This window comes from Tursiops truncatus, chromosome 2 (genome assembly GCF_011762595.2).
Source record: "Tursiops truncatus isolate mTurTru1 chromosome 2, mTurTru1.mat.Y, whole genome shotgun sequence".
Taxonomy (NCBI): domain Eukaryota; kingdom Metazoa; phylum Chordata; class Mammalia; order Artiodactyla; family Delphinidae; genus Tursiops; species Tursiops truncatus.
In genome coordinates this window covers 79723291-79867469 of record NC_047035.1, presented here as the reverse complement: position 1 = coordinate 79867469, position 144179 = coordinate 79723291, and the positions used below count along the sequence as shown (strand labels likewise).

Sequence of the window (144179 nt, the reverse complement as noted above, 5' to 3'; positions counted from 1 at the left end):
GCTAACAATCCAATAATCTTTCAGTTATGCAAGAAAAAAAATATTGGTCCTTTCTTTGAACTCTATGTGTAAATTAAATTAATACTTGCTTTCTTGTGTATTCGTCAAGGGTATTTCCTGAAATTAAAAAATGAAGTTTTTAGGTAGTGTCATTTATTTTCATGCTTCTGTGGGACATATTCTGAGTATATTCTTTAAATTCATATACCTCCCTTTATCTAATAGATATGATTCTGATAGATTGCATGTAGTACACAGTTCTTTATAGCAAATAATATTTTAAATGCACTGAGCAAGCTACCTCTTAAAGAAAACTTATGTTAAAAAGTCCTTCTGAATTGTGCATAATTATCCTCCAATTTATATCTTCTGTAAATTTAGGATTTTGTGTATAATGTCTTCTTGAATGAGAGCAAACATGCCCATGAGATACACAACAATCTTATAGATGCACTAGGAAGGCATGTGGTAAGAGAAATAGTGACTTCCCTTAGATATCCACGTGCAATTTTTTTTTTTTTTTTTTCGGTACGCGGGCCTCTCACCGCTGCGGCCTTTCCCGCTGCGGAGCACAGGCTCCGGACGCGCAGGCCCAGCGGCCACGGCTCACAGGCCCAGCCGCTCCGCAGCACTTGGGATCCTCCCGGACCGGGGCACGAACCCGTGTCCCCTGCGTCGGCAGGCGGATTCCCAACCACTGAGCCACCAGGGAAGCCCCTCCACGTGCAATTTTAATGACCAAATTTGTACATGTTCATTGTATGTCAGGTACAACTTCATGCCTATCTTTTCCCAGCTCATAAATCTACTTGATTTGCATCTTCTAGGCTGCTACAATAGCCCCATAAACCTCTCTTTGAAGAAACACAGCTTCCGTCAAAACAAGTCTTTAAAAATATACCAAGCTGTAATAAACAACACTCCTCCAATGTGCTGCATATTAAAAAATAACCTCTTGAGGGGCAACGCCAATTTTATTTTTACTTATTAGGCTCTGCACCTTTGTCAACACCAGTAAATGATGTGGTTAACCCAGTTCATGAAAGTAAAGCTTTTTTTTTTTAAATTTGAGGAGATGATCTGTATTCTCTTCCTTGGTTATTGATAGATAAAAATATGATCTCTTCAAAACTGTTCCCTTGGCACTGTGAATGAGGATCTATAGTTAAGTAAATGGAAATGTACCAGATCAAATTATGTTGCCTTTAGCAAATGATAGCAATGTTAGCCCTTTGGTACTGACCAGGTTGTTCAATACATTTATTAATTTGAGCTATTTAAAGTAAGAATTCACATAGCATAGTAAACATTTTGGCTGGAGTGGGAAATGGATTGCTGCTATACCAGGACTGAGGACAACTTGGAAACTTGAGCAATGCAGCCATGGGCTAGACATAGCCTTGAGCCTAAATGAGCCTACTAATAAGCAATAGTGCATTGACTGTATTTGGGAAATCTATCTGCTGACTGATCCATCTCAAAAAAGCAAAAGAAACTGAAACAGCAGGAATAATCTTAATACAAATTAAGCACAAATAATAGAAATAACCATAAATGAACAATTTATGATGATTTACCATGAATAAGTAGGTGCTATTTCAGTAATGACTATCTGAAAGATCCTTCATCTTTTCTCATTACCCATAAAAATATTTGTTCCCCTGTGTATTCTTCCCACCCATTTCTTTCTCTCCCTGTGCTATGCAGCTGCTTCCCACTAGCTATCTATTTTACATTTGGTAGTGTATATATGTCAGCGCCACTCTCTCACTTCATCCCAGCTTACCCTTCCCCCTCTCATTTTTCTCTTCTCTCTTTTTCTACCATATTTTCTCTTTCTTATCCTAACTTTTCTTCCTTCCTTTCCTTTCTGGATCCCTCCCTGCACATCCCTTTTCTCTTTTTTCCTCCCCTTTATGTCAAGCATTGCCCAAGTACTGAACAGAGGAAACAAATGATATGCTGGTTTCTGTCCTAGACTTCCTCAGTGAAGTATAACAAGAAAATATACAACAATGTTAAGGTAGAGGCACTATAAAAGAACTAGGGGGACTGACATTATAATTTGGCTTCAAGCAGGTGGCAGATTAACTGACTTAATTTCCTAGCTGGATTCACTCTTTTACAAAGCAGGCGTCACCATTAATTACCTGCAAAACAGTCTCCTAATGGTCTCTTCATAGTCCCTACCAGTCCGTGCTGCCCACAGCTGTTCACATTCTCATTGTATTTCTCACTAGTTTAAAATCCTTAATTTCAAGCAAATCACTCACACATTCATTCATTCATTCATTCATTCATATCCCCAATGATGAAAATACTGCTGTTTTCTGCCTGTAGGGAGAAATAAAAAACCCTTAATGTAGCAAATATGTCTGTCACACTCTGGTCCATCCTGGCTTTCTTTCTTTTTTTTTCCTTTTTAAAGATTTTTTTGGTGTGTACCATTGTTAAAGTCTTTATTGAATTTGTTACAATACTGCTTCTGTTTTATGTTTTGGTTTTCTGGCCACAAGGCATGTGGGATCTTAGCTCCCTGACCAGGGACTGAACCAGCACCCCCTGCATTGAAAGGTGAAGTATTAACCACTGGACTGCCGGGGAAGTCCCTGTGGCTTTCATTTTTAATCCCTTCTATGCTGTGTAGTGCCTTCCTCCTTCCACCTATCATTTCTTATTCATTCCTTGAATTAGCTTACAATACTTAGTACTTTCCTCTCTGAAGCTTTTTCTGACTCCTTGTTCATCTTGGAAATGTTTGGTGCTTCTTGCTCCTGAAGGTGTTTTAAAAATTTTTTATTTATTTTATTTTATTTTTTAATGCTTCTTTTAAAGTCACTCTTGTCCTAAGTGTCATGTAGTTATTTTATTTTGATTGACTTTTCAGAAAATATTTTTCATCATAAAGTTAATATATGCTTCTTATAGCATTTTTCTTCCAGAATTTTTTCTATGCGTAAATTTTATAATTTATTGTACCATTTTTAAAATAAAGAAGTTTCTGCCTCAGAGATTTGATACATTTTAGTTTGTATTTTCTTTTCTTAAGGTTCACTGCTTTTATTATTTTTTAATTTTAAAATTTTGTAATATATATATTTCATAATATTCAGTCTTTATATAGAGCTGAAATTTATTTTAGATCCATATCGATTATAGATTATAATATTCAAAGAGCCAAACAATTCTGCTAAAACATATATGACTTTTTCTTCATTGCCTGGACATTGTACTATATTTTTCAAGTGGGTTGCTTAGAATCCTCACAAACCCCTGCAAGACAGTTGTTTTCAAGCTTACTTTATAGATGAAGAACCCAAAACTCTGAGAAGTTAACAACTTGTCCAAGGTCAAACAAGTTGTGGTGATAAAAGAGGGTTCACATTTCATTCTAATGCCAGTAGTTATAGTTTCTGGTTCACTAGGAAGCCTAAATGTAAGATTAGCCTTCTTTCCTTTTTTTTTTTGCGGTACACGGGCCTTTCACTGTAGTGGCCTCTCCCGTTGTGGAGCACAGGCTCCAGACGCGCAGGCTCAGCGGCCATGGCTCACGGGCCCAGCCGCTCCACGGCATGTGGGATCCTTCCAGACCGGGGCATGAACCTGTGTCCCCTGCATCGGCAGGCGGACTCTCAACCACTGCGCCACCAGGGAAGCCCCTTATTTCTTTTCAAAACTATATTTTTGATTCTTGCTTGATCTGTCTTTCTTACCGACATTAGCAACATTTTAAGTTTTAAAAAAATATCACAATACGATTCTGATTGGATTTTGTGTAATATGTACTTATGAATTAATTTTAGGAAAAGGGTAATTCTATTGTATGTTATCTTCTGTCCAAGAATATAGTTTGTCTTTTATATAGCTCAGTAAATTTTAAAATAATTTTCCTCATTTAGGTCCAACATATTTCTCAATAAGGTCATTATATTTTTATTGCTATTGCAAGTAATATCTTTTTATTATATTTTCTAACTAGTTATTGCTTACATATGAGAAGATATTGACTTTTAAAAATATTTTTGTATACATGCTGTAGTTTTAGGGATCAAGTATTGCAATGTCTGTAACTTTCTTTTAAATGCCTTAGCAAAAAATAAAAAATATAAAGAGAGAGACAGAGAGTAAAATTATACAAACATATAGATGTATGGATAAAATGAGAGAGAAAGCAAATGTGGCAAAATTGTAACAATTGATGAATCTTGGTTTAAAAAATGCAGATGTTCATTGTATTATCCTGGCAACTTTTTTGTAGGTATAAAAGTTTCCAAAATACACAGCTGAAAAAAATCTTATATTTGGTCATTTCATTGAACTCTCTTATTAATTTTAACACTTTCATGTTGAGTCTCCTGTGTGGTGAGATTCTAGGTAAACAACCATATCAATTGTAAGTTATCAAAATTTTGTTTTCTATTTTCTAATAGTAAATCTCCTTTTACTGCCTTATATCTTCTTGAAATTAGCCAAATTTTTTAAGAATGATGTTAAATGAAAGCATCAGATGTCATTTTGTTACTGTTCTTCCTAAGTTTAATTGACATGCCTCTAAACTTAGTTTCCCTTTTAGGTATAAGATCTATTGATATCTATATTTATCATTGTTTTTTAAAATTTTGTTAAGAAACTTATTTTCCTAGTCTTCGTCCCCAATGAGGTTTCCTTCAGCATGACTAATGAATTTTATCAATCTATTGAATAATACATTCTTTTCTAATATTACTAAATAATATTTCATTTTCACTAGTTGCCCTTAACGGAAATTAGCAAATGGTCACAGCAAAATACCAGGGACAAAATAAATGCAAAACAAATATTTGTTAAATAAAAAGAAGAGGCAAAGAAAAGCAAGGAGTAGAGAAGGATTACAATGAAGAAAAGGCGGGTCAAAAATAATCTGCATTTTTCACTCTAGATGCTGTGATAGTTCTGATTTAAGAGGGATTTTTTTGACTAGAATTTTAAATATACCTTTCATTGAATCACACTGTGTAAATGCTGGCACATGATAGGTGCTTAATACAGTTTATTACCTTAACTTTTCATCTGTTTTTCATATACAATTTCTGCTCCATATGTAAATGCTCATTTAATCTGTTATGGATAACAAGGACATCGTTACTGTTGAAGAAAATGATAGCTAAAGGATCTGCCTTTTTATTCACTAGGAAATTAATTGAATTTCCAAGTAACTTTTATTTCAATTGTTACACAGATAAAAAAAAACTTTATTTCACTTTTCTGATCCTAGTTATTATAAGTTACTTAAATTGCATTAAACATAATAGTTAATATTTGTTCAAATCAGAAGTATTGACATTGAGATTATAAAGTAATTTTAATCCACATAAATAAAATGAATTTTTATGCAAAAAAAAAAGGAATCTGCCTTTGTTTTGTATAACTTTACAATCTCCTAGTCATCCAAATGGAGCCCGTAAATAAAGCCTCAAATGGTTGTCTAGTGGGTTTCAACTACTTTCTCCTTTCAATATACTTTAAAAAATTACGTGGGGCTTCCCTGGTGGCGCAGTGGTTGAGAGTCCGCCTGCCAATGCAGGGGACACGGGTTCGTGCCCTGGTTCGGGAGGATCCCACATGCCGCGGAGAGGCTGGGCCCGTGAGCTATGGCCACTGCGCCTGCGCATCCGGAGCCTGTGCTCCGCGGTGGGAGAGGCCACAGCAGTGAGAGGCCCGCGTACCGGAAAAAAAAAAAAAAATTACGTGGTACCTCTAACTATAATTACCCAAACCAAATTACAGTTTTTTCCCCTTTAATATACTTTTCATGATACACTGCATTGGAGGCAATTTATAAGAAACCTTAACTTTTAGATAACAAACCAAAGCAACATTAAAATGAAGTCAAATAAAAATTAGATACATGGATCATAAAAATTGCACAGTTCCTGTAAATGCTGGATAAGGAGGCTATGTTTCCGAACACTGGAAAAGTAAGGAAGATGCACTTTAAATAGAAACTTTTTATTTTTTTAAATAGAAACTGTTTATTTTTAAACAGAAACTTTAAAAAACTTTTTAAAATAGAAACTGTTTATTTTTCATTCACCTTGTTTCCATTTTCTGTTTAAGAAGGCCACACAGTGGTGGTTCCTACCCATTCAGTGAACTGAACGGTGGGGCTGCAGACCAGTCCCCAGTGGCAGGCTGAGGTCCAGTCTTCATCAGGGAACTGCTGGATGGGCACAGAGGGCACCTGTGCCTTCAGACCAGCCAGCGACCTTCGGTAAGTACAGTCCATTCACCCTGAAATCCCTCCCTGGTCACAGCCTTTTCAGCAGTGCCTGCTCTTCCTTTTGAACCTACAGGACCTCCGTAGCTGTAGAGATCAGGCGTGGCCGCCCAGAGACGGTGCCGCACCTGCGCAGAACTTCCTGGCCCAGCAACCAACGCGTCAGACCTGCCGGACGCTGGCGTGGACGGCAACATCCGCACAGTGCAGAGGAGAGTCTGTGTGTTACAGTTAAGCAGGTTAACATAAGACGCGTCTGTGAGAGGCTGGCGGTTGTCCTGGAGTCAGTACCCACTGGAAGTCGCGGCTCCCAGAAGGCTGCGTGGATCCGGTTAGGGAAGCTTCTAGGTGTGGAGCGCCTGCCACAGGAGGGGCTCCAGTGGCAGTGGCAAACTTCAGCACAGTTCGGGGGACCGGCATTCCTAGAGGATGTGACATTGACCTCAGCAGGATTTTCAGTGGCAACAATGGCACGAGCCACCAGCAGGAGCTTTTCGAGGTTCGCTTCAGATTAATGAGGTAATGCCATCATTTTTCCTTTTATAAATGACTGTTGCATTTGGAAATCAAGGTTGGTGCCACCTGAGTGGGCTTCTGCTGCAAGGAATTTGAGGACATCTTGTTTCTTCATTTTCAGGACATCAGGGAGCCTGGACATGGTAAATTTTCGCTTTAATCATGATGGGAACCCAGAACAACGCCTTTCTGGGTAGGGTGGAAAGGCCCCTTTAATTTTGTTAGGCTTATTTTATCTGTCAAAGGGAAAGATGAGTAAGTCTTTTGAAATTCATTTTTTGGGTAGTGCTTTGAAAAGGAATAAACAGTATTTTAGTGATAAGCTGATATCTAAAATCTAATTTCACTTGAAATTATTTTTATTATGTCAAGAGTCATATTTGCAGAGAGTACAGTCTATGCATTGAAACATTTATTAAGCATTGGACCAAGACAATGCTGCCATTAGATGTATTCAGAACTAACTGATGAGAGCCGATTCTTTTAGCAAATATGTACTTTGATAAGACTTGCCTGTCAAGCCACAAGTAAAACTCAATGAATGCAGGACAATGTACTGTTGATCAAAAAAGCTTAAAGATGCTGTAAACATTTCAGACATTATCTTTCATTCATCCACCTATCCATTCACCTATCCATCCATCCATGCAACCACTCATGCTTTTATATTTAAAAAAAAATTATCAGACAATAATTTTCTATGCTTTTATTTTTAAAACAATAAACCTGCCTTTTTAGGCAAAATTATTATTTCTTTCTATTGAGAAATGTACATGAGACACAGGGCAAGGTCCTTAACAAGTGTTCTCTAAATATTGCATAGATAATTGTCTAGGCAGTAGAAGTGAGACAGATTGATTAATTCATATTATCTACTAACAGCTATTTTAAGATGGTATGCATCCAGAATTTCCCTATGTAGTTTCAAATTTCATATAATTGTTTGAATCCATATAAAAATGAATTTGCCTTGGGATAGCATATTTTAGGAGGAATTTTACCATCTTGTTGTTGATATAGAGACATGTGGACTAAAAGATGGTATAGTTAGTAAATTTTTAGCTATTTAAACAGTGTTTCCAGAGTGTTGATTAATGGACCAGTACTAACCTGGAGGTGATATCTCCAGTGGCATATCAAGAGTGTCTATCCTATATACTTCTTCCTTAAAGTTCATATAAATAATTTGAATGAAGACTTAGATACATTGTGTTTGTAGAAGAAGCAGAATTGAGAGATATATATGAAAACACTGAACCCATCAAATCAATATGTGACAAAATCAACACAATGAAGTTTAATAGTCACACACTCACACACACAATGTAAGATATGTAAATATGCAGTCTTCCATTTTGGTTAACAGTATCAAGTGGAAGTATATATATCAGGATTATCTCTTTTTTAAAAAAAATCTGAGCTCTATCCTAATAAGAACTGAAAACAGAGCAATAGTTATCAATAAACATGCTTGTTATACAGTGTTATAATAGTGAACTATTTAAAATAAGTAAATGTCCAAATGAGGAAATTAGTTACTATAATCATGATATATTCACTTGATGGAATATCATGCATTCATCAAAATGAAACTTATGAAGAGACAAGAGTTTCCAACAACATGGTAAGATGCTTGTGTATTAATGCTAAAAACCTTAATACAAATCAGATGCCTTAATCTAAATAAATAATTAAAATGCTATGCAAATAAAAATTGAACAAGTATATTCCAAATACTATCTTTGTCTTTCTACTATGCACTATCTTAGTTCTGCTTTTTGTCTCAGTTTTTATACTGAATATATATTATTTTTTATAATTATATGAATATTTTAAAGTCAGTCACAGAAGTAGTAGATTGAGGATATCTGGCTTGAAAGCAGTTAATCCTGATGGCTAATGACAATCACAGTTTGTTGAAAATCCTGTGCTTTTCATGCTTTACCAAACTTAATCCTTACAACAAACTTTAATTCACTTAAGCCTCACAACAACTGTATGAGGTATGTATCATCATCCGCATTTTAAAATTCAAGCTTAAAGACCACATTATTAGTACATGGTAGAAATCATGCTCTGAAAAGTTAAACATGAGCCTGCAGTGAAATTAATAACAACTTCATAAATTATGATAAGGAAGTAATATATGTAAAGTACTTGCCTCAGTACTAATAAGTAGAAAGCTCTTATGATTAGTTTGGGCGGACACACACACACACACACACACACACACACACACACACACAGGTGATGATGGTAGTGGGGGCTGTCATGGTCACCTTACAGTATTTTAAAGAGCTGTATGGAAAAGAAAGAAGTCTTTTTTTGGTGGTTTCAAAGGATTGAACTAGGACAAATCGTGGAAATTACTAAATGTAAATTTCCATTCAATATAGAATTCCTAAGATATTGGCTTACTTAGCTCTTTATTCCTGGAAATATTAAAACACAGTCTAAATGATCATGTATCAGAAATACTATATAGAGGAGATTTCTTTTGTGTGAAGATTTTTATAAGAATTCCTATTTATTTAAACCTCTGGCGTTCTTTTTAACCCCAGGATCCTATAATTCAGTTATATTTTATCTTTCTTAATTCTTAATTATTTTTCCACATTCTTCATGTATTCTATCAAAAAGTGCATCTACTCCTCTACTCCTTTATTTCAGTGTAGGCAAATTGGAACCAAATGAATGTTCTCTTCATCTTCACAGCTGAATGTTGGAACCAAATGAATGTTCTCTTGGAACCAAATGAATGTTCTCTTCATCTTCACAGCTAGAAACTTTTAAACATAGCAGTTTGTGTTTCAAGTGTCCATTACAAACAAATCTGAGTTTTGGATGAATCTGATAAGATGGATGTTGTCCAAAGAAATCAAATATGATCTTCTTTCCATGTGATGGGGCAGGTGGTGTCTCAGGTGACTACTCTGGGCAATGATTTTGAATTTGGAGCCAAAGCAGGCGGAGACAATTAGCAGAGGCAAATTTTAAGGGTTTCCAAGGTCAGTACACAAGGTAAACAGTCTGGGAATAGTTGCCAAAGCCAAATGGAACAAAACAAGGAGGGTGAACCAGTTCTCAAAGCCAAAAGGGTAGAAAGCAAGAGCAGATTTCTGAAACTTAGAACAATGGAATAAAGACAAGAGTGGAGAAACTCTCCAATCTGGATTTCAGATTATGTCATATCCACAGCCTCAGTAACTGTGGTAGTGGCTGGGAGAGGCAGACACCAGTGCTCACACTAAATTGATACCCTCAGGCAACATTAAGTTATTAAAAAATATTTAATGACTGTATCTTATGAGCAGAGCATTTTACTAAGTACAGTGAAAAATACGAAAAAGAAATAGGCATAGATCATGTCTCAAAGAGCTTAGTTTCTAATGGAGTGGAAATCTATGAAAGAAATACAATAAAAAGTGCAAAAATGTATGTCATTCCTAAATTAAGTAGTAGGGGAAAAAGGACTTAATTTATTGCGTGGTTATGTAAATATGCAAGTGGGCAAATATGAGAGGAAGAATGCGAATAGTTCAGGAAAAAAATTTCCAAAACCTTCCAAAAGACATTGCATCATCTTTTAACTTCCTAGTTCAGTATAATTGTACTCTTAAAATGAATTTAACTTATGAAAGCAATCAACAAATCCATGCCCTCTGCATGAAGTTACTAAAGATCAGAGTGGTTGAAGGACTTGCCCAAATCACACAGCAGTTCTATTTGTGGGAGTTCTGTTTGTCTGATTAACAGGCATTAGCAGGAAATGATTGTTCATGTAAATCTCTATTAACTAGTGGTAAACCACTTTTTGTTAAGCATTTTTATATCCTCATTAAATTGCACATGAATCAGTTTGATAAATCTGTTGTTGTTCAACAGCTGAAAGCATCACAACTGATAAACTTACTCAAAGTGCTGCATGAAAATTTATACAACTCCCAAACCATGTGATGGTTGACTGATGTACGTGCTAACACTGTGTGAAAATGAATTTTGGATTCCATGTTATTTCCTCTGTTTCTTCCTCAGATGTTGTGTTAGGACATGCTTTATTACAAATATTATATCTATCTAATCAAACACTGATAGGGATCATGACAGCCATCTCCTCTCTACTGCTTTTACACTTGTTAAGGGTTCTACTGGGACTCAATACTAGTGCTACAAGATGATCCTGAAGCTTGCATTTATCTATGATACTGTTTAAGTTTCTTTTTAAGAATCATGGAGGAAACTAAAAATGAAAAATATCTAATTTTGGATGTGTGATAGTTTTTATTTTACAGTATCTAATCCTATTTAGAACTTTTTTTAAAAAAATTGAACTTAGAGGACAAATAGCACCGTTTTGCCTGGGTTTGTGTGAGAAATCTCAGACAGAGAAAGGTCAGAGTGAGTTAATGACAGAAATACCAAAAAATACAGCTTTTTATCCCTTAGAAGCTCCTTCTCTCCCAATAATATGGAATTTATAAAGTTCAATAAAGACATATATTCTTTGTAGCCTTCATTTTAGTTAGTATAAATAATTATTTGCAGAACCAGCAAAGTGTTAAAGGAAAAGGGTTATTAATATTATGACTATTTCTGCCAATTCAAAATAATCTTGGGATTAAAGTTTTTTTATTTTCAGTAATTTTCTTAGACAACACTTCAATACTCAAAAACATATGGTGTTTACAATTTTACCCACAGGCTATTTTTCCAGAATGACTTCACCAATTGGCAATCACAGGATTTTCAGGATAGATTTCATTTCTTAATTTTATTTCCTCTACCTCTTTTCTCACTCTTAACTCTTTACTGCTATCATCACATCATCCATTCACCAAGATGAGTTAATAAATTTATTATGTTGTAGGAGTAGTAAAATTGCATGTTTTCTTCAACAACCTATATAAAGCAGAAGTGAATTTATTTTATTTATACATATAAATACATAAACATATACATATCATTATATATGAACAACTGTTCTCTCTCCGTCTATATCTATATTCTACATAAATCTATAAATGGATACTTATTCAAGGATATAGGACCAATTTTACTGATTGTGAAAAATCTGGCACAACATTTTAGCCATGATAACTACTCACAACCATGGAGAAGTTTAATTAACGTAATAGTTCCATTTTCATATACTTTGAGCACTAGGACATCTACCCTACCAGCCTGGAATCCAAAGCATTATAATCAGTTAATGGACATGGAATGAATGCTTTGCTGATGATTGGGGAGTAGTAGTTTCCAGCAATGCTTTTGTGAGACGTACTGTATCTCAGACACTTGTAATACATATTCATTCATTTTTATATTCTGCCAGCTCTTCATGTTGGGCATTGTTGGGAACTTAGTCACGTGGAAGTAAAGCCATTTGTCCAACAGCATACAGATATGAAATGCTCGACCAGATTTTAAACCCAGATCTCTTTGGCTCCAAAGGTCCAATAAAGGAGACTGGAAATGACAAGTTTGAAATGGTGTGTAGTAGTGATCTGTTAAGGCAGGACGTTGATCATTTCTACTAAACCACTATTGACTATTAGAGTGCTGCCCTAGCTTATTGGTGATTCGAGGGTTGGCAGATCATGTTCACTTGTATGCATGTGGTCTGCCCAGTTGCCAGTAAAGTGGAAGGGAGTAGAGTGCAATTGTTGAGTGTTAGTTCTGGAGTCATTCAGATCTAGGCTGGGGCTCAGGTTATATTGTATTTTAGTTACCAATTATGAGCAATTTACTTACCTTCTCCAAGTTTCAATTTTTATCATCAGTAAAATAGGCTTAGTAATAGTACCTAACAAGTATAATTATTGAACTTTATTGAGGTGATGCATGTGAAGTCTGCTGTAAAGATTGTTTTGTATATATTATGCACTCAATAGTGTGCTGCTTATTATTATTATAAAATTAAAAGTTAGAATAGTTATTACTTTATTATAACACAGAAATTGTTGATCTAAAATATTTGCAAGGCAGAAACAGAGACACAGATGTAGAGAACAAATGTATGGACACCAAGTGAGGAAAGGGGGTGGTGGGATGAACTGGGAGATTGGGATTGACATATATACACTAATATGTATAAAATACATAACTAATGAGAACCTGCTGTATGTATAGCACAGGGAACTCCACTTCTCTGTACAATAGAAACTAATACAACATTGTAAAACAACGATACCCCAATAAAAAAATAAAATAGAAAAATATTCCTGAATGATACAGGAACCCACCAAATTATCATATAGAATAATTATCATAAAAGATAAATGAGTGCTCAGGGTGGGAATACCAAAATGGCAAGTGATAGAGCAGAGCTTAAAGTTCACATTTTGTGCTTTATTCAAATGATAAGTAGACTTTGCTTTTAGCAGCCCTGACTAGTGAACTGGCACAATGGAAGATTGCTTGATATTCTAAGGTGGAAGGGAATGAATACTTAATGAAAGTGTTCCTGCTAAACATTTACAGTTTAGTTACCTTCTTTGATGAAAAACTAGAGTGCCAGGTTGACTTAATAGGCTGCCCAAAGTTTTGTAGGTGGCAGAGCCATGATTCAACCTCAGGTCCAACCCGCCTCTAAGCCTATGTTCTCTCCATGACTTCAAGTGAACACTTATATGCTCATTGAAGGCTTCCTGCTTCTCTCCACCCAGGGCAGTTTGCAGAAGAGTGCTTAGTTGGTTAGGGAGTTGGTTAGGCATCAAGTGCCGGTAAGTTAACCTTCCAGGATGGACCCTCAGTCAGTGTGGGACAAGAGTTGGTGGATAAATAGTCCAGATTTCTCAGAGTCTCACTGCAGTGAAACATTATTAAGGCATGTTCCACAACCTCCCAGAGGGTCCCCAGCCAAAAGGATCCCCACTTGTCTACAGTGGTAACCCTCACACTAACACACCTTCGAGTGTGTTAGTGTTCCTTCTCCTCCCAATTTTTCTTCTCCATTTCCCTCACAGTACTTCCTGGGTTCATCTCTCAAATAAAATACTTGTACCCGAATCCTAGTTTTCTACTGGAGGGATCTAAACTGAGACCCACTATATAAAACAAATGAAAACGGCACTGCTTTAGTAGAAGCAGCCATACATGCTCTGTGTCCTTGTTCCCCTGAGGAGGCTTCTCTGAACCACTGCTGAACTGGTCATTCCATTGTACATGGCATGGAAATCTCTGGGGCCCACCCAACCCTAATTCTATCACTTTGTGGGTTTTTAGTATTTATTTCAATTCTTAGAACTTGTCCTTGGTAACCAGAAGAAACCTGAAAGCTGATGGTGGGCGAATAGAGGCCTTTGAAATAGCATGCTCAGGCTTTCTTATGATAAGTAAATTGTATTTTTTTTTTTTCAGTTAAAAGATAGATGGAATCTTCAAAGTATTTGCTTAGATAAATGAATTAAGATCTCTGGACTTTATCTGAAAAACACATTAACTTTTTAATAAAAAATTAGGCCAGATGGGATTTTTTTCGTTCCAAGATGTATGATTTTTAAATTCTTCAGGATATCCAATTTTGAAATTTTTAACATACTTTTTTACATTTATTTTTTCTAATTTTAACATCAATCTGTGTTCATTGTAGAAAATTTGAGAATAATAGGCAATGTTGAAGTAGAAAACAAAAATAATATTTTTTCCTTTCATTCTTAGATTCTACTTGTATATATAGATATAAATCAGCATGTACATATAAACACACACATATATAAATATATACTTAAAAGAGGAAGATCAAGTTAATCAGTAGTTTGTATCATTTGGAAAACTTAAAATTGTCTCACAATATTTTCCAATATTAATAAATATTCTTCAAACCATTCTATCCCGTAATTGATTTGATCCTTTGTCTACTTTTGAACACTGACCCTGTTTCTTATGTGTTACCATTATATTCAAAAGTTGCTTGAATCTCTGATTTAGAATAAATCCCTAGACATAGAATTGCTGTTTCCAAGGGTAGGAACAACTTTGTTCCTCAATACATTTTGTCTTCCAGAAAATCAGTATATTCCAACTAGAAGCATGTAAGAGTGGGTTTCCTTTTCTTCTTAAAAAAAAATCTAGCCTTGAAGACAAAGATTAAAAAATGAACCCCATAATTAATTTTTAGAAGCTATGCCCAGTATTTTCAAGAACTATTTATTCTAAAACAGTCACTGGGTGTGCTGCTCAGAGCTTACTTTTTGTTGCCTTTGCTGTTGATGGAGTCCACAATTTAAATTTAGTGTTCTTTCCTGGGGAGGACCCAGTTATGCTGCACATCATAAGAGCATCCTGGGCCAGTAGAATTCTGGTGAAGTGTTTCTTATTCATAGGATTTTGTTTATTTCAGGAAGAGGCTGAGTTGGCATGCATTCTCCTTGACATGGAGGAAAGAGAAAGAGGAATGGAAGGGTGACCCTTTGCTTTTGGGCAAAAGAATAAACAATAAAGAAACCTTAGTGTTTCAATAGCAGGTGGCTGAACATAAACCACAACTATGGAGTTAAAAATATTTCCTTCACTCTGTAGAAAAAAATACTGATATCTCATTTGGTTGCTTTCTTTTTTTTATTGCAGTATTATGCAAGGAAAGTGGTACTTAAAAAGCCATAATCCATTGCTAGAGGCATTAGTTTCCTTTTACAGTTCAGGTGCAAATGCAATATGCTGTGAAAGACATGCTACATTCTTTAATATTTCTTCTAATAAACAGGGTAGGATTTTGGTTCACATGAATTTTGAATCCTAGAAATTTTCAACTGGGACCTGCAGTGAAGATAGAGATTTAAAACCACAGCAGGAACTCAAAACCCAGAGAACACAGTCCATTATTAAAGGAGACATTTTCGTACATGAGAATAAACTTACTAAATTATTCTCTCCTTTCAGTTAGGTATTAAGAAACAGTTTAAGTGAATGAAAAAATATTTTGTGGTATCAAAAAGCACTTGAATGTTTCGCTGAGACATTTAATAGTCACCTTTTCAGAGACACTCAGGGATTTTCAGCAATTGGGTTAGAACCTGTAGGCACATATCATGTCGTTACGGGACTTTGCAGGCCTCAAGCACTACCCTCTAAATCTCAGTATTTTGTTTTTCTGCCCTTCTTTCCCTGGTCTGCTCTGTTTATGTATGTGGGAGAGGCCTGTTGAGTGTGGCTGATCTCTCCCAGCTGTGGCCTCTCCGCTCACCCTGATTTCTCCATAGCTCATTTGGACCCAAGCAGTGGTGAAATTGCTGACTGGTGAGTGTGTCCTGCCACAAAAGCCATAGGCAAGACACGGCCACAACCAAAGGAGCATGAAGGGTGGAAAACACCATCTGGACCGTGCAATTTAAATAGCATAAACCCTTCTTTTTTTTCATTTAAGAAAAATCAGCCATGCAGCCTTTTGTTGCTTTCTGCTGTGGCCAGAAACCACTTAGGTTACAATCCTCTGTTAGTAAAAGAAAAAATCCAAAGGGACTCCAGAATATGCATTGCCCTCTTTTCAAGTTTTATGCACAGTTTTTTTGGGTTCACATCTCTGTGGACCTTTCCTCTGCTCCGAGCATAGAAAGTGGCTCCTGACTGTACATCTGTCATCGATCACCCTGAGAGTGCTCACTATGCTCCTTGGGGATTTGTTTTCCAGTTGTTGGTAGACAAGGAGAGTTTCTGTTTATATACAGCCAATATCCCAGGAATGAACAGGGCGCTCCAGAGAGTCCATGTTCATGTACACTTAGGAAAAAAATACAAAAATGCCTCTTTTTGATTCTTAATCAAATTTAGTCATTCTTTGGCTTTTATTCAGTAATGAAGATCCATAGAGTTATGTTGTTATATTCGAGTAATAGTATTTTACAACAAACTGCCATCTGGTTGCTTTTATTTTAACTGACAATCAAGACTTACTCTCTAGCCGTGAGGGTAGTTAAATAGCTGTTTTCTGAGTGATCTGGGTTCATCACAAATAGTATACGTCTCTGTTAAGAAGGTCAGTATAGTAAGTACAATGCCATCTACCAAGGACAATGCTGGACTAAGGGTTAGAGACCCAGATCTGGCACTAATTAGCTGTGTGACTTGAAGCAAGTCACCTAGCCCCTTCGACCTCAGTGTCCTCATCTATAAGAGGAGAATTGAGATCCTCTTTATCTCTGCAAACCTAGACTTCTTCCTGAATATTCAGAATGCAAGCCGAGGAGGAAAGTAGAAATAAAAAGCTGACATTTAATGATACCTACTAAGTGCCAGCAACATGGAAGAATACATGAAATGCTCTACATGTATTGCTGATTACAATCATTAAAGGAAGTAGGTACTACTATTATGTCCATATTATAGGTGATGAAATTGACTTGGAACATTTATGGAATTTCCAAATGCCACAAGAGATAGAGCTGGAATGAAAGCTCAGGTCTCTCTGATACCAAAGCCTGAGTCTTCATAATTTTTGAGCTCTTTTTATGTACACAGCAGTTTCTGTACATTATCCCATTTAATCTTCAAAATAACACTGTAAAGCTGTTCTCATCATTCCCACTATGCAGATAGAAGAATTGTAGCTTAAAAAATTCAGAACCTGGGGCTTCCTTGGTGGCGCAGTGGTTGGGGGTCCGCCTGCCGATGCAGGGGACGCAGGTTCGTGCCCTGGTCCGGGAGGATCCCACGCGCTGCGGAGCGGCTGGGACCGTGAGCCGTGGCCTCTGAGCCTGCGCGTCTGGAGCCTGTGCTCCGCAATGGGAGGGGCCGCGGCAGTGAGAGACCCGCGTACCGTCAAAAAAAAAAAAAAAAAAAATTCAGAACCCTACTAAGAGTGACAGGGGAGATGCTGAGCAGGAAAGCCAAGATTCATTCCTTAATCAGTCTTATTCTAGCAACCAAGTCCTTTTTACCACACCAGTTGGATGCCTGGGCATACCCAACTATGTTGCATAAGTAGGTAGCATTTTGTTTAAAAAATTGGATTTGACTTTAGATTGGCACATTCAAATTCATTAGGGCAAATGTTAGGTAATGACATGGAAAATATTATTTATTTTCATAATCTTTGGACAAGGCAATAGAACAAGTAGGTTAAGCTCCAAACCCCAAACAAAACCTTGGAGGACCTGTAGGATTGATGGGGGAGAGTCACTAAGATCAGACCCATGCTGTTAATTTTTATAAAGTAGCCTTTTGAAAGTCAGATAGTTTAAGAGTTCAAAAGTTCACTTTGGAAAAGATAAGTAGACACTATCTTGAAATCTGGAGAATATCATAAAACATCTGATTTCTCTTCTTTTTTTAACAACACTTTCTATAAAGGCATGAATATAAGTGGGTAGTGCATATTAGGATCTTATCAATGATCATTATCAGAGAGGTTGAAGATAAGGATATAATCCATTAGTATCAACCTCAACAAGGCTAGTTTGTCAGTAAGTGCAGTAGCACTTAACTAGTATTGTTGATGGTTTCCAAACCTGGTTGATCAGAATCATTTGGGAAGTGTTAAAAAAAATTCAGATTTCTGAGCTTCCCTCCAGTTATATTGAATAAGAATCACTAGCAGGTATGCCCAGGGCACCTGTATTTTTCAAAATCTCCCCATATAGTACTGATGTGCAGCCAGGTTTGCAGAACCACTGAGCTAGGTTAGAATCTGGCCTCTCATCACTCTTTTGAAGGAAGTCTCTGAAAAGGAGTAGTGATGCTGTTTCCAGTTGTGTTTCTAGAACTTTGGTGTCCTACGAAGGCATAAGGAGAAAATTCACCAGGAAACTCTGAGATGCCACTTGGTAAGATTGAGGCCTGAGTCACAGAAAATCTCTGAAAGTTACTTGTGATTTTTTTTGCCTTGCTCAAAAGCATAATTCTCCCATTTTTTTTTTCTTTTGAGGGAATAGACACTATAACAATTTAGTCACCGCTTTATATTTTCTGTGGTTGGAGGAGAACTGAAACAAAGAAAATGTCTTGCATTTCATTCTGAAAGTTTGAAGGACTCCTTTTATGAAGAAACTTGGGTCAGGATGCACTGTAAGAAAAATTAAACATTAGTTTTCATGAACTCTCTTGAGAAATATGTTTTAGAAATGTGTGCACCGTATATCAGGATATTTTACTTCCTTTAAACTCACACCATATATTTTGACACGCTCTCAATTTAACAAAAATGCATTAGTTCTAAAAGATAAACATTTTGGTATTATTAATTTGTTTTAGATTTATAATGTCTTTTTCCATTATGTATATGAGTTGGGTTTTTCCCCCCATATTCTTCTCTTAGTTGCAATTAAATAGTTTGCATGTGAGGTTTTGTTTTTTGTTTTTGAAATGATGGGAAGGGCAAGAATTATACTTGGGTCAGTGTGTATAAAGAAGGAATAGGAATTTCCTGTGGATTACAAATGAATGACTAGATTTTAACAAAATGAAAGGAGAAACCAATAGTGCAGATGTTCATGGTAAAATCAGTTTCTGGGAAAAACCTTAAATCAAAGATTGTAAGTTCTGTATATTTTTAAAATAATAGTACACTTCATTTACAATAAAGCTTTTTTTTTCCTCTCTAGCTAGTTATGTTAGGGTTATTTCTTATCAATTAAATTAGTCAGTCAAGGAAGTACTAAAGGCAGCTCTAAGACAAATTTTCTTCCACCAGTTTTCTTGTTGTGAAGAATTTGATTTAGTTCATGTGTGTGTAGTTTTCTAATAGCTACATATTCCAAGATCAGTATCTAATTTATGTGTGAGAAACATAAATTAGTTTTTTTGTTTTTTAAGGCAAAGAGAAAATCAGGATGTTATGAGTCTATTCCATTGATTTCAGAAAAATAAACATACCTGCCGCACAAAATGCCTCCAGAAGGATGTAGGCTAATGACTGCGGGTCTGTTTGCTTTTAATCATTTAAATTCCATCAGGGAAAAGTCTACTGGAAGGAATATTAAAGTCCAAACTGAAAATGTCATTTAAAATCAAGTTCTTGGGTAAGGGGGAACAGTAGACATTGAGCTCAAAGTTGTGAATAATGTAACATTGATTTAAGATTCAACTGTATTTTATACTTTCCGTTGAGGCCATTTGAATCAGAGCATTTCTTTGAATGGATTGTACTTTGTTTCCAAGGCCTATATCTGCTCACACTTGGCTTGTGTGGCGATCACAGCACCACCTTGGGTGTTCTTCTATGTGTGCGTGAGAAATGTTGTCACAAGTCTGCTTCTGGTTTTCCAGTTCATTCACAAATGGCATCACTGCAGGGCTCTGAATCAGGAAAGGAGTTTTTACTCTGCTGGAGTGATTCTCTCCTCTATTCCTGAGCAAAGTGACCCAAAGATAATGTTCTCCTTTGGCTTGGCCGAACTATGTTCCTTTATGTTAAAAAATTTTCTTTCTCTAAACTTAATCAAAGTAATTTTTGATATGAGTTCCCATGCAGACCAATTGGCCTCATTTTGTTCTAGGGTCACATCTACATATACTATGATTAGCTTTTTTTTTTTTTTGTGGTATGCGGGCCTCTCACTGTTGTGGCCTCTCACGTTGTGGAGCACAGGCTCCGGACGCGCAGGCTCAGCGGCCATGGCTCACGGGCCTAGCCGCTCTGCGGCATGTGGGATCTTCCCAGACCGGGGCACGAACCCGTGTCCCCTGCATTGGCAGGCGGACTCTCAACCACTGCGCCACCAGGGAAGCCCATGAGTAGCATTTTTGAAAATATTTACCAAGGGTTTGTAAAGAGAATTATTCTAGACAGTGTGTTAGTCTAAGACAAAATTCATCTTAGCTACCAGTAAAATAACTTATTAATTTATGCTCTATTACTGCAAATAATATTTTCATACTTGGAGGACAACCTGGAAGAAGAAACAATGCTACCTAGTGAATTCTGATCAAACTTATCATGAATTATTTACTATAAGGAAGAACACTGAATGAGGTGAATTTAGGGTTACTTGAACTATTTAGGGACAATCTTTACTTTGTGTTGTCTGGATGACCAGGCACCTTCTAATCTATGTACAAATTTCAGCCACAAGTGAGCAATCAGCACTTTCTTAACTCATACCCTTTGGATATGTTCAAAGTCCCTATTGAGGAAGTTATTTCACTAATATCTCAGTGAAATAAAGAAGCCTGTAGATTTCTGGGAATGACAAAATCAACAAGGGCGCAATCCATTTGACCTTGAGTTGAGCTTTTTTTTATTGAGTTGTTATGCCCATGAAGAATATTCTGGGCTGCAGTTATAGTAGGGGTTTTTCAGGTTTTCTAAGAATTAATATTCCCAACAAAATAAATAAAATTTCACTTTTTCTGAAAATATCACACATGTATAAGTTCAAGCCATTATATCACCAGAAGTATATATTGATAGAAGTTTACGTAACTCTCTAGAGAGTTGAGTATTTATTGGAAAAAAGAAGAAAAAAGAACCTCAATGTTGTCTCTCACTTAGAACTCTAGGAAGGAGTTCAGGCAGTAACTCAGTAGAACATTTTGAATGTCAAAGATTCTCTGTTTCCTTACTTTATTTACTTTCCCGTCAGTTTCATTGAGATACAATTGACATACAGCACCGTATAAGTTTAAGGTGTACACCACAATGATTTTGACTTACATATACTATGAAATGATTATCACAAGTTTAGTGAACATCTGTCATCTCATAGATTCAAAAAAAAAAAAAAGAAAAACATTTTTTCCCTGTGATAAGAACTCTTAGGATTTATTCTCTTAACAACTTTCACATATAGCAGTCTTAATTATATTTATCATATTGTACATTACATCCCTAGTACTTATTTATCTTATAACTGGAAGTTTATACCTTTTGACTACCTGCATCCAATTCACCCTCCCCTTACCCCCAGCTCTGGTAACCTCAAATCCGATCTTTTTCTATGGGTTGGTTTATTTGTTTTTGAAGTATACTTGACCTACAACACTTAGTTCCTGGTGTACAGCATAGTGATTCGAGATTTCTATGCATTACAAAATGATCACCACCATAAATCTGTCTCTTTACTTTATAATTCCAGTCTTGGTTAATTCTAAGTCATGTGTTTTTCGGTTTTGTTTTTTTTTCTGCAAGGAAAGAGCTAAAGGGAATTACTGTGTGCATATATATATATGCGTGTATGTGTGTTTGTGTGTGTGTGTGTCTGTGTGTCCATGCATCCCTGAGTACGTGTGTTTAATTAGTTGTATTAAGAAGGGAGTCATCAAAGATGCTCAACATCACTAATTATTAGAGACATGTAAATCAAAACTACAGTGAGGTATCACCTCACGCCGGTCAAAATGGCCATTATCAAAAAAGCTAGAAACAATAAATGCTGGAAAAGGTGTGGTGAAAAGGGAACCCTCCTACACTGTTGGTGGGAATGTAAATTGACACAGCCACTATGGAGAACAGTATGGAGGTTCCTTAGAAAACTACAATATGACCCAGCAATCCCACTACTGGGCATATACCCTGAGAAAACCATAATTCAAAAAGACACATGCACCACATTGTTTACTGAAGCACTATTTAAAATAGCCAGGTCATGGAAGCAACCTAAATCTGCATCGACAGATGAATGGATAAAGAAGATGTGGCACATGTATAAATGGAATATTGCTCAGCCATAAAAAGAAATGAAATTGAGTTATTTGTAGTGAGATGGATGAACCTAGAGTCTGTCATGCAGAGTGAAGTAAGTCAGAAAGAGAAAAACAACTACCATATGCTGACACGTATATATGGAATCTAAAAAAAAAAAAAAAAATGGTTCTGATGAACCTAGTTGCAGGGCAGGAATAAAGAGGTAGACATAGAGAGTGGACCTGATGACATGGGGTGGGAGGGCGAATTATACTCCAATAACGATCTATTAAAAAAAAAAAGGGATTCATCCTGTACTAACTATAGAGTTATTAGGAGGTGAATGAGTCTGGGAAGAGGCTCTTAGACTTAATGATTAGAAAAAGTTTTTTCTTCTTTTTTTTTGAAAGCTGTTGTATAAAATTTTATTTATTTATTTCTAACATCTTTGAGTATAATTGCTTTACAATTATGTGTTAGTTTCTGCTTTAGAACAAAGTGAATCAGCTATACATATATATATATCCCTATATCTCCACCCTCTTGCGTCTCCCTCCTACCCTCCCTATCCCACCCCTCTAGGTGGACACAAAGCCCCAAGTTGATCTCCCTGTGCCATGTGGCTGCTTTCCACTAGCTATCTATTTTACATTTGGTAGTGTATATATGTCCATGCCACTCTCTCCCTTCATCCCAGCTTACCCTTCCCACTCCCTGTGTCCTCAAGTCCATTCTCTACACCTGCATCTTTATTCCTGTCCTGCCCCTAGGTTCTTCAGAACCATTTTTTTTTTTTAGATTCCATATATATATGTTATATATATTCCATATAAATGTGTTAGCATATGGTATTTGTTTTTCTCTTTCTGACTTACTTCACTCTGTAAGACAGACTCTAGGTCCATCCACTTCACTACAAATAACTCAATTTCATTTCTTTTTATGTCTGAGTAATATTCCATTGTATATATGTGCCACATCTTCTTTATCCATTCATCTGTTGATGGACATTTAGATTGGTTCCATGTCCTGGCTACTGTAAATAGTGCTGCAATGAACATTATGGTACATGTCTCTTTTTGAATTATGGTTTTCTCAGGGTATATGCCCAGTACTGGGATTGCTGGGTCATATGGTAATTTTATTTTTAGTTTAGTTTTGTTTTGCTTTTGTGGTATGCGGGCCTCTCACTGTTGTGGCCTCTCCCGTTGCGGAGCACAGGCTCCGGACGCGCAGGCTCAGCGGCCATGGCTCACGGGCCTAGCCACTCTGCGGCATGTGGGATCTTCCCGGACCGGGGCACGAACCCCTGTCCCCTGCATTGACAGGCGGACTCTCAACCACTGCGCCACCAGGGAAGCCCTATTTTTAGTTTTTGAAGGAACCTCCATACTGTTCTCCATAGTGGCTGTATCAATTTACATTCCCACCAACAGTGAAAGAGGGTTCCCTTTTCTCCACACCCTCTCCAGCATTTATTGATTGTAGATTTTTTGATGATGGCCATTCTGACCAGTGTGAGGTGATACCTCATTGTGGTTTTGATTTGCATTTCTCTAATGAGTGGTGATATTGAGCATCCTTTCATGTGTTTGTTGGCAATCTGTATATCTTCTTTGGAGAAATGGTCTATTTAGATCTTCTGCCCATTTTTGGATTGAGTTGTTTGTTTTTGTGATATTGAGCTGCATGAGCTGCTTGTATATTTTGGAGATTAATCCTTTGTCAGTTGCTTTGTTTGCAAATATTTTCTCCCATTCTTAGGGTTGTCTTTTCATCTTTTTTATGGTTTCCTTTGCTGTGCAAAAGCTTTTAACTTTCATTAGGTCCCATTAGTTTATTTTTGGTTTTATTTCCATTTCTCTAGGAGGTGAGTCAAAAAGGATCTTGCTATTATTTATGTCATAGAGTGTTCTGCCTATGTTTTCCTCTAAGAGTTTTATAGTGTCTGGCCTTACATTTAGTCTTCAATCCATTTTGAGTTTATTTTTGTGTATGGTGTTAGGAAGTATTCTAATTTCATTCTTTTACATGTAGCGGTCCAGTTTTCCCTGCATCACTTATTGAAGAGGCTGTCTTTTCTCCATTGTATATTCTTGCCTCCTTTGTCAAAGATAAGTTGACCAAATGTGCGTGGGTCTATCTCTGGGCTTTCTATCCTGTTCCATTGATCTATATTTCTGTTTTTTGTCAGTAGCATCCTGTCTTGATTACTGTAGCTTTGTAATATAGTCTGAAGTCAGGGAGCCTGATTCCTCCAGCTCCTTTTTTCTTTCTCAAGATTGTTTTGGCTATTCAGGATCTTTTGTGTTAACATACAAATTGTGAAACTTTTTGTTCTAGTTCTGTGAAAAATGCCATTGGTAATTTGATAGGGATTGTATTGAATCTGTAGTTTGCTTTGGGTATCATAGTCATTTTCACAATGTTGATTCTTCCAATCCAAGAATATGGTATATCTTTCCATCTGTTTGTATCATCTTTGATTTCTTTCATCAGTGTCTTTTGTCTCTTACGTAGGTTTATTCCTAGGTATTTTATTCTTTTTGTTGCAATGGTAAATGGGAGTGTTCCCTGGGACGAAGTGAGAGAGTAGCATTGACATATATACACTACCAAATGTAAAATAGATAGCTAGAGGGAAGCAGCTGCATAGTACAGGGAGGTCAGCTCTGTGCTTTGTGAACACCTAGAGGTGTGGGATAGGGAGGGTGGGAGGGAGGCTCAAGAGGGAGGGGACAGGGGATATATGTATACATATAGCTGTTTCACTTTGTTATACAGTAGAAACTAACACAACATTGTAAAGCAATTATACTCCGTAAAAAAAGAGCATCAAGGATTGCAATCATAAGAAGCTATGAAAAAGCAAGGAAGGATTCTTCCTTAGAGCCTTCAAAGAGCATGGCCCTACTGACACCTTGACTTTGGACTTCTAGCCTTCAGAGCTGTAAGAGAATAAATTTCTGCTGTTGTACGAAAAAAAAAAAAATATATATGTTTTCCTTTTTGTTAAGCGGAAGCATTAAAAAATGATATCTGTTAAATAACAATTGATTTTATTAAACATTAGTATAATTAAATAAATTATAAATAAGACATGGCCATTTTGGTAATACAGAAATAATTCAATTTTGAATCATTGAAAAAAATGAGTGAGATTTTCAGTTTTACCCAAGACATTATGCAGAAATAAATAGCATGTTTTCCTTAAAAGAACAAAAAAACAAAGACAAAAAAAACCCATTGTGGCTTTCTTGTCTGGACTACACTAATACAATCAACTTGAACTTCAGTTTCTCAAGATACTCCAGGAGTGGAGGGGGGGATGAAAAGGAAAAAAAAAAGTAACTATGTGAGGTAATGAATGCTAATTATTTTGAATATGTTGATCATTTCACAGTGTATATTTATATGAAACCATCATTTCCCCAACCAGATTTGTGAGTGAAATTTGAAGTAGGTAAGAAAGAGCAAGAGGAGCACCCAGTGATATTTATTGCTGTGTCATCAAGGCTGGTGGGGTTAACATGTACAGAGGATGTGACAGGAGGTTCCAGAGGTACAGGAGGAGGTCTTGGAACCTGGGCACTGAAGTACTGGGCAATGGATCTAGAGAATGATTGGTCAAGAAGAGGGGGTGGGGAATGACTAAGCAATAGGCACTGTGGCTGACTTGATCTTGAACCTCGATCTTTGGATGTAGGCAGTTTTCACTAGTATTGGGACAAAAGGCAGGCTGGATTGAGTTCACAAGTAGGAAAAAGCCTGCAGTCTGGTAAGGGTAGAAGAGCAGTGCTAATATGGACCCCAAAGCAGGGTGAATTCTTTTCGAAAAGCACATGGATTTCTCTATGTAGTTTCTATGTATCTAAATAAATTCTTCTATATTAGTAGGCAGATTCTAGCATGATCTAAAGTCACTTACTCTATGTAAGTCTTCTAGATCACTCCTCTCTTCCTAATCAAAATTTTTAGTAATACAATGGAGAAAGATTAGTTTGAACCCCCAGTAGAATTTTGATGAATCTTTGAAGAAGATTTTTTTTGTGAATTCCTCAGAGATTTCTTCAGGGATTTGTGTTCTCAACCCCAAGACTTTGTGGCTCTTCTTTGATCTTGTTCTGGCACCAACCCAAACATAGAACTTCACCTGTTTCTTTACTTCACACGGATGCACACACAATGCACACTCAGATAGTCACAAAAATTCATCTTTGAAACAAGGCTTTGTGCTCTAGAGCTAACTTTACTGATGGTTTTGGGATATGAAAGTTTAATATATTTTAGCAATTCAATTGAAAGTAAAATGTTCAAAGGTATGTGTGATGGAGACAAATAAGGGCTGAATCTAGCCTCTTTGCTCCGTAAACCAAGCCATACACTAGGGCATTGGCCTGTGCCTGCCCACAGGAAAGGTCACCTTTTAAAACTCACACAAAGACACCACACCATCTACTTACCAACACTTACACTGTGCTTACCCAGAAGTAACATACTTCCGGACTTTATACAAGGCTTCACATAGGCTAGCAGCAGCTCTGTTCGTCACTCTGCCAAATTGCTCAGCCATTCTTCGGAAGAGTTCTGAAGACAGACTGCCTGGGTTTGAATCTTGTCTCTGCCTCACACTAGCTGTGTGATGGTGGGCAAGTTATTTAATCTATCTGTATCTCATTTTCCTCATCTGTAAAATAGGAATAATAAAGGTTCTACTTACTTTATAGGGTCACCGGAAGGACTGAATGACACAGAATCATGTAAATTGCTTAGAAACATTGTCTAGCACATAGCGCTCAATAAATGCTTGTCACTAATATTCTCCTAAATATGTCATTTTATGCAATAAATGACAATATTTTATTCATATAATAAAATTTCTAGGAGTTTCATGTTACTGACAGAGTAAAGTTCCTACACCTCAACCTGACATTTAAAGTCTGCTCGCCACATCCATTCAATTATATACCCTCTTTGACATACGATAAAGCCTCCACTTTAGCCACAGTGGTTTGCTCACAGACAGCCCCATCTTCCTCTGTTCACTCACAGCTCTAAGCCTCCTCTCATGTTGCCGAACACACCTCATAGTAAAATGCACAAGATTCATTCTCAAACGACACTTGATATGTGCATGTGAAAGTCAAAGAAAAAAATTACCTTCCTCAGTGGTGAGTGAAAAAATGAAGGAAGAAAAGGGAAATCCAAGAGTTCTGTAGCTGGTGGTAAATGAGAATTTAAATAAAAGACTTTTGTTGGGACATTTATCACCTTTGAATACAATATGCTCACCATAGTATGTCTACTTGTAAGTGAAACTTAGATACCTCCTCCAGTTCCTTTCTCCAAACCCTTTTCACCTAAATGAAGGTACCAATGCCTTTCCCAGAGATACATGATTTTAAGTGAGGATTAAAGCCTAAAGTATAGTATGTTTCAAAGAGTGACATTTTAGGCTGTAACTGAGGTGTGGAGTGCATAATTTTTTTCCAAGTTGCCTTCAAATATCACCCTTTGGGCTGTTGCTTAATTTGCAGGAACATGAACATAGTTTGAATGTTAATTAACGAAGGAGGAAAATGAAAAAGATAAAAGGGGAAGGGCAGCCTGACCCCTAGTGTTTATTTTTCCGCTCATCTTCACTGGTGGTGGTCGCGCTGCTACTTCAGACTATTTAATTGGTCTCTTTTCCATCCTTATGACCTAGTTCTTTCTGCTTTGTGACTGTCACTTTGGTGTGAGAGAGTAGCTAAATGCCACTGGTTTCCTTCTTTAATTTTGGTGATTATTTCCACGCCCAGAGGAAAAAGATCATCTGAGAAGCAATCCTAAATGCTGCTAACAATCTGGCGAGGCACTCAAGAGAGCAGATGCAGCTATGGAGAAGGTTTTAGGTGCCCATGGGTAAATGAAATGGTTGGCTTAGCTGACCTTTTGCTTCTGAAGTTGGCATCGCAACAAAACGTCACAGAGCTAAGCATAAGGTCTTTATGTTCTGACCAGGGGAGATGCTAAGCTATGCCACTCCTTGAGAAACACTGAGCTGGAAGGAGGAGACCTGTTTTCCAACTCTGAGCTCTGTCATTAAGCCTTTATGCTGCCCTGCATCTTAGGTTTTCATCTGTAAAATGAAAGGTCATTCACTGAAATACTGAGTGCGAGACATGGTTTTAAGTGCCGGAGATATGGCAGAGAAACAAACTGACAAGCTTCCTTCTCTTGGGGTGCTGGAGTGGGAAGTATGCAGGGATTGGAGGCAGTCAAAAGACGCATAAATTGATGTGGAAGAAAATTCCAGCTACTGATAGTAGGTGTAGAGAGAATAAAACTGGGTGGAGTGATAGAAAGTGACTGGGGGTGGATTAAGGATCATCTCTCCATGGAGACTGGCATGTAAGGTGTACTTGAATGATGAGGAAGAGTCATGATATAGGGAAGCAGTTTTCAGAGAGAAGGCACAGTTGGTGCAAAGAAAGATTTGAAGGCAAAAGTTAGGTTAGTGAGGGACTGGCAAAATACCTTCATTCTCTCCCAGTGAAGGGAATGAAGGGAGAGTGACGAGATGGGATTAAAGAGATGGGCAGGGGCCACGGAAGGCCTTGTTGACACTGTAAAGTGTTTTAATTTATTCTTATTTTATAAGCCCACTGAAGCGGCGCTGTCCAATAAAAATATAATGCAAGACACACATGTAATTTAAAATTATCTAGTAGCCACATGAAAAAAGTAAAAAGAAATAGATAAATTAGATTCAGTAAGGTATTATGTAGCAGAATACATTAAAAAGACTATCATTTAAACGTGTATTCACTATTAAAAATTATTAATGAGATATTTTACACTCTTTTTTTGGATTAAGTCTTTGAAATCCAGTGTGTATTTTACATTTATAGCACATCTCAGTTTGGATGCCAAATTTTCATTGGAGATAATTGATCTGTATTGAGATTTTACAAAACTTACAGTTGAAATAGTGGATTCACATATCCACGTTGCTCCAGACATACTTAAATGCTTTCCAATAATTGAATCAAGTACCAATTTTTAAATTTAGAATAATTGAACTTACATAAAATTAAAAATTCAGTTCTTCAGTTGCACTAGACACGAGTGATTAATAGACGCATATGGCTAGTGGCTGCCATATTGTACAGCTCAGCATTTGAGGGTTTTAAGCAGGGAGTGACAGGATTTGATTTGCTTTAAAAAAGATCACCAGTTGCTGTGTGAAGAACTGACTGTGGCAGAGGAAGCACGGGTAAAGGGACTAATTACAGAGAGGTCAGCAAACTTCTTCTGTAAAGGGCTCGATAGTAAAATGTGGCCAGATAGTAAATATTTTAGGATTTGTGGGTCACATGGTCTCTGTGAGAGATTTTGTAACTCTGCCATTGTAAAGTCAAAGCAGCCATAGGCAGTACATGAAAGAATGAGCATGACGGTGTTCCAATAAAACTTTATTGATGAACACCGGAATATGAATTTCATATAATTTCATGTCCTGAAATATTATCACTCTTTTTATTTTTATAATCATTTAAAAATGTAAAAACTATTCTTAGCTTGTAGGACGTACAGAAGGAGGCAGCAAGTGGAATGGTGAGCTGGAGTTTGCTGACCCCCAGGTCAGGGCTTTTTGGCAGAACCCAGGTGAGAGGGCTTGGTGCTTGGAAGCTGAAAGGGCAGCTGTGGGAGGAATATAGTTCCCATGGTAGAGATGGCTGGACCTGTTGATAGTCTGGCTGTTCAGGGAGAGGGAAGGGAAAAGTCTTAAGAATGAAGGCACCAGGCTTCATTTTGAGCCTGACCAGATGATTTCTAAAGTACTTTTTAGCTCCAACAACTTGTGATCTATGATTTTTAAGGAATCCATTTTTGACCAGAGTTTGGAACGATACTCTTCCTTCTCCTTGAGTGGATGCATTCCAATGTCTGGGAATTGTAAACCTGGGGATTTTCTGTGCTAAAGGAGTGTTGTATATTTTAGCTCTTCACTGACAGCCCCATTAAGCCATTTTATAATTTTTAATTTTTGTGTTGTGGAATTTCATGTATCTTAAGATAAACTTTTGTATGCACCAGTGATATGCTTCATTTCTTTATAGCTACGATCTTGTTTAAATGCATTAAACTTACTTGTTTTAAAACAGGTTCTATGGGAATTCTAGATCATTGAGGTCTTCCCTCCCCTCTTTTTGTTTCATCCTATTATAGTTACCTCCTGGTGAGCAAAGGTTTCATGGATTAAGACAGCAATTGATTTTGTTTTTAGCTTTTATTTGAATGTATCCTTTCTCCTCAAACGCATTATGCATCTCCAAAGAAACTCATAAATTATAAACTAAGCAAAAGTTAAAATTAGATCTGAGTGTGGTATAATGCCCAAAGGAATCTATTTGAAAAGGTTACAAGCCGTCGAAAAACAATTTGTATGGTTAAAAGCCACACAGTTAGATGCCGTTAATGGAGTATCTGTAATGATTATTTAGGCATTGGTTGCTTATTACGTCTCTGTGGCAACTAATCAGTGTGTTTCTTTGGAAGCCAGAGAAGCTCAGAATTCGGCACCTATAATACTAGGGAACTGTGTGGAAGAATGTGTTTTTCCACATCAAACAAACTGTACCTCTTCTTTCTCCAGATTTTAATAATTCTCCACCCTTCCCAAATTGTCATTGGTGCTGATTGCAAGAATGGAGACTAGTTCCTTCAGTGAAAGGATCATAAAGTCAATCATGTGGATAAAATTACTGAGCCATCCAGCCAGCTGGTCTCTATTTGGCTCTACTTTGGTTCATTATTTTATGGGGTGAATTCACTCCATATTTAAGGAAAGCAAAAACGGCATCAAAACTAGTTTGTAATTAATTGCAGCTTTTTAGAAAGGAATGCATTTGCAAATGGAAAATATGCACTGTCAGATCCTGATTTCTGATTATGTTATGAATCTGTCTGAAACGTCACTTTCTTCTGTGTTTATGTTAATGCTGGGTACAGGTTAGACCCTTTTTCAGACCCTTACCACTATAATCTGTATTTTAAGAGCTTCTCTGCACAACTTCAAAAACTTTAAAATAACACATTATTGGTTGGATGGAACCTGTACATTTCCAAACAATGTTAAGAGTCATTTGGTTGCCAGGCCATATAATCTTGGCGCCTGTCTCATTGTATTGTCATTCAGGTGATTAGATGGGCTTGTGCAACTGTAAGCTGACATTGAAATGACTGTACATCACAAAAATGTTGTGGTTTCCATGCTTTGTTAGTGTCAAAATGGCTAATGTTAATTACTCGGGTATTTAATGGACCCAGAAATAACAAATACATGATCCTCTTGATTTGGAAACCTTTTATAAAAGGACATAAAAGCAGTCAAGCAACTCTGGAGCTGTGCCTCTACACTTCTAACTCCTCATAATAACGGCCAAAGTAAGTGCAAAGGACACAGATGCTTTTAAACAAAGGGAACCCAGTAGGATGGAGCACTAATATTGAATGCTACCTCTCATAAACACAGAAGGGAAAAATCTGTTGGAACGAAGAAGCCAAATGTCATAAATATGCCTCCCTGTGTCAAAGACTGGAATTAGTTCTCACAGAACACAACAGGCAAAGGCAAAACAGAACTTCACTTGGCTACTTATGGTGGAAACAATCCGCCCCAGAGTAAGTCAAGACACTGACAAAAGCATTGCTTTGGAAGTGATGGGTATTCAGGATGTAAGCCCTGTGGATCAAGAGCATGAGCTCAGAATGTGTTTGGGGAGATGTCCAAGCATGCAAATTTCTACCAGATGTCATGAGACCTAAGGACCACAGAATTCACCAGGATACTTGGACCACCTTTGCAGTATCTCATTCTTTTTATCTCTCCAAGTCCTACTCCATCTGAACTTGCAAAAAACCATCCATAAGTTGGAAGTTAAAGAAGAAGTCAGCAACATGGAAACAGACCAGTGGAAAAATGAACTTGTTTTATTTACTTATTGGCTGCACCGCACGCATGTGGGATCTTAGTTCCCAACCAGGAATCAAACCCATGCCCCTGCAGTGGAAGCGTGGAGTCTTAACCACTGGACTGCCAGAAAGTCCCTGAATTTGTTTTAAACAAGGAGTTTTCAATTCCCTCATTTGGCATCAGGAGACTGAGGCCTAGAAGAATGAAAATGGTGAAGTAACTTGCTCAAATTACCTATTTATTTGGTTGGTCAGGGTCAATTGCAGAGCATTTTAAAAAATGCCTTTAATATGTGTTTTAACTAATTCTCAAAGAAATCTTACCAGGTAAGTAGGAAAGGTATTATCTTCAAAATGTTACAGGTAAAGGAACTGAAATTCTGAGAGGTAAAATAATTTGCCCAAGACCGCATAGCTAGGAAGTCATCATTCCTTAGAGCTAGCTCTTTTTGACTCTGTGAACTTTTCCATCATTCTAAATTGCCTCCAGATTTAAGTTCCTTTTTCTTCCCATGTAGTAACCAAACATAATGGAAAGCTGAAATAAAGAAAAAAAGAAAGAGATGAAATAAAGAAAGAAAAGAATAGAATTAGCTTTGTGTCTGATTCCTCAGATGATAGTTTCTTAATTAGAATTGATACGCTGAATTCCACTTGAACAGATTGGTGGAGGAGAAAAGCCTAAAACTTTGGTAACAATACTTCATAGATGGGCTAGTGTTTATACTCTTAGAACCTATTTTTCTTCTCTTAAAGTCCCTCAAAATTGCTGCCTCAAAATCACCTCAGGGCTTCCCTGGTGGTGCAGCGGTTGAGAGTCCGCCTGCCAATGCAGGGGACATGGGTTCGTGCCCCAGTCCGGGAAGATCCCACATGCCGTGGAGCGGCTGGGCCCATGAGCCATGGCTGCTGAGCCTGCGTGTCCGGAACCTGTGCTCTGCAACGGGAGAGGCCACAAGAGTGAGAGGCCCGCGTACTGCAAAAAACAAAAAACAAAACCTCAAAATTAATGCAGGCTCAAATAAAGTAAAAATGAATTGTTGCTTTAAAAAAATGACATAGGGCCCTAAGAAATGTATCACATCAGAAATGCAATTTTAATGGCCTAAGTTATGTAAATGACACATAATAAAACATTATAATTACCTGTTATTTACATACGTGGTCTAAGAATTACTTAAAATTAATTGGGAGCAGGATTAACAATTTTAATCACTTTAAGAAATATTCATGAGCATTCATAAAACCCACAAGGCATTTCTTTAATGAATTAATGATATTTAATGTCTTTTCACAGAATTTAAGAGCAGAAAAACCTGATTAGATAATTCAATATAAGTTTTCTGAAGTTACTTTCAGTCTCCCTAAAGAAATGGCTACTATGCATTGCTTTTAGCTGTCAGATCTATCTGTAGTTACACATGTGATTCTTTTCTGCTTTTAATAATGAACCAGCTTCTCCCATCATAGTCTATTGGACATGACAACAACAATAACAAGAATATCTTTGCAGAGGGACAGCACTTACACTTTCAAAGCATCTATTCTGATATCAAGGGCAGGAAATCCACTGATTGTTTTTCACAGCCCCTGTGTAGGCCACTCTGAGCTCTAGGCTGAAGAAACATCTAGAAACCTAGGGCAAGATTTGAAATTACTTCTCTCTGTGATGGAAGTGAATAAGAAGATGAAATGGTTGGAGTTAGAAATTTGCGTGAAGAGCACACACCATGTGTCTGCTGTGGTGCTGAAGGATCTTCTTAAGTCTTAATTGTTTGTGTGTTTCACCCACCTGCCCCCAACCCCACACCTTCCCTGGAGCCCAGCAAGGAGACACTGATTGTAATGAGGACTAAAGTAAAATAAATGAGATGATTAAATTTTACATCAAGGAAGTATTACTGGGACTTCCCTGGTGGCGCAGTCACGAAGAATCCACCTGCCAATGCAGGGGACACAGGTTCGAGCCCTGGTCCTGGAAGATCCCACATGCTGTGGAGCAACTAAGCCCGTGCGGCACAACTACTAACCCTGCAAGCCACAACTACTGAAGCCCGCGTGCCACAGCTACTGAAGCCCGTGTGCCTAGAGCCTGCACTCCGCAACAAGAGAAACCACCGCAGCGAGAAGCCCGCGCACTGCAACGAAGAGTAGCCCCTGCTCGCCGCAGCTAGAGACAGCCCGCGTGCAGCAACGAAGACCCAACGCAGCCATAAAAAAATAAATTAAAAAAAAAAAGGAAGTATTACTGACAAGATGCGGGGAGGTAATAGGTGGAAAGGGGATATGAAGAATGGAGTTAAAAAAAAGGAGAAGAAAAGTCTAACGCATCCAATTTAGGCACATGGGGTGCTCAACAAATACTAACCTTTATTATCATCCTTCTCAGTGTATTTACAGACCAATTCCAGGGAAAGGGTATTTGGTTCTGCTGATGGAAACGTTGGCAGTTCTATTTTTGAAAGTGCTGTTGTTTTGGATAATCTAGCCCACTCTTGCTAGACTAATAGGAATTGGCTAACTCAGAATCCTGTCAATCTTGAGTGAGCCGGGAAATTGGATTCCTGAATATATAAAGTGGAGGACAAGAACTTGGGCTGGTGGGGACTACTAAGGGCAAACATTTAGTGAAACACCTGAGTGGACAGGGCTATTCTTGGCTATTAGTACTATTACCTTTATGGCGGACAGAGACACTTTCTCTTGCTGTAGAGTTTGGGAATGGGTAAACAGGTACGTTCCTAGAGAAACTTTGTACCATTTATCCTGATTGCATGCTGTCATGACCTTCAAAGTGCAGGTCAAAGAAATTTAAAATACTACTGATTTTGCATTTTCAAAATCATGTTAGATGACTTTATCAAGGACTTAAAAATTAAATTTAGCTTATGCTTTCTGAAGAAGAAAGTATTATGCATAGGACATTTGGAAACTAACAAAATATGAAAAAGTGATATGAAAAATCATCCAGAATTTCTCCCATCCAGAAAAAAAATGACTATTAATATTTTGGTGTATTTCTGTTATGCTTTTTATGTACTGAAATATGTTAAACTTTATAAAAACTTTAAAGTAATATCTAAACTGTTGAGTAAAAATCCAACCCATTAGAAAGGTTTAGAATGAATAGGACAGATCTCTCTTCATCCTCCAAGTTAAAAGAAACTTTGAACAGTTTCCATTTTTCAGTTATTTTGTTAGTTACCATTATAAATATTAAGTCATATATTTTGTCAAATTCTTTTTAGCTTTATCAACTTTAAAAAATGCCTGATGACTCATCAGTACATTTGACCTCTATGCTTGCTTTCTGCTAATTTGTATTGTAATATTATATTTATGACTTTATTTTGTGATTTACTAACTTTAGGCAGTGTCAAAGAAGATGTGATTTTGTGGATTTTTAGGCTATATTATTACTTTTACCTTTTCAAGGTTTATAACATTTACATTCTATTATATAATTATAATTAACTATTACTCAGACTTCATGCTTTATTTGTAAAAGTTGAGACCCAAACTTTAAAATTAATAAAACAGTCTTTATAATATTATATGAATATTACTCATTGTAAAATCAAATATTGTACATGGATGCACAGAAGAAGAAATACACTGAGTGTTAAGTCACTAAACACCTGTGAAGGAAAATATTCTTAGCATAATTCATGAATGGATAGCAAAATCTTTTTTAACGTTTTTGAGTTTTCTTCACTTCCTCTCATTCATACTCAGTTGCTCCTGTTTCTTGTTATCTTAGGTCATCCTCTAGTTTGTATTCTTTTTTATTTTCCTGGGGTATCCTTCTCAATAAATGGCTTTTGTGGGAGTGGCTTGGGCAGTAAGTTTTCCTAGTCCTTGCCAGACTGAAAAATTTTTTTTATTTTGCTTTTATACTTGAGAATAAAATTATGGGTTAAAGTGACTTCTTCTCAGACCGTTAGAGGAATTGCTCCACTGTTTTACAGCATTCAAAGACAATTCAAACTATCATTCTTTCGTGCTAATCTTTTTTTTTTAATCTGCTTCAGTTCATAGAATTTTCTCTTTCTAAAACGTTATTTCCTTTACCCCTTTGCTCTTCTCCACCTCTCAATTTCTTGCTAGATGGATGTTAGAAAGCCACATCTTTTAATATTTTCCTTACTCTTTTTTGTTTTTCTCTTAGTTCTAGAAAATTCTGTCAACTCCGTATTCCTGATCACCAGTTTGGTTATTGCAACATTTTTTTCTCTTATTTAGTTTATACACCAGATTTAATTTTGTCATTCATATTTCTAATATCTCTTTAATGTCTGTAACAATTTAATGTCTTATATTGCTCTTATTGCGGCCTATTCTAGTTTTATGGATATATTCACGTATTTAGTCTCTCTGAGGAAAGTAATCAGAATTTTTAAAAAGTATATCCCTGTTTCTGCAAAGGTCACATTTTTTTTGTTGTTGTTAGTTTTCATCCTTCTCTTTCATGCCATTGTCTTACCCCAAATGGCCAAGACTCCTGGATTGTCAGTTCATATTTGTGAATGATGGAACAATTTAATTGATGTAAATTAATTCCACTTACTCTGCAGCTGTAAACTGTAAACACACCTTAATATTATGATTTGGTTGTATTTTCTTTAATAAAGTCTAGGAGGATACAAAGAGAAGACAGGAACAAGGTTTGGAGTTGACACATTCCTAGAACTGGAGCAGACATGGAGCCATAGCCAGAACACTGCATTTTACAAATGAGGAATAGGCAGAAGGGTAAGTGATTTGTCAAAAACAGCAATTATGAATTTTCTTTTGAAACCATAATTTTTTGTTTGTTTGTTTTGCGGTACACGAGCCTCTCACTGTTGTGGCCTCTCCTGTTGCGGAGCATAGGCTCTGGATGCGCAGGCTCAGCGGCCATGGCTCATGGGCCTAGCCGCTCCGCGGCATGTGGGATCTTCCCGGTCCAGGGCTCGAACCTGTGTCCCCTGCATCGGCAGGCGGACTCTCAACCACTGTGCCCCCAAGGAAGCCCTGAAATCATAATTATATTTCTAAAGGAAGAACATTTTAAATTTCTTTGAAGCTACACTGACTTTGCCTTGCATACTGATTAGTCTTTTTTTTTGAGGATTTTATTTATTTATTTATTGTTTTTATTATTTTTTTAACCTCTTTATTAGTGTATAATTGCTTTACAATGCTGTGTTACTTTCTGCTGTATAACAAAGTGAATCAGCTGTATGTATACATATATCCCCATATCCCCTCCCTCTTGCACCTCCCTCCTACCATCCCAATCCCATCCCACTAGGTGGTCACAAAGCACCGAGCTGATCAACCTTTGCTATCCAGCTGCTTCCCACTAGGATCTGTTTTACATTTGGTAGTGTATATATGTCAGTGTTACTCTCTCACTTTGTCCCAGCTTACCCTTGCCTCTCCCACTGTCCTCAAGTTCATTCTCTACATCTGTATCTATATTCCTGTCCTGCCCCTAGGTTCACCAGAACCATTAATTTTTAGATTCCATATATGTGTGTTAGCATACAGTATTTGTTTTTCTCTTTCTGACTTACTTCATTCTGTATGACAGACTCTAGGTCCATCCACCTCACTACAAATAACTCAATTTCATTTCTTTCGATGGCTCAGTAATATTCCATTGTATATATGTGTCATATCTTCTTTATCCATTCATCTCTCGACGGACACTTAGGTGGCTCTCATGTCCTAGATATTGTAAACAGTGCTGCAATGAACATTGTGGTGCATGTCTCTTTTTGAATTATGGTTTTCTCAGGGTATATGCCCAGTAGTGGGTTTGCTGGGTCGTATGGTAGTTCTATTTTTAGTTTCTGAAGGAACCTCCATACCGTTCTCCATAGTGGCTGTATCAATTTACATTCCCACCAACAGTGAAAGAGGGTTCCCTTTCTCCACACCCTCTCCAGCATTTATCGTTTGTAGATTTTTTGATGATGGCCTTTCTGACCGGTGTGAGGTTATACCTCATTGTGGTGTTGATTTGCCTTTCTCTGATGTTGGTGATGTTGGCATCCTTTCATGCGTTTGTTGGCAATCTGTATATCTTCTTTGGAGAAATGTCTATTTATGTCTTCTGTCCATTTTTGGATTGGGTTGTTTGTTTTTTTGATATTGAGCTGCATGAGCTGCTTGTATATTTTGGAGACTAATCCTTTGTCAGTGCTTTGTTTGCAAATATTTTCTCCCATTCAGAGGGTTGTCTTTTCATCTTGTTTATGGTTTCCATTGCTGTGCAAAAGCTTTTAACTCTCATTAGGTCCCATTTGTTTATTTTTGTTTTTATTTCCATTTCTCTAGGAGGTGGGTCAAAAAGGATCTTGCTTTGATTTATGTCTTAGAGTGTTCTGCCTATGTTTTCCTCTAAGAGTTTTATAGTGTCTGGCCTTACATGTAGGTCTTCAATCCATTTGGAGTTTATTTTTGTGTATGGTGTTAGGAAGTATTCTAATTTCATTCTTTTACATGTAGCAGTCCAGATTTCCCAGCACCACTTATTGAAGAGGCTGTCTTTTCTCCGTTGTATATTCTTGCCTCCTTTATTGAAGATAAGGTGACCATAGGTGCGTGGATTTATCTCTGGGCTTTCTATCCTGTTCAATTGATGTATATTTCTGTTTTTGTGCCAGTACCATACTGTCTTGATTACTGTAGCTTTGTAGTATAGTCTGAAGTCCAGAGCCTTATTCCTCCTGCTCCATTCATTTCTCATTCTCAAGATTGCTTTGGCTATTCAGGGTCTTTTGTGTTTCCATACAAATTGTGAAATTTTTTGTTCTAGTTCTGTGAAAAATGCCACTGGTAGTTTGATAGGGATTGCACTGAATCTGTAGATTGCTTTGGGTAATATAGTCATTTTCACAATGTTGATTCTTCCAATCCAGGAACATGGTATATCTCTTCATCTGTTTATATCATCTTTAATTTCTTTCATCAGTGTCTTACAGTTTTCTGCATACAGGTCTTTTGTCTCCTTACGTAGGTTTATTCCTAGGTATTTTATTCTTTTTGCTGCCATGGTAAATGGGAGTGTTTCCTTAATTTCTCTTTCAGATTTTTTGTCATTAGTTTATAGGAATGCAAGAGATTTCTGTGCATTAATTTTGTATCCTGCTACTTTACCAAATCCATTGTTTAGCTCTAGTAGTTTTCTGGTAGCATCTTTAGGATTCTCTATGTATACTATCTTGTCATCTGCAAACAGTGACAGTTTTACTTCTTTTCCGATTTGGATTACTTTTACTTATTTTTCTTCTCTGATTGCTGTGGCTAAAACCTCCAAAACTATTTTGAATATGAGTGGTGAGAGTGGGCTACCTTCTCTTGTTCCTGATCTTAGGGGAAATGGTTTCAGTTTTTCCACCATTGAGGACGATGTTGGCTGTGGTTTTGTCCTATATGGCCTTTATTATGTTGAGGTATGTTCCCTCTATGCCTACCTTCTGGAGGGTTTTTATCATAAATGGGTGTTGAATATTGTCAAAAGCTTTCTCTGCATCTATTGAGATGATCATATGGTTTTTCTCCTTCAGTTTGTTAATATGGTGTATCACATTGATTGATTTGCGTATATTGAAGAATCCTAGCATTCCTGGGGTAATCCCCACTTTAACATGGTGTATGATCCTTCTAATGTGCTGTTGGATTCTGTTTGCTAGTATTTTGTTGAGAATTTTGCACTATGTTCATCAGTGATACTGGGCTGTAGTTTTCTTTTTTTGTGACACCTTTGTCTGATTTTGGTATCAGGGTGATGTTGGCCTCATAGAATGAGTTTGCTAGTGTCCTTCCTCTGCCATATTTTGGAAGAGTTTGAGAAGGATACGTGTTAGCTCTTCTGTAAATATTTCATAGAATTCACCTGTGAAGCCATCTGGTCCTGGGCTTTTGTTTGTTGGAAGAGTTTTTTTTTTTTTTGCGGTACGTGGGCCTCTCACTGCTGTGGCCCCTCCTGCCATGGAGCACAGGCTCCGGATGCACAGGCCCAACGGCCATGGCTCACGGGCCCAGCCGCTCCGCAGCATGTGGGATCCTCACAGACCGGGGCACGAACTCATGTCCCCCGCATCGGCAGGTGGACTCCCAACCACTGCGCCACCAGGGAAGCCCTGTTGGAAGAGTTTTGATCACAGTTTCAATTTCAGTGCTTGTGATTCATCTGTTCATATTTTCTATTTCTTTCTGGTTTAGTCATGGAATGTTGTACTTTTCTAAGAATTTGTCAATTTCTTCCAGGTTGTCCATTTTATTGGCATATAGTTGCTTGTAGTACTCTCTCATGATCTTTTGTATTTCGGCAGTGTCAGTTGTTACTTCTCCTTTTTTCATTACTAATTCTGTTGATTTGAGTCTTCTCCCTTTTTTTCTTGATTTGTCTGCCTAAGGGTTTATCAATTTTGTTCACCTTCTCAAAGAACCAGCTTTTAGTTTTATTGATCTTTGCTATTGTTTCCTTCATTTCTTTTCATTTATTTCTGATCTGATCTTTATGATTTCTTTCATTCTGCTAACTTGGAATTTTTTTTGTTCTTCTTTCTCTTGTTGCTTTAGGTGTAAGGTTAGGTTGTTTATTTGAGACTTTTTAGTTTCTTTAGGTAGGATTGTATTGCTATAAACTTCCCTCTTGGAACTGCTTTTGCTGCGGCCCATAGGTTTTGGGTCATTGTGGGTTTTTTTTGTGTGTGTGTGATATGCGGGCCTCTCACTGTTGTGGCCTCTCCCGTTGCGGAGCACAGGCTCCGGACGCGCAGGCTCAGAAGCCATGGCTCATGGGCCCAGCTGCTCCGCGGCATGTGGGATCTTCCCAGACCAGGGCACGAACCCGTGTCCCCTGCGTTGGCAGGCAGACTCTCAACCACTGCTCCACCAGGGAAGCCCAGGTCATCGTGTTTTCACTGTCATTTTTTCTAGGTATGTTTTCATTTCCACTTTGATTTCTTCAGTGATCTCTTGGTTATTTAGTAGTGTATCGTTTAGCCTCTGTGTGTGTAATTTTTACAGTATTTTTCCTGTAATTCATATCTAGTCTCATAGCATTGTGGTTGGAAAAGATACTTGATATGACTTCAGTTTTCTTATATTTACCAAGGCTTGATTTGTGACCCAAGATGTGGTCTAACCTGGAGAATATTCCATGAGCACTTGAGAAGAAAGTGTTTTCTGTTGTTTTTGGATGGAATGTCCTCTAAATATCAGTGAAGTCCATCTGGTTTAATGTGTCATTTAAAGCTTGTGTTTACTTATTTATTTTCATTTTGGATGATCTGTCCATTGGTGAAAGTGGGGTGTTAAAGTCCCCTACTATGATTGTGTTACTGTCGATTTCCCCTTTCATGGCTGTTAACATTTGCCTTATATATTGAGGTGCTCCTATGTTGGGTGCATATACATTTATAATTGTTATATCTTCTTCTTGGATTGATCTCTTGATCATTATGTAGTGTCCTCCTTTGTCTCTTGTAATCCGTCTTTCTTTTAAAGTCTGTTTTGTCTGATATGAGAATTGCCACTCCAGCTTTCTTTTGGTTTCCATTTGCATGGAATATCTTTTTCCATCCCTTCACTTTCATTCTGTATGTTTCCCTAGGTCTGAAGTGGGTCCCTTGTAGAAAGCATATATACAGGTCTTGTTTCTATATCCATTCAGCCAGTCTGTGTCTTTTGGCTGGAGCATTTCATCCATTTACACGTAAGGTTTATTGATATATATGTTCCTATTACCATATTCTTACTTGGTTTTGTTGATTGGGTTTGTTTTTTTGGGTCTTTTCCTTCTCTTGTGTTTCCTGCCTAGACAAGTTCCTTTAGCATTTGTTGTAAAGCTGTTTTGGTGGAGCTGTATTCTCTTAACTTTTGCTTGTCTGTAAAGGTTTTAATTTCTCTGTCAAATCTGAATGAGATCCTTGCTGGGTAGAGTAATCTTGGTTGTAGGTTCTTCCCTTTCATCACTTTATATATATCCTGCCACTCCCTTCAGACTTGCAGAGTTTCTGCTGAAAGATCAGCTGTTAACCTTATGGGGATTCCCTTGTATATTATTTGTTGCTTTTCCCTTGTTGCTTTTAATATTTTTTCTTTGTATTTAATTTTCCATAGTTTGATTAATATGTGTCTTGGCGTGTTTCTCCTTGTATTTGTCCTGTATGGGACACTGTGCTTCCTGGATTTGTTTGACTATTTTCTTTCCCATGTTAAGGAAGTTTTCGACTATAATCTCTTCAAATATTTTCTCAGACCCTTTCTTTTTCTCTTCTACTTCTGGGACCTTTGAAATCCAAATGTTGGTTCATTTAATGTTGTCCCAGAGGTCTCTGAGACTGTCCTCAATTCTTTTCATTTTTTTTTCTTTATTCTGCTCTGTGGCAGTTATTTCCACTATTTTATCTTCCAGGTCACTTATCCACTCTTCTGCCCCAGTTATTCTGCTATTGATTCCTTCCAGAGCATGTTTAATTTCATTTATTTTGTTGTTCATCATGTTTGTTTGCCCTTTAGTTCTAGGTCTTTGTTAAACATTTCTTGTATTTTCTCCATTCTATTTCTGAGATTTTTGGATCATCTTTCCTGTCATTACTCTGAATTCTTTTTCAGGTAGACTGCCTATTTCCTCTTCATTTGTTTGGTCTGGTGGGTTTTTTACCTTGCTCCTTCATCTGCTGCATACTTCTCTGTCTTCTCATTTTGTTTAACTTACTCTGTTTGGTGTCTCCTTTTTGCAGACTGCAGGTTCGTAGTTCCCACTGTCTTTGGTGTTTTCCCCCAGAGGTTGAGGTTGGTTCAGTGGCTTGTGTAGGCTTCCTGATGGAGGGGACTGGTGCCTGTGTTCTTGGTAGGTGGGGCTGGATCTTGTCCTTCTGGTGGGCTGGGCCATGTGCAGTGGTGTGTTTGAGGTGTCTGTGAACTTCTATGATTTTAGGCAGCCTCTCTGCTCATGGGTGCGGCTGTGTTCCTGTCTTGGTAGTTGTTTGACCTGGGGTGTCCAACACTGGAGCTTGATGGCCATTGGGTGGAGCTGGATCTTAGCGTTTAGACAGAGATCTCTGGGAGAGCTGTCACCAATTGATATTACGTGGGTCTGGGAGGTCTCTCGTGGTCCAATGTCCTGGACATGGCTCTCCCATCTCTGAGGCTTAGGCCCGAGACCTGGCCAAAGCACCAAGACCCTGCCAGCCACACGGCTTGTATGAAAAAGAAGAAAAAACAAAAACAGAAAAACAACAAATAACGCCGAACAGATAGAACCCCATACCAAATGGTAAAAGCAAAACTAAACAGACAACATCATACAAAGAAAGATACATACACACACTTGTAAAAAGGAAAACAAACAGCAACAATAACAAAAAACTAAAACAAACAAACAAAATAAATGAACAGACAGAACCCTAGGACAAATGGTAAAAGCAAACCTAGACAGACTGAATCACACAGACACATACACACTCACAAAAAGAGAAAAAAGGAAAAATAAAATAAAATAAAAAAACAAAGAGAGCAACCAAGCCAATAGACAAATCCACCAATGATAAGAAGCACTAAAAACTAAGATAAACCTAAAACCAAAAACAAAGCAGACACAGAAAGCAACCCCCAAGTCTCCCATTGCTTCCACAGTCCACTGCCTGAAGTTTGTGAACATTTGTTTTCTGTTCAGGTATTCCACAGATGCAGGGTTTATCAGGTTGGTTGTGGGGATTTAATCTGCTGCTCCTGAGCTGCCCAGAGAAGTTCCCTTTCTCTTCTTTGTTTGCACAGCTCCTGGGGTTCAGCTGTGGTTTTGGCCTGGCCTCTGCGAGTAGGTCGCCCTCAGGTATCTGTTCCCTGCCCAGACAGGAAGGGGTTAAAGCAGCAGCTGATTAGGGCTCTCTTGCTCACTCAGGCTGCAAAGAAGGAAGGGTACGGTAATCATAATTGGAATGCAGGGCGAGCCTGCAGTGGCAGAGTTCAGCGTGACATAGCAACAGCCTGAGGTACACTGTGTGTTCTCCCAGGGAAGTTGTCCATGGATCATGGGACCCTGGCAGTAGCATGCTGCACAGGCTCCTGGGTGGGTGTGGGTAGTGACCTGCACTTGCACACAGGATTCTTGTTGGCAGTGGTGGCAGCATTAGCAGTTCATGCCCGTCTCTGGGGTCTGAGCTGATAGCCATGGCTTGTGCCTGTCTCTGGAGCTCGCTTAGGCAGTGCTCTGCCTTCTGTGGGCACACGGAGCAGGAATCCCCTCTCTGCGCAGCCCAAAACAATGGTCTCTTGCCTCTCCGGCAGGTCCAGACTTTTTCCCAGACTCCCTCCCAGCTACCTGTGGTTCAGTAGCCCCCTTCAGGCTGTCTTTACGCAGCCAACCCCAGTCCTCTCCCTGGGATCTGATCTCTGAAGCCCGAGCCTCAGCTCACATCCCCCATCTGCCCCGGTGGGTGAGCAGACAAGCCTCTCAGGCTGGTGAGTGCTGGTCGGTACTGATCCTCTTTGCGGAAATCTCTCTGCTTTGCCCTCTGCACCCCTATTGCTATGCTCTCCTCTGTGGCTCTGAAGTTCCCCCCATCCCATCTCTGCCAGTGAAGGGGCTTCCTAGTGTGTGGAAACTTCTCCTCCTATACAGCTCCCTCCCAGAGGTGCAGGTCCTCTCCCTATTCTTTTGTCTCTGTTTTTTCTTTTGCCCTACCCAGGTATGTGGGGATTTTCTTTCCTTTTGGGAAGTCTGAGGTCTTCTGCCAGCATTCAGTAGGTGTTCCGTAGGAGTTGTTCCACATGTAGATGTATTTCTGATGTATTTGTGGGGAGGAAGGTGATCTCCGCATCTTGAAGGTCTCCTGGATTAGTCTTTATGGAAGGTAATACTGAGACGGCAAAGTACTCTGCCTGTTGAAGTGACTCTCTCAACTGGCCATTGAGATTCTCACATTGTTTCATTGCCTTTCTCAGAATCTACGGTCTCAGTTTTTATGCTCATGATCGTCTCTGCCACATTTTCCACTGTTTTTGTAAGAATGCATTTCCAAAATAAAATTTAAGCGACATCAGTGTTTAAGAGAGAACACACTCAGAGATGGACAGAGCCTGACTGATGACAATCTATGTCCCAATTTCTAAAACTTAAAAATAAGTTGCTTATGGCAAAAGGCCAAGTGTTTTCGAACTTACTTTGCATACTCTTGTATGTTTTCAGGTCTTACCCTTAGAAGCAGCAATTAGGCATTTTATTTACAAATTATGTGAATATTTCTCTTATCATTGGACAGCCAAAAAAAAAAGAATCTCAGAGGCTTTGAGTGAGGGACAGACACGCTGATTTGAGTCCTGGCTCTGTCACGCATTGACTGCTTTATTTTGCATATATTTTTAACCATTCTGAGCTTCAGTTTCCTTACCTGTGAAATGATTATTTACTAGCACTTACCTTATAGGGTTGTTTAAAGATTAGAATATTGGAATTCATTAAACAAAATACTATATTCATATTAGAATAGTTGGGCAGTCCTCAAATGTTTATTGAGTTTATTGTAAGACTAGCACTTAATCCTTTAATTGAAATACATAACCAGCAGAGTTATTGGAAACTGAATCAGTTAAGAGAGTAATGCGGCCTATGAAATATATGTACCATTCTGCAAAGTCTTGGTTGTGACGTGAAAGCTGAAGAAATCAATGATAAATACTGCACATTCTAAGGAAAGGTGTGAAGCTCGTCTGTACAGGACTAACCTTTCTCTTCTAGTGTGTAGAACAGAATTCTAGACTTTTGAAGAAAGAGAGTGAGGATATGTTTATTAACATAGCTCTATGATTGAGATATAATTCACATAATATACAATTCATCAGAGTAAAGTGTACAATCCAGTGTCTTTTAATATATTCACAGAGTTGAGAAACCATTACAAGAATCAATGTTAAAACATTTTCATTACCTACAAAAGAAACTCTTCACCCCTTAGCCATCACCTCCTTCTCACCTCCCAGTCCTAGGCAACCACTAATCTAGTTTTTGTCTCTATAGATTTGCCTGTTTTGGATGTTTCATACAAATGGAATCATACAATTTGTTTGTCGTTTGTGACTACCTTCTTTCACTTAGCATAATGTTTTCAAGTTTCATCCACATTGTAGCATGTATCAGTACCTCTTTTTATTGCCTAATAATACTCCAATATATAGATATACTGTATTTTATTTAGCCATTCATGAGTTGATGGATCTTTGGGTTAGTTTTACTTTTTGCTATTATGACTAGTGGTGCTATAAATATTTGCATACAAATTTTTGTGTGCACATATGTTTTTATTTCTCTGACGTGTATACCTAGGAGTGCAATTGCTGCTTAGTATAGTAACTCTGTATTTAATCTTTTGAGGAACTGCCAGACTGTTTTCAACAGTGTCTGAACCATTTTTCACTTTCACTAGCAATGTATGAGGGTTCCAATTCTTCCATACCCCAGCCAACACTTGTTATTAGCTACCCTATGATAGCCATCCTAGTAGGTGTGAAGTGGTATCTCATTTTAGTTTTGATATACATTTCCAAGATGGCTAACGATGTTGAGTATCTTTCCATGTGCTTAGGAGTCATTTATATATCTTCTTTGGAGAGCTGTCTATTCAGATTTCTTGCCTATTTTTAAATTCAGTTTTCATTTGTAGTAAAAGAAAGTTTGCATTGTTCTTAGTTTCCCCCAGCCATGTGAAAGTTTCAAAAGAATGATACACAGAGATTGAAGGTGTCTGCCAGGAGAAAAGACTGACATATCATTCCCCCACTTCTGAAACTTCCAGGTCCAGAACCAACATTGAGTTGGAAAAGAGCCTGGAGCGAGAGCTATGTTAAGAGTAACTTTTACTTTCAGAGTTTGAGGGGCATTGTGGCTGAGTTTTCCTACGGGCCACCTGGATACCTGAACTGTTGATGGCTAGAGCCACTTAGAAAGGACCCTGCACATGAGTGTTGCCTTCCAGGGTGTTATGGTCTGAAGATTTGTATCCACCCAAAATTCATATGTTGAAATCCTAATGCCCAGTGTAAGAGTATTAGGAGGGCCTTTGGGAGCTGATAAGGTCCTGAGGGTAGAGCCTTCATCAATGAGATTAGTGCCCTTATCAAAGAGGTCAGGAGAGTTCCCTTGCCCCTTCCATTGTGTAAGGATAAAATGAGAAGTCTGCAACCCAGAAGAGGGCTCTTGCCCAACCATGTTGTTACCCTGATCTTAGACTTCTTAGCTTCCAGAACTGTGAGAAATAAATTTCTGTTGTTTATAAGCCATGGATCCTAAGATACTTTGTTTCAGCAGCCTGAATGACTAAGATACAGGGGCAGGAGTCATAGGATGTAGAACCAAATTAAGAGCTGAGGCAGAATCAGAAGCAGTTAGCCCGAACATGAATTGCCTGTGCAGTGATGGGGTACTACTTACGTCCCTGTCTGGGGATCTCCAGAGTCCCCAAAGCAGTCCATGTATAGAGTCTGAAGAGAAAGGACCACATTACATACACACTGATCAAGAAAATCTTTGTCCCTCCCATCTGTCCCCCTCCTCAGACTGCTCCCTACCCTCGTTTTCCCATTTGTTGTACTCAAGTTGCAAGTCCTGCATGGGCTGGGGAGGGGAGAAAGCTTTGAAATGATTCAAGTTTTGATTTAGATTGGATTGGATATTTTCACACCTGAAAATAATACTGTTCTGATAACCCAAAGTGACCACAAAACCACAGGGGACTGCCCAAGATATTTTCCAAGAGAGCAGAAAGGAGATCTAACAGAGAATTTCTTAAAATAGTAGCAGAGAAGAAGAAAACTAATTTTTGATTGTACCCCATCAAGTCTAGCCTGTTTAATATATACACACATGCACACACATATATGTATCTACATATTTTCTCAGTGATGCATTCTTTCTAGGTTGATGAAATATGTCTAAGCCCTTTGGTCTATACATCCTGGTAAATAGGGAAATGGAGTTGTATGGAATTCCCAATCATAGAGCACAGGGCAGTGATGGAGTCAAAGAATAGCATCCAGGTCTATGACTGGCAACTTATAACTGGAGAATGCAACCCTATGGCTTGGAACTCTTTCTAGGGCTGTCAATATTGTCAATGACTCTAAAAATTGATTGTTTAGTTCATATTACGTGATTAAAGATCTGCATTTTCCTGAGAGATCTTTTAGTAACAGTTAATCTAGTAAGTGAAAACATTTAGCATACAAAACGCTTCCTTGAAATAATAGGATATTCAGAAACAATATTCCAAATCCATATTTTAAAATAAACAACATGTTAATTGCAGGAAGCCAACTGTTTGGGTAGCAGACTCCTGGATGCCGGATTGGAGTGACAAGGTGGGTCAGTCCTGGAGAGCCTGAGCCCTGGGTTTTGGTCATGTCAGGCCCAAGATCAAGAGAGAGTGCATGTGCTAAAAAGCTTGGTATAACATTTTAGAGACCCAGAGCACGGAGGCCCTTCACACAAACAGAACAAATCCTTTTCAGTACTTTTAGACCTTAACGAACACGGGGTGATGTATAAAACTCCACCCCCACCATACAGCAAGCCCCCACCCTGCAAACCCCTGAACTCTTTTTCAGCATTTCTTAAATCTGCCCCATTGAACAATCTGCATTCATTGTAACAAATACAATCTCATTGAATTAGATTCTGAAGAGACTTTACAGTAAGAAAAAAAGAGGACTGATCCTGTATTTTCTTTAGTTTAAACAAGGGACAGAGCATAGAAAATGAGAAATCTTGCGCTAGTTAAGTTCACTGAAATGGGTGGGGAGGGATGGAGAAGGGGTGGAAATTGGATAGACTTGTACTGGGTAAGGAATCAATTTCTAGGTGTTCTAGGGATAGAAAACCAGTGTTCATGTCGGTCCTTTAATTGTGTGACTGTTCGGTGTTACTGGGTACATTTTTATTTCCCTGTCACAGTGTGATACATTTTCTTTTAATTTAAATTTCCTTGAATGTAAGATAGGGCTTGGAGTCAGAATCATCAAAATTATAAAGTGGGAGAGGAAAAACACGCCAGTGGCTGTTTACAGATGTAATAAAGATTTGACTAATCTGCGTATTTATAGTTTGTATTAGCTTACTGGCCATCACAGTCTGAGAAAACCTGCCCTATCACCCGGGCGCACACAGTTCATTGCCTAGTATCGTTATGATTATCTATGGTCCCCTCATTACTCACCCATTGTTTCAGTTGTATCAGGAGTAAAAATAATAAGCCATAAGCTTCCCTGCTGCTTAACATAACAACAAATCATTCCCACTTCCAAGCCTGATGTCAGTTATATAAAGCAAATTAGGATCTCACAGACAGATTTTTTCTTCTTTCACCGGGCAGCTGACCTCTCTCCCATGAAGCTGTCGACCCATCAGGTGTTAAATTTAGGAACTTGTTCTTGATTTTCAGGAGATACAAATCCCTAATAACTTAACAAGCAAAACATAGAGTCAGCCTTGAAATACGTCAGCACACAAATTAGCTAGACAAATAAAAATGATTAAAAAAATCTTCAAAATAGCACTTATCATCAGTCTCCCATTCAGAAATAATGAAGGAAGATGGTTTATACAGATTTAATAATAAGACATGACATAAATGTAAATATAACATGTTATGACCTTTCTTGTAAACAATAAGCATTTTGTTCATTATTCAGAGCCTCTTTGTTTACAATGAATGTGGTGATGAATCGAAGTTATGACATAAATTAAATCACAAGTTTATATTATTTTCAAACATAAAATGCAGATATTCTAAGGCAGGTAGCAAAAATGATGAGTTATCCTTGGTCTTTAAATGAGTTATACATATTCAAAAAAAGAACAGTAAAGATTCTGTGCAAAGCCAGGATCATATATTACTTTTTCTCTGAACAAAGATAACATTTGTAGAATCCCATTAGCAATAAATCTTTTAGTTTTTTTTCACTTAAAGTCTTATGATCCCAAAGGGAAGAAGAATAATCAGTAAATAGAACTCTGATATCTGTCCAGAATTTAACTGAATTAGAGCTGAATTGACTTGACAGAGAGATCGAGGAAAAAAAATTATCTTTCGAATTCTGATGAATATGTTTCAGTTTTTCTTTAAAGATATCACTCAAATGGAAACAAAAATACCTTGTCATATTTGAAAAACACAGGATGTATAATACATAATCACCAATAATATAAAGTAAATATCCTTGGGCAAATGGTATTCACAGACCATAGAATAGTTTTAAAGAATGTTGAACTATAATATGTTTTTAGAAGTATTATATAAAAAGTACAAATAGTTTAGTATTATGTATTTTTCCTTTCAGTAATTTCAACATCAGAAATTAGATAAAATATTATTTTATAGATTCTCTCTTTTTCTTACTCAACCAATGGTTATACCAGGAAAGAAAAAGCAAAGCAAAACAAGGTGGGAGAGGATTAAAAACATTCTGGAATATTGTACATAATGTATTCAGCAACACATGGTCATTATTGACTGTTTGGAGCACTGCAGTGTCTGGCAGTGAATGTGATTTGGTTATGAGGCCCCTGTGGATTAAGTACCCATTTCCTAGTGCAGTAGAGCTAGGATCTTTCCATCACCTTATTTCTCTGGAACAAAGAGTTTCTGCAAAATGGGCACTACTCCGTGAAAAGGGACTTTTCTTGAGGTGAGAGTTGCCTCATACGATCTCTGCAGAACACCATTTGTTTTCCCTTTAAAAAGTGCATTGTCTGTGAACTTGAATTGAAGAATGCCCCACATTAGCATCCTAGGCTCCCCTGGAAGTTATTAGAAGATGGTGGGATGCGGAAACAAGAGTACTGCTGGTTGCAACATCAAAGAACAATTCTCTCTCTCAAACCAGTGTCTAGATGGTACCAGAAAAGACAACTTGTGAATTTACTTAAAATTGAAACCAATATTTTATAGACAGTGGTGGGAAATGTTTGGTTAGGACTTTATCTAGATATATAAAATTAAAAATAATGAAAACATTTTAAAAACAAAATTTAGGTTATATAAAAACTATTCTGTAATCTTTAGAACAAATGAAGAATTAACCAAGCCTTAGATCTTTGAATAATCTTTTCCCACAAAAAAGGATCAATTTTGCAAAAATATGCTATGGCTTTATTAAGTTTCAAATGGGTTTTCCGAAATCATTTGGTTTTCAAATTGGTCTTTTTTGAATCTCATCTGCTTTATTTTCCTTTTTTCAGTTTGACCTTGATATGTCCACAGTCTTTGCCTGTGACTTGAGCACATCTCCAATATCACTTTAATAAACTTTATGAAATCCTGCATTTTGAAAAGATATTCAGTTTAACTTTAAAATTTTTATTCTATTTGCATAGGAAATTGTAGACATCATATTTTCAGCAGGATCAAGATGTTGATTCTATGGATTAGAATAGGTGGGATGTTAAATGTAGAGGGAGTTTGACTTAATCTTAAAAGTTGTCAGTTCACTGCTGATAATTTTCATGTAATGACAACTTTTGATTTCCAGTGGATAATATTTTAACTGTTGAGACTCACAAAATGAATAGTCAGATTAGGAATTAGATACCTGTGTCTATTTCACAAGTTATTGGAGATCCAGAGAAAACAATGTAGGTGTTAATAACAGCTAGGTAACTAATATTTTTTAAAAATGTGAACTATGATATAAGCACTTAGCATGTATGGATTTGTGCCTCAGAATTCTTACTGCCCTCTGTAAGAAGGAGGGGTAATTTGACTTCTGTTTGCTTATTTTACTCTTAAATCCCTTAGATTCTTTTACTGAAGATTTGTTGCTCTGTCCATCTATTACACAAGCATATATAATGCTTACTGTCTGTCAGACACTGTGCCGGGCTTTGGAGCTACAAAGATGGATCATGTGTCTCTTTATACAAGGAGCTCAGGATCTAGTAGGAGAAACTTCTGAAGAGACAAGTATAGTACAGTATGATTTAAAAAAATATCTAATGGTTATGATACATTTACGATGTGTCAGGCATTGCACCAGATGCTTTACTTAGACGATTTCATTTGATCCTAACAACCTAGTTGGTGGCTGAATCTAGACCTTCTCAGGCCAAAGCCATGTTCTGTACCATGCTGCTTCCTCACAGTAAGTGAGAAGACAAAGGTTTATGCCCAAGTGCTGTGAGAGCATCCAGGGAGGCCTCTAACCTAGACTGGGGTGCCAGAGGAAAGCTGTCTCAGGGTGTTGTGTGAGCTAGAATGCTGGCGGACAAGCTCACAGACCTTGGCAAGGCAGAGTCAAATGGAGATGTGGTGAAGGGATGAGTTGCATTCTGGAAATTACTCTTCGTTTTCTTCAGTAGTACAAGCATAGTTATAGACCATTTTACAGTATATTCCCTGGAATATAACAACATAATTTCATTTACAATCATGCTTAGTGTTCCTAACACCAGAAAATTCCAAATAAAATCCTATGTCTAATCACTGTCCCCATTTTTGTATAAAAGATTTCAAAAGCCCGCTACCTCAGGCAGTGTACTTAGGAGGGATTGTTACTCAGCTGATGACTGCAGCTTCTGATTCCTTCTATAATGTATATTTACCCAGAAATGTCACATGGGATTTTGCATCTCTATAATGCTTTTTAGGGCAATGAAAACCCAATAAAATCGGTCAGCTTATTTAATGTTCAAAGTATTTAATAAGGTTTTTTTTTGAATGACCATTTAAATGAGTTTTTTTTCTTTTTTCATTAATTAAGTCACCAGTGCACCAAATAGGTATCAGATAAATGAGTTGATAGGGTCCCCAGTTTAGTTGAAGATGCAATACGGAAAGCACTAATTAGGCAAGCAAGAACTCCAGATAATTAAATAGTGATTAATAGATTTTTGTGCTACCAAAATTAAAAGTAACTAATTGGTTGAAAAAAATATTTAAAATAGTGTGCTTGGAACTTACATGTTGAATGTGATTCTGAGGGATACTAAGGTTATGTTGGTTTTGTTAAGAGTGAAAGTTTTATTTTTTTTCTTTACTCGTTTTTCTCTCCCTTCTGACATCTTGTGTCAAAGTGTTCCCCTGTTAATAGTAGAATATAATGGAAGTTTATGCAATTAAATACAGCAAGAGAGTTTATAGACCATTTATCACTGGATATGGGTCATATACTGTGAATTTCAGAAAATAAAAGGGAATTCCATTTGTAGCTCACTCTTGCCTGAAGCTCACCTAATGAAATCTTTCTCACTCATAGAATTAACAGTGTATCCAGCTCCAGCTGAAAAGTGTTTAACATTCTCTGTGCATACTAAGCATGCAAAAGTAGAATAAAACCTTGCATACTTACAGGGGATTTTTGTTGCTTTTTCTTCAGCCCAAATTAGGCAGCTCTTATTCATTTAGTGCATTTGAAAGGAGCTGAACTTTTAAAATTCTGAACTGTCAGTCCCCATCATTTCGTTTGACAGCTGACACTTTGAGAGTGAAGAACACACAAATCATGGGAGTGGAGTGAAATACTGCTAATAAATGCTATTGTTTTTCCTGATGGAAAAGGTGCACCTTAAACAACTGTTTGCAGATCCAACAGGTTTGTTATGATGCAAAATGCATGTTTGGCTGTCACCATTTTTGTTTACTACCTGCAGAGCATAAAATTGCTGATAAAAAAATTGAAGAAACATAAGGCGAGATTCATTAAGAAAAGAACCATGCTTTTCTCCTCCCCAGCCACATTTATCACCCCACCCTCTCATTTTAATGTGATAAACCCTGAGTCTTCCTTCATTAAGGCATGAAACTAGATAAATAATGTATGGTTCTTGAGATAATTACAAGATTTCTGTATTTATGGAAAACAGGAACTCTGAAACATTTGCTTGTCTGCTTGCTAAGCTAGGGAACTTGTGAATATTGGCTCTGCCATTTTGGAATTTCATTTAAGAAGGTCCACGGTAGTTTTAGAAACTTTCTAGCTTTGTTTTCCACCACCAAGCTTCTGAGGCTGAAGTGTTTGTGGGTAAGTTGGAAGCAGCCACCTTCCTGATACAGAAAATCTCAGACCTATTGACCTGACCACACTATACAGAATAACACATCATATTTTATTGAAACCTTCCTTTGTTAACATTAAGATCCATTCAGCAAGAGGATCATTCCTATTTTGTTTTATATGCATTACTATAGAGAAATAAATAAATGGCTTGGGAAATAAAGTGTTTTGCCTACTTCATAGTATATTAACTCTCAAAGCACTTTTACCTCTTAAATATTTAAAAAATATTGCTATTAAACTTAGTGAATATCTTTGACTAACTTACTAAGCCTCAGTAAGATGTCAAGTAGAGTAAAATTAGGTCTGATCCAAGTAGTGAACTAGAAAGGTTATAGTATGGGGTGTGACAGTTAATTTTAGATGTCAACTTGATGGGGCCACAGGGTGCCCAGATTTTTCAAACATTATTCTGGGTGTGTTTGTAAGGTTGTTTTTGGATGAGATTAACATTTGAATCAGTAGACTGAGTAAAGCAGATTTCTCTTCCTAATATGGGTGGGCCTCATCTAATCCGTCGAAGGCCTGAATGGAACAAGAAGTCTGACCCTCCCTTAAGTAAGAGAGAACTCCTCCTGCCTGACTGCTTGATATGGGATTTTGGTCTTTTTCTGACTTCAGACTCAAACTGAAACGTCGACTCTTATACTATCACCTCTCCTGGTTCTCAGGCCTTTGAACTCAGACTGGAACTTTACCATTGGCCACCCTGGCTCTTCAGCTTTCAAATGCAGATCCTGGAACTTCTCAGCTTCCATAATCACATGAGCCAATTCCTTATAATAAATCTCTTTCTATATATGTACATCCTGTTGGTTCTGTTTCTCTGAAGAATGCTGATTAATTCATGGGGTTTAAATTGAGAAAAAAAAAGTACATTAGTATGAAAAAATCAGGAGTGACTGGTATTTCTTTTATCTTTCTACCCAATGACTTTTAGTTTTCAATGCAAATAATAGGAAAAGGAAATTATTTTCAATATTGTTTCTTACTGATGAACTGACAGAGATAACTCACTTAACTGTCTCGACAAGAAACATACGTACATACATATGAAAACATTAAAAAGCTCATTACCACGTGGCCTTGAACAATGTTAACATCTTATACACACATTTATGCATGTATATACAAAATACAGTTGATTGAGAAAGGGGAGAATCCAATAAATTAATTCTAGAGGTATCCTACACATAATTTTTTAGTGCCTCAGTATATCTTGAAACAAGAAAATGCTTTGGACTTTTATGGAAAAGTACCCTTTAAATTCAAGGAAATGTTCACACAAATATTAAGTATGTAATTTACATGGTTTCATAGGAGATATGGAAAGTCTGTGTGCCCCACTGGGAAACTGAAAGTTCCTTCTGGAGAAGCCATTGCTCTGCTTTCTAGTTTCACTGCTGTGACCTCTCCTTCAGGTTTCCCTTGAAATATGTTTAACTTTGAGTCACAGTCTCTACTGTTTGCTTACTCACCTTCTCAAAATCAACAGGTCAGAAGTCAATGGGTACTTTTTAAAATTCATGACTGTCATAGGATGTATGATTCCCAAGACAGCTGTGGCAAATAACCAGTCTTACAGATGGGTAATATCCAGAATGCTATTTGTGGCTAAGGTTTTACTGGAGTTGCCCCTCATGCCCACAAATAGGCAGTTTGCTTGGTTTGTCATTCCCTTCCAGAGGTACTTAGGAGGAGCAGAAGCCCAGAGTGAGCGGTTATGTTCTTCCATGTGAGAGCACAAGTGAATTAAAGTTCCAGTGACTCAAGTCTCAGAGGCAATTACAGAGGTTTTCAGTAGTTAAACCAAGGTAACTTGCAAAGAGCCCAGTTCCACTGCTGACTTGATCTTTAAATCAATATGTTTCCACAGACATTATATATGATGGCATATGTAGGCTGGGAAACAAGGAATTGAGGCCCTGGAACAGATTTAAAGAAGAGAAAGCAACTCTTTATATGTGGCTGGATTTTCAAGTATTATCTAGGGTAAAAGTTTTTTAAAATCTTAAATAACCTGTCACTCTGTAGCAGAGAATGGTTCCAGAGACTTGATTTTGCTCTTACATAGTCACTCCACATAATGTCAGAGACCCCTGAAAGGGTACTTGGGAAGATACATTGCAAATTGTTATGCAATTCCCTATTCCTCTGGCCGGGGAAATTAGGAATTTGGGAGGTTTTTTATGTTGGGTAGAGGAAAGAGGGGGTAAAAATTGACATGGAAATTTATTTTTTTTTTAATTTATTTACTTTATTTTTTATTTTTGGCTTCGTTGGGTCTCCGTTGCAGTGCACGGGCTCTAGGTCCACGGGCTTCAGTAGTTGTGACACGTGGGCTCAGTAGTTGTGGCACGTGGGTTCTAGGGCGCAGGCTCAGTAGTTGTGGTGCACAGACTTAGTGTCTCTGTGGCAAGTGGGACCTTCCCGGATCAGGGATTGAACCCGTATCCCCTGCATTGGCAGGGGGATTCTTAACCACTGCACCACCAGGGAAGTCCAGGACATTTATTTTTAAGCATACTAAAACCTGGGCAGTTTTTACTGCATAACCCACATACTGGCTAAAATAATTTGAAGAAAGGCAGTAGAGAGACTGAACTGATGGCAACAGAGAATAGGTTCTGGAAAATCCCTTTCAATACAATTTGGAGGAGAACATCACTGATCTCCGTTTCTTTCCAATTACAATGGAAGGCCTGAGGAGCAAGAAGGTCAGACACAGCTGTTGCTAAATGGCCAGTGTAGTTGGTGTGACTATTACATGGATTGTGCACAAGGAAAAACCAGTCAGTAGTGCCCACTGAACCCTGACTGGGACAGAATGCTCATCTTATATATTGAGTCAGCATCTTTGCAATTAGTTCATGTGGTTAAAAGCTTGGGCTTTGGAGGCAGACACACCTAGGTTCAAATCCTAGCTCCACAGTTACTAGCTGGGTGCCTGAAAAATTTACTAAATCTCTTTATGTTCAATTTCTTCTGCTGTAAAATGAATTCAATAATGGTAAACCTCTCCTACAAATGAGATTCTGTGGTGGAATCTGCTTAGCAGAGAGGTCCTGGCACTTAGCACGTGCACGATACAGTTTCGATAATTAGTCACAAGAGAAGCTAATACATGGAAGCTGATATGATCATGGTAAACATGCAGTCCAGAAAATCAGAGTTGGCTTCATATAACTGAAACACCCTAGTGGTAGCACATTGGGTTAAAAAAAATAGCTTGGATTCATTCTTATTTTCATCACCTGTGAAAACATACAGCGGGGAGACATTTTAAATGCTTTCTAAGAGTGGAAGCTGAAACGTTATTATTAAAAGTGGACAAATATAAAATACTGACTATTCTGGGACAAGAGTGATTCACTGAGTGTTCCTCTTACGTGAGCATGGATTGCAATCTTTATAAATTTGACAGAATTGATAACAATACTTGAAAATAAGGCGTCATGAAGACTCATTCTCAAACGCCTTTAGGTTGTGTGAATGAACCCTTTGTCAGTGAAAGAACAAGAAGGATGTCATATCTCTCTTCCACTCACAAAGCCTAAGGGGGGAAAACCTCAAATATCAGAAACATATGGTTTTAAAGTTCTGTGTCTGAGCCTGCAACATTGCTGGAGTTTTATGTAAAGAGATAAAAATCTGCACGTGGAACTGTCACAAGCTGTTCGGGAGAACAGCGTCCCTGTTGCTAAACCACTGTTGATGCACTTAAACGGGTTGCAATGAGAACCACCTGTAAGCCAGACAGGTTTGGGAGTGGTGAAAATCATCAGGGATCCAGGTCAAAATAATGTAAATAAGATGGGTAAAATAACAATGAGTCACATGGTGATGAAAACATAAGAACAAAGAATGCAGAAACAGGTGTGACTTCGTCAGAAGCATGGCAGGAGTGTGTTTCCAAGGGATGAGATTATGACTCACTGCATGGCAGTCTGGAAGATTGGGATTCCTGGATTCATTCACTGTTCATATTACACCAAGCTGGGCATTAAGTGGTCAGGAGACTCCACAGCTTCAGAAAATCTATACGGTATTGAGAAAGAGAGTACCCAACTTTTGAGGTGAAGAGCATCTTGGAACAGATACTTGACTCTTGTTGGAGCATGACATGTTGCAGGGGTTCGGGGTGCACAGATTTGTCAGCTGTTTCATACTTGCCTAGGAATTCCCAAACCTTACCTCATTTTACCCTCATTTGGCAGACATGGTGAAAGAAGGTTTACCAGCAAAATGTTTTCATGAAGTGTTTCGTCCAAGGTGAATTGTTGAGCCACCATGAAAATAAAGGTAACTAGAGATCGAATGAAATTAAATTGAATCTCTTCTGAGTATTTGGTTCTCAAAAATTCTCGTCTCATCTTTGGCAGACTCACATTAACAAGTTTTCTAGATAGTTATTAAATGTTTGAAGCACCATGGTGGTGGGATGTGATGAGAGAAGTTTCCTAAACCCAAAGAGTTTGAGAGTGGAGAGAAGAAAGGTATGTTAATAATTAACCTTAAAGCAAGCAAAACAAAGTAATAGCCAGGTAGAGAGGGAGGATTGCATAAGGGTTGAGCACATGAGCTCTGTAATCAATGGCCTGGCTCTTCCACTTATTAGCTGCAAGTTTTTTCAGCTCTCTACACCTATCTCCACCTTGGTAAAGCAGCCCCTAAGCTGCTCTGCTGTAATATATCTGCAGCCCTTATCATAATGCGGGGCATATATAGAGTATTCAAAATGGTGGCTATCATGATTAATCATTATAAGTACTGTGATTAGGGATATTATGTAAGATTTAATGGCATGTCATTGGATCTGATTTTTGAAAAATTAAGATTTCAACCTTGGGAAGTAGTGCGGTATAGTTAATTAAAATAAAGTGAAAAATATAAAAAAATTGGACTTTGTTAAGATGCTTGGTTCAGTCTCCTATTTCTGGTCAGTTTTTATTGACTTTCTCCTATATGTGAAACACTGGGTATGTCATTTACCCTGTGTGAGCCTCAGTCTCTGGATCAGAAAGTTGAGATGAAAAGCCTATTTTTCATGGTTGCTGCTGTGAGGAAGAAATGTAACAGTGTTTGAGGAAAGCATAATGTGATCTGAAAATTGTTATTTCTCTTACAATTACTACTTTGAGGTGGACAGAAAGGATGGGAGGGCCATTTAGGCTGAGAGACAAGCATGAATTAAAGGCATGGAAGTATAAAGACACAGAGTGTTCGGGAAATGACCAGAACACTGGTGTGACTGGAATAAAAGGTGTGGAAAGAAGTACTTGGAATCCTTCAAGGAGGGCCTGAATGCTGGGCTACAGATTTGGGCTTTATTTTACACCCAGTAGGGAGTCAGGGAAGGTTTTGAAAGAGTTTTACGTATTCTGGAAAGATTATCCTACACCCTATTACAGTGGGTTGGAAAAGTGTCCATTGGTACATGATCAGTGATGAGATCATGATCTTAATTTTGTTTTCTCCCTTTTCCTGGTCCTGGCCTGTGTCATTCTTTATGTAGTTCTCAGTCTGAGGTGTACACTGATAATCTTCTATGAAACTTTAGAAATATATTAATGTCTAAGTTTTTCTCCAGACTATAAAGTTAGCATCTGGTTGGTAAGGCTCAGGCCATGCATTCAAAAAATTATTCCTGGTGATTCTGATGTCCAGACAGGATTGAAAACTTCCTTTTGAACTTGCTCTTTACCCAATAGCTCCTTATGATTTAGTGAGGAGGCTATTTAAGTTGCAAGAAATTTCCATACATTATGGTGGTTTACTGTTAAGATATAAGTGGAAATAAGAAAGAGAGGAATCATGACACTGGTTGTGGCTCAGGGAAACCAACGACAGCTGGGCAGTAGGCAGTATGGGACAGAGAGCATGCTTGGTTGCTCGGGTGACTGGATTGAAGTTCACAGATAGGAAGGTGATTCAGGGTTAAGCTGTGTAGCCGAGCGATCAGCAGGGGTCCAGGGATCCCTTCTCATTTTGTGCTGTGAATACGACTCAGCTACTTTCCCAATCCCTGCTATTTCTCTGTGTGAATTTTCACTCTAGCTCTTACTACCAACTCACTGACTCTCTCCTATATCCTCAATGGAAATTCCAGAGAGGGTCAATCAGATTGGTCCAGTTACTCATAGTGGATCATCAGCCTTTGGCCAGGTGCTTTCTCTGTAGTCAAGCCAGTCATGACTGGCTGGCAGGTATCATGGTGAAATGTATGTAGGAATTCCCGCAGAAGGGCCCTGGGCTTCCCAGAAGGGGATTGTTGTATTTATAGCTAACGTTTAGTTAGAACATGTGGCACAGATCTGAGCATTTTACATATGTACTAACTTGTTTAATGTTCATAACTTACATAATTTGTTTTTATTTATATAAATAAAAACAAATATAAGAAACTTTATATAAATATAAATTTATGTAAACATTTATAAGTATTATATGTAGCAGTTACTCTGTACCAGGCACTGTTCTAAGTACTTTACAACAATTGATTCATTTAATGAGAACTTATGAGGTAGTTACTATTATTATCTCATTTTATGGGCAAAGAGTCATGGAGTGTTTTTGAGGTCATATGGCTAAAAGCTGCAAAATTGAGACTTGAACCCAGGTACTCTGGGCACATGCTTACCTGTTGTGCCATTTATGGAATCTGTTTCTTTACATGGTCAGATAGCCCGAGGTAATGAACGTATATTTGTTCTTATTATGCATGCCAGGATGATCTGCAGAGTGGTGTGAGGATGGTCAGGTAACCTGGTACCTGCTTCTCAGTGAACTCTGATCTTCTAAGTCTAGATCCAGTGTTCTTTTCTCCCCAGTCCCCACTCTTTTTCCTTTGAAGTTCTGAGTCTGGCCCCAGGGTCCCACTAAATATCTATTAAATAACTGTGGAATGAATAAATGAATTGATGAATACATAAGGGAGTGAGATTTCAGGAATAAAATCAAGAACAATCGAATTGGAGTTTGAAGGAAGATGGGAAGAATCATTGTTGGAGTGGAAAAATCACAGATGATCATTTGAGAATTCCAGAATTAAGAAAGAATGGTACCACTTGATTTGCCTGCTATCCCAAGAGACTCTGCTGAGACCTGATGAAGTGTTTTAAAGATTTTGTTCCTAATCTTCTTAGTTTGTACAGTTTGAGCAATCTGACACCCCAGAATTTAGAAGCTCATTGCTGTTTTTCCAGAGAGACCATTATGAGAATTAGTCAACATTTAGTATTTTGTTGGGAGTCTTGGGCCATAGCAAAAAAAAGAACTAAAGGAGAAAAAGTTAAGTAAAAAAACTCATTAAATTTGCAACACGAGACATACTGGCATTTGATTTGGTTTTTCTTTCATTCATTAAAAAGAAATCTTAGATACTCTCTTCGAACATGTTATTCAAAAATATATTATGAAGAAAATATTTTTCAGTTACTCTGCAGAGCAAGGATAAGGTCATCAGTGAAAATGGGGCACACACACTGAAGGGGAAAACCAAGAGGAGTAACAGCCCACAGGTTGTGGAGGAAAGCAGCAGACAGGGGAGGAAAAAGAGTAACAGCTGCAGATGTGCAATAAACAAGCACAAGGGACTAAGTGGGAGCTCTATGCCAAATGAAACCTGTGCATGAACCTTATTTGTTTCCTTGCAGTTAAGGGAAGACACCACCATTCAAACAGACAAGCTACATAAGGCAGGCTATGTACAAACTGGAACCAGGGTTTCCCATCAGAAAGGGTTTTTGTGTCGTTTCCAATTAAGAACTTGGTAGATAGCTTTACTGCATTAAAGACATGGGCTCTAATCAGTTAGAGAGGGAGAGCATAGGAAATGGTCAGACAGAATATTCTGATAATGTTGCAGGATGCCTGAAGATTATACCCTCATTTTAAATGAGAGAAAGAGGACACTTCCTCATTCAAGAGCTGCTTCTGATTATCCTATGAAATGTGCAATCTTATGAATACAATATATGGGTAATAAGTTACTCATGTAACAGGCTTATGTTATATAATACCCCATATTGTTTATATTCTTACTCTTTTTCAGTAAATCAAGTTTTACTTTTAATTCTGTGAAATGGTGTCATTTCAGTTTATTTACACACATTCCCTGTAAGGAAATGAATTCATCCTGGATATCCCTTTAATGTCCTATAAAACCCATCCCCATTCCTTTGCTTCTCTCAATTTCCTTTTATTCCCAACCCAGTGCCCAACTGTGGTCAAGATGTAGAATATAACAAAATAAAAATATGCAATAAATCTGGTTTGTAATGGAGATTCTAAAGAGATGAATGTACTCAGAACTCTTAGCAAGATCATAATAACAAAATGCACATAAGTATAGGAAAAGACTAGAGAAATAGATATCTTCAAGTAAAACTTCTCAAAACCTATCTTTAGAAATTAATTGATATAGAAAGTTATTAGCTTGACTGATTTACTGTCACATTTTATAAAGATACCTTGCTTGTTATCTAATGTTTTTTTTAGTCTTCTGTAGCATGGTGAAGACCACTAGTTTTTCTAACCACTTTATAATATGGGGAATGGAGGCAGAAATAAGTTAAATGATATGCTTAATTTATGAGTCAAAAGAAATAAATTATTTTGGCTAATTCAGTATTTTAGTGGTTCGCGTAAGCCAGTATCTTACGTATCAGAATCAAGTCTCCTTTCTCTGATAAATCTGTTAATTGAAAACCATTATCTGTTGTAGGTAAATACAGAACAAGAATGATTTTCTTGGTGAAGATTTATCAACAATTTTGTAAGATGAAGCTAGTTTTAATTTTTCAGTGGTCATCTTTCTATTATCACTGAAGTGGTTGGATGTAGTGTTGGCAGTTAAGTCCCCAAATTTGGAGGTGATATTAATAAAACGTGAAGTGAGGAAGACATTTGTATGAGTCTCAGTTATAGTGGGAGTGCTTATTCTCTTACTTTTGGAAACTTGGAGAACTTCAGAGAATGAGATTTGTTAGCAGTGCTTTGCAAATGAAACATACGTTGAGCAGGCTTGGACCCTACTGGTAGATCCCAACCTACTTTGGTTTGGTAATGTGTCCCTCACCACATTTACAGGTATTTTGGCACTTGATTTACACAGAAAATATCCTTATGGCATAACCAAGTAACCCAGTCAGGTTAATAAAGCAGAATACAATAGTAGAAGAGAAATGGTGTTGGTGAATTTTGCTTTTAATTCTCAGTGGAGAGTCAAGAGTAAAAATCAAACTAAACCAAGCAAATTATAACAATAGCCACAACAACATACTCCAAAAAAAAAAAAAAGATAGGCTTTTGACTGTCATTGGAAACAAACTGAAATTTCAAACTTTGAAATTCTAGGATAATTTTACAAAGCTAGAAAAACTACTAAAGTTTGTCATTGGCATCTGTTTGTTTATTCATTTGAAAAGCTAGCTGTGTGTGTGCATGTTTAGAAATGGTAGTGATAAAAAACCTTTGAGCTGTTGGATCCTCCAAAACCTCACATTCATTGTTGATAGGGTCAAAGAAAAATATAAAAAGGATTTTTCTGCCCCATCTGGCAGCTTCAGTTCAGCAGAAATGAGAGAAGAAAGCTAAGCATAGTTGTGAAGACAGAAGGCTGAGTGAGGAGCAGCATCCTGTTAATAACTTTGGACAACTCTTAGCCACTGCTCACTATGACCGTGGGGCACCATAATTCTTAAAGTCTTTCGCATGGAAAGAGCATCACCAACCCTCAATGATTTCTGAGTTTTAAATGAACAAACAAAACACTCTGTCAGGTTTGGCAAAATAGAGGGGAAAATATTAACCTTCTTTGGTGTTGGGGAGAGAGAGAGAGACAGAGACAGAGACAGAAAAGTGGTAACCACCAAGTGGGAGATTTCTAAAGCCAAAGCCATGTTAATTCTCACATAGCTTTTTCTTTCTTCCTTTCAATTACTGTATTTAGCAAGGCTCTCTTCTCACCTTTACTAATTCTGGCATTTAAAATGACTGGCCCTTTTGATGTTCCTGAATTACAACTTGTAGGTTGTGGAGGGGTAGTTTTCATTTCTTATTTAATATGATGAAAAATGATGTTTTGAACGTATGAGAAAAAAATTATGTTACAAAAAGGTGGTCCCTGTAATTCACTTCACCCCTGGTTTGCCTGCTTTTCTCCTTCCTTTCCTCCCTCCCCCTCTTTTTTTCCTTCCTTCTTTCTTTTCACTCTTCTTTCTTTCTGTCGTCTTATCCCAAAATGTTTTATTAAATGTACAAAGCATGCAAGGCATAAATCAATGCTTTATTAATAAATAACATTTCAACAGTTGATATGTAAGTCTTAAGTTGGTCATTTGCCTTTAATTTGTTCACCTTTTCAATGGAGAATTGTTTCTTAATGTATAATTTTAATCACATTTTAGTTTTGAAATATATTAAATGCTCTGCTACCCAGCCTTTTACCAATATGCACACTTTAGCTGGGATTCTTATGTAGCTTCAGTATAATTTATGATCATACTGATATGGCAAGATTATGCATAAAGTTTGGAATTGTGAAAGAATAACTTCTATCCAGTGTGGGTTATAGTGTTATAATTTTTTTATTATATTGCAATCATTTGAGAAGTGGAAATCCAGGTGTGGCGTATATAATGACTATGTGAAAGTTGACTAGAATGCTTCATTCTCCATCCATGCCAGGGTAGTATTTTTATATAAATATTTTGAAGCACTTTGCATTCTCTTGTTGCTGATGGATTCACCAGGATACCAAGTCAGATGCCTAAACTAGGTGACATTTTGAGAACAGAGAAGATTTTTTTTTTTCCTTTTCTCCTATCACCTTAACTTTGATTATATTCATGATTGTTTTCCTCCCATGATGTTCACTCTAGATAACAGGTTGTTTTGAATGATATTATCTTGTTGATGTTTTGCCTTAGTGAAATAAGGAGATTTTCAGACATAAGAAATGATATGTCTCACGTGCAGTAGTTTAATTTGGGATCTCACTAACAATAATTATAGTCAATATATATGGAAAGTAGTCTGATAATGTAAGGGAGAAATATTAAAATTTGTATCTTTAAGGCTACTAATGATAAATTAATGTATTTCTTTGACAAAATAATTTAAAAATCACTTTATTACTGCAGGCTACACATTTTTGTTATTACAATAATTCTATGAGTTTTCATATGTGTATGCTGCTTCAGTAGCCCTGCATATTTCCTTGTTTTATGCCTGAAACTAAATTAATTACTTTGTTTAATTTCATGAACACGCCAAGCTGCAGTTATGAGTAGCTAGTAATATCAATTGTTTACATGGAGAGTATGAGATGTTACAGTAAATATCTACCCAATTACCAAATGACTGAGGGCAATATTGTTTCCAGGTAAGCTGGACAAATTATAAATTCCATACATTTCATAGGAAATAGTTGCAAAGTCAGCACTGAAGTTTTGTTAAAATCTTATGATACCCCACAGGATCTTGTCTATTTATCTCCTCTTTTGGGTTCAGTTCTCTAAATCCTTGTTTTACTGCTAAGGGTAAATAGCTTTGACTGTTTGCAGTCACTTTACTTTCCTGTTCTACTGATTCCTTCCTAGAAAGACCAAAATAGAGACCAAAAATGCTAAGACCCTGGTAACTATTTCTGCTGTCATCCTGGAGTCTTAGGAGGGGGCTCCTATTCTTGAAACTTTTCTGAGTTGCCTACTTATTCTTTTGCTATATATACGTTTCTAAAATTTAGGGTTATTATTAAGGTTTTTTCAAAAACTTTTAATTTTATATTGTAGTATCGCCGATTAACAATGTTATGATAGTTTCAGGTGCATAGCAAAGCGACTCAGCCACACATATACATGTATCCATTCTCCCCCAAACTCCTCTCCCATCCAGGCTGCCACATAACATTGAGCAGAGTTGTTTTGTAAGTAAGTTCATTTGTATCATTTCTTTTTAGATTCCACATATAAGGGATATCATAAGTTATTTCTCTTTCTCTGTCTGACTTACTTCACTCAGTATGACTACCTCTAAGTCCATCCAGGTTGCTGCAAATGGCATTATTTCATTCTTCTTAATGGCTGAGTAATATTCCATTGTATATATGTACAATTCTTTATCCATTCCTCTGCTGATGGACATTTAGGTTGCTTCCATGTCTTGGCTATTGTAAACAGTGCTTCAGTGAACACTGGGGTGCAAGTATTCTTTTGGACCATGTTTTTGTCCAGATATATGCCCAGGAGTGGGATTGCAGGGTCATATGGCAGCTCTATTTTTAGTTTTTTAAGGAACCTCCATACTGTTCTCCATAGTGGCTGTACCAGTTTACCTTCCCACCACAGTGTAGGAGGGTTCGCTTTTCACCACACCCTCTCCGACATTTATTGTTTGTAGAGTTTTTGATGATGGCATTCTGACTGGTGTGAGATGATATCTGATTGTAGTTTTGATTTGCATTTCTCTAATAATTAGCGGTGTTGAACATCTTTTCATGTGTCTCTTGGCCATCTGTATGTCTTCTTTGGAGAAATGTCTATTTAGGTCTTCTGCCCGTTTTTTGATTGGTTTGTTTATTTTAATAATATTACACCTCATGAGCTGTTTGTAAATTTTGGAGACTAATCCCTTGTTGGGCACATCATTTGCAAATATTTTCTCCCAATCTGTGGGTTGCCTTTTCATTTTGTTTATGGTTTCCTTTGCTGTGCAAAAGCTTTTCAGTTTATCTAGGCCCCATTTGTTTATTTTTGTTTTCATTCCATTATTCTGGAAGAAGGTTGAAAAAGATATTGCTGTGATTTAAGTCAGAGTGTTCTGCCTATGTTTTCCTCTGGGAGTTTTATAGTGTCTGGTCTCACATTTAGGCCTTTAATCCATTTTGAGCTTATTTTTGTGTATGGTGTTAAGGAATGATCTAATTTCATTTTTTTTTACATGTAGCTGTCCAGTTTTACCAGCACTATTTGTTGAAGAGACGGTCTCTCCACCATTGTGTAGTCTTGCCTTTTTTGTTGTAGATTAATTGACCATAGGTGCATGGTTTTATTTCTGGGCTTTCTATCCTGTTCCGTTGATCTATATTTCTATTTTTGTGCCAGTACCATACTGTTTTGATGACTATAGCTTTGTCTGAATTCAGGAAGCCTGATTCCTTCAGCTCCATTTTTCTTTCTCAAGATTCCTTTGGCCATTTGGGGTCTTTTGAGTCTCCATACAAATTTTAAGATCTTCTTATTCTAGTTCTGTGAAAAATGCCATTGGTAATTTGATTGGGATTGCATTGAATCTGTAGATTGCCTTGGGTAGTATAGTCATTTGACAATATTGATTGTTCCAATCCATGAACCTGGTATATCTTTCCATCTTTTTGTATCTTCTTCGATTTCTTTCATTGGCATCTTGTACTTTTTGGAGTAGAGGTCTTTTGTCTCCTTAGGTACGTTTCTTCATAGGTATTTTATTCTTTCTGATGCAGTGGTAAATGGGATTGTATCTTGAATTTCTCTTTCTGATCTTTTGTTGTTAGTGTATAGAAATGCAACAGATTTCTGTGTATTAATTTTGTATCCTGCAACTTTACCAATTTCATTGATGAGCTCTACTAGTTTTCTGGTGTTGTCTTTAGAAGTTTCTATGTATAGTATCATGTCATCTGCAAACAATGTGAGTTTAACTTCTTCTTTTCCAGTTTGGATTCCTTTTATATCTTTTTCTTCTCTGATTGCTGTGGCTAAAACTTCCAAAACTATGTTGAATAAAATTGGTGAGAGCGGACATCTTTGTCTTGTTCCTGATCTTAGAAGAAATGCTTTCAGCATTTTGCCATTGAGTATGATGTTAGCTGTAGCTTTGCTGTATATGGCCTTTATTATGTTGCGGTATGTTCCCTCTATGCCCACTTTCTGGAGACTTTTTATCATAAATGTGTGTTGAATTTTGTCAAAAGCTTTTTCTGCATCTATTGAGATGATCGTATATTTTTTATTCTTCAATTTGTTGATGTGATGTATCACACTGATTGATCTGTGGATATTGAAAAATCCTTGCATCCCTGGGATAAAGCCAACTTGATCATGGTGTATGATCCTTTTAATGTATTGTGGGATTTGGAGTGCTAGTATTTTGTTGAGGATTTTTGCGTCTATGTTCATCAGTGATATTAGCCTGTAATTTTCTTTTTATTGTGGTACCTTTGTCTGGTTTTGGTATCGGGGTGATGATGGCCTCATAGAATGAGTTAGGGAGTTTTCCTTCCTCTGAAATTTCTTGGAACAGTTTCAGAAGGATAGGTGTTAGCTCTTCTCTAAAGGTTTGATAGAATTCAACTGTGAAGCCATCAGGTCCTGGACTTTTGTTTGTTGGGAGTTTTTTTTTTTTTTTTTACATCTTTATTGGAGTATAATTGCTTTACAATGGTGTGTTAGTTTCTGCTTCATAACAAAGTGAATCAGTTATACATATACATATGTTCCCATATCTCTTCCCTCTTGCATCTCCCTCCCTCCCGCCCTCCCTATCCCACCCCTCCAGGCGGTCACAAAGCACCAAGCTGATCTCCCTGTGCTATGCAGCTGCTTCCCACTAGCTATCTTCCTTACGTTTGGTAGTGTATATATGTCCATGACTCTCTCTCGCTTTGTCACAGCTTACCCTTCCCACTCCCCATAGCCTCAAGTCCATTCTCTATTAGGTCTGTGTCTTTATTCCTGTCTTACCCCTAGGTTCTTCATGACATTTTTTTTCCCTTAAATTCCATATATATGTTTTAGCATATGGTATTTGTCTCTCTCTTTCTGACTTACTTCACTCTGTATGACAGACTCTAGGTCTATCCACCTCATTACAAGGAGCTCAATTTCATTTCTTTTTATGGCTGAGTAATATTCCATTGTATATATATATACCACATCTTCTTTATCTATTCATCCAATGATAGACACTTAGGTTGTTTTCATCTCTGGGCTATTGTAAATAGAGCTGCAATGAATATTTTGGGAGTTTTTTAATCACAGTTTCAATTTCAGTGCTTGTGATTGGTCTGTTCATATTTTCTATTTCTTCCTGGTTCAGTCTTGGGAGACTGTACCTTTCTAAGAATTTGTCCATTTTTTCCAGGTTGTCCATTTTATTGGCATACAGTTGCTTGTAGTATTCTCTTATGATCCTTTGTATTTCTGTGGTGTTAGTTGTAACTTCTCCCTCTTCATTTGTAATTTTATTGATTTGAGTCCTCTCCCTTTTTTTCTTGATGAGTCTGGCTAAAGATTTATCAATTTTGTTTATCTTTTCAAAGAACCAGCTTTGATCTTTATGATTTCTTTCCTTCTAGTAACTTTAGGTTTTATTTGTTCTTCTTTCCCTAGTTGCTTTAGGTGTAAGTTTAGGTTGTTTATTTGAGATTTTTCTTATTCCCTGAGGTAAGATTGTATTGCTATAAACTTCCCTCTTAGAACTGCTTTTTTGCATCCCATAGATTTTGGATCATTGTGCTTTCATTATCATTTGTCTCTAGGTATTTTCTGATTTCCTCTTTGATTTCTTCAGTGATCCATTGGTTGTTTAGTAGCATATTGTTTAGCCTCCCCATATATATATATATATTTTTTTGCCGTACGCGGGCCTCTCACTGCCGCGGCCTCTCCCGCTGTGGAGCACAAGCTCTGGACACTCAGGCCCAGCAGCCGTGGCTCACGGGCCCAGCCGCTCTGTGGCATGCGGGATCCTCCCGGACTGGGGCACAAACCCCTGTGTCCCCTGCATCGGCAGGCGGACTCCCAACCACTGTGCCACCAGGGAAGCCCACCCATATTTGTGTTTTTATAGTTGTTTTTCTTGTAATTGATTTCTAATCTCATAGTGTTGTGGTTGGAAAAGATGCTTGATATGATTTCAATTTTCTTAAATTCACCTAGGCTCTCCTTGTGGACCAGCATGTGGTCAGTCGTGGAGAATGTTCTGTGTGCACTTGAGAAGAATGTGTATTCTGCTGCTTTTGGATGGAATGTTTTCTAGATATCAATTAAGTCCATCTAGTATAATGTGTCATTTAAGGCCTATGGTTCCTTATTGATTTTCTGTCTGGATGATATGTCCATTGATGAAAGTGGGGTGTTAAAGTCCCCCACTATTATTGTGTTACTGTTGATTTCTCCCATTATGGCTGTTAGTATTTGCCTTATATATTGAGGTGCTCCTATGTTGGGTGCATATATATTTTCAATTGTTAGATCTTCTTCTTGGATTGATCCCTTGATCATTATGCGGTGTCATTTTCTCTTATAACAGTCTTTATTTTAAAGTCTATTTTATCTGATATGAGTATTGCTACTCCAGCTTTCTTCTGAGTTCCATTTTCATGGAATACCTTTTTCCATCCCCTCACTCTCAGTCTGTATGTGTCCCTAGTTCTGAGGTGGTCTCTTGTAGAAAACATATGTACGGGTCTTGTTTTTGTATCCATTCAGCCAGGCTATGTCTTTTGGTTGGCACATTTAATCCATTTATTTTGAAGGTAATTATCAATTTGTGTATTCCTATTGCCATTTTCTTAATTGTTTTGGGTTTGTTTTTGTAGGTCTTTTTTTTCCCTTCCTCTTTTGTTCTCTTCTATTGTGGTTTGATGACCATCTTTAATGTTGTTTTTGGGTTTCCTTTTCTTTTGTGTGGGTGTATCTATTGTAGTTTTTGGGTTTGCTGTTTCCATGAGGTTTTGATATAGCAGTCTGTATATATACAAGGTTTTTATTAAGTTGCTAGTCTCCTTCCCGCCTAGAGGATTTCCTCTAGCTTTTGTTGCAAAGCTCGTCTGGTGGTGCTGAATTCTCTTGGCTTTTGCTTGTGTGTAAAGCATTTGATTTCTCCATCAAATCTGAAGGAGAGCCTTGGTGGGTAGAGTATTCTTGGTTTTAGGTTCTTCCCTTTTATAATTTTAAATATATCGTACCACTCCATTCTGGCTTGCAAAGTTTCTACTGAGAAATCAGCTGATAACCTTATGGGAGTTCCCTTGTATGTTATTTGTCGTTTTTCCCTTGTTGCTTTTAATATTTTTTTCTTTGTCTTTAATTTTTGTCAATTTGATTACTATGTGTCTCGGTGTGTTCCTCCTTGGGTTTATCCTGCCTGGGACTCCCTGTGCTTCTTGGACTTGGTTGACTATTTCCTTTCCCACATTAGCCAAGTTTTCAGCTATTATCTCTTCAAATATTTTCTCAGGTACTTTCTCTCTTCTCCTTCTGGGACCCATATAATTCAAAGATTGGTGCATTTAATGTTGTCCCAGAAGTCTCTTCAGCTATCTTCATTTCTTTTCATTCTTTGTTCTGTATTCTTTATTCTGTTCCATGGCAGTGATTTCCACAATTGTGTCTTCCAGGTCACTTATCCATTCTTCTGCCTCAGTTATTCTGCTATTGATTCCTTCTAGTCTATTTTTCATTTTAGTTATTATATTGTTCATCTCTGTTTGTTTGTTCTTTAGTTCTTCTAGGTCTTTGTTAAAAATTTACTGCACCCTCTTGATCTTTGCCTCCATTCTTTTTCTGAGATCCTGGATCATCTCATTATCATTATTCTGAGTCCTTTTTCTGAAAGGTTGCCTATCTCCACTTCATTTAGTTGTATCTCTGGGGTTTTATCCTCTTCCTTCATCTGGAACACAATTCTCTGCCTTTTCATTTTGTCTTTCTTTGAATGTGGTTTTCATTCTGCAGGCTGCAGAATTGTAGTTCTTCTTGCTTCTGCTGTCTGCCCTCCGGTGGATGAGGCTATCTAAGAGGGTTGTGCAAGCTTCTTGATGGGAGGGACTGGTGGTGGGTAAAACTGGGTCTTGCTCTTGTGGGCAGGACTATGTTCAGTAAAACTTTAATCTGCTTGTCTGCTGATGGGTGGGGCTGTGTTCCCTACCTGTTGGCCTGAGGAAACCCAGCACTGGAGCCTACAGGTTGTTTGGTAGGGCTAATGGTGGCCTCTGGGAGGGTTCATGCCAATGAGTACTTCCCAGAACTGCTGCTACCAGTGCCCTTGTCCCTGTGCTGAGATACAGCCACTCCACACCTCTGTAGGAAACCCTCCAACACTAGCAGGTAGGTCTGGTTCAGTCTCCTATGGGGTCACTGCTCCTTCCCCTGGGTCCTGATGAACACAAGACTTTGTGTGTCCCTCCAAAGGTGGAGTCTCTGTTTCCCCCAGTTCTGTCAAAGTCCTGCAGTCAAATCCCACTAGGCTTCAAAGTCTGATTCTCCAGGGATTCCTACTCCCATTGCTGGACCCCCAGACTGGGAAGCCTGATGTGGGGCTCAGAACCTTCACTCCACTGGGAGAACTTCTGTGGTATAATTGTTCTCTAGCTTGTGAGTCGCCCACCCGGCAGTTATGGGATTTGATTTTATCGTGCTTGTGCCCCTCCTGTGTCTCGTTGTGGCTTTTCCTTTGTCTTTGGATGTGGGGTGTGCTTTCTGGTGGGTTTTAGCATCTTCCTGTTGATGGCTGTTCAGCAGTTAGTTGTGATTTCAGTGCTCGTGCAAGAAGAGGTGAGCGCATGTCATTCTACTCCACCATCTAGAACCAATCGGGGCTATTAGTGAGGTTTTGTTGACTCACCTTCTTTTTCTGGTATTACCTCCAGGATGGGCATTTGGGTTGGGAATGGCAGCAACCCCACTGAAAAGATTTTTAGTGATTTTTTTTTTTAACATCTTTATTGGAGTATAATTGCTTTACAATGTTGTGTTAGTTTCTGCTTTATAACAAAGTGAATCAGCTACACATACACATATATCCCCATATCTCTTCCCTCTTGCATCTCCCTCCCTCCCACCCTCCGTATGCCACCCCTCTAAGTGGTCACAAAGCATCGAGCTGATCTCCCTGTGCTATGCGGCTGCTTCCCACTAGCTATGAACTCTACATTTGGTAGTGTATATATGTCCATGCCAGTCTCTCACGTTCCCCCTCCCCATGTCCTCAGGTCCATTCTCTAGTAGGTCTGTGTCTTTATTCCCGTCCTACCCCTAGGTTTTATGACCTTTTTTTTTTTTTAGATGCCATATATATGTGCTAGCATACAGTATTTGTTTTTCTCTTTCTGACTTACTTCACTCTGTATGCAGACTCTAGTTCCATCCACTTCACTACAGATTACTCAATTTCATTTCTTTATATGGATGAGTATGATTCCATTGTATATATGTGCCACGTCTTTATCCATTCATCTGTCAATGGACACTTAGGTTGCTTCCACGTCCTGGTTATTGTAAATAGAGCTGCAATAATCATTGTGGTACATGACTCTTTTTGAATTACTGTTTTTGCAGGGTATATGCCCAAGAATGGGACTGCTGGGTTGTATGGTAGTACTATTTTTAGTTTTATAAGGAACCTCAATACTGTTCTCCATAGTGGCTGTATCAATTTACATTCCCACCAGCAGTGCAAGAGTGTTCCCTTTTCTCCATACCCTCTCCAGCACTTATTGTTTGTAGATTTTTTGATGATGGACATTCTGACTGGTGTGAGGTGATAACTCATTGTAGTTTTGATTTGTATTTCTCTAATGATTAAGGATGTTGAGCATTCTTTCATATGTTTGTTGGCAATCTGTATATCTTCTTTAGAGAAATGTCTATTTAGGTCTTCTGCCCATTTTTTAATTGGGTTGTTGGTTTTTTTGATATTGAGCTGCTTGTAGATTTTGGAGAGTAATTCTTTGTCAGTTGCTTCATTTGCAGAGATTTTCACCCATTCTGAGGGTTGTCTTTTAGTCTTGTTTCTGGTTTCCTTTGCTGTGCAAAAGCTTTTGAGTTTCATTAGGTGCCATTAGTTTATTTTTGTTTTTATTTCCATTTCTCTACGAGGAGGGTCAAAAAGGATCTTGCTGTGATTTGTCATAGAATGTTCTGTCTGTGTTTTCCTCTAAGAGTTTTATAGTGTCTGGCCTTACATTTTAGGTCTTTAATCCATTTTGAGTTTATTTTTGTGTATGGTGTTAGGAGTGTTCTAATTTCATTCTTTTACATATAGCTGTCCAGTTTTCCCAGCACCACTTATTGTAGAGGCTGTCTTTTCTCCATTGTATATTCTTGCTTCCTTTATCAAAAATAAGGTGACCATATGTGAGTGGGTTTATCTCTGGGCTTTCTATCCTGTTCCATTGATATATATTTTCTGTTTTTGTGCCAGTACCATACTGTCTTGATTACTGTAGCTTTGTAGTATAGTCTGAAGTCATGGAGCCTGATTCTTCCAACTCTGTTTTTCTTTCTCAAGATTGCTTTGGCTATTCGGGGTCTTTTGTGTTTCTATACAAATTGTGAAATTTTTTGTTCTAGTTCTGTGAAAAATGCCAGTGGTAGTTTGATAGGGATTGCATTGATCTGTAGATTGCTTTAGGTAATACAGTCATTTTCACAATGTTGATTCTTCCAATCCCAGAACATGGTATATCTCTCCATCTGTTGGTATCATCTTTAATATCTTTCATTAGTGTCTTATAGTTTTCTGTATAGAGGTCTTTTGTCTCCTTAGGTAGGTTTATTCCTAGGTATTTTATTCTTTTTGTTGCAATGGTAAATGGGAGTGTTCCTTAATTTCTCTTTTAGATTTTTCATCATTAGTATATAGGAATGCAAGAGACTTCTGTGTATTAAGTTTGTATCCTGCTACTTTACCAAATTCATTGATTAGCTCTAGTAATTTTCTAGTAACATCTTTAGGATTGTCTATGTATAGTATCATGTCATCTGAAAACAGTGGCAGCTTTACTTCTTTTCTGGTTTGGATTCCTTTTATTTCTTTTTCTTCTCTGATTGCTGTGGCTAAAACTTCCAAAACAATGTTGAATAATAGTGGTGAGAGTGGGCAACCTTGTCTTCTTCCTGATCTTAGTGGAAATGGTTTCAGTTTTTCACCATTGAGGATGATGTTGGCTGTGGGTTTGTCATATACGGCCTTTATTAGGTTTAGGTACGTTTCCTCTATACCTCCTTTCTGGAGGGTTTTTATCATAAATGGTTGTTGAATTTTGTCAAAAGGTTTTTGTGCATTATTGAGATGATCATATGGTTTTTATGCTTCAGTTTGTTAATATGGTGTATCACATTGATTGAGTTGCGTATATTGAAGAATCCTTGCATTCGTGGAATAAACCCCACTTGATCATGGTGTATGATCCTTTTAATTTGCTGTTGGATTCTGTTTGCTTGTATTTTGTTGAGGATTTTTGCATTTGTGTTCATCAGTGATACTGGCCTGTAGTTTTCTTTCTTGTGACATCTTTGTCTGGTTTTGGTGTCAGGGTGATGATGTCCTCGTAGAATGAGTTTGGGAGTGTTCCTCCCTCTGCTATATTTTGGAAGAGTTTGAGAAGTATAGGTGTTAGCTCTTCTCTAAATGTTCAATGGAATTCGCCTGTGAAGCCATCTGGTTCTGGGTTTTTTTTGTTGTTGGAAGATTTTTAATAACAATTTCAATTTCAGTGCTTGTGATTGGTCTGTTTATATTTCTATTCCTTCCTGGTTCAGTCTCAGAAGGTTGTGCTTTTCTAAGAATTTGTCCATTTCTTCCAGGTTGTCCATTTTATTGGCATATAGTTGCTTGTAGTAGTAATCTCTCATGATCCTTTTTATGTCTGCAGTGTCAGTTGTTACTTCTTTTTCATTTCTAATTCTATTGATTTGAGTCTTCACCCTTTTTTTCTTGATGAGTCTGGCTAATGGTTTATCAATATTGTTTATCTTCTCAAAGAACCAGCTTGTAGTTTTATTGATCTTTGTTATTGTTTCCTTCATTTCTTTTTCATTTATTTCTCATCTGATCCTTATGATTTCTTTCCTTCTGCTAACTTTGTGGGGGGGTTTTTTGTTGTTGTTTTGTGGTACATGGGCCTCTCACAGCTGTGGCCTCTCCCGTTGTGGAGCACAGGCTCCGGACTTGCAGTCTCCGCAGCCATGGCTCACGGGCCCAGCCGCTCCGTGGCATGTGGGATCCTCCAGGACCGGGGCACAAACCCATGTCCCTGCATCGGCAGGTGGATTCTCAACCACTGCGTCACCAGGGAAGCCCCAACTTTGTGGGGTTTTTGTTCTTCTTTCTCTAATTGCTCTAGGTATAGGGTTAGGTTGTTTATTTGAGATGTTTCTTGTTTCTTAAGGTATGACTCTATTGCCATAAACTTCCCTCTTAGAACTGCTTCTGCTGCATCCCATAGGTTTTGGGTCATTGTGTTTTCATTGTCATTTGTTTCTAGGTATTTTTTCATTTCCTCTTTGATTTCTTTAGTGATCTCTTGGTTATTAAGTAGTGTATTGTTTAGCTTCCACGTGTTTGTATGTTTTACACATTTTTTCCTGTAATTGATAATCTAGTCTCATAGCGCTGTGGTGGGAAAAGATACGTGGTACGATTTCAATTTTCCTAAATTTCTCAAGGCTTGATTTGTGACCGAAATATGATCTATCCTGGAGAATGTTGCATGAGCACTTGAGAAGAACGTTTATTATATTATTTTGTGGATGGAATGTCCTATAAATATCAGTTAAGTCCATCTTGTCTAATGTGTCATTTAAAGCTTGTTTTTCCTTATTTATTTTCATTTTGGATGATCAGTCTATTGGTGAAAGTGGGGTGTTGAAGTCCCCTACTATGATTGTATTACTGTCGATTTCCCCCTTTTATGGCTGTTAGCATTTGCCTTATGTATTAAAGTGCTCCCATGTTGGGTGCATAAATATTTACAATTGTTATATCTTCTTCTTGCATTGATCCCTTGATCATTATGTAGTGTGCTTCTTTGTTTCTTGTAATAGTCTTTTTTTTAAAGTCTATTTTGTCTGATATGGGAATTGCTACTCCAGCTTTCTTTTGATTTCCATTTACCTGGAATATCTTTTTCCTTCCCCTCACTTTCAGTCTGTATGTGTCCCTATGTCTGAAGTGGGTCCCTTGTAGACAACATATATACAGGTCTTGTTTTTGTATCCATTCAGCCAGTCTATATCTTTGGGTTGGAGCATTTAATACATTTACATTTAACGTAGTTATAGATATGTATGTTCCTATTACCATTTTCTCAATTGTTATTGTAGATTTTTTCCTTCTCTTGTTTATCCTGCCTTGAGAAGTTCCGTTAGCATTTGTTGTAAAGCTGGTTTGGTGGTGCTGAATTCTCTTAGCTTTTGCTTGTCTGTAAAGGTTTTAATTTCTCTGTCGAATCTGAATGAGATCCTTGCTGGGTATGGTAATCTTGGTTGTAGGTTTTTCCCTTTCATCACTTTAAATATGTTCTGCCACTCCCTTCTGGCTTGCAGATTTTCTGCTGAAAGATCAGCCTTTATCCTTCTGGGGATTCCCTTGTATGTTAGTTTTTGCTCTTCCTTTGCTGCTTTTAATATTTTTTCTTTGTATTTAATTTTTGATAGCTTGATTAATATGTGTCTTGGGGTGTTTCTCCTTGGATTTATCCTGTATGGGACTCTCTATGCTTCCTTGAGTAACTTTTTCCTTTCCCATATTAGGGAAATTTTCAATTATAATCTCTTCAAATATTTTCTCAGCCCCTTTCTTTTTCTCTTCTTCTTCTGGGACCCCTATAGTTCGAATGTTGTTGTGTTTAATGTTGTCCCGGAGGTCTCTGAGGCAGTCCTCAATTCTTTTCATTCTTTTATCTTTATTCTGCTCTGCAGTAGTTATTTCCATTATTTTATCTTCCAGGTCACTTATCCATTCTTCTGCCTCAGTTATTCTGCTATTGTTTCCTTCTAGAGAATTTTTAATTTCATTTATTGTGTTGTTCATCACTGTTTGTTTGCTCTTTAGTTCTTCTAGTTCCTTGATAAACGTTTCTTGTCTTTTCTCCATTCTATTTCCATGATTTTCAATCATGTTTACTATTATTACTCTGAGTTCTTTTTCAAGTAGACTGCCTATTTCCTCTTCATTTGTTTGGTCCAGTGGGTTTTTACCTTGCTCCTTCATCTGCTGTATGTTTCTTTGTCTTCTCATTTTGCTTACCTTTCTGTGTTTGGAGTCTACTTTTTGCTGGCTGCATGTTCGTAGTTCTCGTTGTTTTTGGTGTCTGCCTCTAGTGGCTAAGGTTGGTTCAGTGGGTTTTATCTGCTTCCTGTTGGAGGAGACTAGTGCCTGTGTTACGGTGGATGAGGCTGGATCTTGTCTTTCTGGTGAGCAGGTCCTCGTCCTGTGGTGTGTTGTGGGGTGTCTGTGACCTTCGTATGATTTTAGGTAGCCTTTCTGCTAATGGGTGGGTTTGTGTTCCTGTCTTGCTAGTTGTTTGGCATAGGCTGTCCAGCACTGTAGCTTGCTGGTCGTTGAGTGGAGCTGGGTCTTGGCATTGAGATGGAGATATCTGGGAGATTTTCGCCATTTGATATTACGTGGAGCTGGGAGGTCTCCGGTGGACCAATGTCCTGAACTCGGCTCTCCCACCTCAGTGGCACAGGCCTGACACCTGGCTGGGGCACCAAGACCCTGTTGTCCACACGGCTCAGAATAAAAGGGAGAAATAAAGAAAGAAAAAATGTAAGTAAATATAATAAAATAAAGTTATTAAAATAAAAAATAATTATTAAGAATAAAAAAAATTTAAAAGTAAGAAAAAAAAGAAAGAGGAGAGCAACCAAACCAAGAAACACATCTACCACTGATAACAAGCGCTAAAAACTATACTAAACAAACAAACAAAAAAACGGACAGACAGAACCCTAGGAGAAATGTTAAAAGCAAAGCTATACAGACAAAATCACACACGGAAGCATACACATACAAACTCACAAAAAGAGAAAAAGGAAAAAAATATGTATATCGTTGCTCCCAATGTCCACCCCCTTAATTTGGGATGATTCGTTGTGTATTCCGGTAATCCACAGATGCCCGAAACATCAAGTTGATTGTGGAGATTTAAACGTCTGCTCCTGAGGCTGCTGGGAGAGATTTCCCTTTCTCTTCTTTGTTCACACAGCTCCCGGGGCTCAGCTTTGGATTTGGCCCTGCCTCTGTGTGTAGGTTGGTGGACGGCATCTGTTCTTCGCTCAGACAGGACGGGGTTAAAGGAGCAGCTGCTTTGGGGGCTCTGGCTCACTCAGGTGGGGGGCAGGAAACGGTACGTAATGTGAGGCGAGCCTGCGGCGGCAGAGGCCAGCGTGCATTCTCCTGGGGAAGTTGTCTACGGATCACGGGACCCTGGCAGAGGTGGGCTGCATAGGCTTCTGGGAGGGGAGGTGTGGATAGTGACCTGTGCTTGCACACAGGCTTCTTGGTGGCTGCAGCAGCAGCCTTAGCGTTTCATGCCTGTCTCTGGTGTCTGCACTGATAGCTGCAGCTCATGCCCGTCTCTGGAGCTCATTTAGGTGGTGCTCTGAATTCCTTCTCCTCGCGCACCGCGAAACAATGGTCTCTTGCCTCTCAGGCAGTTCCAGACTATTTCCCCAACTCCCTCCCAGCTAGCTGTGGTGCACTAGCCCCCTTCAGGCTGTGTTCATGCAGCCAACACCAGTCCTCTCCTTGGGATCTGACCTTCGAAGCCTGGAGCCTCAGTTCCCAGCTGCAACCTGCCCCTGTGGGTGAGCAGAGAAGCCTCTTGGGCTAGTGATTGCTGGTCGGTACCAATCCTCTGTGCGGGAATCTCTCCTCTTTGCCCTCTGCACCCCTGTTGCTGCACTCTCCTCTGTGGCTCTGAAGTTTCCTCCCAGCCACCCGCCATCTCCGCCAGTGAAGGGCTTTCCTAGTGTGTGGAAACTTTTCCTCCTTCACAGCTCCCTCCCAGTGGTTCAGGTCCTGTCCCTATTCTTTTGTCTCTGTTTTTTCTTTTTTCTTTTGCTCTACCCAGTTACGTGGGGGAGTTTCTTGCCTTTGGGGAGGTCTGAGGTCTTCTGCCAGCGTTCAGTAGGTGTTGTTCCATGTGTAGATGTATTTCTGATGTGTTTTTGGGGAGTAAGGTGATCTCCATGTCTTACTCTTCTGCCATCTTGAAGGTCTCCTTTTAGTGATTTTATAACTGTACCCCTTTTATATTTAGTTGCTGCTGCTGGTCAATGCCCCCACACACCTTTAAACTACGATTTGTAACTTTTTTGGATACTTAGGAAAAGAGATTCTGAGTTCTAATTTCACACTTTTACTTAAAAATCATCTCTAACCTTTCCAGTTAATGTATCTAAAACACTAAATGTGCAATTATACAGTGTATTTGTAGTGTTAATATTAGAAAGTAGTTTTCTATGAATAATATCCTTATGTTAATGGCTTTTGATGACTGAATGTCTCCGTTATGGGCAAGTGGCTGACCCTTTTTGGACATTGGTTTATAAGCCCGTATTTCATTGTGGGTGGCATTTTACACTATTGACCATGTCCTCTATAAAACTGTATTCTTTTGCTCCTACTAAATATTTCTGAGTCAATTCCAATCTTTCTTGCTCTTCTTGCTTGGTTTCTTCATGAGAACTTCTTCCTCTGACTGCTTTTAAAACCACTGTGTTTCTTGACCCATTGGCCTTTTCAGAGAATATGCGTTCTTGTCATAATCTTATATATTACATACAAGAATGGAAAGAGAGCAGGGGAAGAGGGGGATATTAGATGTTCAGGTGGGGTCATGTTGAGTTTAATTTAAGGTAGCTATGAAATTCCTTAAGTGACTTACTTTAGGCATTTAGATATATGAGGCAGAATTAAGCAAGAAATGCATGCTAGAAATTTAGATAAATAGCTTAGAGCCCAACAAATATCAAATATTATCTACTCTATTTCTTCCATTCGTTTAATGTTTGAGCTCTAGGACTATAACCCACCACATACTATGCAGTCAACTGAATGTCCCAGAGAAACACAAATGTTAACGTGTCCCAACATGTCCCACATTTTATTAATTCGTCCCCACTCTCCTGCCATCTTTACTTTTTCTGTATTTCCATTCCTCTATTTTGTAAATCATATTACCCTAAGCCCTTCAACCTAGATTTCCTGGGAGTCATCCTATAACTTCTTTCTTTTCCTCATCATCTATAATCTATCATTGATCAAGTACTGTAGATCCCACCTACTGAATATTGTGTTTAATCCATACACTCTGTTGTGTTTATAATAACAGCAACCTGACTAAAAGTTGTTTAAACATCAAGGACTTTGGAATTTCACATGACAAAGATACTGGAGTTAAGCTATCTCCAGCTCTAGTTCAGCAGTCTAGGTAGTCTAGAGCTATCAGAGCTCTAGGATATCTTTTCTGCAATGTCTTTGGCCTTCCTCTCTGGGCTGCATATAGTAGGGCAGCAGTAAGCATCACTCTTCCACATAATATTATCCAGAGGCCAAAAGGATAAAGTTATTTCTTGAAATCCTCAATATCTTTATCGGGGTGGAAAAATCTTTCCTAGGAGTTTCCCTCTACCCGCCACCCAATACATACATACGTACACACACACATCCACCATTAGCTCTCCCTCAGGTCCCTTGGGCAGAATTGGGTTACAGCACCCAGGCTCTTTGTCTATCTGGCCCTCTGGGCCTCTGCAGTTAGAAGTGGGCTGAGGCAGGAAGGAAGGAATGTAAGAAAGTAGCTATTGGGTGTCTGTCATATTCTCCATCTTCTCCTACCTCCCCTCAGTTTCTCAGCTCTTGCTGGAGTTCAGGATTTTATCATGTCTGGCATGAGCTATTTTAACAGACTCCTGAATTATCTCCCTATTGCCTATGTCACCAACATCAAGTCTACTGGAGTGAGCTTTCTAAAATTCATTGCAAATATTAAGAAAAAATGTTATTTCTTTTAATTTTCCATTTTAACATTTTTCATATTTAGTGAAAAAAGTTTGAAAGAATTAAAACTACATTAATTCATTAGGAAAGAGATATTTAGAAGTTGGATCCACAGTTAAAGTTGCCATCTAAAAATTCTGCATAAGATATTACAACTTTTGAGATCTGAGGGATGATGGAGGAGGCATTGCCTTGAATAACATTCCTTTTCCTCCATCAGTAGAAAAAGCACAGGTGGACTTTCACTCTTAGGGCATTGGGGAAATGACCTCCTCCCAAATTATTGTACATAAATCTAGTCACTATATTTTACAAGCAAATAATATGGACACCTAATATAATTTATATTATCAGAACATCTGATGAGTTGAAACATAATTTTAATAAAGTAAATTTACACAGGAATTCGTGTTTTAAAAGAACATTTCTCTTTTTTTTTGTTAAAAAGAAGAGCCTCTTTTAATGGAAATAAGTTCAGATTTAAGAAAAATTGTTTTTTGAAATCAAGGAACATCTGGATTACATATATTTTTAATAGAAGTTCAATAGAATGTTGAAATATGACATAGCAAGCTTTTATGCAGATAAAGAAGCTTTCAAAATATGATGAACATTTTTGTCCTGAAGTCTTTTGGAAAAATTATGATAGACTTGTTTTTGGTCATTTTATATCATGGAAAGGTCATTTCAGTATCATACTTTATTTAAAGAACTTAAAATTATTCTTGAATTATTATTAAAAATGATGTTAATGGTATAGTTGTAATATGTATGCTTGGCTGATAATATTTTGGTATGAATATACATGACTATATCTGTATACAATATTAATAGAAAATAATAATTTTTGCAGAAACAGGATCATAATGTTCATATTATTTTATATCTTGCTTTTTTCACTTATATCATAAATATTAGAATACATTTTCTACTATATCATAGCATATATTAATTTTTTACAAGAAATTAATTTTTTAGTTGTGTTTGTAAGTTAATTTTTAAATTAATATTTCTTCTTAAAGTATCCACACTAATATCTATGCAAGAACCAATAGCAGGGGGTAACTGTTGGGCTTTTATGTCTACTTTGTAGTACCCTTAATATATAACGTATATAATTTATGTTACAAATCCATCCAGTATGGAAAAGGGGCAAGTGTGGGCAGTTTGGGAAACAAAGTCAAGGAGTAGGCTGGTTCTTCATTCAGTGAACAGTCTCTTCATCTCTTCTCCCATGCCCCCAGTTTAAACTTTTCAGCCACGAACTGTGATAGCTAGGAAAGCTCCACAAAGGAGACTAGACTCTCAGGCCCACGTATGAAATGTGGATTGTGAGTTTTACTTTCTCCTCTTGGAACTCCTGGCTCCAAGCTTTAATGGACCAAATTCCTGAGAACACCTTGTGAAATAGCGCACCTCACCAGCTTAATCTTGATTGGGCTCATTCATGAAGAAGGTCACATTTATGACTACTTATAGAACTACATCACATGCATCACCCCATTTCCTGTGTGTAAGTAAAGTGATTAAGGAAGAGCCTGACACATAATTAGCACACAAAGAATAACTATTCTCATTCTTATTATTTTAAAGGATGTTCTGGCTTTAGAGCCCTACCAAATACAAAACCTTGGGCCCTACTCCCAAAATCTAATTTCATTGGTCTGGGTAGGGGTGCAGGCATCAGTGTTTTTAAATAGCTCCCTTGTAACTTTGAATGTGCATCCAACATTGAGAACCAGTTCATTAACTAACTTTAATTGCATACATATTTTGTTGGCAGGCAGTGTTCTACATGATTCACACACTCATTTAATTCTCACAGCAATCTATAACAGGGATTACCTCTGCTATGAAGATGAGAAAACTGAAGCTCAGAGAGTTCTTAAGTAACTTGGCCGATGCCACACAGCTGGAAAATTGCAGAGCTAGGATTTGAACCCATAATTGGAGCATGTGGTAAAATAGAATGTCTAGTTGTGGGAGACGGATGCTGAAAGCTTCGTCACATTTCCCCCTACAGAAAAATAATATCTTAGCAATACCAGAACTTGGATTTTAGTACTGTAGGGCTAGTTAATAGGTCAGTATGGAAATTGGGGATCAAAGGGAAATATGGTAGATGTTGCTGGATGTCATAACCTTGTTAGCTTATGAGACAAAGCTTAAGCCTTCTCTCTATTACTGGGTTGTAAGTTAAAGTAAGTTCTAATAAATTTCTAAAATAAATAATAAATAAGAAATATTAAGAAATCTCTGGTAAACCTGTAGTTTAGGATTTTAGAGTCTGCTAAATATCTGAGTAAAAGAGTGTGTTTAACAATGTGCTTAGAAGTTCAAAGTTCTTATTATTTTAAATTTGCCCAAGTAAATTTTTCTTGAGTTGATTGTAGCTTATAATTTTTATTTTTCTCACAGTTCTTATTAAAAATTTTTGTTAAACAGAAAGTCCTTAAATTTTAGTTGATGACTAAGCTAAGTCTTGACAATGATATGAAATAATATATGAAGTTGCCTCAAATTGCAGTTCTTGTCTATAGAATGTGTCATATAAGTCATAGATATTTTAATTTTCACAGCCAGTGACTCAGAGTCACATTTATATTTTGACATTACCCCATCGTATTAACCTAGACAATAGACGTGGGTTTTGGGGCAAAGAGGTAGCAAACTTTTTGAGGGATAGTAAGAAGGATCAAGTTTTAGGGGACAACGTCCTTTCAGGAGAGGTAAGGCTGAGAAAGAACCTTGCAGGACGAGAGGGGAAGAGACTCCCATAGCTTGAAAACATCACCAAGTGCTTGAGTGCTGGCAAAAGAAGGCTGTGATAGGGAGATATGATGACCAACATCTTTTGCTTAAACATCCTCTGTTAAGTCTGTGTGCTTAACCTGTAAGTGTGGTTGTGGGTTTTGCATGCTATGCCATGAATAAAAGCTTACAGATGATTGAACTATATAAACACTAATGGCTCAATAAATTTGGAAGACTCAAGTGATTAGAAACAAAATTAAAACCAACTGACTCTGGTTATTTTATTTTTCTCTATTGATGATTTAAGGCCATACAATGTAATGCCCATTGTTCAATCTTCTAAAATTTAGGAATTCTCTGGTCTGGTATGAACTAGTCAAACATTCCAGTTATTAGGAGTACATTTGTAACCACAACTGGATACAGATTTCATAATATAAATCTCAGATATGTTAAATGCCTTCAAAAGTCTGTGCAAATGAAGACTGGATATTCTGAATGTTTAAAGAAATTTGTTATTAACACTTCAAATGTGTTTGAATGTTGAAAATCTTTCAGATATCTTAATTAGAAATATTTTGAAAGCTGAATTTCTCAATTTACATCATTTTCCTAGGGATTACTCTTGTTTTTCAAGGTGAAATGTCCATTTGAGAAAATAAAAATCATAAATAATTTGAAGAATAAAGTTCATGGACAAAAATGAGGTTTATTCTTTTAAGACAAGGCCATTGAGGAATATTACTCAGCCATAAAAAGAAACAAAATTGAGATATTTGTAGTGAGGTGGATGGACCTAGAGTCTGTCATACAGAGTGAAGTCAGTCAGAAAGAGAAAAACAAATACCATATGCCAATACATATATATGGAATCTAAAAACAAAACAAAACAAAAATGGTTCTGAAGAACCTCGGGGCAGGACAGGAATAAAGACACAGATGTAGAGAATAGACTTGAGGACACGGGGAGTGGGAAGGGTAAGCTGTGACAAAGAGAGGGGCATGGACATATATACACTACCAAAAGTAAAATAGATAGCTAGTGAGAAGCAGCCACATAGCACAGGGAGATCAGCTCGGTGCTTTGTAACCACCTAGAGGGGTGGGATAGGGAGGGTGGGAGGAAGATGCAAGAGGGAGGAGATATGGGGATATATGTGTATGTATAGCTGATTCAGTTTGTTATAAAGCAGAAACTAACACACCATTGTAAAGCAATTATACTCCAATAAAGATGTTAAAAAAAAAAAAAAAGACAAGGCCATTGAGAAGAAGCTGCTCTGACATCCCTTGCCTCTTTATTCCCTTATGCTGGTGGTACCTAAGTTAATAGGTTGGGTAATGTCAAAATTCAGTTGTGACTCTGAGTCACTGAATGTGAAAATTAAAATATCTATCGCCAAACCTCCTAGAGGAGATTGACCAGAACAGAGCCTCCATCCCCATGGCAGCACTGTCCAACTGAAAAATAAAGTGAGCCATGTTACGAGTCATATATATAATGTAAAACTTTCTAGTAATCACGTTAAAAAAAAAAAGGAAAAAGAAATTAATTTTAATAACACATTTAACTCATATGCAAAATGTTATCATTTCAACATGTAACCAATGTAAAAATATTAATAAGATATTTTATCTTTTTTGTACTAATCTTTCAAAACTTGCTCATGTTTTACACTTATGGGGCATCTCAATTCAGTCTGGCCATATTTCAAGTGCTTGATAGTCACATGTAGTCAGTGGCTACCATATTGGTTAGTGAGAATTGCTGGCACCACTGAGAAAACACTTGGGACCAGTGTAGGAAGTGAGGGCTTGCCTTTGTTCAGGATCTAGGGTAAGAGCCTACATTTCAAGGTTCCTCAGAAAGGGGCACACCTATTGGCTCACTGCGTTTGGCCAGAAGGGGCGGCTAGATCTGCTAACTGGGGACCCTTGAAGGAGGATAACAGCAGTGTGTTGAAGCATCTCCAGGTCTTGCAGCTATATGATGCCTCCAAGAGGGACTTGGGAGAGGTGGGGAGTATGCCTTCTGCCAAGTATCAGCAGAAGGATGTCATTTTGCCAGTTTATGCTGCTCTGATGCTAGCTCATAAAAACAGAAACTTCTGTGCCTTCTACCATGAGTCTGATTGCCACTCCCCGAGAGAGACAAAGAGGCTGACCTGCAGTAACATTGAGAGAAAACACAATCCTGTAGAAACGAAGGAGCACAACTAATTTGGGGAGACTAAGTCACTTGAGGAAAGAAGACCAAATTGAATAGCTAGGATAGAAAGGGTTCTATCAAATCAGAAGTAATGAAAAGTTGGAAGAGAAATTAAGCAAAAAGTAATGACTCTCAAAGAGATACATTTAGAGTATAAAAAGGATTTTTGAGAACTGACTAAATCAGCTTGGGCTGCTATAACAAAATACCAGAGTATGGGTAACTTAAATAACAGACATTTAGTTCTCACAGTTCTGGAATCTGGGAAATCTAAGATCAGGGTGTCAGCAGATTCAGTTCTTGTTCAGGGCCCTGTTCCTGTCTTGCAGACAGCTGCCTTCTCTTGTGTTCTCACGTGGTGGAGAGAAGAAGGTCTGGTGTCTCTTCTTATAAGGGCACTAATCCCATCCTGGAGGCTCCACCCTTATGACTTCATTTAAACCTAATTACCTCCCAAAGGCCTCTCTTGCTACTACCACCACATTGGGGTTATGGCTTCAACATGTAAATTTGTGGGGAACATTAACATTCAATCCATAACTGATTTCCAAATGAAAAAATTTTAATAGTTGAACTGAAAAAGAGTATAATGTTTGCTGAGAATAGAATTAGTGTTCGGGGAGATCAAGGGAAAGAAATAACTTATACAACACAGCAAAAACACAGGGGAACATGACTGCAGGGATCAGGCAATATTCAGGAAATATAAAGTGAGTAACAGGACTTCTAGAAAGAGAAAATAGAATATGTGAAAAAGCAATAGGTGGAAGATTAGGTTATTGTTCAAAAAGACTCTTCACTTCACCCCTTCATGGCAGAATGTATTTCCTGCCCCACTGACTCTGGTCTTGGCCACATGGACAGTATGTCAGTTTCTGAGCTGAGACCTGCAGAAGTCAGCCAAATTTCTGCCAGCTCTCTGAAGTGTCTACTTTTCTCCACCATGAGAAGTACATGCCCTAGAGCTCTGGTTCCTTAAGATACTGTCCTGGGCAAAGACATGTGGAATTGATCTGAGCCCTACACAAGGTTGAGGGTCTGGACCAACCAGCCCAGCTGAGCCCAGTCAAGACCAGCTGACCTGTAGCCAAACTACGGACCTGGGAGCAGGCTTGTTGTAACTCAGTACAATTTTGGGGTTATAGGTTAGGCAGCATAATCACAGTAAAAATATGACAAAAATACAACACAATTCAACACATAATTGAAGAAAATGTCCTTGAGCTAAAAAAAGACCTGAGTCTTTAGATTGAAAGGGCTCATTCAGCCCAAAGAGAATTAAGGAAAACAAACAAATTTACAACTAAGTATATCCTGGTGAATTTTTTTTTTTAATCCTGGTGAATTTTTAAGAATAAATTATAAAGGAAAAAAATGAGAATCAGTCTAGAATAAACATCTTATCATTCTTTATAAAGAAAAGGCAGGTTTTTGTTGTTTTTGTTTTTGTTTTTTTAAAGAAAACAGAAAAAAGAACTGCTAACCAGAGACTCTTTACCTATCCAAGATCATTTATCTGGCAGGGCAAGACAAAGTTAAAGCATTTGAGAATATACCACTCAGGCACCTATTTGAAGAAAATCCTTGAGGAAGGATTCCAGTATTTTGCCAGAGGTCAGATCATCTGTCTCAAGACAGTGGGAGATAAGGAGGGGAGGAAAGAGTGATAAGAAATCTTACAATAATTAAGCCTCAGTAGGTGATTAAAAATTAAGTGAGAATTTATTATATAAAGTGAGGATTAGTTAAACAAAAGAGAAACACTGAAAAGGATAACATAACCATAGCTTGAAATTAAAAATTATAGACTAAGTAAAATTCTGTGGCAGGGAGAAACATTCTAATGGTCCCTGAGAATGGGGGAAAGGTGGAAAATTGGGGAATAAGAGATCCTGATAATCTCTTTCGATGGCAGGGAAAAGAGGAGAGGAAGCAGTGATTAAGCAAGCCTATTGGTGGGAAGCACAAATATTATTTAATGTTGATACATTAATAGCATATATATTATAAATTATCTTTATTTGTGATGGGACTATAATCACTAGAGATATCAATGAACAGAATTTTATTTCCAAAATACCTGGGAGGGAGGGTGAGAGGGAGAATGAAGAGAAATGTGGACAAGCCAGTAAAATGTAAGAAAGGGAAACAGAAGAAACAATATTAAATTAAGATAAACACTAAAAAGAAAATAAGATTAAAGGAATAAAGGCAGCCATCTCAGTAAATCAAATGGGCTGGGTACTTGGCCATATGTTAGGTGCTGGTAAAGAATGCTATGTCTTCTACTCTCTTTTGTGTAATACTTTTAATTTTCTGGCATAAGATGTAATTTAAAACTTCAAAATTAATTTGATTTTTATGCATTTAGTTATGAAAATAGCATTTATATTTTAGATTCTATTATTTTCTTATTGCATTTTTCCTGAGGAAATCAGGTATAGTTTTCTTTCTATAAATGTTTAGCTATTATGTTGGGTTTAGGGATATTGAGCAAAACGATAATTTAAATTCTGTTTTGCTCAAACATTAAAAATACGAGATTGTTTTCTCAAAGTTCTACCAAAAACTGGCTTTTTAGTCAGTTTTCATAATGACTGACTACCCAGTTATACCTTTTCCCATCCTATACAGAGTTATTATGTGTTTTTTTTTTTTTTTTTTTTGGTGGTACGCGGGCCTCTCACTGTTGTGGCCTCTCCCGTTGTGGAGCATAGGCTCTGGACGCGCAGGCTCAGCGGCCATGGCTCACGGGCCCAGCCGCTCCACGGCATGTGGGATCTTCCCGGACTGGGGCACGAACCTGTGTCCCCTGCATCGGCAGGCGGACTCTCAACCACTGCGCCGCCAGGGAAGCCCTATTATGTGGTTTTCATAATAATGTTCTTATTTATATTTTTAACATGTTCATGGCTTGTTAGATACACTACTAGAAAATTATTTACTTTATCCTTGCATTAATTGAAGAGGAATTTCAGTTTTTCAAAGGGATGGGGGATTGTTAAGGAAGAAGGGATATTTTCTTAAAGTCTCAATGAGATATATTATAATGTATTATGAGATTCTACAAACATTGATAAAATTAAATGTTTAAAGTCCAGTTACAGTTTCTGATTTCTCCTCATTATTGAACCTTACAAAGAAATTTCAGTGAGAAAGGAGAGAATAGGTAACCAATAAGCAGTGACAGTGACCAAGTTCATATGAGTATTTACATTTCAGCTCATCTTTTACAGGTCTGAGCCTGAATCAGTCTTGTCTTTTCATTGCATTTGACACACACTTCCACTTTTAAAACCAGTCTTTTCTTTCTCTTCCTTTTTTTTTTTTTTTAAATCTTAAAGAAAAGTTTCTGACAATTTTCAAAACTGATGCCCAGGTTTATAACTTGCTCATGATGAAGCACTGTCAAAGTCAGAATCCAAACCAAGCTAATGTCTTTCCAGTAGCTCAAAACCATTGTTTCCCGGGTCTCCAAAACTTATTTTTTTTATACAATCAAAAAAGGTCAAAATCTATTTTCACATTCTCACTTCTCTTCGATTTCCAGAACACAACACGCGAGTCTTTGATTTTTCTTCCCTTGCTGGTTGCCATACAAAGAATTATACAGTTCAGTAAAATGAAAGACTCAGCACTGTGTGGTTCATACAAGTGGCTGAAGGGATTTTGAGATAGGTTAATGGTTCTGATTGTTTTCTTATATTGATTTTTAAGGTGATTATATTTTATTTATGTGGGGAAAACTTGGAGTTGCATGTGAACTGTCTTGAGGGCAAACTAGGCCTCTCACATGTTGAAAAATCTTACGTGAATTTGTAATGACTTGAAATAAAGAGAGGGGAACATGCTGATAAATACTCCTTCCATTTTAAGAAAGGGTTATGACTTTAGAGAATCTAACTGGACAAAGTGGTTGAAGTAGATTAATTGAATAGATCATTTTTAGTAGCCAGCAAAAGCAGAAACAAAAGGTGGTCTTTATGACTCTATTCCAAAGATAGGTCAAAACTGTGGATCATCTAAGGTGAGGTGCTATGGGGGTGGGGAAAATACTGTATCTTGGGCAGTGGGAGAGCTGGTCAACTCCTCGTTGCTCAGCTTTTGAGATTACTAACAGCCTTTCAAAAGGTTGCTGCAGATGACCCTCACATTGCTCTAGTTCTAGATTCTTGAGATGAATGCATTTCTCTTTGCAGTACTGGCTTTAAGTTTTTGGATCTATTTCAAGTGGAGCAGATGACTAATCACCCCCTTCTGCTAGTTGATAATGGGTTGTCTATAAAACCTTGTTTTTGTATAGTTACCTTATTGTGAAGTTCACGTATTTTGAGGAACATTCACAGCTGAAAGGAAAGGAAAATGTCCACTCCAGGGTGTAGTAAAGCTGACAGGGGAAAGAAAAAAAAAAACACTAAATGACTTGGCTCTGTTTTTTTTAGTTTCCTGAGAGAAAGTGGCCTTGACCCCCATGCATTACTGCTTTTGAGATTGTAACAGCAGATGGTATGAAATGACAGTTGGTGAAGACAACTAAAGGTGTTTATAACATTGCAGGGTTGTGCAGGTGACTTTAAAAACAAAGGATTTGGAAGTGATAAAAAGTGGAGACTGGCAGTAGAGATGGTAATAAAGCCACTAGCTGCTTGAGGCAATGTCCTTATTTTATTTTATTTTTTTCTTTTATTGCATCTAATTGCAAATTAAAGTGGAAAAAAAATTAACCGCAGGCAGAAAAGAATATTCAGCCCCTGCCTCAGTGGTTTCCAGAACAAAAAACTGTAGTCTTTGCTTTTTAGATATGATATTTTTTCTTTTGCCTGCTGGTTGCCATATAAAGAGATATAGCTCAATAAAATGAAAAATCCACAGCACTGTGATTCATAGCAAGGGCCTAGAGGGATTCTGAGCCAGGTTAATGGATATGATGGTTTTCCCTTCATTGATTTTTAAGATGATTATATTTTATTTATAGGTGAGAAAATAATAGTTAATCTTAGATTTATTGAAAACTTATTTCAAGGCTGTATGAATTGATAACAATAACAGTACATTTAGGGCAACAAAACTAGAATTGTCTTTTAATTCCTTAAGGGCTGATGTGCAGGGAATCTATTGACTTGAAATTAAATGTGCTCTAACTCACAACTGAATCCAGGTGGGGAAGTTATATTTTTTTGGCTGCTCTGAAAGATTTCATTACACAAAGCTTTGATACACCTTTTGTAAAAACTATGTGAAAAATCCAGGAGCTGGAAGCTCAGGGTTATGAGCATGTTGCTCTCTGGAGGCTTTCAGAACGGATTTCCAAGTCAGCCAGTCATTTGTCAGCTAAAAAACCTACTGGTCAACCATAATTATTGGTCTGAATCTTAAACCAGGATGTGTACATTCTAAGATGCAGAAAAACTCAAAACATTACTTTATCCTAACTCGAAATTCCACTGCCTTAAAACTATTATAATCTGTTTTTATGTCCTGAATGAGTTCAGAGACCTTTTGGCTTTGGGACAAATGAATTCCCATCAGCTGAACATGGACAGTAATTTTGCCCAATAAGGATAGAACACTGGGTCTTTGTCTCTCTAAGGATTGAATAATTGTCAATATGGCCATTTCATATCTGTGGTTCAGAAATTTCAGCTCCAGACCTTTGATATGCAGTGCTTATCGGGTGGAGGGGCAAAAACCGACTCCCCAGCAATTTAACTACTCAAAGTGTTCCAGATAATTGAGTGTTTATGTGGAGAAAAGAGAGGAAATATGCAAAATGTGCTCTGGAGAAAGGAAACTTTAACCACTGAGTCACTCAAAATAATAAAGTAGCATTATTTTAAAGTATTTCAAAGTTCACTTTTATTAAAAGTGCCAATATTGAGCTTGCTTTGGCAACATATATACTAAATTTGGACTGATACACAAATTAGTATGACCCTAAGATAAGATGACATGCAAATTGGTGACGCATTTCACTTTTTTTGGCATTGTCAGCCAGAAGTACAACATGTATGTGTGAAAGATAAAACGGCTTAACATCATGCTACACTTTATACTAAAAATGTGAGTGGCCCTTAATTGAGCCCAATGAGAGACCTAGGGTATCCATCTCCATATCAATGAGCAGATATAGTTTGCTTATTTGTAGTGGTTTATTTTTGAAAAACTATTGGTGGACACATTTGAATCACATTTATACAGTTACAAAAATAAAGATTTGATTGTGTTCATCCTTCCAAAAAATTCCATATTAATTCATGTTGTAGTCAATATGAATGTTTAAAGTTGACTTTCACCTGTTTTAAATGATAAACTGAGGCATATTTTAAAAATTAAGAGTTTAAGCAAAAATTGATTCCAAGTGCCAGCACCAAACTCAAGTGTTTAGGAGTGTGCCGCTGCTGGAAAAGGTGGAAGCAAAGTGTGGAAATTATTTGATGGCTGTGACTTAATCATTTGCCTTATATGAAAAAGCTGAGTTGGCTTTTGTGATTGGTTACCCTTAGGTTTTGATTTTTTAACCGTGAGGAATTTAGGCTTAGGTTTTGGTTTGCTTAAGCAGACTGCTAAGGTATTAGAACCACCGCAGTCTAATGACTGCCTTGTTTAATTAATTTAACACGTGTAAGGCTAATGTTTCTTTTTCTTAATTTTAATTTTTTTATACAGCATGTTCTTATTAGTTATCTATTTTATACATATTAGTGTATATATGTCAATCCCAATCTCCCAATTCATCCCACCACCACCACCAACTCCCCACGCCCCCTCTTTCCCCCCTTGGTGTCCATACGTTTGTTCTTGGCATCCGTGTCTCTGTTTTTGCCTTGCGAACCAGTTCATCTGTACCATTTTACTGGATTCCACTATATGTGTTACTATACGATATTTATTTTTCTCTTTCTGACTCACTTCACTCTGTATGACAGTCTCTAAATCCATCCATGTCTCTAAAAATGACCCAATTTCGTTCCTTTTTATGGCTGAGAAATATTCCTCGTATATATGTACCACATATTCTTTATCCATTCATCTGTCAATGGGCATTTAGGTTGCTTCCATGACCTGACTATTGTAAATAGTGCTGCAATGAACAATGGGGTGCAGGTGTCTATTTGAATTATGGTTTTCTCTGGGTATATGCCCAGCAGTGGGATTGCTGGGTCATATGGTAATTCTATTTTTAGTTTTTTAAGGAACCGCCATAGTGTTCTCCATAGTGGCTGTATCAATTTACATTCCCACCAACAGTGCAAGAGGGTTCCCTTTTCTCCATACCCTCTCCAGCATTTGTTGTTTGTAGATTTTCTGATGATGCCCATTCTAACCAGTGTGAGGTGATACCTCACTGTAGTTTTGATTTGCATTTCTCTAATAGTTAGAGATGTTGAGCAGCTTTTCATGTGTTTCTTGGCCATCTGTATGTCTTCTTTGGAGAAATGTCTATTTAGGTCTTCTGCCCATTTTTTGATAGGGTTGTTTCTTCTTTTAATATTGAGCTGCATGAGCTGTTTATATATTTTGGAAATTAATCCTTTGTCGGCTGATTCATTTGCAAATATTTTCTCCCATTCTGAGGGCTCTCTTTTCATCTTGTTTATAGTTTCCTTTTCTGTACAAAAGCTTTTACGTTTCATTAGGTAACATTTGTTTATTTTTGTTTTTATTTCCATTACTCTAGGAGGTGGGTCAAAAAAGATCTTGCTGTGATTTATGTCAAAGAGTGTTCTTCCTATGTTTTCCTCTAAGAGTTTTATAGTGTCTGGTCTTACATTTAAGTCTTGAATCTATTTTGAGTTTATGTTTGTGTATGGTGTTAAGGAGTGTTCTAATTTCATTCTTTTACATGTAGCTGTCCAGTTTTCCCAGCACCCCTTATTGAAGAGACTGTCTTTCCTCCATTGTATGTGTTTTACTCCTTTGTCATAGATTAGTTGACCATAGGTGAGGGGGGTTTACCTCTGGGGTTTCTATCTAGTTCCATTGATCTATATATTTGTTTTTGTGCAAGTACATACAGTCTTGATTACTGTAGCTTTGTAGTATAGTCAGAAGTCAGGGAGCCTGATTCCTCCAGCTCCATTTTTCTTTCTCAATATTGCTTTGGCTATTCAGGGTCTTTTGTGTTTCCATACAAATTTAAAGATTTTTTTGTTCTAATTCTGTAAAAAACGCCATTGGTAATTTGATAGAGATTGCATTGAATCTGTAGATTGCTTTGGGTAGTATAGTCATTTTCACAGTATTCATTCTTCCAATCCAGGAACATTGTATATCTCTTCATCTGTTTGTGTCATCTTTGATTTCTTTAATCAGTGTCTTATTGTTTTCCGAGTACAGGTCTTTTACCTCCTTATGTAGATTTATTCCTAGGTATTTTATTCTTTTTGTTGCAAAGGTGAATGGGATTGTTTCCTTAATTTCTTTCTGATCTTTTGTTGTTAGTGTATAGGAATGCAAGAGATTTCTGTGCATTAATTTTGTATCCTGCAACTTTAGAAAATTCATTGATTACTCTAATAGTTTTCTGGTGGCAGCTTTAGGATTATCTATGTATAGTATCATGTCATCTGCAAACAGTGACAGTTTTACTTCTTTTCTAATTTGTATTCCTTTTATTTTTTTTTCTTCTTTGATTGCTGCAGCTATGACTTCCAAAACTATTTTGAATAATAGTGGTGAGAGTGGACGTGCTTGTCTTGTTCCTGGTCTTAGAGGAAATGCTTCAGTTTTTCACCATTGAGAATGATGTTTGCTGTGGGTTTGTCAAATATGGCCTTTATTATGTTGAGGTAGATTCCTTCTATACCCACGTTCTGGAGAGTTTTTATCATAAATGGGTGTTGAATTTTTTCAAAAGCTTTTTCTGCATCTATTGAGATTGCATTTTGGTTTTTATTCTTCAATTTGTTAATGTGGTGTATCACATTGATTGATTTGCATATACTGAAGAATCCTTGCATCCCTGGGATAAATCCCACTTGATCATGGTGTATGACCCTTTCAATGTGTTGTTAGATTCTGTTTTCTAGTATTTTGTTGAGGATTTTTGCATCTATATTCATCAGCATAAAAATTCATCATAAGAAAATTTTCTTTTTTTGTAGTATCTTTGTCTGGTTTTGGTATCAGTGTGATGTTGGCCTCATAGAATGAGTTTGGGAATGTTCCTTCCTCTGCAATTTTTTGGAAGAGTTTGAGAAGGATGGGTGTTAGCTCTTCTCTAAATGATTGATAGAATTTACCTGTGAAGCTGTCTGGTCCTGAACTTTTGTTTTCTGGAAGATTTTAAATCACAGTTTCAATTACATTACTTGTGATTTGTCTGTTCATATTTTCTATTTCTTCCTGGTTCAGTCTTGGGAGACTGTGCCTTTCTAAGGATTTGTCCATTTCTTCCAGGTTGTCCATTTTATTGGCATAGAGTTGCTTGTAGTGGTCTCTTAGGATGCTTTGTATTTCTGCATTGTCTGTTGTAACTTCTCCTTTTTCATTTCTAATTTTATTGATTTGAGTTCTCTCACTCTTTTTCTTGATGAGTCTGGCTAAAGGTTTATCAATTTTGTTTTTCTTCTCAAAGAACCAGCTTTTAGTTTTATTGATCTTTACTATTTTTTTTTTTTGGTTTCTATTTCATTTATATCTGCTCTGATCTTTATGATTTCTTTCCTTCTACTAACTTTGGGTTTTGTTTGTTCTTCTTTTTCTAGTTCCTTTAGGTGTAAGGTTAGATTGTTTATTTGAGATTTTTCTTGTTTTTTGAGGTAGGATTCTATTGCTATAAACTTCCATCTTAGAACTGCTTTTGCTGCATCCCATAGGTTTTGGATCATCGTGTTTTCATAGTCATTTTTCTCTAGGTATTTTTTGATTTCCTCTTTGATTTCTTCAGTGATCTCTTGGTTATTTAGTAATGTATTGTTTAGCCTCCATTTGTTTGTGTTTTCTATGTTTTTTTCCCTGTAATTTATTTCTAATCTCATAGCATTGTGGTCGGAAAAGATGCTTGATACGATTTCAAATTTCTTAATTTTTACCAAGGCTTGATTTGTGACCCAAGATGTGATCTATCCTGGAGAATGTTCTGTGTGCACTTGAGAAGAAAATGTAATCTGCTGTTTTCAGATGGAATGTCCTAAAAATATTAAATAAATATATCTGGTCTATTTTGCCATTTAAAGCTTTTGTGTCCTTATTAATTTTCTCTCTGGTTGATCTGTCCACTGGTGTAAGTGTGGTATTAAAGTCCCCCACAACTTTTGTTACTGTTGATTTCCTCTTTTTTAGCTCTTAAGAATTTGCCTTATGTATTGAGGTGATCCTGTGTTGGGTGCATATATATTTATAATTGTTATATCTTCTTCTTGGGTTGATCCCTTGATCATTATGTAGTGTCCTTCCTTGTCTCTTGTAGCATTCTTTATTTTAACGTCTATTTTATCTCATATGAGTATTGCTACTCCAGATTTCTTTTGATTTCCATTTGCATGGAATATCTCTTTCCATCCCCTCACTTTCAGTCTGTATGTGTCCCTAGGTCTGAAGTGGGTCTCTTGTAGACAGCATATTTATGGATCTTGTTTTTGTATCCATCCAGTGAGTTTGTGTCTTTTGGTTGGAGCATTTAATCCATTCACATTTAAGGTAATTATCGATATGTATGTTCTTATTACCATTTTCTTAATTGTTTTGGGTTTGTTTTTGTGGGTCCTTTTTTCTCTTGTGTTTCCCACTTAGAGAAGTTCCTTTAGCCTTTGTTGGAGGGCTGGTTTGGTGGTGCTGAATCCTCTTAGCTTTTGCTTGTCTGTAAAGCTTTTCATTTCTCCGTCAAATCTGAATGAAATCCTTGCTGGGTAGAGTAATCTGGGTTGTAGCTTCTTCCCTTTCATCACTTTAAATATATCATGTGACTCCCTTCTGGCTTGTAGAGTTTCTGCTGAGAAATCAGCTGTTAACCTTATGGGAGTTCCCTTGTATATTTTTTGTTGTTTTTCCCTTGTTGCTTTTAATTTTTCTTTGTCTTTAATTTTTGTCAATTTGATTACTATGTGTATCATTGTGTTTCTCCTTAGGTTAACCCTATGTGCGACTCTCTGAGCTTCCTGGACTTGGGTGGCTATTTCCTTTCCCATGTTAGGGAAGTTTTCAGCTATAATCTCTTCAAATATTTTCTCGGGTTCTTTCTCTCTCTCTTCCCCTTCTGGGACCCCTATAATGCAAATGTTGGTGCGTTTAATATTGTCCCAGAGGTCTCTTAGACTGTCTTCATTTCTTTTCATTCTTTTTTCTTTATTCTGTTTCATGGCAGTGCATTCCACCATTCTGTCTTCCAAATCACTTATCCATTCTTCTGCCTCAGTTATTCTGCTCTTGATTCCTTCTGGTGTATTTTTCATTTCAGTTATTGTATTGTTCATCTCTGTTTGTTTGTTCTTTAATTCTTCTAGGTCTTTGTTAAACATTTCTTGCATCTTGTCGATCTTTGCTTCCCTTCTTTTTCCGAGGTCCTGGATCATTTTCACTATCATTATTGTGAATTCTTTTTCTGAAAGGTTGCCTGTCTCCACTTCATTTAATTGTTTTTCTGGGGTTTTACCCTGTTCCTTTGTCTGGGACATAATCCTCTTTCTTTTTATTTTGTCTGACTTTCTATGATTGTGGTTTTCATTCTGAAGCCTGCAGGATTGTACTTCTTGCTTCTGCTGTCTGCCCTCTGGTGGATGAGGCTATCTAAGGGGCTTGTGCAAGCTTTCTGGTGGGAGGGACTGGTGGTGGATAGAGCTGGGTTTTGCTGTGGTGGGCAGAGCTCAGTAAAAGTTCAATTTGCTTGCCTGCTAATGGGTGGCGCTGAATTCCCTCCCTGTTGGTTGTTTAGCCTGAGGTGACCCAGCACTGGAAGCTACAGGCTCTTTTGTGGGGCTAATAGTGGACGGAGTCTGGGAGGGCTCATGCCAAGGAGTACTTCCCAGAACTTTTGCAGCCAGTGTCTCTGTCTCCACAGTGAGCCACAGCCACCCCCTGCCTCTGCAGGAGACCCTCCAACACTAGCAGGTAGGTCGGGTTCAGTCTCCTATGGGGTCACTGCTCCTTCCCCCTGGGTCCTGATGTGCACACTATTTTGTGTGTGCCCTCCAAGAGTGGAGTCTCTATTTCCCCCAATCCTGTTGAAGTCCTGCAATCAAATCCCACTAGCCTTCAAAGTCTGATTTTTCTGGGAAGTCCTCCTCTCATTGCTGGACCCCCAGGTTGGGAAGCCTGACATGGGGCTCAGAGCCTTCACTCCAGTGAGTGGAGTTCTGTGGTATAATTGTTCTTCAGTTTGTGAGTCACCCACACAGCGATTATGGTATTTGATTTTATTGTGATTGCACCCCTCCTACCATCTCATTGCAGCTTCTCCTTTGTCTTTGGATGTGGGGTATCTTTTTTTGGTGAGTTCCAGTGTCTTCCTGCCAATGACTGTTCAGCAGTTTTGATTCTAGTGGTCTTGCAAGAGGGAGCGAGCACACATCCTTCTACTCCGCCATCTTGAACCAATCTCCTAATGTTTATTTTCAAATTACACTACGGTCTTGTTTTCCACAAAATTTGAGTTCAATGCTCAGTCCCTTTCAGTTCAATGCAGTGACTGTATATGAAAATAACTTACCACCACAATTGCACATACAAATATCCCCTGCACAAGCAAACCAACCTTCTAAAATAGATGCCAGAAGGCATTGACTTTCTATGTCTGAATCCAGGATGTTACCAAAGTTAGGGGCAGATAAACAAAGTAGTAATGTGTGTACGGCCCCGGGCGTCCCCGGGAGTCCCGACCAGCAGGACAAATCCTTGTGAGTCCGAGGAGGAACCTGTGGGGGTTGAAAAAAGGGGGAAGGGCAGGAGACGCGAAAGAATGGAGGCAAGACAGAATCCTGATCAAGCCTCAAACTTTTATTGCTGCGGTAGCTGTATTTATACACTGCAGAGAAAGGGGGGCGGGATTCAGAATGAGGGAAGTACTTGGCTAATCATCATTGGTGCTGCGTGCGCGGGCTTTCATTTTAGGCGCGAACTTCTATCTCATAAATCAGGAAGAGAAGCAGGGTGTCGGCCATCTTCTAATGGCGAAAACTTCTTGGCTCCCAACATTTCCTCCCTTTTTATTTCTTTTAAGGAGGTGGGCATTAACCGAGTGAGGGAGTAGTGACCTGAATCCTCCCGTGGACAAGGTATGTGTGTCCACACTCATCGGCTCTTGGTATCTTTTGGGGAGGAGAGGCAGAGCCAAAGATAATCTTAGCTACTAAAAGCCAAAAACAATGTTTAGATACCAACCTCTATCATAATTCAGGTGTACTCACAGGGAATAACAGAGATTACCTTGTATATACATATATACACGTTTTCCCTTGTGCATGCTTTGCTGCCACACTCAACTCGGTACCCATACCCTCCAACAAAGAGGGGGGTAGGCATGTCTCTGTTTCATGCCGCTCCAGTGGAGGGGCAGCCAAAATCATCCTTTGGTTCTGCTTCTGTAATGGCGAGGCGATGGTAATGTATCAGGTTAAATTTTGAGGCAAGTGGGGAGTGCTTTCAGCCTGTCCAACAACCAGCAAAGATGACAGGATCAGGGTCACAACGGATAGCTCATGTCGTCTCTGCCGCTCTTTCAATATTAGGAGGGTCTCCATCTTTTTCTGAAAAAGAAAAAGAAATACAATCTCAGGGAAAAGGGCCCTGGATAAAATTTATTACTTTATAGAACTTATAGGTTTAATAAGGTGCTCAGGCAAGCAGCGTGCTCCACCTTCTTTGGTATTATATACACATGCGGATCCCCTCCCCCAGATGAGGAGTGGATCGGGTCCATGCCATTTAAAGGTCAAAGGGTCTTTCCACATAACTTGTGCATATTGATTTTTAGTTTCTTGATGCCAAAGGCGATCGGCGGCAGATTTACCATTATTATCTAATTGTAAAAAATTAATTACAAACAGGGCATGACTAAGAATATTTTTTGGGGAATTTTTTGTAGCAGTTAAATCATTATTTTTAAGCTTGGAAATGGTATTTTTAAGGGTTTGATGGGCTCTTTCTACTATGCCTTGACCCTGGGGGTTATATGGAATTCCCGTAAGATGTTTTATTTGAAGCCGGGTGCAAAAATCTTGGAAAGCCTGGGAGGTATACCCAGGCCCATTATCTGTTTTAATTATTTGAGGCTTGCCTAAAACTGTAAAACATTGGAGCACATGTGAAATAATGTTTTTTGTGGCTTCTCCTCCCTGAAGGGAGGCATATATAAAGCCGCTAAAGGTATCAATGGACACATGAATAAATTTTAATTTTCCAAATTTAGCAAGATGGGTAACATCCATCTGCCAGATTTCATTAGGTAATAGACCTCTTGGGTTTACCCCAAGATGTGGAAAAGGTAAAAATGTAACGCACCCTGGACAATTTTTTACAATTTGTCTTGATTGTTCTCGAGTAAGCTTAAACATTAAGCGAAGAGTATGTGCATTAACATGATGTAGCTGATGAAATTGAGTAGCTTGAGAAACAGAATCAGAGGTTACGGTGCACATCAGGCGGGCATTTTTATCAGCTAAATCATTGCCCTGAGAGAGGGGTCCAGGAAGATCTGTATGAGCCCTAAGATGATCAATAAAAAAAGGCGCTTGTCTTCGAAGTATAAGACTTTGAAGTTGTTGAAAAAGGGGAACAGCATTGGAAGAGGGTTTAATATATGGAACAGTTTCTAAAAGGGGGACGGACAAAGCTATATATGAGCTGTCCGTATATAAATTAAAGGGGATATTCTGTAACATCTCAAAAACCTGAAGAATGGCAAAAAGCTCAACAAGTTGTGCTGATAAAAAGGGGGACTGTACCCTATAGGGCTGATTATTTATAACAAATACAGCAACACCGGATGATGATCCATCAGTGAATACTAGGGCAGCATCTCCCAGAGGAACAGCAGAAGTGATTTTGGGAAATATAAACAGATGTTTTCTAGCAAACTGAAGGAGCTTATCAGGTGGATAATGATTATCAATATTACCCTGAAAGGAGGATAAGGAAACAAGCCATTTATCATCAGTTTGTAATAACCAACTAAGCTCTTCTTTGGTATAGGGGAGAATCAAATGATCAGGATCTCTGCCAAAAAATTGACGGCTTTTTTCTCTGCCCAAAGTAAGAACCTGTGCTACTAAGGAAGGGTAGGTCTTAAGCACTTTATTAGGAGATACGGACAAATGTATCCACAAGAGGGGATGATCTTGCCATAGGACTCCAGTGGGTGTATGTGCAGTGGCACAAATAATCAAACTAAAGGGACGACCATAATCTAAAAAGGTAATCTGTTGACATCTAATGGCCTTTTCTACTAATTGAAGAGAATTTTTAGCCTCCTTAGTCAGCCTACGGGGTGACAAGGGATCTGATGGCCCTTGTAAAATTTCGAATAAGGGTTTTAACTCTCCCGTAGTAAGTTTAAGATACGGTCGTAGCCAATTAATATCTCCCAAAAATTTTTGAAAATCATTGAGGGTTTGCAAATGTGATACTTGTATGTGTATCTTTTGAGTGGTAATTATTTTTTTTGTTTAATTCGAAACCAAGATAATAGTATGGATCTTTTAATTGTACCTTATTTGAAGCAATTTGAAGGCCAGAGGAAGCAAGATTATCTTTTAAATCTTGATAACACTTAAGGAGTTCATCAGTTGATTTTCCAGCCAAAAGAATATCATCCATATAATGAATGATATAGATACCAGGCCAACGAGCCCTAAGAGGGTCTACAGCTTGTGCAACAAATTTTTGACATAAGGTGGGGCTATTGGCCATACCCTGCGGGAGGACCTTCCATTGAAAACGTGGCATTGGGCCTTTAAAATTAATTACTGGGAGACTAAATGCAAAACGCTCTCTATCCTGAGGATGGAGAGGGATAGTAAAAAAGCAATCTTTAAGATCAATAATGATTTTAAAATAGCCAGCTGGAATGGCAATAGGAGAAGGCAAGCCAGGCTGTAAAGCTCCCATAGTAAACATTGTTTTATTAATTTCCCTAAGATCTTGGAGAAGTCGCCATGAGCCAGATCTCTTTTTTATCACAAATATAGGGGTATTCCATGGCGAAGTAGTGGCTTCTAAATGTCCAGCGGCCAATTGTTCCTGCACTAACTTTGTGGCAGCTGTAAGTTTTTCTTCTGTTAGAGGCCATTGGTCCACCCAAACGGGATCATTAGTTTTCCATCGTATTTTGTCCGCATGGGGCACAGGAAGGTCAATGGCCGCTAAGAAAAAGGCGAACTGCCTAGGCCCTGGCGATTTATGTTAGATGCCAGGGAAATAGGTCGTGTAATACCCTGATTATTTTTTCCTAAGCCTAAGCCTGGTAGAAACCCTTGGTTTAGCATTTGTTGGGTCACCACCTCATTGGGGCTGGCCATGATTAACTTTAATTGTGACAGGATGTCACGTCCCCAAAGATTCAACGGGATATGTGGCAAAATATAAGGTTGTACCTGTCCAGTATTACCTTCAGTATCTATCCATGTAAGAACTTTAGAACTCCGTTTAGGATTGGTAGAATGTCCTATGCCTTGTAAATGAGTTATAGACACTGTACAAGGCCAAGAGGAGGGCCAATATTTTTCCGAAATAACTGTTGCATCGGCTCCTGTATCGACTAAACCCTCAAATTTCTTTCCATCTAACCACAGGGTTAGGAGTGGCCTTTCAGGAGTAATTTGTTGGACCCAATAAACATCTGAGGAGCCAAAAGCAGCATCTGCTCTAGGACAATTAGTATGGCTCTTATTTAAAGAATTTAGGGGCAACAATACTAACTGTGCTATCCTTTGACCTTTAGGGATTGATATAGGGCCTTGTAAAGCAGATGCCAAAAGGGTAATTTGACCTGAATAATCATTATCAATAACACCAGGTATAATTTGGAGGCCAGCCAAAGCGGAACTACCTCTTCCTAAAATTAAACCAAAAGTATTTGGGGGCAGGGGGCCATAAACTTCTGTGGGAATTGGTTGTACTCCTTGTTCTGGGACTAATATTGAGTCGGTGGAGGCACAGAGGTCCAATCCTGCGCTTCCGGGTGTGGCTCGACAGAGGGAGCCAACATCTGGGTGCAGGGAACTTGTCCAGATTTTTGAGGAACAAACCGAATTGCCCCTTGGTTTGGTTCCAAGGAAGGGGCCAGGGGCTGGCCCCGTGAAAAGTTTCCCTGTTTTTTGGGGAGCAATTGGCCATTTATATCCGTTTTTGAAAAACATTCTGAAGACCAATGTTTGCCTCTTTTACAACGAGGGCAAACGGTGGTGGGAGGAGCCCGGGATTGATATTGGGGTTGTTGTGGGTTAGCCTTTAATGACTGTCCTTGTCTATGTAATGAACAATCCCGGGCAAAATGTCCAGGTTGTTTGCAATTATAGCAAGTTTTTTGTTGTTTATCTAGGACGGATGTATCTTTAATAAAATCTTTTAGAGCAGCTCCAATCGCAAGACCAACAGAATGGGAGGGACCAATTCCGGAGCACAACTTAATGTAATCAGCCAGGCTACCACCACGATGAGCCCGAAGGGCAGCTTGGCAGGCCGGATTGGCATTTTCATAAGCTAAATGTTTAACAAAGGCATTATCAGTTTCACTATCACCCACTACACGCTCGGCGGAGTCCGTGAGGCGGCTAATAAACTCACAATAAGGCTCTTCTGGTCCCTGGCGAATTTTTGCCAAGGAAGTTGTGGGCGAACCCTTAGGCGGAAGACGGCGCCAGGCCTTAAGGCCAGCATGTTGTATTTGAGCCAACAAACCAGGGGGAAAAGCAGCCTGAGACTCATTGGATTCATAGGGGGGACGGCCAAGTAATTTATCTCGGGTCCATGATCGGGAAGTTCTGTTTTCAGCATTTCTTTGGGCAGTTTCTCTACAATTTTCTGCAAATTCAGTGCGCCATAAAACAAAATCTCCCCCAGAAAGGGTGGCCCGAGCCAGGGTAAGCCAATCATTTGGGGTCAGCCAGCGATCGCTTAATCCCTCCAAGATTGCCAATGTATAAGGGGCTGTGGGCCCATAATTATTGACAGCAGATTTTAAATCTTTTATATGTTTTAAATTGAGGCGGCGATATTTATGTTCAAAAGGGCCGCCCCCAGAAGAATTATGAATATCTGGTCCCTCATCAGGTTCAGGAGATTCTTCTCCCTCTTCCTCTTCCCCTTCCTCACTATCTTCAGCTTGAATTTCACCTTGAGTGGGTAAATTTTGACTGCGAGTAACAGGGAAGGCTAACTTAATGGATCCTGGTTTTTGTCGAAGCGGGGGTTTATTGGGACCGTTCGAGACATTAAAAGAAGCACCTCAAGGGCCTTAAGCTCCTTTAGGAGATCCAAGCGTTCCCGTTTTTGTTGTAAAACATCTCTCAAAGAGGAAATTTCCTGGGTTAAGGCCATCTTAGCCTGTCGAAGGGGATCAATCAGGGGGGCAATGGGAGCAGGGGTGCTAAAGGCAGGCATCTGATGAGGAGTATTATAAGATGGTGGAGGCTTCAAAAGGGGGAATCCCCAGGGATCATCATTGCGATGATAACGAGCAGCCTGCTCATCGAGAGTTTCCTGATCTTGGGGGGAAAGCTGGTCATCATTGGGATCACCCTTAATAGCAGTAAGGGAAGGATAAATCTTTGGGATAACTTTATCATCTGTGGGATAATGATGACCGGTTTCTGGAATTTTTGGGAACTCTTCATTTGAACCCATATCAATGGTAACGGATGGACAAGCTGAATGGAGACGAGAGGCTGCTTTAAGAATTGTTTCCCCGATCTCTACAACCTTTTGGACATCGGGGTCAAAAAAATGACCCATGAGAATCTCCCTAATTAAATTCCAATACGAAAATGCAGTCACAGGCACTTTAGAAGGCCCAAAGGTTTGATAATAATCATTTAAACAATTTCCTACACGATTCCAGCATTTTTTATCTATTGTCCCTTCCTGTGGGAACCATGGGCAAACATCAGACAAGAACATAAAAAATTCACGCAAATCTTTTTTTCTAGCCTTAATCTTCCGCATCTTGAGGGAATCCTCGATCCCCTGAAGAAAGAGTTCATGGGAACTCAATTCCTGTCCCATATTTATAGCTCCGCTTACCTTATCCTCAGGTCACGACTGCCGAAGGGCGGCCAGTCCTCCGGGAACCTAATCAAGCTGCACTTTCGAGTAAGTCTCGCGGCGGCTCAGTGGGTGCCTGGCCAGGCGTTCGTAAGCGTGCTACCTCCGTCAGGATCCGTTCCTCGAGCCCCACGTTGGGCGCCAATTGTGTACGGCCCTGGGCGTCCCCGGGAGTCCCGACCAGCAGGACAAATCCTTGTGAGTCCGAGGAGGAACCTGTGGGGGTTGAAAAAAGGGGGAAGGGCAGGAGACGCGAAAGAATGGAGGCAAGACAGAATCCTGATCAAGCCTCAAACTTTTATTGCTGCGGTAGCTGTATTTATACACTGCAGAGAAAGGGGGGCGGGATTCAGAATGAGGGAAGTACTTGGCTAATCATCATTGGTGCTGCGTGCGCGGGCTTTCATTTTAGGCGCGAACTTCTATCTCATAAATCAGGAAGAGAAGCAGGGTGTCGGCCATCTTCTAATGGCGAAAACGTCTTGGCTCCCAACAGTAATGGAATTAATGAGGTTTCCTCCTTTATTTGATTTTTCGTCTTTTGTTTGATTAACCCATATAATTTGAAATTCTATATTTTAAAACAAAGAGACTAGAATGAGAATGTTCTAGAAGTTGTATCTCAGGTTCATGAAATGATGGATAAAGAGAGAAAAGTTATTTTAAAAAAATACTTGGATAACTGAGTATCAATAAGTAAAGTTTTATATTTACTTTGAAGTCATGTACCACTTTCCTGCTAGGAAAATGGAGACACTCAAACAAATCTTTAAGCTGTATACAAAAATACAGGCACAGAGCCAGAATATTGGAGATATTCTTAAATAAAATCCCAAGAAGGAATTTAATTTAGATAAGAAACAGATTTGAAATGAAGCAAAAGATGACCCACACCTGAACACACAGACACACAGACACACACACACATAATGTCTGTTATTCTCTTCATTTAACTCCATTCTTCTTGGTCCCATCTTGAACTGTCAATAAATTGTCCAGAAAACTGCAAGAAAAGCAACTCTGGTGAACATTTTGTCTGAGCCAGGGCAATAAAGAACACGAAGATTTTCTCATGAGGAATCCCATTTTCTCAAGTTTTTTGACTCATTTATTTATTTTTTTAATTTTTAAAAATTTTTAATTTTTTTGTTGGAGTATAATTGCTTTACAATGGTGTGTTAGTTTCTGCTTTATAACAAAGTGAATCAGTTATACATATGTTCCCATATCTCTTCCCTCTTGCGTCTCCCTCCCTCCCATCCTCCCTATCCCACCCCTCCAGGCGGTCACAAAGCACCGAGCTGATCTCCCTGTGCTATGCGGCTGCTTCCCACTAGCTATCTACCTTACGTTTGGTAGTGTATATATGTCCATGCCTCTCTCTCGCTTTGTCACAGCCTACCCTTCACCCTCCCCATATCCTCAAGTCCATTCTCTAGTAGGTCTGTGTCTTTATTCCTGTCTTACCCCTAGGTTCTTCATGACATTTTTTTTTCTTAAATTCCATATATATGTGTTAGCATACGGTATTTGCCTTTCTCTTTCTGACTTACTTTGCTCTGTATGACAGACTCTGGGTCTATCCACCTCATTACAAATAGCTCAATTTCGTTTCTTTTTATGGCTGAGTAATATTCCATTGTATATATGTGCCACATCTTCTTTATCCATTCATCTGTCGATGGACACTTAGGTTGCTTCCATGTCCTGGCTATTGTAAATAGAGCTGCAATGAACATTTTGGTACATGACTCTTTTTGAATTATGGTTTTCTCAGGGTATATGCCCAGTAGTGGGATTGCTGGGTCATATGGTAGTTCTATTTGTAGTTTTTTAAGGAACCTCCATACTGTTCTCCACAGTGGCTGTATCAATTTACATTCCCACCAACAGTTCAAGAGGGTTCCCTTTTCTCCACACCCTCTCCAGCATTTATTGTTTCTAGATTTTTTTGATGATGGCCTTTTTGACTCATTTAAAAGTATTTATGCAATTGTAATAATGATGTTCATGTTTTATCAAAATGTGTGGCGCTTCTCTGATAAGAAATTCTCACCTAGATGGTCTAACATACATTAAATCTATCCAAAATTCTTTCTGTAATATGGATTTATAGAAAGTGAAATGGGGCATCATGGTTGGTTTCCTTTTGTTAAAAAGAAAATAGTGTTACTTGTGCTAAAAGCCCACGATACCAAACCCAGATTTAATACCTGACCTAACTGCAGTTTTAACCTCTCCCAGAAATGTAATCACAGTGGAATGGTCTGGAATTTTCTGATCAAGTACCAGAAAAGTAATCTGTCATGTGGGTCCTCTCAATCCCCTAGAGGAAGAAGAAGCAATCTGTTTAATAAAACTGTTGCATTTCCTTCCCCCCAAAGGATGTCCTGTTTTGCTAAGTGCTCCCTTGCCCTACCCTTCTTCCTCTAAGAACCTTCCGTCTGTATAACCCCTCAGAGCACCCTCGTAGTTGCTGGATAGGATGCTGCCCAATTCATGAATCTCTTGCCCAATAAAACCAATACAGTCTTCAAATTTACTCAGTTGAATTTTGCTTTTTAACACTTTCAGTTTATTTGTCTGATGTCAAAAGCTGTAGATATTTATTGTCAAAAGTTTGAAAAAGTTAAATGAACAAAAGAAAAGAAAGCCCATTACCTGTGAATCTCTAATCTAGAGATAACCTCTGTTAACATATAAACACATGCTTAGAATTGCACATATTGCTTAGTTTTCTGTCTTTTTTCCTTATTAAGAAAAGTCCTTTAAAACAAACAAAATAATGAATAGAGACAGTTCTTTCAAATAATTTAAGTATTTTTAATCACAACGTGTCAATGTCTACATATTCTTATTCTTTTTGGCCAAATCATATTTCTGATAAATTTTGCTCTTTTCCTGTTTTTATTTCCCTCTTTCTAGGGGTGGGAATTCTGTTGGGTCAGAACAATGCATATTGCTTAAGGCTCAACTTATCTTTACATTTCATTCCTGTAATATTGTGATATGTTAAGAAATATATATTTGGTCTTGATCCTGGGCTCTCAGCCAGAGCTCTTAAAATCTTTGTAATTTCCTAAGTGATAAGAGCAATAGGAGCATCTTTCCTTATAATATTTAGTTTTTGTCCCTGGCTCCTGAAACTGCCTTTGGAGCCTAAAACTGAAAGGAGCTGCTTCTGTTATTCATATCAAGCCCCTTTCAACTGCACCTGTGTGTATGTTAATGAGGTAACTTTTGGAACACCTCTAAGGATGATGCTGGTTGCCAGGGGGGAACAAACCATGTGATTAGAGGGTTGAAACTTTCAACCCCCAGCCCCACCTCCAGAGAGGAGAGAGGGGCTGGAGGTTGGGTTAATTACTAGTATCCAGAGATTTAATTAATTATGCCTATGTAATGAAGATGCCATAAAAACCATAACTGAAGAGGTTCAGAGAGCTCTGAGTTTGTGAACATATAGAGATGCCAGAAGGTTCTGTGCCCAGAGAAGGTATGGAAACTCCATTCCCTTCCCATACACCTTGCCCTATGCATCTCTTCCATTTGACTCTCCCTGTGTTATATTCTTTATAATAAGTGAGTAATAGTAAGTCAAGTGCTTTCCTGAGTTCTCTGAGCCATTCTATCAAATTATCAAACCCAAGGAGGAGCTCAGGAGATCTCCAAGTTTAGAGCTGGTCAGTCAGAAGTACATGTGATAACCTGGGATTGTGTTTATCATCTGAAGTGGGGGAAAGTCTTGTAAACTGAGCCTATGCTAACTCTGTGCAGTTAGTATCAGAATTGTTTAATATAAGGGAAAAAAACCCTTACACATTTGACATCAGAAGTGTTGTGAGTAGGGAAAGTTGTTTTTCCTTTAATTCCTGAGTTTGGTATCTTAGCCTCACCAAACAACTTTTTAAATCTGCATACATTTTACTCTTTTTAAAAAATTGAACTATAGTTGATTTACAATGTTGTGTTAGTTTCAAGTGTATGGCAAAGTGATTCAGTTGTATATACGTATCTATGTATATTCTTTTTCATATTCTTTTCCATTATAGTTTACTTCAAGATATTGAATATATTTTCCTGTGTATAACAGTAGGTCCTTGTTGTTTATCTATTTTATATATAGTAGTTTGTATCTGCTAATCCCAAACTCCTGATTGATCCCTCCCCTGTTTCCCCTTTGGTAGCCATAAATTTCTTTGTCTGTGAGTCTGTCTCCGTTTTGTAAATAAGTTCATTGGTACCATTTTTTTAGATTCTACATGTAAGTGATATCATATGATATTTGTCTTTGATCAACTTACTTCACTTAGTATGATAATCTCTAGGTCCATCTATGTTGCTGCAAATGGTACTATTTCATTCTTTTTTATGGCTGAATAATATTCTGTTGTGTATATCTACCACATGTTTTTTATCCATTCATCTGTCAGTGGACATTTAGATTGCTTCCATATTTTGGCTATTGTAAATAGTGCTGCTGTGAACATTAGGGAGCATGTATCTTTTTGAATTATAGTTTTCACTGGCTATAGGCCCAGGAGTGGGATTGCTGAATCATATGGTAACTCTATTTTCAGTTTTTTAAGGAACCTCCGTATTGTTTTCCATAGTGGCTGCACCAATTTACATTCCCACCAACAGTTCCCTTTTCTCCTCACCCTCTCCATCATTTATTATGTGTAGACTTTTTGGTGATGGCCATTCTGACTGGTGTGAGGTGATACTTCATTGTAGTTTTGACTTGCATTTCTTTAATAATTCATGATGTTGAGCATTTTTCATGTGCCTGTTGGCCATCTGTATGTCTTATTTGGAGAAATGTCTATTTAGGTCTTCTGTCCATTTTTGATTCGGTTGTTTGTTTTTTTGTTATTGAGTTATATGAGCTGTTTGTATATTTTGGAAATTAAACCCTTGTTGGTTGCATCATTTGCAAACATTTTCTCCCAGTCCATATGTTGTCTTTTCATTTTGTCTATGGTTTCCTTTGCTGTGCAAAAACATATAAGTTTGATTAGGTCCTATTTATTTATCTTTGCTTTATTTCTATTGCCTTGGGAGAGTGACCTAAGAAAATATTGCTATGATTTATGTCAGAGAATGTTTTCACTATGTTCTCTTCTAGGAGTTTTATGGTGTCATGTCTTACCTTTAAGTCTTTAGGTCATTTTGAGTTTAATTTTGTGTATGGTGTGAGAGAGAGAGTGTTCTAACTTCATTGATTTACATGCAGCTGTCCAGCTTTTCCAACACCACCTGCTGAAGAGACTTTTTCTCCATTGTATATTCTGACTTCCTTTATCGAAGATTAATTGACCGTAGGTGTGTGGGTTTACTTCTGGGCTCTCTATTCTGTTCCATTGATCCATATGTCTGTTTTTGTGCCAATACCACACTGTTTTGATTACTGTAGCTTTGTAGTATTGTCTGAAGCCTGGAAGGGTTATGCCTCCCCTGCTTTGTTCTTTTTCCTCAGGATTGCTTTGGCAATTCTTGGTCTTTTGTGGTTCCATATAAATTTTAGGATTATTTGTTCTAGTTCTGTGAAAAATGTCATGGGTAATTTGATAGGGATTGCATTAAATCTGTAAATTGCTTTGGGTAGTATGGCCATTTTAACAGTATTAATTCTTCAAATCCAAGGGCATGGGATATCTTTCCATTTCTTTGAATTATCTTTAACTTCCATTATCAATGTTTTATAGTTCTTAGCATATAAGTCTTTCACTTCCTTGGTCAAGTTTATTCCTAAGTATTTTACTTTATTTTAGATGTGATTTTGAAGGGGAGATATATATATATATATATATATATTTTTTTTTTTACTTTCCCTTTCTGATAGTTCATTGTTAGTGTAAAGAAATGCAACATATTTCTGTATGTTTTTTCATATCCTGCTAAATTGCTGAATTCATTTATCAGTTCTAGTGGTTATTGTGTGGAGTCTTTAGGGTTTTCTATATATAGTATTGTGCCATCTGCATATAATAACAATTTTACCACTTCCCTCCCAATTTGGATACCTTTCATTTCTTTTCCTTGTCTGATTGCTGTGGCTAGGACTTCCAATACATTTTGAATAGAAGTGTTGAAAGTGGGCATCCTTGTCTTGTTCTAGAATTTAGCGGGAAGGCTTTTAGCTTTTCACCATTGAGTATTATGTTGGCTATGGGTTTGTCATAAATAGCTTTTATTATGCTGAGATATGTTCCCTCTGTACCCACTTTGGTATGAATTTTAATCATGAATGAATGTTGGATTTTATCAAATGCCTTTTCTGCATCTATTGAGATGATTATGAGGTTTTTGTCTTTTCTTTTGTTGATGTGGTGTATCATGTTGATTGATTTGTGTATGTTGAAACATCCTTATTATCCTGGGGTGAATCCAGTCTGATCATGGTGTATGTTTCTTTTTGTGTGTTGTTGAATTCAGTTTGCTAATATTTTGTTGAGGATTTTTGCATCTATATTCATCAAAGATATTAGCCTGTAATTTTATTTTTTGGTAGTGTCTTTGTCTGGTTTTGGTATCAGGTTGATGGTGGCTTCATAGAATGACAGTGGTTGTGTTCCCTCCTCTTCAAGTTTTGGAATAGTTTGAGAAGGATCAGTATAGTTCTTCTTTGTATGATTGGTAGAATTCCTCAGTGAAGCCACCTGGTCCTGGACTTTAGTTTGCAGGAGTTTTTTAAAATTACATAATCTGCATATATTTTATATAGTTAACATATTTAATAAAATTTGTGAGTAAATGTTATGAAGATATGTGACCAGAGTAATAACTACAGCTCTCCAAAGCCTCGTTTTAACTCTAAGTTGACATGACATTATTATTTCAAGGAGAATAACAGAATTAAATGTCTGGTGTAATAATTTATGAATATCTTGGTAAAATACTATTCTTTCCTTGATCTTTATATATCTAAACAGTATTCCAATATTCTAAACAATATTGATTTAGTATAATCAAAAATTATAATCACTAAAATCATCATTAGTACTCAAGACAATCAACTGAAAAACTCAGGATTTCTAAGAATCCATTAAAATTATATAAAACTGCCTTCCTACATGCCAGAAACAACCACTTAGAAACCATAATGGAAAAATATTTCAATTCATAATGACATCAATTATATGAAATACACGAGAATAACCTTAATAAGGGTAACCTATGGTTGGTTTTCCCCTTGAGAAAATTCTGATTTTACTCCTCACTGACTTCAGAGGAGGACTCAGTGATTGTTCATATACTCTCCATAGGAAATATACTCTTCAAAATATTTTTGAACTCGGTAGAATTTACTAAAAATATCATTGATTTTTGGGAGGAGGGTTTAGATGACTTTTTCCACAAAACCATACCCCTTGGGATGTCTGCACTCTTCTGTCCCTTTTTTGGTATATCAATTAAAGCAGGAGAGGTCTTCCTTTGACCCTTCCCTTTAAAATCTTGTAAACTAATAGGGTATGTAAATGGTTAAAAACATTTATATATAAAGAAGTTACAGAAACAGTAGAAGGGCCATTGCTTTTAATATATAGGTAGAAAAGGATATAAATAAATACATAGGAAATACAATGCTAATATTCTTATGAAAAATATTCAACCTTAAAAAAGAATTTCACATTAAAGAAATAATAAAACACGCCATTTCACTTAATAAATTGGTAAAAATTTAAAGGAAAAGATGAACACATTTGTTAACTTTCTGTGAGGTATATCTCATATCTTGGTGGTAGTCGAAATTGCTAGTATTCTAACAAGCAATTAGGCAATATTATCAAGAGTCTAAAATATAGCCCATCTCCTTGACTTACTTCAGAATCTCATGTCAGTTGAAATGTCCTCTTAACCTCCTTGACAACAGTTAAAATCTTACTATACCAGACAAAATTTTCTTCCTATGCCAGGTCTCTTGGTGGGTCAAAATCCCTAGTTAGTGCGATTGTCATTCCTTATGCAAAGACATGCGAGACCATTCACACTCTACTAGCAATAGATCCTATTTATTGAACAATTACTGTATTTTAGTATGTTTTCTGAGGGTTTCTCCACTTTTATCTCTTTTAATACTCATATAAGGTAGATACAGTTATTATTCTCATTTCATAGATGAGACAAAAAGTGGTTAACTAACTTTCTGAAGGTCATCCAGGCAATTTGACACCAGAGTTGAGCTTTAACCTCTGTGCTACACTGTCAGTAACAGGATGCCCAGCCTTAGCCTCACCTATCACTTTCCCCAAGCGTTCTACTCTTCACCCACACTAATTTTCTTTCCATACCCCAGATGTAACTGGCTCCTTGATTACTTCAGACATATGTTAATTATTCTACCTAGGGTCTTTATACTCATTCAACCACTCATAAAATTTATACTAAAAAGCTAGTACTAACATATTCCTCACGTTGTATTATTATGTTTTTGTTAATTATGAAAGAGACTTTTCATTGCCTACTCAATATCCTTCCTCCTCTTCTTAATAAAAAGATTCTTAGGTTTCCTTGAAGCTGCGTGTGACCATGTTTCTAAGTTCTCTCCAATGAGATGTAAGCTGTAGTTGTTGTAGGGGGCAGAGAGGAAAGTTCCTTAAATGGGGAGGGGGGTGGTCTTTTTGCCAGTGTCTTATTGCTGGAGCTTTAGCAGCCAGATTGTGACTCTGAGGGAAAAAGATAGCGAAGGGAAAAGATCCAAGAAGCCCAAGAACCTGGTGACTTCAGAAGCCACCATACAATCCCTGGGCTAATCACCCAATTTAGGTACACCTCTGTTATTAGGAGCTGGATGCAACTTCTCAGTGATACATTTGTCAAGGATAAAAACTGAATTTTACTTTTTTTTTTGGTATATATAATGTTACGATTTCAGGCCCTAGCATAATGTAGGCACCTCCCAAATATTTGTTCCATGTGTGAAATTTTTTGTATCATGAAAATGTAAGTAATATTATCATAAAATGCAATATAAGCAAACACTGGGGATTTATGACAATTTTTTCTCTTTAACTGGATCCTGTAATCACATTCAAGCAACCCTTTTTACATCATATGAAATATATGCATATACTTTTATTCACTTTTCTGTTTCATTTTTTACCATGTTTCTGGTGCTTTGATAAAATGGAGAACTGGGACAATATTGTACCTGGTTTAGGATAAGAATGTCTTTACATCTGAGCATAATGTTCAGGCTTGGGTGAAAGTGGAATTTATCCTGAATCATCTTGATAATTGCCTTAGCAGTCTATTCTAACAGAACTTATTTTGAATTTGGATGTGCTCTTGCTTTTAGAATATATGCTACATCCAGGGAAGGATTGTGTCAGGTAATCAGTATAGCATTGAAGAAAACTCCTTACTTTTGAAATGTTCAGTTAATATTTAGTTGATGGTACCAAACTGTTTCCTTTGTTATACTGTTTACAGAATCCAGGAGGAAAACATGAGATTATGTATTGCCCAAGTCAAGGGCACAAATCACTGATCTGAAGGGCAATAAGAGATTAGGCAAATAAAATAAGAATGCTATTTTAAAATGTAATATCCTGAAACATACCTGATTACATACTTATGATCCTAGATAGATTGAACCAATAAAATCCAAGAAGCATTTTATTTCCACAGTATATGTGTGCAGCAAACCCTAAGTGATCATTTTAAGAGGCTTATGGTGTCTGACCCGTTTCACTTTATCTCTGGCATTCTCCCATAAAGACATTGCAATAAAAATAGACACTCCTACTCAGAAGTTTATTCATTATTCCATGATGTTTGTGCATTTGAGTGTATTAATTGCTAACTTCTGTAAACCCATCTGATCTACCTTTTCAAAAAGAAACGATTAGAGGAACATTTAGCATAGATGCTCACCACCTCTTCTATTGAGAAATGCCATTTATTTCTTTTTTCTAGGCTCACCCTTTCCCCAACCCACCAGTAAATCTATCAAGGGGCTTGCATTACAGACTATTCTTTATGTTTTTTCTCTATTCTCTTTATCTTCATAAGAAATACTAAGAAGACTTTAAGGCCAGTAGCTTAATTATTTTTTCATTGTTCTCCTCTTTGATGTCTCAAACCTTTTTTTTTTTTTACATCTTTATTGGAGTATACTTGCTTTACAATGGTGTGTTAGTTTCTGCTTTATAACAAAGTGAATCAGTTATACATATACATATGTTCCCATATCTCTTCCCTCTTGCGTCTCCCTCCCTCCCACCCTCCCTATCCCACCCCTCCAGGCGGTCACAAAGCACCGAGCTGATCTCCCTGTGCTGTGCGGCTGCTTCCCACTAGCTATCTACCTTACGTTTGGTAGTGTATAAATGTCCATGCCTCTCTCTCGCTTTTCACAGCTTACCCTTCCCCCTCCCCATATCCTCAAGTCCATTCTCTATTAGGTCTGTGTCTTTATTCCTGTCTTAACCCTAGGTTCTTCATGACACTTTTTTTCTTAAATTCCATATATATGTGTTAGCACATGGTATTTGCCTTTCTCTTTCTGACTTACTTCACTCTGTATGACAGACTCTGGGTCTATCCACCTCATTACAAATAGCTCAATTTTGTTTCTTTTTATGGCTGAGTAATATTCCATTGTACACATGTGCCACATCTTCTTTTTTTTTTTTTAACATCTTTATTGGGGTATAATTGCTTTACAATGGTGTGTTAGTTTCTGCTTTATAACAAAGTGAATCAGTCATACATAAACATATGTTCCCATATGTCTTCCCTCTTGCGTCTCCCTCCCTCCCACTCTCCCTATCCCACCCCTCCAGGCTGTCACAAAGCACCGAGCCAATATCCCTGTGCCATGCGGCTGCTTCCCACTAGCTATCTACCTTACTACGTTTGTTAGTGTGTATATGCCCATGACTCTCTCTCGCCCTGTCACAGCTCACCCTTCCCCCCTCCCCATAACCTCAAGTCCGTTCTCTAGGAGGTCTGCGTCTTTATTCCTGCTTTACCCTTAGGTTCTTCATGACATTTTTTTTCTTAAATTCCATATATATGTGTTAGCATACGGTATTTGTCTTTTTCTTTCTGACTTACTTCACTCTGTATGACAGACTCTGGGTCTATCCACCTCATTACAAATAGCTCAATTTCGTTTCTTTTTATGGCTGAGTAATATTCCATTGTATATATGTGCCACATCTTCTTTATCCATTCATCCGATGATGGACACTTAGGTTGTTTCCATCTCCGGGCTATTGTAAATAGAGCTGCAATGAACATTTTGGTACATGACTCTTTTTGAATTATGGTTTTCTCAGGGTACATGCCCAGTAGTGGGATTGCTGGGTCATATGGTAGTTCTATTTGTAGTTTTTTAAGGAACCTCCATACTGTTCTCTATAGTGGCTGTACCAATTCACATTCCCACCAACAGTGCAAGAGGGTTCCCTTTTCTCCACACCCTCTCCAGCATTTATTTTTTCTAGATTTTTTGATGATGGCCATTCTGACTGGTGTGAGATGATATCTCATTGTAGTTTTGATTTGCATTTCTCTAATGATTAATGATGTTGAGCATTCTTTCATGTGTTTGTTGCCAGTCTGTATATCTTCTTTGGAGAAATGTCTATTTAGGTCTTCTGCCCATTTTTGGATTGGGTTGTTTGTTTTTCTGTTATTGAGCTACATGAGCTGCTTATAAATTTTGGACATTAATCCTTTGTCAGTTGCTTCATTTGCAAATATTTTCTCCCATTCTGAGGTTTGTCTTTTGGTCTTGTTTATGGTTTCCTTTGCTGTGCAAAAGCTTTGAAGTTTTATGAGGTCCCATTAGTTTATTTTTGTTTGCATTTTTATTTCTCTAGGAGGTGGGTCAAAAAGGATCTTGCTGTGATTTATGTCATAGAGTGTTCTGCCTATGTTTTTCTCTAAGAGTTTGATAGTTTCTGGCCTTACATTTAGGTCTTTAATCCATTTTGAGTTTATTTTTGTGTATGCTGTTAGGGAGTGATCTAATCTCATACTTTTACATGTACCTGTCCAGTTTTCCCAGCACCACTTATTGAAGAGGCTGTCTTTTCTCCACTGTACATTCCTGCCTCCTTTATTAAAGATAAGGTGACCATATGTGCGTGGGTTTATCTCTGGGCCTTCTATCGTGTTCCATTGATCTATCTTTCTGTTTTTGTGCCAGTACCATACTGTCTTGATTACTGTAGCTTTGTAGTATAGTCTGAAGTCAGGGAGGCTGATTCCTCCAGCTCCGTTTTCGTTCTCAAGATTGCTTTGGCTATTCAGGGTCTTTTGTGTTTCCATACAAATTGTGAAATTTTTTGTTCTAGTTCTGTGAAAAATGCCAGTGGTAGTTTGATAGGGATTGCATTGAATCTGTATATTGCTTTGGGTTGTAGAGTCATTTTCACAGTGTTGATTCTTCCAATCCAAGGACATGGTATATCCCTCCATCTATTTGTATCATCTTTAATTTCTTTCATCAGTGTCTTATAATTTTCTGCATATAGATCTCTTGTCTCTTAGGTAGGTTTATTCCTAGATATTTTATTCTTTTTGTTGCAATGGTAAATGGGAGTGTTTTCTTGATTTCACTTTCAGAGTTTTCATCATTAGTGTATAGGAATGCCAGAGATTTCTGTGCATTAATTTTGTATCCTGCTACTTTACCAAATTCATTGATTAGCTCTAGTAGTTTCCTGGTAGCATCTTTAGGATTCTCTATGTATAGTATCATGTCATCTGCAAACAGTGACAGCTTTACTTCTTTTCCGATTTGGATTCCTTTTATTTCCTTTTCTTCTCTGATTGCTGTGGCTAAAACTTCCAAAACTATGTTGAATAAGAGTGGTGAGAGTGGGCCACCTTGTCTTCTTCCTGATCTTCGTGGAAATGCTTTCAGTTTTTCACCATTGAGGATGATGTTGGCTGTGGTTTTGTCATATATGGCCTTTATTATGTTGTGGAAAGTTCCCTCTATGCCTACTTTCTGCAGGGTTTTTATCATAAATGGGTGTTGAATTTTGTCGAATGCTTTCTCTGCATCTACTGAGATGATCGTATGGTTTTTCTCATTCAATTTGCTAATATGGTGTATCACATTGATTGATTTATGTATATTAAAGAATCCTTGCATTCCTGGAATAAAGCTCACTTGATCATGGTGTATGATCCGTTTAATGTGCTGTTTGATTCTGTTTGCTGGTATTTTGTTGAGGATTTTTGCATCTATGTTCATCAGTGATATTGGCCTGCAGTTTTCTTTCTTTGTGACATCCTTGTCTGGTTTTGGTATCAGGGTGATGGTGGCCTCGTAGAATGAGTTTGGGAGTGTTCCTGCCTCTGCTATATTTTGGAAGACTTTGAGAAGGATAGGTGTTAGCTCTTCTCTAAATGTTTGATAGAATTCGCCTATGAAGCGATCTGGTCCTGGGCTTTTGTTTGTTGGAAGAGTTTTAATCACAGTTTCAATTTCAGTGCTTGTGATTGGCCTGTTCATATTTTCTTTTTCTTCCTGATTCAGTCTTGGCAGGTTGTGCATTTCTAAGAATTTGTCCATTTCTTCCAGGTTGTCCATTTCATTGGCATAGAGTTGCTTGTAGTACTCTCTCATGATCTTTTGTATTTCTGCAGTGTCAGTTTTACTTCTCCTTTTTCATTTCTAATTCTATTGATTTCAGTCTTCTCCCTTTTTTTCTTGATGAGTCTGGATAATGGTTTATCAATTTTGTTTATCTTCTCAAAGAACCAGCTTTTAGTTTTATTGATCTTTGCTATCGTTTCCTTTATTTCTTTTTTATTTATTTCTGATCTGATTTTTATGATTTCTTTCCTTTTGCTAAGTTTGGGGGTTTTTTGTTCTTCTCTCTCTAATTGCTTTAGGTACAAGGTTAGGTTGTTTATTCGAGATGTTTCCTGTTTCTTAAGATAGGATTGTATCATTATAAATTTCCCTCTTAGAACTGCTTTTGCTGTATCCCATAGGTTTTGGGTCGTCGTGTCTCCATTGTCATTTGTTTCTAGGTATTTTTTAATTTCCTCTTTGACTTCTTCAGTGATCACTTCTTTTTTAAGTAGTGTATTGTTTAGCCTTACAGATCTTTTCCTGTAATTGATATCTAGTCTCATAGCGTTGTGGTCAGAAAAGATACTTGATACAATTTAAATTTTCTTAAATTTACCAAGGCTTGATTTGTGACCCAAGATATGATCTATCCTGGAGAATGTTCCATGAGCACTTGAGAAAAATTCTGTATTCTGTTGTTTTTGGATGGAATGTCCTATAAATATTAAGTCCATCTTGTTTAATGTATCATTTAAAGCTTGTGTTTCCTTATTTATTTTCATTTTGGATGTTCTGTCCATTGGTGAAAGTGGGGTGTTAAAGTCCCCTACTATGAATGTGTTACTGTCGATTTCCCCTTTTACAGCTGTTTATTTGCCTTATGTATTGAGGTGCTCCTATGTTGGGTGCATAAATATTTGCAATTGTTACATCTTCTTCTTGGATCGATCCCTTGATCATTATGTAGTGTCCTTCTTTGTCTCTTCTAATAGTCTTTATTTTAAAGTCTATTTTGTCTTATATGAGAATTGCTACTCCAGCCCTCTTTTGGTTTCCATTTGCATGAAATATCTTTTTCCATCCCCTTACTTTCAGTCTGTATGTGTCTCTAGGTCTGAAGTGGGTCTCTTGTAGACAGCAAATATATGGGTCTTGTTTTTGTATCCATTCAGCCAATCTGTGTCTTTTGGTGGGAGCATTTAGTCCATTTACATTTAAGGTAATTATCGATATTTATGTTCCTATTCCCATTTTCTTAATTGTTTTGGGTTCGTTATTGTAGGTCTTTTCCTTCTCTTGTGTTTCTTGCCTAGTTCCTTTAGCAGTTGTTGTAAAGCTGGTTTTATGGTGCTGAACTCTCTCAGCTTTTGCTTGTCTGTAAAGGTTTTAATTTCTCCATCCAATCTGAATGAGATCCTTGCTGGGTAGAGTAATCTTGGTTGCAGGGTTTTCTCCTTCAACACTTTAAATATGTCCTGCCAGCCCCTTCTTGCTTGCTGAGTTTCTGCTGAAAGATCAGCTGTTAACCTTATGGGGATTCCCTTGTGTGTTATTTGTTGTTTTTCCCTTGCTGCCTTTAATATGTTTTCTTTGTATTTAATTTTTGACAGTTTGATTAATATGTGTCTTGGTGTATTTCTCCTTGGATTTATCCTGTATGGGACTCTCTGTGCTTCCTGGACTTGATTAACTATTTCCTTTCCCATATTAGGGAAGTTTTCAACTATAATCTCTTCAAATATTTTCTCAGTCCCTTTCTTTTTCTCTTCTTCTTCTGGAACCCCTGTAATTCGAATGTTGTTGCGTTTAATGTTGTCCGAGAAGTCTCTGAGAGTGTCCTCAGTTCTTTTCATTCTTTTTTCTTTATTCTGCTCTGTAGTAGTTATTTCCACTATTTTATCTTCCAGGTCACTTATCCATTCTTCTGCCTCAGTTATTCTGCTATTGATCCCATCTAGAGTATTTTTCATTTCATTTATTGTGTTGTTCATCGTTGTTTGTTTCATCTTTAGTTCTTCTAGGTCCGTGTTAAATGTTTCTTGCATTTTGTCTATTCTATTTCCAAGATTTTGGATCATCTTTTCTATCATTATTCTGAATTCTTTTTCAGGTAGACTGCCTATTTCCTCTTCATTTGTTAGGTCTTGTGGTTTTTATCTTGCTCCTTCATCTGCTGTGTGTTTTTCTGTCTTCTCAGTTTGCTTATCTTACTGTGTTTGGGGTCTCCTTTTTGCAGGCTGCAGGTTCCTAGTTCCCGTTGTTTTTGGCGTCTGTCCCCAGTGGCTAAGGTTGGTTCAGTGGGTTGTGTAGGCTTCCTGGTGGAGGGGAGTAGTGCCTGTGTTCTGGTGGATGAGGCTGGATCTTGTCTTTCTGGTGGGCAGGTCCACGTCTGGGGGTGTTTTTTCGGGTGTTTGTGGACTTATGACTTTAGGCAGCCTCTCTGCTAATGGGTGGGGTGTGTTCCTGTCTTGCTAGTTGTTTGGCATAGGATGTCCAACATTGTAGCTTGCTGGTCGTTGAGTGAAGCTGGGTACTGGTGTTGAGATGGAGATCTCTGGGAGATTTTCGCTATTTGATATGTGGAGCTGGGAGGTCTCTTGTGGACCAGTGTCCTGAACTCGGCTCTCCCACCTCAGAGGCACAGCACTGACTCCTGGCTGGAGCACCAAGATCCTTTCATCCGCACAGCTCAGAATAAAAGGGAGAAAAAGTAGAATGAAAGAATTAGTAGAAGAAAGAAAGAAAGGAAGGAAGGAAGAAAGGAGGGAGGGAGGGAGGAAGGAGGGAAGGAAGGAAAAAAAGAAAGAAAATAAAATAGAGTAAAATAAAATAAAGTAAGATAAAATATAATAAAGTTATTAAATAAAAAAATAATTATTAAGAGAAAAAAAAGAAAAAAATTGAAAACAAACAAAAACGGACAGATAGAACCCTAGGACAAATGGTGGAAACAAAGCTATACAGACAAAATCTCACACAGAAGCATACACATACACACTCGCAAAAAGAGGAAAAGGGGAAAAAATTATAAATCTTGCTCTCAAAGTCCACCTCCTTAATTCGGGATGATTCGTTGTCTATTCATGTATTCCACAGATGCAGGGTACATCAAGTTGATTGTGGAGCTTTAATCCCCCGCTTCTGAGGCTGCTGGGAGAGATTTCCCTTTCTCTTCTTTTTTCTCACAGCTCCCAGGGGCTCAGCTGTGGATTTGGCCCCGCCTCTGCGTGTAGGTCGCTGGAGGGCGTCTGTTCTTTGCTCAGACAGGACAGGGTTAAAGGAGCCGCTGATTCGGGGGCTCTGGCTCACTCAGGCCGGGGGGAGGGAGGTTTACGGAGTGCGGGGTGAGCCTGTGGCCGCAGAGGCTGGCGTGACATTGCACCAGCCTGAGGCGTGCCGTGCGTTCTCCCGGGGAAGTTGTCCCTGGATCCCGGGACCCTGGCAGTGGTGGGCTGCACAGGCTCCCCGGAAGGGGGGTGTGGATAGTGACCTGTGCTCGCACACAGGGTTCTTGGTGGCGACAGCAGCAGCCTTAGCATCTCATGCCCGTCTCTGGTGTCCGCGCTTTTAGCTGTGGCTCGCGGCTGTCTCTGGAGCTCCTTTAAGCAGCGCTCTTAATCCCCTCTCCTCACGCACCAGGAAACAAAGAGGGAAAAAAAAGTCTCTTGCGTCTTTGGCAGGTCCAGACTTTTCCCCGGACTCCCTCCCGGCTAGCCGTGGCGGACTAACCCCCTGCAGGCTGTGTTCACGCCGCCAACCCCAGTCCTCTTCCGGCGCTCCGACTGAAGCCTGAGCCTCAACTCCCAGGCCCGCCCACACTGGTGGGTGAGCAGAGAAGCCTCTGGGACTGGTGAGTGCCGAACGGCCCTGACCCTGTGTGCGGGAATCTCTCCACTTTGCCCTCCGCATCCCTGTTGCTGTGCTCTCCTCCGCGGCCCCGAAACTTTCCCCCTCCACCACCCGCAGTCTCCACCCGTGAAAGGGCTTCCTAGTGTGTGGAAACCTTCCACCTTCACAGCTCCCTCCCACTGGTGCAGGTCCCGTGCCTATTCTTTTGTCTCTGTTTTTTCTTTTGCCCTACCTAAGTACGTGGGGAGTTTCTTGCCTTTTGGGAGGTCTGAGGTCTTCTGCCAGCGTTCAGTAGGTCTGATGTCTCATACTTCAACTGTCAACCTTCAAAGTCATAATTTTTGAGCTGTATTTTGAGTTCTATTCCTCTTGCTATTAATGGCTAACCTAAGAAGGTATAGATATGTTGCCGCATTTTTCCAGTGTAAAATGTCTAATACAAGACACCCAGAGTTGCTTTCATAAACCGTGATGGGAGATGCTATCAGCGTTTGCAGTTGCTGTATAAAATGGGCAGTTTTGCTCTTCTTTATGAATTTGAGATCTCTCTCAGTCCAGGAGTAAAATGATAGGTAACTGAAATTTACTTTATTTCTGTTACTTCCCTGACTTCATTACAGAATTATGAAATCTCTTGATTTTCAGTTTTTGAGTGGTAAGAAGTTCTGAGGCTCTGTTTGAGTGGCAGTGTCCCTGTCCCCTGGGGAGTCCTTGCTGTGAGCACTATAGATCCTCTTTCCTTATTCATTCTATTTCTTCTCCTTTCTATGGATCCTGGTTTCTTCTGGAAACTTTGCCAGAGACACCGTGCCTTCCCAAGTACATGTCGACTCATTTCTCCATCATATTTAATTTCTTTATGCTAACAGTATCTGTGACTATCTATATACCTACCTAACAGCCATTTATATATGTTTATCTGTGAAACATGATAATTTTGATACCTATGAAATTCTAAACAGTAATATATATGCTTTATACACATTTTCTAATTTAATTTAATTCTCAAAAGAATCCCATAAGATACGTATTATGGCATTTTACCAAAGAAAAGTATATTTTTACTTATCTACTTAAAATAATAATAACCACAACAACAAGTTACTGAATTCCTAATGTGTAGTAGGCATTGTACTAGGAGCCTTACTTGTTTTTTTATGTGATTATTTATTGCCTTGTTTGAAACTAGATTTAAAGCAGCTTAATTTAACTATTCTTTAATTTTCATAGCAACTCTGAAAATGGAAATCTCATTTTAGAGATGAAAAGATCTTCTAATTTATTCATAAAGCTCTATTTATTCATTTTATATTTACGTAACAATCCATTAAATGGCACTTTTGGGGGAGCCTTTCCTGATTGCCTACCCTTTCCTTGTTTTGTTTATCATAGGCCCTTATAGTAGCTAGAAAATTTTATTTGTAACACTTGTTCCACTTTATATGTTTACTGGCTTTATAAATGTTATTCTCTATACAAAACTAGAAAATATGGCTGAATGAAAATAGAAAAAAAATTCTGCTCCCTCTTTCTAGAATACTCTTCCCCTTCTTTATTGTCTGGCGTCCTTGAGCTAAAGAGTCACTTATCGGGGAGCTTTCTGGTCCCTAGATTAAGTCTTTATTTTAAATGTTCCTTTAGCTCTGTATAATTCTCCCTCAAAGAATTTAGCAGTGTTTTGATTAAGTAATTCCTTTTTTTTATTTAAGACTTTATTTTTTTAGAGCAGTCTTAGGTTTACAGCAAAACTGGGGAGAAGGTGCAGACAGTTCTCACAAACTCCTGCCCACACACATTCACAGCCTACCCCACTATCAATATCTAGCACCATGGTGGTACATTTGTTACAATCAGGGAAATTACAGTGACGCATCATTATCCCCCAGAGTTCATACTTTACATTATGGCTCACTCTGCATGTTGTACATTCTATGGAAAAGTATATATGGCATGTATCCACCATTATAGTATCATACAGAGTATTCACACTGCTTTAAAAATCCTCTGTGCTCTGCCTGTTCATCCCTCCCCACCTGCACTCACGAATCTTTTTACTGTCTCCATAGTTCTGTCATTTCCAGGATGTCATATATTTGGAATCATACACTGTGTAGATTTTTCAGATTGACTTCTTTTACTTAATGTACATTTAAGTTTGCTCCATGTTTTTTCATGGCTTGATAGCTCATTTCTGTTTAGTGCTGAATAATATTCTATTGTCTGAATGTACCACAGTTTATTTTTCTATTTACCTTCTGAAGGACATCTTGGTTGCTTCCAAGTTTTGGCAATTATGAATAAAGTTGCCATAAATATCCATGTGCAGGTTTTTGTGTGGACATAAATTTCAATTCCTTAGTAATTATTTTTTAAAAAAATAAGTTCGCTCAACCAATATATATTTATTCCTGCCTTCTTATGTGCCAGGCACTGTGCTAGTTTCTGGGTGGGAGGTGTTTGCCTTCGTGTCTGCTCTCCCTGGAGAACATAGGCTCAATGAGGGTGGGCATCTGTTTAGTGTGTTCATCACTGTATTCAAGGATTCCTTGTTTTCTGACATAATTAGATGTATGAAAGACACACCTATATCAAAATGACTGAGACAGGTTGAAAGGAAAAGGACAAGCAAAGATGTAAGAGGCAAATGCAAAGCAAAAACAAACCAGGAGGTGGTATAATAATATCAGACCACATTGAGTCAAACACATAGTATCTTATAATGATAAAGGTATAGTCTTCAGTGAAAATCTGGTATCAACATTTATGTACTGTGCAGCAAAGCATCAAAATTTATATTTACTAAATAATGAACTTACAGAGAAACCTTCCTCAATTTTTGTATGTATATTTTTTCAGCTTCTTGCCACAAAATCCCTAGGTATAATAAGCCATGTGAAACACCTGCATCTGGCCATCGGCTCCTGAAATTCAGGTGGGTTCTTGGATACAACTCTTGAATATAGTGAGGAAGTTCATGGATTATGATAACATTGAAAAACTGGGGGATTTATTTTTCTTGAGTTAACAAACCCTGGTCGCTGCCCTAGTTCGTGGATTTTTTGTTGTTGTTGTTCTCTCCTGGTAATGCTCTATGTTGAAACCAAATCCATGTCCCCGTGACTCTGAAGTCTGTATTCCTTACACTCTGTGTGCTCTCCCCTCCACCCCAGCCTACCCATCTTTTATTTCCTCCTGTGTCTCTATGGGTTCATTAGGCCTTCAGTGGCAACAAATAGAAGAAGCTAAATAAAGGGACACAAAGGCAAAGGAGCCCTTATTTTAAAATATTGAAGTTAAATTATTTGAAAACTGGATTTTAAAAAATATCCAGTTAAGCTCTCATTTAAATGTAAAGGTATAATAAATATATTCTCATGTGTATAAGAATCAGAAAATGTATCACACAAAGACATTCTTTGTGAATGTAGTAGAGAGGTTGTACTCCTAATACAAATGAGAAATAAATACAGGAGGTAGCAATAAGTGGAAAGTAAGAAGGTGAGTGAATATCTTACTAAGTGCTAGTTTTATCTTTTTTTAAAAAAAGCATGACAAATGAAGCAGACAAAATAATATCTGAACAATACAGAATTAAAAATCTAGACATGCTATTTTGGAATGGAAATGAAGGAGGAGACCAAGAATGTGTCTATTTTAGGGGAGCGAGGTGAAGTATAGATGTGTCTAAGAAATTATTAGAGACAGATAAACATAATATGAATGAGCAATGAACAGAAGAAGAGAAAGTGAATATCTGATTTTAAGGCTGGAAGAAATTTTGTACTTGCTAATAGAAAGAAGAAATAAAAATTAAAAAAATATAGAATGACTAAAAATATGAAATGGAGAAAAACATTCTAATATAACAGTAAATGGATAAAATTTACTAATGAAACATAGAAGCAGTGATTGGATTAAAATATATGATATATGATAAATAAGGCACCACAAGGAAAGGATAGACAGCAGGTGTTCAGGAAATTAGTTCATTAAATGCAGAAAACTAAAGCTGGATTCCTAATAATACTATATACATAGGTGGACACCAAATAAATTAAAGATCTAAATGGGAAGGTTAAGCCATAAAACAAAGAATAAAATGTTGGAGGATATCTTTGTGACTTAGGGATTAACAAAAATAATTTTTCATATAAGACTGAAAAATAAGAAGCCAAAAATTAAAAAAGAAAAAAATAGGGAGAGAGAAATGTGACAATATCAAAATGAAGGATTCCTGCTGAATGAAGGATACAATAAACGAAGTTCACATATTGGGCAAAGATGTTTGAAACATCTAAAACCTGCAAGGAATTCATACCTACAATAGAAAAGAAAACTGGAAATCCCCAAGAAAAAGACATAAAATTCATAGCAAAAGGAACAGAAGGTGTACACAATTTCACAGACAAGAAAACTCAGAAATTTAACACGTGTTTGAAGAAATGCTCAATATCAATTGTTATCAGAGAAATGTTAATTAGAACAAAACTGAGATGACACCTGATACTCAACAGCATATGGGATATTAGAAAAGGAAAGCAGCAAGTTTTAATGTGTAGAGAGCAACTCTCGTGATCTGTGGTGGGAGGGCCATTCTGCAGGGCAGTTTTGTAGCATTTGGTAAGATTGTGCTGGGTACACCTAACAACCCAGTGACTATCCCAGAGAAACTCTCCCCCCTTGACCCCAAGGTGATATGTCAAAAAATCTTCAGCTTTCTTTGATGGAATGTTGGATTCATCAGTAGGAGAATGGATAAGTAAAAGTGGCATGTTAATACATGTGATAGAACCATATGTGCATAAAAAATAAGCTAGATGTAGAGATTAAAAATCTGAGTAGAAGAATGTTAATAGGACAAAAATAAGAAGGAGAACGTGATTTATGTGATTTACAGCATAATGCCATTTGTGTAGTTTAAACACATACGCACAAAAAACAGGACCTATTTTACAAGAATATGTGTATTTGAAGAAATACAGTAAGCATACTTAATAGGAGCCTAGAAAGGCAGGGTAACAGAAGCAGGATCTTGGTATAAAGGGGAAAAATAACCAAGAGAAGGTCTTGGACAGACTGATGTCCCAAGAGGAGAGAGGGCAAGAGATGGAGAGAGCAAAGGAAGAAAACTGGCTGAAGGGAAGCAAAATGGGTGGGAATCTAGATCTCCAGCTCCTTCTGCACCTGCGACAGTTCTTTTTCTTGTGCTCTTTTATGGGGCTCCTGAGTACGATTTCACTTTAAAAAATTTCTGGTGCTAAAAATCTGTTTTAAAGACAGGGACCTAGGTGGATAAAGTTCTGTGCTTAGAAGCAGGTGCGTTAAATTCCACAACATGCCCCAACACAGCCTGCGTGCCTTAGGGTAAAACGCTGAAACCCGGCTTTGTTTCCCCACCTGTAAAGTGAGAGTAAAACACCTCTGTTTTTCTTAATCTCTCAAGATTGTTATGATAAGGAAAAAGAATCCGATGACCCTTGAAATTATATCTAAAATCAATGAGTCATGCAAGAAAATACCTGTTGCTGTGCTGTATTAATGGATAGGATTGTTCTTGCCCAGAGGTTTCTCTGTAGCATCTGTGAGCAGTAAAAAATTGCATGGGATTAGGCTTAGAAATATGCCCATGGAAATCTCTGCGCTCAGCCCTGAATCCCCTCCTAACCCCACCCCAAGTGAGAAATGAGATGAGGCCCTCAGATATTTTGTCAGTCAGGTACTCCCTTATTGGAAGCAGGTCTAGGCTAGGTTCCCTTAGCGCTGAATGAATGGTCTGATTTATAAAATGCCTTATGTCTGTTGTTTCCCTTCTCTTTTTCTGATTTATCTCTTTAATTAACCCAGTGATTCTCAAACTTTTTGTCCCAGTGACATTTTACACTCTTAAAAATTATTGAAAACTCCACAGAGCTTTGACTTTTGCAGGTTATATCTATTGATATTTACTACATTAGATATTACAACTGAGAAGTTAAAACATATTTATTCATTAAATCATTTAAAAATAACAACAAACCCATGGTAATTAACATAAAAACATTTCCAAAGCAAATAACAATATATTCCAAAATAAATAATGTTTTCCAAAAGCAAAAAAAGAACTTAGAATAGTGGTATTGTTTTTATAGTTTTACAAATCTCCTTAGATTCTTACAACTGCTACCAGAAGAATATGTTCAGTGAAATGTTGAGTTTAGGTATCAAATAATGTCTCAGAAAATTTTATAGCCTGGAATATACAACTTCTACAGTTGGAAGATAGCCTAACAGTAGCACTTTCTATTTTAAACCTAATGAAGGAATCCAGGAAAATTTGACTTCAAAATATTTGTCTCACAAATGACTTTTATAAGGAACATTGAACCTGTCTGGAAAACATTATGCTGAACTATATGAAATTGTTAATATTTGACCATCTTTTAAACCTATAAAAGCAGAAGTGTCATATGGGTTTTACTGATATGGATAGGAGAGTAAAGCCTATTTGTGTTCTCTTTTATAATAAGTTTATTTATTTATTTTTGGCTGCATTGGGTCTTCGTTGCTGCACGCAGGCTTTCTCTAGTTGGGGTGAGCGGGGGCTACTCTTTGTTGCGGTGTGTGGGCTTCTCGTTGCGGTGGCTTCTCTTGTTGCGGAGCACAGGCTCTAGGACCATGGGCTTCAGTAGTTGTGGCTCAAGGGCTCTAGAGTGCAGGCTCAGTAGTTGTGGTACACGGGCTTTGTTGCTCCGCGGCATGTGGGATCTTCCCAGACCAGGGCTCGAACCCGTGTCCCCTGCATTGGCAGGCGGATCCCTAACCACTGCGCCTATTTGTGTTCTTTTTAAAAAATATTAAGGAGAATATTTACCTTCTCTAAGGCGGAATTTAGGTCATACTTTAACAAGAAGAGTCATCTTAGAGCAGGTTTCTGGAAAAGTTTGAAGGTATGGTTTATGGGATGAGTCTTGACTAATGATGGAAGATTCAAGACGGTCTAGAAATTTATGATGAATTCATCAGTTATCACCTCTGTTTTTGACTCCAGTACATAACATTTTGTTTGAGATGAAAACTGATTCAATTTTTTTTGGAAATCAAAATACTAGCCGTCAGGGGCAGGGTGACTAGTACAAATCTTAAAATTGTTCATTTTTATTATTACTGATCAGTCGTATTAGAACTCACCATGATAATAACAGTATAGTAATAATACTTTTCTTTGAATAAGAAGCAAGAATATATTTATAAGTTTGTCCATTCAAAACACTTACTGTGATAAACGTATCTAATATTTAATCATATATGTCCATGTAGTGATATTTTTTACTTACAATGTATTCCTTCTTAGACCAAAGCCCATCCTATCAAACTCAAGAGTTATGTAAAGATATTTCTTGGCATTGATGCTTCATATTTTAAAATACAAATAGTTACTGTGTTCTGATATTCTAATGTGCTACAACCAAAGGAATCACTTTTTAATTTATGATGAATATAAATTTTAATCATTATTTGTTTCCCTGAACTGTGTACTAGTTATAAATTATTTGAAAGACAGTGTGAAATGTCAACAAATCTTACATGACAGTGTAGCTCATTTAGTGTCTTAAATCAAGTGTTTTGCACTGGGAGCTAGGCAACCAGGATTTTTAGCCAAAATAAGGCATAGGAAAATGCAGAAAGGCTTTCTCTTTTTCCTGACATCATTGTACAGAAAATTCAAAGTGTTTCTGTCCTCACTACTCAGTTTTGTACGTATCCAGGTCTGTGGCTAGTTAAGATAAGATACCTGCATTTATTGAGTACCTTATCAAAGATTGCTCAAAGCATTCTACCGTATTCTACCAGAATGTCCATAAAGTAGAGGAACTCCTAAATAAATATAGGACAGTAGGAATGGAAGTAGTATAATACAGATTATAATTTTCAGTGGAGAAGTTAGGTTCAGGAAAAATAAACACCATTTAGTTACTGGCATTAAGGAAGCAATACATGTCCAAAAAGGAGAGAGCAGAATTGTGGCAGTGTCTGCTACAACCTGGTGTTCCCAAATCCTGTGTCCCACTTACTGTCCTATCCAGTGTGCATCCTATTCACCAGGCCACCTCTCTGATACATCTAGGGAAGAGCGGAACAGAGACATTGATGCTGGCTGTGGAATGGGCTCTGTGAATTTGTCAAAGAATAAGTCAAAGAGAAGTGAGCCTCTTCTCTGATTATTAAGTCATGTTCCTTTTCCTTCAGAAAATAAAGCAAAGGTTTCAATGTACTCAGGGAAAAGAACAGAAATCAAGTAATTGCTAGGTTTTCTTTAGCTTATTATTTTGGGGAAGAACTAACCCTAATTCTTCTAACTTCTTCTCCTAAGCCATGTTTTTGTCCAAACCATTTTTGAATTTCTGTTTTCTGACCCCTGTGTTTTCTATATTGTGCCTATGGCATTCAGAAGCCAAACACAGTATTTGAAAGAGTATTAACTAATGCTGAGTCAAACAATGGAGGGTGGATAAAGCCATATTACTGTTTATATGTACATCCCATGGTGCATATGAGATATCGGAACCAGCTAGGAAGAGTCCACTTAACACCGTTTTCTTCCTGCTCCAATAGCAGCTCCTTTCTTTTCTTAGTTACTGTCCTCTGTCTGATTGAGAGATATATTAGACAAAAGCATCATGGATGGAACTGAATGTTTTTTGAGAAATATATAATGTAGTGTATGTGATAGAAAACCACCAAAATTGTATTCTGGGGTGTGCATGATAGGAAATTAGACCAGATGCTAAAATGTATGTTGGGAAAGAATAGCACATTTTTATTTCTAGCTGTTAAATCAATGTGGCATAATATCATTTTTTTGCTTTTCAAAAGATAGGCAAATCTGTAATCTTGGGCCCAGAAATTAGGGAGAGGCACAGAGGTATTTTACAAGTACTGCCATTTATCAAGTAAGTACTAGTTTCCTCTAAAAGCCTCTGCTAAGATTCTCTCTCTCTCTCTCTCTAAATATTATAAAGGAGAAAAGGGTTGGGGTAACACTGTTAAAATTATATATATTATACCTTATCTGTAGTTCTGACCCATCTTTCTTTCACCTGTCTCCTAAACTAAGCCTGATAGGGCAGGCCGACTGAGTAGTGCGGGACTGCCTAAGTACTTATTCTCATAAGGAGCTAATAAGGACTCATATGTAGAGAAATGACCATTTATTTGGGATCTGGGACAAGGCTTTGCTAAATATTTTATGTAGGAGTCTTGTTTACCATTTTGGTTCTTTTGATGTCACTGATTGTGTGAAATTGTTACTTAGGTCATAAACCCATAGAAATGTTATGGCAGGCAGGTATATTGCCCTTAATAAGAGGCTTGATTCAGAGTAACTATTACCAAGGCCAGCAATACTGTACAGGTTTCCACACTTCAGAGAGCAGTTGTTCTCAGAAATTCCCTTCCAAAACACATTGGGTCTCACTATCTTGGCATGCTCATGAGCTGTTGTCTTACAGTATCTCAGTAATGGGACAGCTCTATTCTATAAATAGCTTCAGATAATAACTTCATAAACACAATGCAATTATACAAATAAGATTTAAAACTACTTTGAAAAAGACAGGTTTGAACTAATTTGATTAAAGTCATAAATTATTGTTTATCTATTTCCTTGTTACCATTCATGGTTTGACACTTGTGGAGTACACTGATGTTAATATAATGCATTAGGAAGAATTCCCCTCCTGAGAGCCAGTGTAGCTTAGCAAAGTGATATTTAATGTTTTCTATGATATTTATTTAACTAAAATGGCTGATTAGATGTTAAACAGAATAGAGGTTAATGATCTTTGTTATTGGTATTATAAAAAATTTTTAAAAAGAATAAAATAGGGTTAATGATGTATGCCATTATTGTTATTATGGGGATTAAAAACATGCAGTTGTTGGCTGCTGTGAAAAAATAGGCACCAAGCTGTGAGTAATTAGCAAAAGTATATTATCTTCTAACCTTACAATTAATTACTTCGTTTGGCTGTATTACTTTTTAATGATGGTCTTCATTGGCTTCATGTAAATATATAAATCTGTACATAATTTTAAATCTAAGTGATAAAAGCAAACTCTTGATGATTTTCTACATCTGAGAAGGAACCAATGCAATCTATAGCCAATATTAAAGACAATACCTGGGAAGAGATGACAGAACCAACAACTTCTAGACATGGTGAAGTCAGGGGAGACCTACTGGAAGAAGCTTTGGAGATATTAGTTTTGGGAACAATCAAAACTTCTGACCCTTTGACCACCTCCACCAACCCAGGAATGCTCTTTTGTTCTTTAGATTGTTCAATAAAAAGACTTTTGTTTTTCTTTTCCATATGCATTATTTTTAGGGTTGCCAGATTTAGGAAATAAAAGTACCGGGTGCCCAGCTACATTTAAATTTTAGATAAACTATGAATAATATTTTAATATAAGTGCTTCCATGGAATATTTGAGACCTACTTATACTAAAAAATTATTTATTATTTGCGTGAAATTCAAATTTAACTGGGAATCCTGTGTTTTACCTGGTAACCCTAATTATTTTAAGCTTCCTGGATTTTATTGCACTAGCATTGGTTAATAAATTCACACATTAGATTTGAAATGAAATATCCTCAAAGGCATAAAAATGCAAGTATTCTTCCTTTGCAGTTTAATTCAAACTTGTAATGTTTTTCTAAACTAAACCACCCTTTTTGTATACAGAATTCACAAGAACATTTACATCTGTTTATAGAGCGTGTTTCTATATTGTTGGCCTACATACATTTCTAAATAAGGGTGCCTTTTCCTAAGTTCTTTATGTCACTGTTATCATAGCTAGAAATTCTATGCTAGAGGAGTATGATTGAGTGGAGTAAACAAGGGTGGATACCATACAATAGTGAAAAGTGTGTTAAAGGTTATTTACCTGTTGCTGACTCTGGTCATCCTTCGACATTCCCTCTGGCCTGCATCCCTATTCCTGGTAACAATACAAGTAGTGTTCAAAGAATTATAGATTTCTAATTGCTTTTGGGGGAGATTACTAATACATAGTCTTTCTATTCTTTTCTCAAAGAACTAATGAGAGATCTGCTAAGGCAGGTTGGGATATTTGGGTTCTGATGATGTTTACAAAGCTAATTTTTTTTTTTTTTTTTTTTTTTCGGTACGCGGGCCTCTCACTGTTGTGGCCTCTCCCGCTGCGGAGCACAGGCTCCGGACGCGCAGGCTCAGCGGCCATGACTCAGGGGCCCAGCCGCTCCGCGGTATGTGGGATCTTCCCGGACCGGGGCACGAACCCATGTCCCCTGCATCGGCAGGCGGACTCTCAACCACTGCGCCACCAGGGAAGCCCTACAAAGCTAATTTTTAAAGTTAGTTTGCCAAAGTAAATATTTTACATCATTGCATTATTATGTGCTCAGTGTCCAGAGAGGAACATTTTGGGGGGTAAATATGCTTGATTTAGTCCTCTTAAGTTGTTTGTTGGATTTTGAATGTTTGCTTCTAATTATATGTTATTCTAGTGGGATGGACATATAGGCTGTCTGAGTTTGTCTTTTTTTCTTAATTTGTTAGACTCCGTATCTTTGGAGGAAATGGAGAAATGAATTTATCCTTGATCTTGATCCAATTTGGATGTAGACCAACAAAGGTGTGAGCTCTTAGGAGGCATAATCATTTATTTTTGTGTTGCTATCAGAGAAGAGTGTTGTGTAAAAAGAATCCATGCATCTCTAATATTTATACATGAGTTAAACATGTTGACTTCTATCCTTATGTTTCAATTGACATTTGTTTACAGGCAAGTTTTCTTAAACTTGTTGATATATTTTGTATTCATATTGAGACATGAAAAACTCAAAGTCTTTGTGTTAATTCATTCAATCAAAATTTAATTTTTACTTAATACCTTTTAGTCATTGAATGCTGTGTGGTCGAAGAGCTACACCTAGGTCAAACCACATGAAATTGATAATGTTAGTCTGGTTTTTTTTTGGGTTTTTTTTTGTTTTTTTGTGGTATGCGGGCCTCTCACTGTTGTGGCCTCTCCCGTTGCGGAGCCACAGGCTCCGGACACGCAGGCTCAGCGGCCATGGCTCACGGGCCCAGCCGCTCCGCGGCATGTGGGATCTTCCCCTCCGCGGCATATGGGATCTTCCCGGACCAGGGCACGAACCCGTGTCGCCTGCGCAGGCGGACTCTGAACCACTGCGCCACCAGGGAAGCCCCTTAGTCTGTTTTTTATCAACAAAAATGATAATTCATATGGTACATTCAAATATAAGTTCTTTTGTCTTCTCTTTAGAAGCTTGGGATATCAGCAGTATAATATGTGGTAATATATGGAAAATTGTAGTTGTGTAGGTCAATGCTTTTCACATTTTTGTCATCCATATGAGTACCATTTGTCTACTTAATTTTTTTCAATGACTCACTTTTTAAGACTTAAATAAATTAAATGATTTTAAGAAGTACTACTCATTAAAGCATGCTAGTTTAAAATGCTAGCTATGAATTTTCTAGTAGCTCTCATGTTTATCAGTGTACCACAAAATTCTCCTTACCTGAGTGAGTCATGTATCATACCTTGAAAAACCACCAGTACTGACAGAAAATGCTACAGGAGTTCTGCTACATTGGTCGTTTTTTAACGTTTCTGGAAATTAAGGCAGAGGTATAGGCCACCAAAGAGAAATTTCTGTTTTTAATAATACATAAATCTGAAAGAAAAATAGAGATGACAAATCTCCCCTAAATTTTATATTACATTATAAGATATATTAGGTTGAAACATAAGAAATCAGCATTCGTATCGATCAAAAATGTTTGCATGTTGGCAATTTTATATAGTTTAATCTAGTATGTAATGGAAAGTATTCCTTTCGCTGAGGAAAATTAAACCAACATTATAGTTGGATTTTCTTTGAAGAGGTGCAATATATTTCTCAGAAAGGGTTTCCTACTGTGCATTGCCACAGGTAGCTTGTTGAAGGAACTCATTCCCTGGGCCATTTCACAGTAGTATTTGCAGTGACCTTTTATATAAGGCAAGTGAAACCTATGCAGGTTGTAGTGGGACTAGATGAAGTAGCAGACCTGCTTATGTTTACAAATATTCTACTCTGATTAGGTGAGACATCTACAAAGAAGATCACCTCTTAACAGATAGATCATTTGCCTCCTATCCACAGCCAGTCAAGTGGATAGAAGTATATCAACATAGCTGGGAGCAATCATCATCTTGCTAAGTATATGGAAGGCAGACAGGCATGAGATATGCGCACATGAATTGTCCTCTTTCAAAGGTCAAATCACTACATTGCTAGTGTATGCTTGAATGCAGAATGCACAGATGTCCTGAGTTTAATTTTTCTGGTGTCACAATTTGGATCCTATAATATGTAGTGACACTGGAAGATAGTAAGAAAATAAGAGATTTCAGTAGCATGAAAAAGATTTTGCTACCTTCTGCAAAGCCAAAATAGCTATGAAAACATGCCTAATTATTTTTATACAATTTTTTCTCTTCAACAGGTGTTTGTCATTATTTCTCTTTTTAAACAGAGGACTTTTTTTTTGAAATTGAGCTACAATTATGAATACAATGATCTAAATGAAAGACTTTATACAGAGAGAAATTCATGTAGTGTTAGCCATATAAAATAATTAATTCACATTTGGTAAAGATACTGTTTCACTATATTCTATAATTCTCTTTTGGGGAATGATACTCAGGATATTTTCCCAGTGAGAAGACATAATTCTGGTTGCAGAAGTAGAAGAGGTGAAATAAGATGTGCTAAACGAAGTATAGAATTTAAATTGTTGAACCCATAGAAAGTGTCCAATAATAATTGCTTTATTTAAATACATACTCCAAGATTATTTGAAAGTGATAAAGTCAACTTTAATAATTTATCTATTTTTATTAAAAGCAACTTTCTAAAAGTTTCTTTTTTTAAAATTTAGGTACAGCTCAATCAGAGACAACATTCTGAACAACTTAAATCCATTTGTGTATAAAGAATACAAATGACTAATATTAGATATTTTCTACAGGTTCTATTCTGGATTAATACACACACAAAAATTTTAGTATAAAATAACTGAGTAGGGGGTTCTTAACTATTGTACCTAATAATTCTTGAGTATAATATTTTCAGTTATTACCTTAACTTATAGTCTTTGAATTATTAAAAAATTTTAACCCATATATGATTGTGAAAATAAATCTCTGATTTGAAAGAATGATTTGCTATTTCTTGCATATTTTGTAACATGATGTATCACTGAGGAATGCTTCTTTCATAAGTACATGTAGAATGAAAACATGGCAGTTGTACATTCAGTTGTTAAATGAAGTTTTATGAGAAAATATTGGTATCTATACTAAGCCTGTGTTACTGAATATATCCTGTTAGAAGTTTATGTGAATAATTTTTGAATGGAACATCTATAGTTATCAAAATATTTAAGCAAAAGGAGCTGAGGTATCTTTGCTAATTATTACAAGATTTCTACAGAGTATCAGTTTTCTTGGAAATATTACAATTCTGTTTTCCATGTCCTGTTAGATGAAAGTACAGGTGCTTTATGGCTTGATTACTCATCTATAAATTCTATTTCAATAGATATTAACAATGTAGAATTGTGTATTTAAAATATCATGATCATTTAGTAGTTTAAAAAAATCTGAGGTTTTAGGCACTGATAAATTTTCGTTCCTATTTATTTATTAAAATGCATTAAAATTCTGTTATAATGGTTATGGGAATATAATGAAAATAAACATGTTTTGGTAGAAATGTATTTATTGTTCTAGTTTAATGAAAAATTGTAATTTATGACATTTATGAAGGGGTGGTAGTGGAAGGACAACATTAGCAAGTAATTTTTTTTCAATCATTCTTACAAATGATTTTGAAAACATTAGGTTAAATATAAAATTTAGAAGGAAAAATGTGCACTACCTCTACCCGCATTAGCCATGAGTTCCTTTGGCTAAGGTCTTATTATTGTTTTCATTCCTGTGTTAGATAATGATTGCATAATTTTCAAAATATCCAGAATATTAATGCATAACAAACACAAATATGTTTAAAAATGTTTGAGAAGGTTATATATTCTTCACAGGATGGAAATGGGTTAGCAAATCATTCTTTCAAATCAGAGATTTATTTTCACATTATATATTTAAAGCTGTAACTCAGGGTCTCTGCTTGTTTTGCTTTCTTCCATTATCAGCAATAATCTTAAAAATCTTTAACCTTTCACAGTACAGGTTCAGTATTAGCTGTCAGATACCATGTTTCACAGGTTAATTTTTCTATTAATTTTTGAACTTTTGTCAGCAGTCATGACATAATAACTCTTTAATTTCTTCAATGAAGTGCAATGTCAGAAAAAATTATTTCTTGTTTGGATTTGTGTTTCGTAGCACCATGCCCAATATAGTAAATTCTCATATATGATACTGGAATCATACTTGGTATATAACAGTTATTGAGTGTATGTAAGTTAGAATGCAGGGTTCATCCTGCCTGGTTTTATTTTTATTTATCACAAATCTTGTATGTCTATGCCATATTTGCCCCCTTCTGTTTAATTATTAGGTAGAAAACAATCTTGACAGCAAATAGTACATAAAATAGTATAAGTTAAATTTAAGGCAGTTTAGGTACAGGTAAGTAGTTAATATACTTTTTCAACACAATTAAATTTATAAATCTGATTCTATGTGTATATGTGAATATAAAGCTATCATATGGAAAAATATTGTCTTGAAGATAAAAGCTTCACCTCTATCATGTGCATTGATGAAGAAAATATTAATCTTTATAAATAGCAAACTTTAGAGTTACTAGTTATTTTATTATGAAAATAATATAGAAATGAATTTAATTAAGTTTGGATGTCAGCAGCACAATATTTTCAGAAAAGAAGTAGTTTCTAAGGTTAACTTAAGAATATAGTAGAGTTATATAAAATAATTTTTCAAGAATAGAAAAAGAAATATGGGACTCCCATTTTTGGCATTATGAAGCACAGGAAGCTTAGAAATTTCATTTGTATATAATATCTTGTGGTTTGGAACGGTGTCTTTGAAAGAGATTATGTGTTTAGAAACTTATATAATTTTTTTTGAAGGCTATGTAATTTTATTATTTTATTTATTTATTTTTTTAACATCTTTATTAGAGTATAATTGCTTTACAATGGTGTGTTAGTTTATGCTGTATGACAAAGTGAATCAGCTATATGCATACGTATATCCCCATATCTCCTCCCTTTTGCATCTCCCTCCCACCCCTCTGGGTGGACACAAAGCACCAAGCTGATCTCCCTGTGCTATGCGGCTGCTTCCCACTAGCTATCTGTTTTACATTTGGTAGGGTATATATGTCAATGTTACTCTCTCACTTCGTCCCAGCTTACCCTTCCCCCTCCCCATATCCTCAAGTCCATTCTCTAGTAGGTCTGTGTCTTTATTCCCGTCTTACCCCTAGGTTCTTCATGACCTTTTTTTTTTTATTAGATTCCATAAATATGTGTTAGCATACGGTATTTGTTTTTCTCTTTCTGACTTACTTCACTCTGTATGACAGACAGACAGGTCCATCCACCTCACTACAAATCTCTCAATTTCGTTTCTTTTTATGGCTGAGTAATATTCCATTGTATATATGTGCCACATCTTCTTTATCCATTATTCATCTGTTGATGGACACTTAGGTTGCTTCCATGTCCTGGCTATTGTAAATAGAGCTGCAATGAACATTTTGGTACATGACTCTTTTTGAATTATGGTTTTCTCAGGGTATATGCCAGGTGGTGGGATTGCTGGGTCTTATGGTAGTTCTATTTTTAGTTTCTAAAGGAACCTCCACATTGTTCTCCATAGTGGCTGTATCAATTTATGTTCCCACCAACAGTGCAAGAGGGTTCCCTTTTCTCCACACACTCTCCAGCACTTACTGTTTGTAGATTTTTTGATGATGGCCATTCTGACTGCTGTGAGGTGATACCTCATTGTAGTTTTGATTTGCATTTCTCTAATAATTAGTAATGCTGAGCATCCTTTCATGTGATTGTTGGCAATCTGTATATCTTCTTTGGAGAAATGTGTATTTATGTCTTCTGCCCATTTTTGGATTGGGTTGTTGGTTTTTCTGACATTGAGCTGCAAGGGCTGCTTGTATATTTTGGAGATTAATCCTTTGTCAGTTGATTCGTTTGCAAATATTTTCTCCCATTCTCAGGGTTGTCTTTTGGTCTTGTTTATGGTTTCCTTTGCTGTGCAAAAGCTTTTAAGTTTCATTAGGTCCTATTAGTTTATTTTTGTTTTCATTTCCATTTCTCTAGGAGGTGCATCAAAAAGGATATTGCTGTAATTTATGTCATAGAGTGTTCTGCCTGTGTTTTCCTCTAAGAGTTTGATAGTGTCTGGCCTTATATTTAGGTCTTTAATCCATTTTGAGTTAATTTTTGTGTATGCTGTTAGGGAGTGTTCTAATTCCATTCTTTTACATGTAGCTATCCAGTTTTCCCAGAACCACTTATTGTAGAGGCTGTCTTTTCTCCATTGTATATTCTTGCCTCCTTTATCAAAGATAAGGAGACCATATGTATGTGGGTTTATCTCTGGGCTTTCTATCCTGTTCCATTGATCTATATTTCTGTTTTTGTGCCAGTACCATATTGTCTTGATTACTGTAGCTTTGTAGTATAGTCTGAAGTTCAGAGGCCTTATACCTCTAGTTCTGTTTTTCTTTCTCAAGATTGCTTTGGCTATTCCGGGTATTTTGTGTTGCCATACAAATTGTGAAATTTTTTGTTCTAGTTCTGTGAAAAAAGCCACTGGTAGTTTCATAGGGATTGCACTGAATCTGTAGATTGCTTTGGGTAGTATAGTCATTTTTACAGTGTTAATTATTCCAATCCAAGAACATGGTATATGTCTCCATCTATTTGTATCATCTTTAATTTCTTTCATCAGTGTCTTATAGTTTTCTGCATACAGGACTTTTGTCTCCTTACGTAGGTTTATTCCTAGGTATTTTACTCTTTTTATTGCAGTGGTGAATGGGAGTGTTTCCTTATTTTCTCTTTCAGATTTTTCGTCATTAGTGTATAGGAATGCAAGAGATTTCTGTCCATTCATTTTGTATCCTGCAACTTACCAAATTCATTGATTAGCTCTAGTAGTTTTCTGGTAACATCTTTATGATTCTCTATGTATAGTATCATGTCATGTGCAAAGAGTGACAGCTTTACTTCTTCTTTTCTGATTTGGATTCCCTTTCTTTTTCATTTCTGTTTGCTGTGGCTAAAACTTCCAAAACTACGTTGAATAATAGTGGTGAGAGTGGACAACCTTGTCTTGTTCCTGATCTTAGAGGAAATGGTTTCAGGGTTTTTTTTTGTTTGTTTTTTGTTTTTGCAGTACGCGGGCCTCTCACTGTTGTGGCCTCTCCCATTGCGGAGCACAGGCTCCGGACGTGCAGGCTCAGTGGCCATGGCTCACGGGCCCAGCCGCTCTGCGGCATGTGGGATCCTCCCGGACCGAGGCACAAACCCGTGTTCCCTGCATCGGCAGGCGGACCCTCAACCACCGTGCCACCAGGGAAGCCCAGGTTTCAGTTTTTCACCATTGAGAACGATACTGGCTGTGGGTTTGTCCTATATGGCCTTTATTATGTTGAGGTAAGTTCCTTCTCTGCCTACTTTCTAGAGGTTTTTTTTATCATAAATGGGTGTTGAATTTTGTTGAAAGCTTTTTCTGCATCTATTGAGATGATCATATGGTTTTTTTCCTTCACTTTTTTCATATGGTTTATCACATTGATAGATTTGCATATATTGAAGAATCCTTGCATTCCTGGGATAAACCCCACTTGATCATCGTGAATGATCCTTTTAATGTGCTGTTGGATTCTGTTTGCTAGTATTTGGTTGAGGAATTTTGCATCTTTGTTCATCAATGATGTTGGCCTATAGTTTTCTTTATTTGTGACATCTTTTTCTGGTTTTGGTATCAGGGTGAAGGTGGCCTCGTAAAATGAGTTTGGGAGTGTTCCTCCCTCTGCTATATTTTGGATGAGTTTGCGAAGGATAGGTGTTAGACCTTCTCTAAATGTTTGATAGAATTCGCCTGTGAATCCGTCTGGTCCTGGGCTTTTGTTTGTTAGAAGATTTTTAATCACAGTTTCAATTTCAGTGCTTGTGATTGGTCTTTCATATTTTCTATATCTTCCTGAGTCAGTCTTGGAAGGTTGTGCTTTTCTAAGAATTTATCCATTTCTTCCAGGTTTTCCAAAGAACCAGCTTTTAATTTTATTGATCTTTTGCTATTGTTTCCTTCATTTCTTTTTCATTTATTTCTGATCTGATCTTTATGATTTCTTTCCTTCTGCCTACTTTGGGCTTTTTGTGTGTTTCTTTCTCTAATTGCTTTAGGTGTAAGATTAGGTTGTTTATTTGAGATGTTTCTTGTTTCTTGAGGTAAGTTTGCATTGCTATAAACTTCCCTCTTTGAACTGCTTATGCTGCCTCCCATAGGTTTTGGGTTGACGTGTTTTCATTGTCATTTGTTTCTAGGTTTTTTTTCATTTCCTCTTTGATTTCTTCAGTGATCTCTTGGTTATTTAGTAGTGTATTGTTTACTCTCCATGTGTTTGTATTTTTTACAGATTTTTTCCTGTAATTGATATCTAGTCTTATAGCACTGTGGTTGGAAAAGATACTTGATACCATTTGAATTTTCTTAAATTTACTGAGGCTTGATTTGTGACCTAAGATATGATTTATCCTGGAGAATGTTTCATGAGCACTTGAGAAGAAAGTGTATTGTGTTGTTTTTCGATGGAATGTCATATAAATATCAATTAATTCCATCTGGTCTAATGTGTCATTTAAAGCTTGTGTTTCCTTATTTATTTTCCTTTTGGATGATCTGTCCTTTGGTGAAAGTGGGGTGTTAAAGTCCCCTACTATGATTCTGTTACTGTCAATTTCCCCTTTTATGCCTGTTAGCATTTGCCTTATGTATTGAGGCCTTCCTATGTTGGGTGCATAAATATTTACAATGGTTGTATCTTCTTCTTGCATTGGTCCCTTGATCATTATGTAGTGTCCTTCTTCGTCTCTTGTAACAGTCTTTATTTTAAAGTCTATTTTATCTGGTATAAGAATTGCTACTCCAGCTTTCTTTTGATTTCCATTTGCGTGGAATATTGTTTTCATCCCCTCACTTTCAGTCTGTATGTTTCCTTAGGTCTGAAGTGGGTCTCTTGTAGACAGCATATATACTGGTCTTGTTTTTGTATCCATTCAGCTAGTGTATGTTTTGGTTCGAGCATTTAATCCATTTACATTGAAGGTAGTTATCAATATTTATTTTCCTATTACCATTTTCTTAATTGTTTTTGGTTTTTTTTGAAGGTCTTTTCCTTCTCTTGTGTTTCCTGCCTAGACAGGTTCCTTTAGCATTTGTTGTAAAGCTGGTTTGGTGGTG

General features: G+C 37.5%; 1 long non-coding RNA gene across 3 annotated transcripts; it reads left to right on the top strand.

Moving 5' to 3' along the window:
- The first annotated feature begins 29888 nt into the window (after positions 1-29888).
- On the top strand, positions 29889-135335 carry LOC141277848 (uncharacterized). 3 transcript variants are annotated; one of them, XR_012329709.1, is made up of 4 exons: positions 29889-29978; positions 36920-37040; positions 126515-126590; positions 135242-135335. It is a non-coding gene; the product is annotated as an uncharacterized lncRNA (long non-coding RNA). The 3 variants fall into 3 exon arrangements; XR_012329708.1 differs by lacking the exon at positions 135242-135335 and adding an exon at positions 132512-132575; XR_012329710.1 differs by lacking the exon at positions 135242-135335 and adding an exon at positions 132516-132558.
- The last annotated feature ends 8844 nt before the right edge of the window (positions 135336-144179 follow it).